The 102,527-nt window shown below is 39.7% G+C and overlaps 1 protein-coding gene across 1 annotated transcript; it reads left to right on the top strand.

The window, feature by feature from the left end:
- The first annotated feature begins 41,567 nt into the window (after positions 1–41,567).
- On the top strand, positions 41,568–101,821 carry cdh19 (cadherin 19, type 2). The gene is given in 14 exon segments (XM_055150824.1): positions 41,568–41,630; positions 44,405–44,605; positions 46,222–46,516; positions 54,569–54,688; positions 58,503–58,670; positions 65,639–65,829; positions 69,226–69,339; positions 71,374–71,513; positions 84,803–84,939; positions 88,467–88,588; positions 90,246–90,363; positions 95,807–95,917; positions 95,920–96,054; positions 101,307–101,821. Coding segments are annotated over 14 exon segments (2,430 nt in total).
- The last annotated feature ends 706 nt before the right edge of the window (positions 101,822–102,527 follow it).

Raw genomic sequence — 102,527 nt, 5'->3', positions numbered from 1 at the left:
TGTCTTTTCTGTCTTGCATCTATTTAATAGTGGTTGTTTTTATTGCCCCAAAGATCAGACCCACTTTCTGAACTCACTGGAGCTGGATACATTAAAAGACACACTGTGGAAAATTCCTGGCAAAGCAATACTATCTCCAGCTAGACAAGCACATTACAACCCACTAGGAGAAAAGTTACACTGTTCACCTTTAAATGACCCACGATTTACACAACACTGCACATCTTTTCACACACATCCACCTTTCACTTCACCACTTCCACCACACCTGCTGATAAACTATTTATGAAACTGCTCTTCCGTCACCGAATGAAAAATCTCCATGTTTTCCAAGCCCAACCTGTTTGCGTAAATCAACAAGTGTGCCGGTGGTTTGGCCCGGTGGCTCAGGGCGGCTGTAGTGGCAGATTCATGGAGCCTGCCGGGGACCTGGCCTGTCTCAGCAGTGATCATCAGCAGCTGCCGGGCTCCTGGCTGCCTGCCACACACCGCCTGTTTGTTCTGCTGCGCAAAGACTACACAAACACGACTCATTCACACCAGCATGTCTTCATTAATGCGTACAACATGAGTCCTTGAGGTGGGTTTTAAACTGGAAAAGGCAGATGGTGCGAATGCATAGAGCCTATAAGCTACAAATGGGGTAAGTTAATAAAATCTGGCTGAAATGAGTGAAAATGCTAGAAGTTCTTTCTTATTTTTTGATATTCAATAATATTAGATTGTATGTATTCATCATTCTAGTGGTGAGCACGAGAGTCTGCAGTTGTACGCTAGGGTAACCTAAAGGATTACTCAGAGGTGTCTAGACCAGGATAAATTAAGACATAGCTGTCAGCCTGTTCCTGTTGTCTTTCTGACCATCTTTCACATAACAAGAATAACATTTTCACAAATAACACATACAGAGGGAAGGTAGATGACGTTAGCCTGATTCATCAGCTGGTTTCAGTTCATAGAAACCGTTGTGACGTATGTAATGCGCCGTTAACAGGGCTAACTGGTATTTTAAGCTTTTCCCAAATCCCTTAGGAAGAAGGGCAATAACGTCTTTCCCCTTGATCAAATTCACCAAATGTTCTCTTTGTTCCGGCTTTAAATCCTCGATCTTGGGAATCGTTGCCAACACAGAATGTATGGCACTTCTCTGATTGGTTGGTGCTCGAACTCGCACTTCTGGGGTTTTTGCAAGCCCTCTAGTGTGTTCTGATTCCTGACCTAGTCGCTGGAGGCACTAGGTGGCACCAGCCTGGCTAGGTTGAAGTGCCTTGCCTAAGGAAAATAGAAAAATTTAATAGGGATGAGCTGAAGTTTTAACCACCAACCTTAAAGACTAACTGGTGCTACTGTGACATGCTGTTATTTGTGTTTGCCTGGAGATAGGTGGTTTTATTGCAGATCTGACTAGTGCATACTGTTGTTGCGTTCTTTGGCAAGACACTTCAGCCACCTCCTTTGTATGGAGGAGGTGTTTGAGTGAGTGTGTAGTGGTCAGAGGAACAACGGCGCAGATCAACAGCCATACTTTCATTAGCCTAGTGTAGAGGTTAAGAGTCACTGAATATGTGGATAAATAAATTACACATGCTTGAACTTTTTAGTGTCTAGAGAATCATAAAAATAAAAATAAAAAATTTTAATTAAAAAATACTGCTTTCATTTTACTTTACAGTTCCCTCTCAGATGACAACTTTTTGAAAACTGTTGTTACATTTAAAGATTAGGGATGTAACAATAACCGAAATATCGTGATATCGTATCGTCAAAATAATACAATACTTACAATAATATGGTGGACTATCACAATATATCAAACTTTTATATAACTTCATTGTTATGGTGCAGCAATAGCCAAAAAAAAACAAAGGGAACTACATGATCGACCATGATCCTTTGGTGTTGTCAAAGGAGACTTCACATTAATAACACTTTTAAATCTTAATTCTTCATATTACAGAATCATTAACAGTATCAATGTTTTTTTTTTTAAAGAAGTAAGTAGTATATTCGCAGTTTTGTTAGTCTCCACAAATATTGCCAAATATCATACTGTGAGATGCATATTGTGAAAATATTGTATCGTGAGATTTGGATATCGTTACATCCCTATAAAATATATTTCTATATTATTTTACACATCTAAAAGCTGCATATTTTCCCTTAATTTATTGACTTTTCTTTTTTCTACCATGACCCACTTACCTTCCCCCTCCATCAGCCCGGTCAGATGACAGATGTGTCGTCCCTCTCTCCGACGGGGGGGGGGGGGGGGGGGACGAGACAGGGATGTCCGCTAGTCCATCTGATCTTCACCTCCAGCCCTGTCCTTGTTTGTCACAAGCGTTCCCATGGCCAGCGATAGAGGCCAAAAGAACGTATGAGGGCCATGCATTTTTAATACGACATCCTCATCAACACGACGAGCGGAATGCCAATGACGCTTTTCTTCTAGCTCCAATTACCACAGCCAGGGCGAGATGGCGAGGGTGAGCCAGGGAGGGCACGTCTGACTGGAACATGACGAGGCCTGGACACTTCACAGGTCCATCTCTCCAGAGCTATACAGGCGATCGGAGCGAGATGCGATGTTGTTAGACCTAATTAGCAACTAGCATAATGATTGGAACACACAAGAGCAGAGGAAAAAGCAATAGTGTTACTTTTAATTAGTTCAACTTAAATAAGGACACCCAGAAAGAAGGTCTATTTCTATTTGATGCTTACTTCAACACAACCACACACAAGCCTAACTGACGCAACAGGAAGTGTGTGTTTTTGTTTTAATCTATGTTTGTTTGTGTAGATGTACATAGTATATTATTTCTGTGGGTCTCAGATGACATTATTCTATACAGAGTAGAAGTGTCAAGATAGAAGAAAATTAGAAATAGATTCAATACTTATTTCATTACCACAGTGATAATTTAATTATTTAATTTTCAACATTAAATTGTACTACTTTCTTTTACCTTATATCTCTGCAATCCCAGGTAGGTTCCATAGTGGTCCATGGGTATATACTAGTCTGTATATTCTTATACTTTCTCTCATACAGTCCAAGATCATTCTAAAGCTATTCAGGAAAGATTTTTGACCTGTGCATCTGACTTTTTTACATGCTCTTATCGATACTTGCTCAAATAAGTAGTAGGCGATTTCATTTCTCTCCAGTGACTAGGTCAGAAATCAGAATATACTACATAGTTTGAAAGAACCCTGGAAGTTGTAGACCGTGCACTGGCCAATCAGCAAAGAGCTGTGTGGTACAGCACAACAGTAAACAAAGCGGAAGAAGCCATACATTCTGTGTAAGCCATTGCTGATATGACTGAAATTGTCATTTAAACCACCAAAGCATCCAAACACAATGAAAACAGTTCATACTACAAGTGACACTGGGCGCACCCATCTTCTGTCTCGGAAACCTTGCTCGGTCTCTGAGTTCTTCAAAGTTCCAAGCCGTCTGAGGAAAAGGGGCATGTCAGTCCGTATCCCTAGGCAATGTCCTCGGGCCCCAGAGTCGGATGGGTAAACGAACGCTCCATTGACTTTCCTAGTACGTATGTCATGTGCTGTTCGTGTCCAACCAGGAAGTGAAATTTGAACCACAAAAACATATGAAATGCACCTCTAACGAGGCTAACTGGTTTATTAAGCTTTTCCCAGATCCCATAAGAAGAAGGGCAATAACGTCTTTCCCCTTGATAAAATTCACCAAACATTCTCTTTGTTGCGGCTTTAAATAAAAAAGTACCCGCCTACCGTTGAGCGAACGAATCCTAATGCTGCGAGGTCAGACTGGCTGATGAATCAGGCTATGTGATTCTAGTATTAGTATCAATTAGTATCTGATTTTTGATACTTTTGACAACCCTAATATGCAGATGATTATTTTTAGATATGTCTTTTGGATATAACATGGGTCAAGTGACTTTGCTCCAACAAGAGGTTATCTCGTTGATGTTCTGTAATCATCCATGTGCAAACCATTGTTACAGTTCAAAACACCCAAAATAAATCGAAAATGTACTTTCAGGACAAAGTGGTAGGGGTCACAGAGCTTCACTTTGACACCATGACCAAATAACAATAAAATCTTGAACTGTCGTGGTGTGAATCATATTGCCATATATGAATCACCAGTATGTGACTAGCAAATGTTCGGAATGAAATAAGTTAACGTGATATCAACCACCAGATCCTAAAGCACTTAAAAGTTATGTTTACGTTTTTAGAGTATACAGTAGATTCAAATTAAATTAAAATAATGTCATTATTAGTTCTGTTAATCATGAGTATCCATTAACTGAATAATCCTAACATCCCTACTTATGTCGTAGTCCTTTACTCTTTCATAGTGTCAGACGTGGCCTTTGCGATGTTTCACTGAACTAAAATGGTGGTCACCTATAGAAGCATTTACAATAGAATCGCACATAATGCCCTCTACCTTTATCGTGCTCCTCTGTGATTTTGTATAATGGAACATACGAGCCCAAAGAACAGTAATATACCACGATCTAACTTTACTTGGAAAGCTCTTGTACCCAGACACACCTTTATCTCACCACAAATACTCCAACCATTACCGTCAGGCTGTTATGTGCCAGGACCCAAATGCCACCGAGATGGAGAGATGTCCAGCTTCACTTTTGCGTTTGCCGGTGTAAATAATGTGTACCGGAGCCGCTTTCATCCACCATGTTCTTTCACAGTGGTGGCTCCATGGTCCACACTCCATCATTATAATGAGGGAGTCTCAATTAGACAAGGTCCACAATGGGGCTTTAAATGTCACAGAGCAGGTCCTGACATTTCTCCGTTTGATATGGAATCAGAATGGGAGCCGTGGAGTTCGGGCACACAGCTAATCTCAACTGTGGAAATAACCCAATCTACGGTGGACAAAGGGAGGAGTGGCCGGGAGACATTTACGGACACAATGCGAACTCGCCCCTGCTATTCTTGGAATGGTTGAATCTATTAACATTAGCGGTGTAATTAGCTTTTGGTGGTGGCTGTGTCAAAATGATGTTTGTGACAAGCAACTAATAAGGTTTTGAACTGAAGATTAGCACCCATTGCCTCACCGCGGGATGGTCCGGGGTTAGATCCCAGGTCGAGTCAAGCCCATCTGCGTGGAATTTACACAAGCTTTCTATCTCGGATTGAGTTTGCTCTGGTGGATCTGGTTACCCGTCAATTCGAGACTCACTGAGAGATTTCTCTGCCAGGTACTTCTGAAAAACAGTTACCCAAATGTAGAGATGTCTGCTATATAGTTTTAATCTATGATACCTGTGGATCATTATGTTATGATTTGGACGTTTTAAATTACAATAATCATCTAAAACTGCTTAAAAGAAACAAGTTCACTGACTTCTGTGTTAGAAAAAATGCAGTACCCAATGAGAGCTGAAATGTCTCACATAATTGTCATCACAACAAAGAGCTGTGCAGCTGTCAACACCTCCTATGGGTATCTGCAGATCATACTATTTCCGGATTATAAGATACTACTTTTTTCTCACACGTTGAACCCTGCTGCTTATTCAATGATGAGGCTAATATATGGACAGATTCTTTATTTGGCACATTGTCCATTCATATATATATATATACAGTCTATAGTTAGGCTGTGCATATCCATGGTGTTGCCAGAGTGCAGAAAGCACCGCTGTCTGTGCCGTTCACACATAGAACATGGGTTAACATAAAGGTGCAGTGCTTGCTAGAGGTATAATCAGCGCACTGTAACAGTTTATTGCCGTCTGATAAAATAAGTTATGATGCTAAATGAACATTAGTGAGGGGGAAACGTCTTACCCGTATACGTTGAATGCAGGTGAGTGCATAAATGACAAGAAGTAACGTCTCAAACTTCAGTAGCTGGACATCCACTCATGATTGATACAACTAGCCTAGGCCCTGAGAGAGTCTGAAATCTGCTGAAATCCTACAAGACACTGACATGATACAGACAGGACAGCGGTTCTTGCAGGAGTCATGCACCGTAGAGCTCGGGGAGAGATGCAGATAATGTACCGAGAAAGATGCTGGTTTGATTGTGTTTTGAACAGTTATTTTGCGCTTCATCCACACACCCTCCTCATGGAAACACACGAAGAAATGCAGATGATGCAGCTTTTAAGTTAACGGAAATTGATGTGGCTGTCAAAGAAGAAAATCGAGCTGCTGCACGTGAGCTCAGCATCAATGAATCGATGGTGAGACGTTGGTGACGGCAGCGTGACGAACTGACTCAATGCAAAAAGACGACAAAAGTTTTCACAGGTGATAAAAGCTGATGACCCGAACTTGAAAACATTATTGAAGACGTGGACACCTACGGATTACATTCAGGTGCGGACTGTATACAGTTTTAAAATGTAGTTTAAATTTAGTTGATGCGGCTATGTTCAGGTGCGCTCAATAGTCCCAAAATCAGGGTAGATCATGTCAGATCCTTCACATGTCATAGATAAACAAAATTAAATTAAGTAATTTAGCATAATAAGCTTTAACTCTTTCCCCCATGAAGACGACATTTGACGACCCCCCTGAACCCTTAATGACGACTTTTGACACCTCCGCCGTATCACTAAAGACGAGATTTGACGACCTTTAGAAATGGCTCGGTTTTTCACATTTAAACAGAGACTGTGATCGGTGGGGGCCACTACAACCCACACTAGACTGACCAATAGGATTCAAGGATATGTTTTCGCCGATTTTTTCCGAAGTTAATCGAAATAGTGACGATGGTAGCTTCCGGAAAAAACACAACACGAAACACGTGCAATGGAAAGATCGCGGTGCTGCGGCGCACAGTTTTAGAAATAATGAGGAGCGGACGTATTTTATGGATAAGTTTAGAGAAAGTGACTTTTATAGATTTCAAAGTGATGATGTTGAAGTTGATTATAAAGTGGAAAACAGCGATAGCGACGGACTTTCGGGGAGAAGATGAGAACACCGCTGATGCGTCTGTGTGGAGTCCTGCGATGTCCCAACAAACTATCTGAGCTTTATACTCGATTATGAACCAAAATTGCCCTGAAATCTGGATGTTGCTCAGGCGAGTCCTTTAAAATATTTCAGTCTTTTTTTCCAAGATGCGATGTATAACAGAATCGCTACAGAAAAAATGCTTATGCGGAGCTCTGCACACGAGAAAATAACCAAGATGACAAATACTGGACACACACTGACGGGGAAGAGTTTTATTATTATATTATTATATTATAATAAGCTGAATTAGTTGAATAAGCTAAATGAGTTGAATAAATAAAATAAGTTGAATAAGCTAATGAGTTGAATAAATAAAATAAGTTGAATAAGTTAAATGAGTTGAATAAGTTAAATGGAAAAAAATAATTGGGTGCACACAGGTGAACAACAGGTAAAAACAGGTGTACACTTGGCTATACTGTATCTGGTGATATGAAATCTGTTTAAATACTTTGACAAAGTATATATATATATATTTTTTTTATGAATATAGTACTCAGAACATGCAGATATCAGATGCTGAATGTAGTTTTTTGTTTTCGAGCTTGCACCTGACCAGGTAAACTCTCATTTTCAGTGAGTTGAATCACATTTAAACATCCATAAATGAAGAGTTCAGAGTCTAAGGTTTCCAGAGATACAAATATGTCTGTGTTACAATTAAGTTCATGAGTGTAAAAATCATTTATAATCACTCGTGGAAGTCTGTTTTCTTTTATGCAATTATGCTCTATGGGTGTAGCCCTAGTAACATATGTATGGGTTGTTCCTAGTAGGCGTCCAGGGGGGAAAGAGTTAAAGCATAAACATTCATTTAATTTCAAGATATTTGCAAATCCTTCGTTGTAAGGGGCTAGAACGTGATTTGAGACATTTATTTCTTTTCACACATTTACTTAAATAAATAAATAAAGCTTTGGTTTTCAAAGGACAACACAACCTCAATCAGTAACCTTCCCTTGAGATCAAACCTTGGAAAATTCCAATTTGTGGTTGGATAAACATTTAAATACAGGACTATGACCCTATCAAAAATGACATGTTTACTTTTTGAAAACTGGAACTTCATAAAGAAATACTGACTCCTGACTCATTCCACAAATGAAACAACGCAGCAACTTAAGTCGTCAAGTCAAAAACCAGCTTGTTGCCCTCCTCTCCATTTCACACAAAGTGGCTCGGGAGTGGACGGACACCCTAACCATGACTCCACTGTGCAACCAACTCCCCTGATAAACACCAGATTGTTCGAAATTGGAAAGAAGATAGAAATCCATTTGTAAGTCCGGACTCTGAGTATTTGCATGGCGATGAAGGCTCCGAGTGTTTCTACGGAGACAATACAGTCCCTTGTTTGCTCGTCCCTGGAAGTTTGAGGGCCTCGGAGCCGGAGAAAGGGGAGGTCGTCAGCGCATGGGGGGGGGGGGGATTACGCGTTGTAAAGAGCACACGTATCTCCAGTCTGGACCATTGTGCAGGGGAGAATGGCACTCCAGTATAGCAGGGGTATTTAGCTAAGCAGATTGTGTTTTCTCGCCTGGAGGAGATGATCGGTCTGGACGGGGTTCGGGGACTAGAGGCCGCTGGGACGGATCAAGTGGACAAACAGGTGGGTGTGGGACCAGACGGCGTTTAACTCGAGAGTGCTTTTGTGGCAAGAGGCGAGACAATGCGGAAAGTGAATGTGGAGAATTAACATGATTATGTGGTTGACTGGTTATGTTACGTAAAAGGTTCTGTATGACGCAAAGTTGATTCTTGTGAGGTTTAAGTCGTGTTAGAATGCCGTTAACCTCCTCAAAAACACACCCCGTTGTGTTTTGTTTCATTCACTCTCTGCTCTGTACCACGTTGTGATGTCATGTACTAGTAGTTTTCAAGTTAACAGCGACGCTTTACCTTTTGTTTGTTAGACATTGGCAGTTCCAAGGCTGAAATCATCCAAATGATTCTAGTGAAGATGTGTGGAGTTTAAAACTACAGTGGAACGCATTATGTATTACCTCATGACCAAAAGAGAGTTTTCTGTTTGAGGAAACCAAACACAAACTCCAGATCTGTTTGTGATGAGGAAACATTATAATATAGATCATAAAATCGAGTAATATGGGCCCTTTAAACACTCACTGTGTAATTTTCTTTTGCAAAATAGTAATAATAACATAACTAAACTTGGGGGTATTTCTATTAAACTGAAAACATTGAAAATAACAGGGCAGGGCAATCAAAGCTGCTAAATCTTACGAAACAAGATCTAGATGTGCTATGAATGCTGATGATTGTAGATTGGCATGTTAACTCTGTCATTATTTGTGATTTACTGGTAATGTGCTGAAATAGTTTATGTTGGTGTAATTTGAAGTATAGTGCCATTTGTGGCAATCTGAGTTTGAATGTTTTCAGCTGTTTGGTTGAAACTAAAAGGCAAATTTCTACTCCACTGGACTAAAGTTTCGTAATTGTAAAAACATTTCACAGTATAGCATAAAACACATCTAGCTTCATGAAAAATGTTCCGAGTTATGAGTTAAAGTTTGTATTTTCTTAGAATTATGCAGGTGCAGTGCCGTTTCCAAAAGTAATGTGGTGTTGTTTTAAAGTACTAGATGTGGCAGGAGTAGCCGTAGGAGAAATACGATTTTAGGTACAAGTGGTAGAAGATCCAAGCACAGGTGATACCGCTTGCAGAGAGCATTTCTGTTTAACGCACTTCCGCCAGGGCCGTTTGGGCAGCTGCAGGGTCATCCGCCGGGAGCCACCCTTCTGATGACCCTGCAGCTGCTGGTAGTACAAGTAGCAGCTTTTGAGGCAAGAATCAACTGTAATCGATGCAAAATCTTCTCTTTTGTTTTCAAGGTACAATGTAGTTGTAAAAGTTGCTGTATTCCGAAACAGTGTGCTTTCCTTGGTTTTCAGACTCTAAAGTGTGACGCTGTAATCCACCCAGACGAGGAGTGTGTGTGCGGGGGTTAACTTGGGTTATTGGTAGGTTGTTGTAATTGGGGCTTTAATAATGCAGTGTTCTTGTCCTGGTCATACTTTGGACATTTTATTGTAGACTAAACAGCTACAAAAACAAACCACAACCAAAAAGATCTGCACGTGACCAGTTGCTCTTTAAATAACATCTCAACCATTTGTCTACCATGTTGGCTTCATTAAAGGGCTCATATTACGCTATTTTCTAATCTATGTTGTTCTGTCATTACATGGAGTTGTGTTTTGTTTCATTCACACGCATTTTACACACAAACCCTGCATATTTCTCTTCTACTGAAAACACTCTGTTCCACCTTGTGATGCCATGTGGTAATAGCCTGATTCATCAGCCGATTTCACTTTGTGGAAACCGTCTGACCTCGCAGCATTAGGATTCATTTGCTCATTGGTAGGCGGGTACTTTTTTTTATTTAACCAATCGCTGCTATTTGGTCGTGACGTGTGTAATGCAACAAATCCCGTAGGAAGAAGAGCAATAACGTCTTTCACCTTGATAAAATTCACCAAACATTATCTTTGTTCCAACTTTAAATCTTCGATCTTGGGAATCGTCGCCAACACAGAATGTCTGTCTTCATCTACATCCATCTCGATCGCTTTGTTTTCTGTTGTGTTGCATCACAAAAGGGACCCAGACTTGAGTTTGACGTCATGGCTTCACAGCTCTTTGCTGATTGGCCAGTGTGCGGACTACAACTTCTGAGGTGTCGCTGTAGAGAAATAAAATTGAGCGGAGGGATGTTAGTCTGTCTAATGTGGTAATACAAAAAGTGCTAAGTTGTGTTTTAAAACTCCATACACCTTCACTAGAATCATTTGGATGATTTCAACCCTGAAATGTCCAATCCTTACTGAACTAAAAGGTAAAAGGTACAGTAGCTCTTAACTTGTCAGCTGCATTTTGAGCTTTGGGGATGTCAACAGACTAGTAATAAAGGATTATTCAAACATTTGTGAATGAAACAAAACACAGCTCCTGGTCTGTTTTTGATGAAGTAAAAACATTATAACATGTCTTAAAGCTCACAAGAGTCAGTTTTGTTTAATGTATGAGCTTTAAGTTGCAATTGCTCATTTCTGCTTATACTGCGCCGGCCTTAGGAAAAACTAAGTTGGAATCAAAACAATCATATCTGAAATAAGTTATTGACATGTAAATTGGGTTATGTAGCTTTAAGAATATTTCCAAAGGATTTCGAGGGAAGCACGGGAGCTGAAAGTCATTTTAGTAGAATACAATCAATTTGAAACGAAGCCCGCAGGTATTTGTCACGGAGCACAAATCTGTAAATTTCCTGCATCATTTAAGATGGCTCCTGGCTCTCTGCTCATGTGGCGCTGCTGAAATAAATGATTTTGAAAAATGTAAAAGAATGGCCATTTAGAGAGTATTAATAAAATGTCACAGAGAAACGTCGATATTTCAGATCGTTGGAAGTGTGTGGCATCAATGAAAACTGCTTTTTAAATTCTGTTTTGCTCAGTTCTGACCTGAGGCGTTGGCAACAAAATATGCTGTGGGTTTACCTCGAAAGACCATGTCATGTTTATTCAAAGTGATGAATAATGGCGTAGTACTTTTTCATAAGTAAAATGGCATGCGGAATGAATACCAACAGCGTTCTCTAGTCAGCAAGCAATACATAAATATTATCTGTAAGTGCAAATGAGTGTAGAGGTTTAAAGGACACAAATGATGTAACATGGACATTTTTGGAACTTTCAACCACGTTATAACATTGTTTCCTAATCAAAAATATACCTGGAGTTGTATTTTTGCTTCAGTCATCCATGCTGGTTTTGATAATCCTCTGTAAAAAGCCAGAGGTTTGAATTTTTCTAGGATTGTTGCATCACAGGAACAGAAGCTCATGTTATGCTGTTTTATGATCTATGTTATAATGTTGTTTCCTCATTACAAACATACCTGGTGTCCTGTTTTGTTTTATTTGCACAAACTCATATTTAATATTTGGGTTATTCTCTCAAACCGAAAACACAAGGTGGAAAAAACTCTACTTTGTGATGCAATACGGTAATACTGTGTTTTTTAAAGTCCATACACTTTCACTAGAATCATTTGCATAATTTCAGCCCTGGAATCTCAATTGACAATGTTTTTGAAGAGGAAACAACATTATAACTTGGCTTAAAGCTCACAAGAATTCATTTTGTATAATCTAGGACCTTGGAGTCCATAAATCATCGCCAGACTTAACAAAGCATTTCTGTGGTCAAATCATGTTAAATCAACTGTGTGCGTATTTCATGGTCATTCATGAGTTCAATTATTTTTCCCCATGTTAATTCCCTCTGCTGCCAGTAGATGTTGAGCTGAACTAGATCACACTATGGAAAAAAGGGCCTGTTTACACGAGAATGCTTGTGGGTAAAAATGACAAAATGTTTTATGTTATCGGAAGTGCCTTTTGTTTAGACGGTGACAATGTTTTAGGGTCTTAAAAACGCAAAAATCTGAAAACCACCCTCCAGAGTGGAAAAGTTGAATACACTCCGCTGTAAGGTTTCCATCTACACTGCCCAAGACGCAAAACTCTGGTCAGATCTGCTCACGTCGCGTACATGTTTACGTCACATACATACAGTACACAGAAACAAACATGTCGGACCATTTCCATGCGTCGGACCTTCAAGCTCCTCTGGCAGCTTTAATAAACTTACAGGTGGCATCCCAACAAATGTACAGAATATACACAGATACTATTAGTGAACAGAGAACGATCTGCAATCACCTCTGTCGTCAAATTCTGGATGAACCAGTTCGTCGCAGGCAAGCAAGTCGGCCCAATCGAATTCCACACACTTTTTTGTCACCGTATGCACGCAGATTTCCTCCCAAAAAAGCTCATCTAAACACAGAATAAAACGTGAAGACATGACGCCACTTGTTCTGTTCAGACCGTCATCATATAAACGTAGCTCTAGTTTACTTATTTTTCCCCATGTTAATTCCCTCTGCTGCCAGTAGATGTCGAGCTGGACCAGATCACAGTATGGAAATAAAATAGTAAAATAACATCTTGTTTTTTACATGGTCAACATGAGATGTAGTAGTAGTAGTAGAAGTAGTAGTAGTTTATTTTCTTCGGTCAATTAACATAATCATGCATCATATAACAATGATTTAACAAAACAAAACAAAAAACTAACAAACTATGCAGTTAATGCATATAAATAAAGTTATTCTGTAGACGGAAGGGGTTTAGGCTGAAGTTTAACACTTGTTTTGCCAAACCCTATTAACATACAGAATAGGATACAAGATCTCAGACCTATTTACAGAAAACAACAACAACAAAAATCCTCTTTTATGAGAGCAGGAAAGAAAATGTCCTAAATGTTATAGTATACACTTACACAATACAGAACACAATCCAATATATGTTAATGTTCATACACACACACACACACAAAATTTTTTCATCGAGACTATTCCACAGATTATCTGATGTCAAAAAGATGTCAAAGATGCACTCAAAAGTATGTTTTAAGTCCATTAGCAATTCAAATAATGGACCATTTGCCCTTTAAAAGAGTTAAGTGTATGTGAAAGCATGTACAAACTTACAACACGTGTATTCTTTTAGCTGTACTTCATTCATATGTATAAGAATGAACACAGCGTTGTTTTGATTTGCATAGCTGCTCAAAAGGTTCTTTATCAGTGAAAAGTCATACAATGTTAAGTTTTTGGAGTTGCTTTAGACGACTGAAATATGAAAGGCAGATATGTATTAAAATATCAGAAAAATGGAACAAAAGTCTCTTGTCTGACGCACTTCGGAACAAGTTTTAAGCTAATTAGAAGGAAGGAGCATGGACATCTAGGCTGTTAGATGTAATTTTGAAAGAACTTGTACAAAAGTTCTCAGACTACAGTTAGGAAGACTCATTTGTTTTATATAGTGCTTTTCAGACACTTAAAGGCAATATCACGTCAAGATAAGTGTGTATTAATCTTTCTTTTTTCTATTTTGACCATTTTAAAAGTTGTATTTCGCAATTTCACTGAGGTCACACTTCACTGAGATTGGTTAGAGATTCTATATTACACAAACTGACTCTTGTGAGCTTTAAGCAATATTAGAATGTGCTTACCTCCACAAAACATTGAGTTGTGGTTTGTTTCATACACACATTTGAGTTAGCCTTTATTATTCGTCTGCTGCATCTCCAAACCTGAAGTCGTAGTTTTCAAGTTCATAGCTACCTTTTACGTTGAGCTCAGGAGAGATTGGAAATTCAAAGGCTGAAATTATCCAGATGATTCTAGTAAAGACGTATGCAGCTAAAAAACACAGTGGAGCATGTCCTGTATCACCACATGACATCACAAGGTGGAAGCGTCTTCTGTTCGAGGGAAGAACTCAGCCTAAATATAGAGGATTTGCGTGTGAATGTGTGTGTTAATCGTGTGAAACAAAACACAACTCCAGGTCTGTTTTTGATGAGGAAACAACATTATCAGATCAGAAAAATTGCGTGATCACCTCTCCTTGCTTTCCAAAATGTGTAAATACCAATTCTAAGTGTCTAAAAGTTGCTCTGAATAATGCATCTGATGTTCCTTCTAAAAGAAAACTGCTTTTGTTTGAGTTAATAACTGTCTAAACACTGTATGCAGTACTGTATGTTTCTGATGAGGAAACAACATTATAACAGATCAGAAAATAGAGTTAATATAGGCCCTTTAACTCTGTCACTCATTCAGAGCAGGACAAAGGCTGACCATTAAGACGAGAAATATAATACCCATAGCTCCAAAACACTCCAAGTCATAAATAGATCACAATCTGTGTATCATTCGTTTGTCAATATAAAACCAAAAATAAGAAAATGAAAAAACAACAGTTTTCTTCATTATTTGTCTCCAAAACCAAAATTTTAAAAAACAGATAATGATTAGTTTTTTCAGTTTTCAATTTTGCGTTTAAATGAAGAATGGAAAAAATTGATAACGGCCGTTTCCCGTTTACTGAACCAGGACTGATCCAGGTCCAGGAATAGAACGGGACTAGAGCGGGACTGAGACCGTGACCAGGCCGGACTCTGACCAGGACTAGAGCAGGACTGAGATCGAGACCAGACCAGGACCAGACCGGGACCAGACCGCTCTGGTCCTGCTCTAGTCCCGCTCTGGTCCCGGACCTGGATCAGTCCTGGTTCAGTCTGTATGTGCAGCGCAAAAGTCCGGTATTGCAGTCACGGAAAGTCACGTAAATGGGAAATGGCCGTTATCCGTTTTTTCCATTATTCATTTGAACACAAAATCGAAAACTGAAAAAACGAATCATTATCTGTTTTTTTCATTTTGGTTTTGAAGACAAATAATGAAGAAAACTATTGTTTATTCATTTTCTTATTTTTGGATTTATATTGAAAAACAAATGAACGAATGATACATGGATTGATCACCATGTCAATAGATTTTAAGCATGTCATAGTATTTTTTTTTCCCTTTCTCATTTACCCTCTCAACGTTGTATTTAGATCGATTTGTGCATGTTTGACCAATCTTTAGTCACTTGTTTTCATGATTGGGGTGTGAAAAAATATCAAAATATTGATATATCTTATTGTTTAATGTGATGATACAGTATCGATATCGTGGGCTGCTGTATCAATATATTGGCAAGAGTATTTTTTGGTATATTTTACTAAATTATTTTGTTACAGAGCTTCAGTTTTGTTGTTTGATTACAGGAAGGAAACTCATTTATGCGACACATTTGACATTTTCACAGTTTTGATGATTACCATGTTTGTGTTTCATATGAACTTTGCACAAGAAGTGGTTTAACAAAGACTTTTAATATCACAGCCATCATTTTGCCTTTATTTTTTATTAAACCGTATCGAATTGATTTGGAATATATATCGTATTGAATCGGAAGCTTACTGTTTCGAGATATGTATTGTACCGTGGCCTATGTATCGAGGTATGTATCGTATCGGCAGCTTCTTAATGATACCAGCTCTATTCATGATCCCAAATTGCAGATCAACTCCCGTTTTCACCAACCCCGGCATACGGCCATTTCTCTGTACTTACTACAGTTTAATTTTTTTAATCTGTTATAGACGTAGGATTCGGCAGCGTTACATACTCATTTTGGTACAAATGAAAAAAAAAAAGAAGCTATTTATGCAACTTTCTATAGGAGGGGCCAACATCTGCACAGCTCTTTTTGTGATGAAGTTGTGGAGTGCTGTGGAAGTTGTGTAATTCAGTGGACTTGTTTCTTTCATTAAGTCGTGGGTGGGCCATGGGTGTCATAGATTATAACTTTGTAGCAGATACAAGCACAATATGTCTTCTCTAGATGTTTCCACAGTGTTTTATATTCAGTCCAGTCCCTTTTCTATAACTTGCTTTGAAAAACATGCATTCTTCCTGTTACTGACCGACCTGTAACTTGGCCTTGTGGTGTCACTGTCTCAGAGATAAGTTTATTGCCATACGCTGGCACAGTCTAGGGAAAGAATAATCTCCAAGTAGACAAGCAGCAGGACCAGAAAAGTTACTTAGTTCACCTTCAAAACTATATACAACAACCACTTTTCTGTCTATTGATGTTTTGCAGCTGATATCATCAACATTCTCTGGGAATGTGGTGCTAACCGTAGGCTCTGCTCTGTCTGAAGCTTTATTTTAACACAATCTGATCATAAAGGCTACTCAGACTGCAGGGCTTAACACTCAATTCAGATTTTTTTGTGAAATCTGATGTTTTTGCAAGGTCGTTCACATTTCCAATTAAATGCCACTTGTATGTGATCTCCAGTGTGAACATTAAACGGCCCAAAAGTGTCCCACATGTGCACTGGAGACACGACGACGTCAACCGCAGCGAGCGTGCTCTGTGTTTAAGGAAGTTGTCCAAACATGGATGCGAGCGTTGAGCATCTGGCGATTTTAAAGTTCCTCTCGTACCGGAGGCAGAACATGTACAAAATCGGATTTGGGTCACTTCAGGCTGCAGTCTGAACGTAGCCCGTTCAGACTGCAGCGTGAAGTGATCCAAATCCGATTTTTTCACCCCATGCGACCTGCACCTGATCTTTTAATGACAGTCCGAACAATACAGATCAGATTTTTTCAAATACAACCCAGGCCACTTGGATATGTGCTCCTAAAACCCATACATATCTGATGTTTTGACATGCGACTTCAGTCTGAACAGCCAAGTCACATTCATCCATCTACACGTCAGGCTCGGAGTCTACTCAATGGAGGGAAAGTGAGGTTAGCGCGTTAATTAATATTTGGGGGGTTTCGAAATGACTGCCAAAGAGATGGCCAAGCGCAGCTACAGGCGGTTATGCCTCCAATGTCAACAAAAAATAAAGAGCCTGCGAGCCAAAAACAAGGAGGCTAAAGACTCAAACAAACAACAGCAGCTGTGGACGTGTAACCTGTCCATTTTACAAAGAACTGGACCATATATTAGGAGACAAGCCCAACGTTTAGGCAGCTTCTGTAAACACAGAGCACGCTTGCTGCCTGTGACGTCGCCGTATCCTCCAATGCACATGCAGGACAATTTTGGGGCATTTAAAGTTCACACTGGAAATCACATACAAGTCACATTTAATTGGAAATGTGAACGACCTCGCAAAAAAAAATCTGATTTCACAAAACAATGCAAATTCAGCATTAAGGCCTGCAGTCTGAACGTAGTCTTAGTTGGAACTACAGCAGAGTTGATTTGTACTGTTACATAAAATTTCACAAGGTAACAGTTAACAGTTTTTCAGTTACTCTCATCTTTTTTATTGAAACTCAGACACTAAACAGGACCATGAACACTTGTATCGATCACAGGCTCCTGAAAATGACTTGTTTAAATCCATGTTGTATTTTTTTCTTGACAACCTAAGAAATCCAATTTGTTCATCCAAGCCATTTCTCCAGTTCTGAAGTGAAGCTGCAAAAAGTATTCGACCAAATAAACTTTAGTCCAGTTGACAAATTGAATTTCTGTGTTTGCCATGGATTCTACCCGGACGACTGAGGGATTTTACACATTTTTTCTTGACTTTTCACACTATCTTAAAGCTATTTGTGAAATTGTTTGCGACTCTGTGGATTGAGCCACCATGGTAACCGCTGAACATTCCACCATACACATACTAGAGCATGTGGAACATCCGCATCATGATGTCACTTCACAGCATCAATATTTCCTCAACAACCGTTTGCGACATCTCATCCCAACGCCGCACCTCCCCTGGTAGACGTCACCGGAGATCTGCGTCGCTTTCCTAATAATAACTTCCACTTGTGTGTGAATAATCAAATCAAACAAGCCACTCTACAACAAGCACACGACGCTCTGCACCCCCCCGCTCTGGCTCCCACGCTCTGGTACCGCACGGGCCCCCTCATCCCCTCTACGGTCCCCACAGCGCGTCAGCTCTTATAGTTTTATGGCACTGAGAGGTAAACAAGCCCTCGTGATGGCCTCCCCTGGGACCAATTACGGCTGGTTTGTCTTGGAAGGGTGATCTTAAGCGAGTCATGTTGAAACAGATGGCTCCCCTCCAACATTGCAAATCGCTGTTATTGTGAGCGGTGCCAATATCGCCCTAAACGTACACAGTTTTACATGGCGGGTTCATTTGCGCGGATGTGTTTGCTAATTACGTGATTAATTCTACAAGAGGGATATTAAATGTGGTAATTAATGAAAACAGATTCGAGCTCGTCGTGACAGGTGGAGATGTGTTGGCAAACTTCTGGAAGGCAGTGACTCGTAACCCCAGAAAGACATGCAGCGAGGTTCAGATCAGATCTTTTCAGGCCATAGTATGTAACTTTTTCTGGCCAAAAAATAGACTAAAATAAAAAGTTGTTTTTCATAAGGTATGCTTTTATTTCACTGACTTTCCTGACTCTTACTTGGCATGGAGGACGGCCTCCTACTGTTTGTTTTTAAATGCAGTTCCTTTGGCTATACTGTATGGCATCAATATGGCATAAAACTTATTTAAAGTCCAGATTTTTTACTTTTTAAAAAACTTTTTTAACTTTCCACTTAACTTGACATTCCACATCCGGAAAGTTACATACTATCACTTTTTGCTAATTGAACCTTCTGTCTAAAGTACCATTAATATTACCACGTTTTTCGGCCTATAAGTCGCACTTTTTTGATGGTTTGGATGTTTCCTGTGAATACTCCAGTGCGACTTATATAATAAAATTGACAGCTGCAAGGGCACTCTACTCCTATTACTCCTGTACCATTGTCACTTGGCTCTACTGCCCATGTCTCCTGCAGAAAGAGCCACTGTCCTGTCTGTATCATGTCAGTCGATTGCACCATTACTTCTGTATTCAGAAAGGCTGGAATAATTTTAACTGGAACTGATGCTGAGTCTGACGACAGCTACACAGAAGAAGAAGTGGTGCTCCATTTACCTCCGGAATTCGTGGAGTTGCTCAGAAATGACACTGAGAAAAACTGAAGAATTCACATTGAAGAATTCAGTGGATTTTGTGATTTGGAGTAAGGTTTGTAAAGTTTGGTAAACTCGTTCTGTTCTGTTGTTTATGCTATCTAAGTTATCTGAAGAACTGTTCATTTGTGACATTAACAGTCTGTTGTTTTCTATTCTATTGTTATTACTAGAACTTGCCTTTCAAGATTAAATGTTGGTTCCTGGTTTCTGATTTTATCAAATAAATTTCCCCCAAAAGTGCGACTTATATATGTTTTTGTCTTCTTCATTACGCATATTTTGGCTGGTGCAACTTATACTCTGGAGCCACTCCAAGATACAACTTTTTTTGTTTTTCTTTAAGGTAGATTAGGCAAATTTTCCACTTGGATCTGCCACTATGGAGATGTTATTGCTTTTCCTGGAATGTTCCACCGTATGGCAGTAAACCGATTTATCTCTATGGAGACAAGCAGGTGGTTACAAATGACATGTCAGATCTGCGGAGAGGTAACAATGCTCATTTAGAAAGCATGTTTTTCAGGCTGTTTTTGACACTATAAACTAATGAATGCAAGATAAAACGCCATATGTTTAATGCTATAGGGCGGAAAATCTTGTGAAAGCAATAACATCTCTGTGGCACGTGTCATTTTTCTTTGACGTTTTTCAGCCTGGTGTGTGCTGTCAGAGCTATATACAAGTTACTAAACTGTGTCACCACAAATGAATGAGTAGATTTAATACAGGAAAGATCTGGTATTGTTTTCAAATTGTAGAATGTGATGATTTCATACCTGGTTTCATTTCAAGCGCCTGATTTCCCTATTTCCCTACTTTACCATGAAATATCCAAAAGGTAAATTTACTAATGTTGATCCTGGTATTTTCAATTGTTGACAAAACCCAAGAAATCACTGTATTACAACATATTTTTGCATTTTAACAAGATTAGTTTTAGCTGCTTCCCGTCTGTATTCATTATTATTGTCTTAAAGAATGCTGTGATGTGCCCAGCAATGGAAAAACGAGTTCTGCTACCTCAAAAAATAAACTAACAATACAAATAAAAAAGAAGTACATTCAAAGAAACTCAGCTAAATGTCACCGCCACCACCGCCAAGCATTGAATTGCCCAAAAAAATCAAACTAGCATAAATAAAATAACAAGCCATAATGCAATCACAGCCCTTTGTCCGCCTGCAGTGTGACACAGACTGCGCTGTACAGAGGACTATGGGAGGCCTGGCCATGGAACAGAGCCCAATTACAGCAAATGAATGGCTGTCAAGTACAGGCCACTCTGCATGCAGCACGCCCCACGTCAGAAACAAGACCTGCTTTTAGAACATTGACCAAGAAATTGCAGTGTTAGTTATGATTTTCCACTGGGTCTATGTGAATGTGATCAATAGAACTTCAGACGGAAGGTAGGGGCCAATGCAACTCTGTGGGAGATTGGTCTTTGTACCATTTGTTCTTTTGAATTTCAATAAAGAACAAAAAACAATAAAATGGGGAAACAGTTTGCTATTTCATTATTCCATTTAGTGTTTAACAAAAAAACTAATTTCAACCTCTATTTCCAGTATTTAATTTCAAGTTTATTTCAAGTAATATCAATCAAAAAAGAGTCTCGGTGCCTATTTTAATTTTGATATTTATTCTCTTTGGTTTATTTGCCCTGGAAGTTCTGCTGCTTAGCGCCACATGTGTGAATTCAGTGTCATCAAAACAAAGGAGAGTTTATTGCTGCTTCCTGTTTCTCATCATGGAGTTCAACAATTAACTTTTTAAGACGCAAAAGTAAACACGTCGCTATAAAAGAAGACATGTTAGTCCACAAAATTGCAGTGATTTTTCAAGTAAGTCCTTCTAGCAACAAAACTTCTGGAGCAAATAAACCAGAGAGAATATATACACAATATATGTGTTCTTTCTGTGACAGAGGGGTGTTCTGCTGATAATGAGTCTGTTCTGTGCTTCTATCGCGTTGGAGATGATTCATGTGAAACTCTTCAGAGATTATATGTCTGCAGGTCATAGCATAGACCGTACATATGAATATATTCTAGCCTCTTAGCGTTTTGGCTGTGAATTACTTCACAGCGCATAGACCTACATCAGCGTACCAGCATTTTCAGGCGTCCAAACAGTGTCGATCAGATCCATACTCGGATGAATTCGTGGGAGATGGCAGCACCAGATCGTTCTGTCTCTGGAGCCGTTTTCAATGGGATTAGTGTGGACGAACACTGCAAAGCAATTCGAATACGTACTAGTGTGAGCGGGGCCTAAAATATCAAAAATGAAATAGGCACCGAGACAGTTTTTTTTAAATTAAATACTGGAAATAGAGGTAGAAATCTTTTTATTATTAAAATGGAATAATGAAATAACAAACTGTTTTCCCATTTTATTGTCTCTCGTTCTTAATTGAAATTCAAAAGAACCAAGATTCACTGTTTTTGTAATATCCAACAAAATCTTGAACCATATTATTACTATTATTTAGGGATGGGCATTTGATAAAATTTTCTTAATCAATTGTCGGAAGAATTAACGATCGATTATCGATTAATCATTAACGTTTTTATATTAAAATGATCATCATTATTATTACTATCTGCACTACTAATCTGCATAAATAAATTCAACTTTACGACATATAAACCGTAACGACTCTAGAGCCACATCAGCCCGTTTGACATTATAATGTGTTTAATTCAGTTTTGCGCAACTCTCACAGAAACGAAACTTAAAACCGCATCGCTAATTTGCATAAACTCAGCGAAGATAAAACTACAGCTCTTGTGTCGCTGATGCGGTCAATTTCTGTCAGATTAAAAGACATGACTCAGTGGAATACAGGTTAGTGTGACCAGATTTGCGTTTGTCAAAACCAGGACACCGTACGGGGGGAGGGAGGTGGGGACTTGTCAGCAACATTGTGCGACTCTCACCTGGCAAAACTTTTCCCACTGGACACAGAAACATATGTGCTGCTTTGAACACTGTGCACATGGACTCACACTTGTCCCGAACGCAACGGAAAGCGTGGAATTTCTTGTACAAATCATCGTTAAATACGCATTTGTGCTTGACTGACTGTTTGTGTCTCGCTCCTTCTGAGTGCAGAGAGACACATGTACAGACCCTGTTTGGTCACACTACGCACAGCAACCTACATTCGGTTTGTCGATTAAAATTAACGTAATCGATGAAATTCTTAATGATCAATTATCGATTAATCGATATGCCCATCCCTATTATTATTATATGTTAGAGATTGCCTCCTGAAACGTGTCATATTATTCTTAGGTTATGAGTCCTTTCAAGTGACAATCACATCTTGGGGTTCAATAATCGCACTAATTTCTGAAGCTGTTGTGAAGACATACTGTAGTAACTCAGTTTTAAAGGGCCCGTATTGTGATATTTTCAGATCTGTGTTTTAATGTTGTTTCCTCATCACAAACATACCTGGAGTTGTCAGATGAAGAAAAAAAAAATAGAGTGCTTTACTGGGTCTTAAAAGAGTAAAAACAAATAGCAGTGCAGGTGCTCTGTGAGGGTTAAAACAGTAGTCTTTATCCTTACTAGAAAATGTAAAAATGGGAAAGGTACAAACCCGAGGCACTCCGACTGAATATATTAAAAGTCCTTTATTACATGAAGGGCTGCCAACATGTTTCAACCAGCAAGATGGTCTTCGTCAGGGCAAAATGGTAAAAGACCTGGAGTTGTGTTTTGTTTCATTCACACATGTTTAACACACTATATATTCTCTGTTCCACCTTGCGATGTCTTATAGTAACGCAGGAAAAGCTCCAGTGTGTCTTTAAACTCCATATACTTTCACTTCACATCATTTGGAACATCCCATCTCTACTAAGATAAGTTTATGACATCACAAGTTGGAACAGAGCATTTGGAGCTTTGGAGATGTAGACAGACTAATAAAGAATTACTCAAACATGTGAGAATGAAACAAAACACGACTCCGGGTATGTTTTTGGGGAGATAACAGCATTATTACATGGCTAAAAGCTCATAAGAGTAAATTTTGCGTAATATAGGACCTTTAAACTATAGGTATTGTAAAATGTTGTGATGTCAAGTGACTTATGGAGTTATAAAATGGCCCAGATTATGGAGTCAGCTGTCACACTTGGATTTGGGTTTTAGTTGCATGATAACACCTTTGCTATTTACTGTTCTGGTGCAGAGAGATTTTTTTTCATATTCATTATTTTTTCCCTTGAATTTTGTCGCATATTTTACCCCAAAACACTCAACTGCACCTGGCAACCAAACATCTGTTGACGCACACAATATGTCGTTTTTAGAACCATGAGAATAATCTTAATGCGTGCCATATTTTCATTTTTGGAACCATGCCTGTAAAGATGTTTTTTTAAGGATTTTTCTCCACTGGAATAAAAATGTCGAATTCTCAAGTTTTATTCCAGCAGAGAAAAATCCTTTCAAGAAAACAATATATTTACGGTGCAGGCATGGGGCCAAGGAACACTGTCTACGTTTCCAATCATTTGAATGTTAAATCTTGTTCACCAAATGTTTCTCTAGTAGTCGTACTTTATTTTGGTAGCGTTTTTTGCTTGAATTTAGATGGTTTTATATTTCCTAGCAATTTGAAAATACAATACAAGAGATGGACATTTGAATAGAGTTTTCTAAGTGTGGAAACTCTCTGAAAATAAGCAAAGCTGGACTAGATCAAGTGTTATATTACAATATGTGAAGTGTTTTTTGGTTTTGTGTTCATATATATGTATGAAAAAAAAAAAAAGGTTTGTCCTGTTATTAACCTCTGTTAATTATCAGTATATGTAGCTGTCGATGGATAGGCCTGCAAGGTGATTCTATATAATGTGTGTATGATGTCATTGACAGTGTGTAATCAGAGTACAAATTATGAGTAACTGTATTGAGTTACAGTTACTGTTTCAATGAGTGGTAAGTGGATTACAGGGCGGTATTTTCCTGTTTTCACATTTTGGGCTAAACAGGACTAAAACCAGGACTAAACCAGGACTAAAACCAGGACTAAACAATATGACACGTAACAGCAGAGTGGACATAATTTAAGGCAGCAGTGATCTCATATAAAAATCATTTCTCTATAAATCATATTTTTAATACGGTTAAGGAAATACTGGACTTTTATTGTCTTTTAGCAGATAAAACATCTTATGTTAAGATCCTCGTCTTTATTACTCTACAGCAAACAAAAGCCTGTTCATGGAGACTTGGGCTCAACAACCAATTTGAAGAGAACAAACAAGAATTTTCAGGATGTGGTTGGTACATTCATGTAGTTTTAAAAAGCACAACAATATCAAGTAATCCAAAGTATTCAGATTACGTTACTCACTTTAAGTAATTTAATGGATTATGTTACAAACTACATTTTGGGCTATGTAATCTGTAATCTGTAGGGGAATACATTTTAAAAGTCACCTTCCCAACACTGGTCATTGATTTACTCTGGTGAGTCCTTCTCAAAATTGAAGTCTATTACATTAAATCATTAAGTCTTGCTTTTAAGTTGGGTCAACCTTTACTCTAAAATGTGGGATATTTACCTTGGAATAGCCTGGTTCTAGTTGAAAAAAAAAAAAGAGGTGGGTAGAAGAGCCAAGTAATAATTTCAGTAACATGGGTCCATACTGGGCATCTAGATGTGACATCTGATTCATAATTTTCGCTTAAGTTAATTGGAAGGCTGGAAGGACAGCACAACATTTAGTAAAAAATCATTTCATATTGCCAAAATTAAAAAAGAAATTGTCACTTGAAGACCAAAACTTCTAGAGCGAGAGAGGCAGAGAGATACTTTACTGATCCTGAGAGAAATTCAAGGTTTGCTGCAGCAACATTTACACTTTGCTTCTCAGTGGTCTTTGTGTCTCAGTCAAAGGTCTCGGTGTAGTTTAACAGAAGGTCTAATGTTATGATCTGCAGCGTCACAGCAGTCTCCAGGGGCGCCACGTGAACACAACAGGAAGGGCCTCACTCTCACTCCGCTCTGCTGTTTCAGTTGGTGATAAAATGGCCCATTCCTTCTAAGTATTTCCTCTGGTAAGTCTGAGTATTAAGGTTTTGCGTGTACGTCACAAAAGCATGTGACCTGTTGTTTATGCTGCCATATTGGAGGTCAAACTACCTGTCTGGACCAATGTGTCGTATTTGTGTGCAGTAAAATAAGAAGGACGCGCTGTGCGGTTTTTACTTTCGGCGGCACAGAATCCCGCCCGCCCTGGTCCTCTCCCCCTCAATTTTCACTGCCCGGGGTGACTACGGTTCTAATTTTGACCCCCATTCTTTGTACCCTGGCTGTTATCAGGAACAGATGTGATGTCTTGGTCATCAACAAAGATCTCACACGTCCTGCTACAAAATATTTATAAGCCTCTAACCCCTTGTAACTTTTCAGTTCTTGATTGGTGTAGGGCGATGTAGAATGAATTAAGTAGTTATAAATATCTGGATATTGGAGCGTTGGGCACAGAGCGAGCGTTGGAATTAGGGATCTATTCCACAACCCAGGAGGATGACTTTAGCATTATATCTTTCTAATAACGGCTGTTTTAACGAGCTGGCAATTTTGGACAGTTTTATGTTGTTTGCACTTTTTAAAGTAGTCATGATTATATTGTAGTAACTGAACAACACCTTGAGGATCAACCCCAACCTTGACCTCCAGTATGGCCGCCAAAACATTAAGTCACATGACTGCCACGTCACACGCAAATCCTTAATTACCTGCTCCCCGAATGGTGACCAGGTTTTGTATTCACCCTGTGTGTCTGTGTCTGTGTGTGTCTGTGTGTCTGTGGACACGTGATGATTCCGCCATTTATGGACCTATTGCCACCAAATTTGGTACGTGGCTCAAGCCCCTGTGCCCAACGCCGCAAAAAAAAAAAAAAGTTTGGTGACGATCCAAGGTCATTTGAGGTCACACGGGTCAATTGAAAGGTCAAGCCATTGTAAAGGATAGGCAATTTTGGCAATTTCTGAACCATATGCGGGCTAAAATATTCACCCAATCATCACAGAAGTTGGCACACACATAACCGGGGTATGGGCTGGGCTCCTCATAAGCTGGCGTCCCTGGTGATGAACTGCCCCCACTGATGCCTCATGGGGGACCAGGTTGCTATCTCTGATTGTTTCCTCTAGACTGTCTTCTGCCACATTTGCCACTATATTTGGTGTAAAATGCCTGTAGCAGCTCAAATGTCCATAGATAGCTCCTTCGCGAGCCTCTTGCATGGTCTTCATGGAAAAGTCGTCTCATTTCACATAATCCAACATTCCCTTACCTATGTCTTTTGACTTACGCATGCTGCACTTCTTAGTTGGTGAAAATCTCATATGATACTAAAAACTGAGCTCAAAAAACAAAATATTTTCAAAAAGTGCTCTGTGTATTGTCTGACAGCTACTCCAAGAAGTACATTTTAATTAAAAAGTTAAGCCAAGTAACTGTGTACTACTTATTTCTACCTATGTACACGGAAAATGACAAATTATTAGACCTATGAACAAATGAACACAAATTCAGAATAGAATGGATGTGGCCCCAACTTGCGAAACAGTTTGATATTTGTACTTGTTCTTTCGCAGACGGCTTCAAGCATGAGTGACGCTAACATCTCCAAGATCACAGGTTTGTCAAGTGTTTTAAAAAAAAAAAAAAAAAAAAAAAAAGCCTTCTCACGTTCAACTTTAATTCCGTTCAATCCAAGTTACGAACCCACTGACGTCTACAAGAATGCATCACAAAACAGGCTGTTCCTTCACACCTTCTATATTTGCTGGCGTGTTTCAGGGAAATCATTATTTTTTCTGAAGATTTTCATTAGTTAGGCCTATTTTAAGAAAGGCCTGTCTTGTTAGCATGTAAACATCTGTTGACTCATGCACCATCACGACCATGCAAGTCTTCAAGTTTGATTTCCTGCTTCTTGGCAAGTTGGCAGATTGCGGTTGCCAGGTTCATATAAGAAAGCTGTTGTCTTGCCTCAAAGAATTCCATTTTTTGTGTGTGTTTTTTTTGTTTTTTTACGAAATACCGGACCGAAACCTCTCACGATTCACTGGTCACTAATTGGAATGTCACTCCGCAGTCAGGGCTGGGAGATATGAACACAACATAAGCACAAACACACGTGCCCGTTCTCCCTATGTCCAAATTGGATCTCAGAAATGAAGGCCCGCATCAGTAATTGATTTTACCACCTCGTTACAACTGCTTCGAGACAGCTAATTTACTTTTACAAGATTAAACAGGAGCATTATGGGCCGGTAAAAGCGTTCATTGCTACCCCTGTGTCAGAGTCCTCGTTGGAAGTACATATGGAGAGATTAAGAGATTGTCGTCATTAATCTTTGAGGTACTATGGAGGTTGTCGGTTTTGTTCATGCACACTTTGGAGGTAGGGATGTCAAAAGTAAAATGTGAAAAATCCTATACTAATCAATGCTTAAAATAGTACCGAAAATAGATACTGAAATGAACAAGAATTGATACTTAAATAATCACATAAACATGACAATTTATTTATGTTTTTAGGTTCTTTTTTCAGACCAAGAGTTTGTTTTCATACCTGGCAGTTTGGAGGGTTCACTAGCGCTCTTCCTCAGAGTGGTCACATGATGTTGCTGTGACGTGTCCGTTCAGCTGATTTAAACAGGTTTTGGCGCCGTCTTCCTACCGGCGGAGGCAGGACGACAGCGCCATCTGCCTTCAGACTTCCTCAGGACAGTATCCCAGGTGTGTGAGAGTACAAAAGCCCCCTCGTCCCGGTTTATCGTCCTGTGGGCACGTTTCCGTATTTCGATTGCCTCTTTAATCCAGCGACGGCGTTTGTTTTCCTCTGTCCCAATGATGTTTGCTTTATCCCAGTCGATAACATGGTTTTCTCTTTTATAGTGGTCACAAATGACCGATTTGAGTTGTTCCTGTTCTGTTTTGTGTTTTGTTCCTTGTGTGCACGCCTTCACTGTTTCCTTCACACATTCAGTACTATGTTCCTTTTTTCCTGTACTGAACACCCTCCCTGTTTCCCCGATGTATGTTTTATTGCAGGACATGCAGGGTATTTCATATATGACATCACATTTATGCTCCAGTTCTATTTTATCTTTTGGGTGGACGTGTAAATGCCTGAGTTTTCTTTACGGTTTCACTGGTGTGTTGATATTGTGTTTTTTCATTGCCTTCTGCACCTTTTTTGTTATGCCCCTGATATACGGTAATGTTACCATACTTGTGCTCTTTTTTTCAGTTTTATTTTTGTTTTTCTGGTTCTGTTTTTATTTCTCTCTTACCTGTTGTCAGGACACCAAAACCTGTATAAATCAGCTGACCGGACATGTCACAGCAACATCACGTGACCACTCTGAGGAAGAGCGCTAGTTTAGCAGTTGAAACTGTCAGGTATGAAAATAAACTCTTGGTCTGAAAAAAGAACCTAATAACTGAAATTATCAGAAGACCAAATGAACCTCATTGGACTAAACATGACAAAATTTGACCTTTCTTGAACTGTTTTAGAGTAACTTAGGCTATGTTTATATGATGACGATCTGAACAGAAGATACAAAAGTGGGGTCGCGTCTTCACTTTTTATTCCGCGTTTAGATGTGTGTTTTTGGGAGGAAATCTGTGTGTATACAATGATGCAAAAGTGTGTGGAATTTCGATTGTGTATGCATGTCAGGTGGTTAGATGGTGGCATATGAGACGTAAATGTGTATGCGACGTGAGCAGAGTTTTGCGTCTTGGGCAGTGTAGAGAGAAACGCTACAGCGGAGTGTATTCAACTTTTCCACTCTGTGGTTTTAGATTTTTGTGTTTATAAGCCACAAAACCATCGTCACCGTCTAAATGAAAGGCACTTCCGATAAAATATTTAGTTGTTTTTACCCGTAAGCGTTCTCGTGTGCAGGCCCTAAAAGGTGCATAACTTTTTTGATTGAAGGTCCATGGAGATTCTGTCTTGAATATTCCATTTAACTCTGTGGAGACAACAGTTGACACCACAAGGCCAAGTTACCTGTCAGATCTGTGGCGAGGCGAGCCCACTCATTTTAATAATGCACGTTTTTAGATCAGTAAAAACCCATGTTATTCAGTAAACGCAAGGTGATACATTTAATGCCACACTGAGATATTCCAGACAAAATGATAACATCACCATGGACACAAGCAGGTGAAGGACCCTCCCTCGGAAAGGCTACAAAGTGCACCTTTAAAGAAAGCACTATTATTTTATGCTGACAATTATGTCTTTTCATCATTGTGGTATCGAATTCGAGTATTGATTATTTTCCTTAGTACTGTATTAAGTTTGAAATGTTTATATCGTAATAAGACTGTGCTAAAAATCCTCGGAAGTTCTTTTCATATATGATGTTTGTGGATGGCAATTTACCTTGATTTATCCTTGGGAGACAAACTTTATTGATCCACAAGGGAAATTACTGGAGCATTGGACACGGTGGCTTGAAAAGGCAACACAACAACTGTATAAACAACACTGTATAATATGTATGTAATCAAATCCCTACACCAGGAAAAAAAACTAAAACAAAAACAGAAATCCAATAGAAGTAGTTTTGTAAAGTAAAACTAAATTGAATGTGTCAGAATTCCATTTAAAAGAATTTGGAATTGTTTGATACAGTTAGGTATTAATTGTATTTTGTTCTACTTCTACTACTACTACTGGGTTTTTTAAGGTCTTCCACTGATTTCACAATAGACCTTCAGTACAGACTTTGTCCTTCAACTCTTATTAACTCTTATTAACATAAAAATTTTGAAAGTACCTGTACCTGTCATTCAAGAAAAAATCTTTCTCTCCATACATCTTATTGTCAAAGCAGCTATTTATGAATAAAATATAGATATTTAAGATAAATACCAGACTTTTTATTGAATTTAAAGGAAGCCATTGCCATGGACAGACAATTTTATTAAGTCAAAAACATTGTTGCACAAGAACCATGTGGAAACAACAGCTTCTCTCTCAGGGTTCAACAATTGGGTGACCAGATTTGCAAAATTCTAAACTGAGGCACACCTGGGTTGGGACGGTTGGTATAAATAAAATTGTGAAAAGAGCGTGTAACATTGTGCATTCTCATGTCAGTTAAAATCTGAGAGACTTCTGTCACTGCTTTTTTTTTTTTTTGCTTTATGGTCATTCGCAAACATGGATTTCTGTATTTTGGTTAAACAAATGACAATTTATACTCCTCTTAACTGTTTAATCAGATTAGTCAAAAATGGTGATAATCCTGTTTTAGTCCCGGTTTAGACCTGATATAGTCCTGGTTCAATCTTTAGAGTTTAGACCCGTTTTACATCAAATTGGTTCAAAATAGGGACACCTGGGACACAGTGGCGGACTTAACAATTTGGGGGCCCGAGGCGAACTTGAGTTTGGGGCCCTCACTATAATGCACTGTTTTGTTGTTTTGTTTTTTAATATTTATTGTCTGTTCTTCCCCATTGTTCTTGAGACATCCACATCTCTATTTGAATTAGGGTGGATTGAAAACTTGTCTTATAAATTTGGTCGCCTACTAGATAACCAGAACTAAAGTAGTTTTAATTTTTGCTGGTACAAGTATATTTTTGTTTACATCCATTACATATGATTATGCTATTATGTTCAAATCAGGATGAAGCTGACTAGTCCATTCTAACGTGAAAGAGGGGTATGCTTTGACAGTTAAAATAGATTACGTTTACAGTGAAACAAATCTGCATATCACAGTATCGGAAATTATCTGTGTCCCTGTTCCCTATCCACACAGCTTTGAGCATATTTGTTTAAATTTTACAGAAACAAAACTTAAAACTGCATGTCTAATTTGTGTAAACTGAGTGCTCAAAAAACAGCTCACTATTGTGCGCTGATGCGGTTCAGCTTCTGTCGGACTAAAGGACACGACTCAGTAGAATATGAGTGTTTTTTCTGTGACAGAGGGATGTTCTGCTGATGGTGAGCCTGTTCTATGTTTCTGCCGCATTGGAGATGGTTCATGTTAAACTTTTCAGAGATTATATGTCTGCAGGTCATATGCATAGACCGTATGATGATGATATATATTCTAGCCTCTCAGTGTTTTGGTGGCAAATTACTTCACGGCGCATAGACCTACATCAGCGTATCAACATTTTCAGGCTTCCACACAGTCCCGGATCAGATACGTACTCAAATGAATTTGTGGGAGCTGTTTTCCATTAGATTAGTGCAGATGAACACTGCCATCTACAACGAAAACGCCTCAAATACATACTAGTGTGGACGGGGCCATAGTTTTGACAATTTGATGGTGTTTTTTTTTTTGTTTAAAAGTAAACCACTCTCATTTAATGCCATATTGAGAGAAAATTTAATTGCTCTGAGACCTCGGCTATTAGTCGCACTGAGGGCAATTGATTGGGGGCCCCTCTAGGTTCAGGGGCCCTGGGCGACCGCCTACTGTTGCCTAATGGTAGCTCCGCCTCTGCTGGGACATTTCTTGGGACAAATCATTGGTTTTGTATAAATCTGCTGGGACAGGGGACACAGGGCTCAAAACTGGGCGTGTCCCGGGTAAATAGGGACGTCTGGTCACCCTATTCAACAACAAATCGAGGACTATTAGACAGGACTAAGTAGGTGGGGTTGGCAATTCATTCTGAAACACATTCTTCACCCATGGTTCAAAATCGAGTCCAGGCTCCCAAGTTGTTTGCATTTTCACATGTATTCAAAGTTAGATGTTTTTATTATTACTTCTGTGTGAGCTAACATCATATAACCCAGCTCTTGTGGCATCACCCCCTCTGTAGTGTTTGTGCATGCGTTTCCAGTTCTCCTAATGGCTGACTTTGCCCGTCCTTACTCTCTTGACCCCGATCCGGGCGCTCGTTATAATCGCCGCATTGATTGTAGCGTAGCCGTGCCTTGCGTGTGTGTGTGTGTGTGTGTGCGTCTCCGTGTCGGTGTGTGTTTCTGTGTGACCGCGGGAGACATTGATCTAATTAGAAGTCTTCATTAGTCAGCGCCAGAGTGCAGTGTCATGCTTAAGGAATGATGTCTCCACAGCACAACACAAAGCGGGGCCCTGTCTGAATCCCAAACAGGATGCTGCCTTCAGGGGCCCTGGGAGAGACGGCTACACACACAAAGAGCAGTTTCTTCGGCGATGTGCGGTGGCTTTCTTGGAATTGTTGTTTGTTAGGGCGTGTAAATGTTCAGAGTAAAATAGATTGCTAATGTTAGACAGGCTATTTTCTCAAAAACTTTCCAAATTAAATGATCTGATGACGAATAAAATATAAATAAAAAAGTATCAGAACAAATGCATGTCAATACACCTCGAATCAGTCAGTTATAAACTTCTTAAAACCAAAGATAGGTAGTACTCAGTTGCAAATACTTGAGTAACTTTTGTATTTTTTAAATTTTACTCCCATTAACTCTTTCCCCCCTGGACGCCTACTAGGAACAACTCATACATATGTTACTAGTTCTACCCATAGAGCATAACTGCATAAAAGAAAACAGACTTCCACGAGTGATTATAAATGATTTTTACACTCATGAACTTAATTGTAACACAGACATATTTGTATCTCTGGAAACCTTAGACTCTGAACTCTTCATTTATGGATGTTTAAATGTGATTCAACTCATTTATAGGTGTATAACAGCTCACTGAAAATGAGAGTTTACCTGGTCAGGTGCAAGCTCGAAAACAAAAAACTACATTCAGCATCCGATATCTGCATGTTCTGAGTACTATATTCATAAAAAAATAAAAAATATACTTTGTCAAAGTATTTAAACAGATTTCATATCACCAGATACAGTATAGCCAAGTGTACACCTGTTTTTACCTTAATAAATTTTACTTTAATAATTTTTTTTCCATTTAACTCATTCAACTCATTTAGCTTATTCAACTCATTTAGCTTATTATAATATAATAATATAATAATAAAACTCTTCCCCGTCAGTGTGTGTCCAGTATTTGTCATCTTGGTTATTTTCTCGTGTGCAGAGCTCCACATAAGCGTTTTTTTCTGTAGCGATTCTGTTATACATCGCATCTTGGAAAAAAAGACTGAAATATTTTAAAGGACTCGCCTGGGCAACATCCAGATTTCAGGGCAATTTTGGTTCATAATCGAGTATAAAGCTCAGATAGTTTGTTCGGATCTCGCAGGACTCCACACAGACGCATCAGCGGCATTCTCATCTTCTCCGCGAAAGTCCGTCGCTATCGCTGTTTTCCACTTTATAATCAACTTCAACATCATCACTTTGAAATCTATAAAAGTCACTTTCTCTAAACTTATCCATAAAATACGTCCGCTCCTCATTATTTCTAAAACTGTGCGCCGCAGCGCCGTGATCTTTCCATTGCACGTTTCGTGTTGTGTTTTTTTCCGGAAGCTACCATTGTCACTATTTCGATTAACTTCGGAAAAAATCGGCAAAAACATATCCTTGAATCCTATTGGTCAGTCTAGTGTGGGTTGTAGTGGCCCCCACCGATCACAGTCTCTGTTTAAATGTGAAAAACCGAGCCATTTCTAAAGGTCGTCAAATCTCGTCTTTAGTGATACGGCGGAGGTGTCAAAAGTCGTCATTAAGGGTTCAGGGGGGTCGTCAAATGTCGTCTTCATGGGGGAAAGAGTTAAAGCAGTATTTTTTAAAGTAACAGTACTTTAAGTAAAAGTGTTGTAAGTCTACATGTTCTACAAGTGACAAAAGTTTTATGTTGACAATATGAAATGATTAGAACATTTGTGTTTCTTGCACCATGTCTTCGGATACGAGTTGGTTTTTCAAGATTTTGAATGTTTTGTCCATCAGATTACATGAACTTTAATTTATAAATCAGATCTTTTGTGCCAAGTTATTCTTTAAGATGCTCTTATTTGTGTTGTAGTTTTCCCAGTTTTTACTCTTACTTGAGTGTTTTCTTGGACCACTACTGTGTACTTCTAGCCTGATTCATCAGCTGGTTTCACTTCGTGGAAACCGTCTGACCTCACAGTATTAGGATTCGTTTGCTCGATGGTAGGCAGGTACTTTTTTTATTTAACCAGTTGCTGCTATTTGGTCGTAATGTATGTAATGTGCCAAATCCCGTAGGAAGAAGGGCAATAACGTCTTTCCTCTTGATAAAATTCACCAAACATTTTCTTTGTTCCGGCTTTAAATTCTCGATCTCGGGAATTGTTGCCAACACAGAATGTCTGACTTTGTCTACATCCAGCTCGACCTCTTTGTTTACTGTTGTGTTGTACCACAAAAGGGACCCAGACAGGTGCTTGAGTTTGACGTCATGGCTTCACAGCTCTTTACTGATTGGCCGGTGCTCAGTTTACACTTTCGGGGTTTTTGCGAACCGACTTTTGTATTCCGATTCCTGACCTAGTCGCTTGAAAGAAATGGAATTGAGCGGAGGCACTAGGTGGCACCAGTCTGGCTGGTGTACTTCTGTTTGAGTAACATTATTTTGAACTAACGTTACTCTTACCTGAGTATCATTTTTGGTTTCTCTACCCACTTCTGCTTAAAACCAATAAAATAAAATAAACAGAAGTAAATAGAGACCATTGCAGAGTTTGCAAACAGAACACTTACATTCTAATACAAAAAAGAAAAAAGAAAAAATCCCTGAAACTATGATTTCACAATTACATTTTCATTTTAGTTCATCAAGCGTAAATGAGTGAACGTTTTTGTCCCATGTTACCATTAAAGGACTTTTATTTTAATTCCAACAGCTTTTAACAGCTTTTTATCTTTATCACACTGAGTTTTTCACGTTACAATCTTAATCATCTTCACTATCTGTGAGCTTTTGAGCCTCGTCCTTGAGGAGCACCTGTTGTGGATTTTTACTAAGAGACCCTGAAGCCCTCACTTCCTCTGTGTTTTTAACATCATTTTTTTATTTGAATTTTTCTGCTCAACAAATCTAGATACATGTTACTAATTACGTAGTGCCACAAGATCTCGCAAGACAAAATTGCCTCAAGATCGTGCACACATGAAGAAAACGATCTTGTGAGATTTTTTTTCGCGAGTGTTTACATTAAGATACGGCATTAAAAAAGGGTTATGGGTTGGTAAGTAACATCTCTTACAGTTCGGAAAAGTCTAAAATGGAAACAAAAATATGAAATCAAATAAATAAAAAATTGCTAGACCAAAACTGGAAACTGTATATTGAAATTTATATATTAGAAATTATATTAAAATCTGGTTTTGTCTCGTTCTCATGGACCCAATCTCATATCTCGTCTCTTCTTGTGTAAATTGCGTCTCGTCCCATCCCTGCTAATTAGTAGAGTGAGAGGGCTTGTACTGTCGTAGTAAACAGTCACTACAATTACGCAATGCAAGGTTCCGCCAAGACATGACATAATAATAGGCTATTTGGGGATCTCCAGGGTTTTCCAACATGGCCTTTACAAAGACGGGGCTGTGGAGCTTCATTTAGCACACCGATTTATGACTGAAATTAGGCCTGTTTAATGTTCCAGATTTCTTACTTGAATGCTATTTTTATCCAACATGATCTTAATGAAAGTTTGCATTGAATCCTTGTCCTTTTCGCTATCTGTGCATGATATGGGACAGACTGTTTTTACACTAAAGAGAGTTAACATGGTGGTGTTTTTTTACGGATGAATTATGGTAATGTTGTGTTACTGTATGTTGTGACCTACATAATCTTCTCTGCGTGATTTTGTGGGATTTGTGACGCTTGTTGCCAATTTATCCTGAAAGTTGCATCATCGTAGCTTGTCAGCTTGTTCATGTATTTGCAACATTTTCATAGACAGCTGCATCGCACTTCAGTGTTGTGATGGTGCATAGAGCGATGGTATCAATATTAGAGTTAAATGTCCAATATTACGTAATACTGACTCAAGCGAACTTTTAGCCATGTTATAATGCTGTTAGTACATCAAAAACATACCTATCATCAAAATGCTCCACCTTGTGACGTCATCAAGTGGTAGTTTAAAGTAAACTGTTATTTTTAGCTTCAGTTGAACTGATTTACTCTCCAGCACACTAGAATAACCATAAGTTGTTGTCATAAAAAATAGCTTTTGTTCAGATTAGCACAGAGCCTACAACAACAAAACAACAGATTTATAGAACTATTCAAATGATTCTACTTAAAGGGACAGTTCTGAATTTTGGACATAGGGTCTCATTTCCTAGTGAGTCTTGGAGACGTGTGGAGACACTTTTTGTAATATTCCATCCAGTCCTTGTATTTGCAGAGGTCACTGGTGCTAGGCTAGTGCGTGTCAATGGCCATAGTTATGCTGCCACTAAAAACAGCCGATGTAAATGTCTGTGTTGATAGAATAATGTTTGAAATAAAGCTAATCTTGCATCACATGAATCACCGCATGTTGAGGGACTATTTTTTTATATATCAGTCCGCCGCTGCCAAGCTTTCTGTCAGGAAGTACAACTCGCTGCTGCTGTTCAGACATAAATCCTTCAAATGCAAAGTTGGTTTTAATTCTAAAATTATTCTATCAACAGACATTTACATTGACAAAAACTTAAAACTTAAAACAAAAACTTAAAACTTAACAAAAATTATTCAAGATTTGTGTGTTAAACGTGTGAATGAAACAAAACAGGTCTGTTTTTGATTAGGAAACAACTTTATGATCAGATCAGATCAGATAGATCAAATGTTGACCCTTTAAAAGTTTTGATTTAGATTTTTAGTGGGTCATGATGGAGCAGGATCAACAAGTAGACCTCAGCCAAGTCATGGTTTAGTCCAGTATATGGTATATTAGGCCATTTGGGAAACTGCAAAAGCAACTGCACCTTAAGGCCATAAAACCCCATGTTTATGTGTGATGCCTCTTTTCTTTGGATTGTCTAGTTTCATGGTGCACAGGGGCCAGATGAATGTCATTATTTGTGGAAAATAAAAAGACTATCTTTTCTTATACCAGTTTAAGAGTCCATAGTATATACATTTTCCTGCCTTGAGGTTGTAAAGCCAACCTATTTTGCAAAATCGACTTTTCAAATCTTTAACCATGTTATAGTTGTTTCACCTTCTCATTTACCCTCTCCTAGCTGTATTTAACATGATTTATGCATGTTTGCGTCATCTTTGTCTGTTTTCAAGACATTATTCTAATCCATTTTCACCACCATAAACATATGCACACTGTTCTGTATTTTGTTCTCCAATTAAAATTTTCGTAGGATTCGTCAGCATTGCATCGTCATTTTGGTGTACTTCTCACTAGTTTGATGTACAGCTATCCATCGGAGGTGCCAACAACTTTGCAGCTCTATGTTGTGATGGCGTTGACCCTTCTCCCATTGACCACCACAGTTTTCTAACACGGAAATCAAAAATGTTCAATGGATAACATAAAGCTGGACAATTGATCACATTGATTAGATCAATTCTGTTTTTTAATAAACAAGATTTAGAAAAATTGCTAAATTGTGAAACGTATGTGAAAATTATTATTAAATAAGTTTACTTCTAATTTTTTTACTTCCAAAGTAGGTTATTGTGGAGTTACAATTGGATATTTATACAAATGTAATTTAAGGCAATTTCTTAAATAATACCATAAGAATGACAAGAATGAAAACGTAAAGAGCTTTTCCCAGTTTGAAAGACAAGGTGATTTTAACTGTTCGCTATCAGCTCTCTGATAACATGATGATTCATGGGTGTCATAGGCACCTTGACATTAGGTGCACTGAACATGTGTCAAAGATGTCTGACACATCACAGGCCACGTCTATAACCCAGTTTTTTTTTTTGTTTTTTTTTTCTCTCTACGTCGTCCTTTATGCATTTTATACCTGTCAGGAGCAGTTGGTGAACACATGTATGAATCTTGGGTTGGCATGGGTTTCAAGTGGTGTGTACAGGATTGTTGTCATAGCAATAAACAGCCATATGATCAAAAGTCCTCAAAATGGCGTCAGTAACTCCAAAACATAATATTTTTTTGTTTAAAGCTGATGGGTGAAACTGGATCACCTTGACAAACCCCTCTCATAACTTAGAATAACATGTTAATTCCAAAAACAAAGCCACCACCTGCTCTGGAAATCAAACCTGTCACCCTCTTGCTGTGAGACGAAACAGCTAACCACTCTGCCATTGCACTGTCTGTATTAAACTGTATCCATGTGTACCATTTCTATCTCAAATCATTATAGATTTTATGATTACCGTCTATCCCAACACATTTATCCATCTTCTTTTCATCTAATTCCCCTTCCATAAAAGTAAAACCTGTCTCGCTCTCCTCAGACATGCATTAATAATAGCTTTGTGTAATTAATGGCTTATTTTTTAAACCCTATACTTCCCCGCTCATGTATTTTTCACACATTACACTTGTTCCATTAATTAGGTTGTTAACTTTTTTCTCCGCAGACATGATCGCGCATACCAACCACATCACACCAGGAGAGACGGCCCGCCCCAGCCCTGATCATGAATTACTGTGGCAGTGAAGACAGAAGCGGCCCGTAGTGGACTCCAGACACTTTCAGATCTTAACGACTAACCATGAGCGGCGAAGAAAGGCAAAGGGCGGCGAAAAGTGCTTTTACGGTAACTCAAATTTATCTACATATATAAGCAAGTGTTACCTATAATATCTAGATCATTTTTAATAATTTAAAATGTAAAAGGGCCTCTATTACACTATTTTCTGAAGTTATAATGTTGTTACCTCGTTAAAAACATACTCAGAGTTGTGTTTTGTTTCATTCAGGAAGTAAAAAGTAGCTGTTAACTTAAAGGTTGTATGGAGGATTTTTTTTTTGTTTCAAATTGTCAGTGAATGTTTAAAATACCATTACAGAGATGCAGCAGTTTTGTAATTATGATGACCAAAAAAAAAAAAGAATGAAAATCTATCAACCGTGGACATAATGAGGCCAGATAAACATCAGCCAATACAAAACGAGGCTCCCTCATTTTCTATTGGCTGTTAGGTCGTCAATCAAACTCCCTACGTTTCTAGTGTAACTGACTCGCCAGCGCGCGGGGATTACGTGGTTTATGCGGCGGTTCTTCGAGGCTTTTTTAATCTGTAGCGTCCTCGCAGTTCGCACAAAGTTTGTTGCGACGGCGGACGAGAATCCACGACCAGTTCGCCACAAAATAAAGTCGGTTTTTGAAGTCGTGAAGAGAAGGGAAAAAGGAGCAAAACAAAACTGAGGTGAGTCTTGGAGATTTCTTACAGCGACGGCGCGACTGAAGCGGACGAAGGATTTTATTTCTAGACAGGTCACTTCAACGGGAATTCTTGAACGCGCACCGGCTGTAAACAAGCGTGATTTCTAGAGTAAAGAGGAGGGAGGAGGAGGTGTTTCTACTGAAGGAGCTGTGGAGGAGGAAGGTGGTGTCACACACGGACAACATTTGAAAAAGGACTGTCGCTGTATTTCTCTTCCCTTAAAAAATCCTCTATACAACCTTTAAGTGCTACCGTTTTGTGACATCACAAGGTGGAACAGAGCATTTTGAGTAACCCTTTATTATTAATCTATCTACATCTGAAACAAAACATAAGTCCAAGTAAGTTTCTGACGAGGTAACAATATTATAACAATTTTGTGTCTTTAACCGTGCTTTTAAGTGAAGTACAGTTTCAAGTGGATTGAAAACTGCTTTGTTGCCATGGTGCTGTGATTTTATTTATTTATTTATTTTTTTATCAGTAAATTTACCAGTCTGATAATAAAAAGTACTACAAAAATATGCCGAAGTTACTCCTGAGAGTATTTATAGCCAGTTTCTGATCAGCATTTGCGTAATAAACTGTAGTCTTAAAGTTGACCTATATATCTTTTCTTGGGCTACGTTTATATGATGACGAACCTTTTCGGGAGGAAATCTGCATGCATACGGTGACGCAAAAGTGTGTGGAATTCGATTGGGTATGCATGCCAGGCGGCTAGGTGGTGACGCTAGGTGGTGATGTAAATGTGTACGCGACGTGAGCAATTCTGAGTTTTGCATCTTGGGTTTTTGCGATTTTAAGCCCCAAAAACTCCGTCATCGTCTAAACCAGGGGTGTCCAAACTTTTTTCATCAAGGGTCACATATACTAAACACAGATGAAGCAGAGGGCTGATCGAGGGCCGTAGACTGGAGCTCAATACAGTAAATAATTGAAATATGTGCATGTTTAACACGTTAGAATAAACCATCAGACTTTATTCAGGCTAAGATCCTCAAAATCACACACTAAATATTCAATACTAGCTTCAAAAACTTACCATAAAAAGTTATTTTTTAATTGATGCAGAGTAATTTGGGCCAATTCGCCTTAAAGCATGAGGGCCAAACAAAATTGTCAGAGGGCCGCATTTGGCCCACAGGCCATAGTTTGGACATGCCTGGTTTAAACGAAAGGCACTTCCGATAAAATATTTGGACATTTTAACTCGCAAGCGTTCTCATGTAAACAGGCCCTAGAAGAGAGAGTTCCATATGCCCATCCTGTCCCTGGAATGTTTCACAGTATGGCATTAGACGTATCTATCTTTGTAAGATCAAGCAGTCAGTGCCAACAGGCCATGTTATAGGTCTGATCTGTGGAGAGGTGACCCTACTCTTAGTAAGAATGCATATTTTTGAGTAACAAACACCAATAATTGAATAAATGCAAAAAAAAAAAAAAAAAAAAAGTCCAATAATCTTTGGAACATTTCAGGTGAAGCAACATGTCCATGGTGGTGAACCCTCCATTAGAAACAGAAAACAGAAAAAGACACCTTTAAGACTACAACTAGCTATAAATACTCTCAGGAGTTACTTTATTGTATTTTTGTAGTACTTTTCATTATCAGACAGGGAAAAGTATTGACAGAAAATGAAAAAAATAACCACAATAACAGACACTCTGTAATTCTTGAGACTTTATATGATTTTTGAAATTTGAAATCCAAACCCAGTTTTGTATCTAGCACTTTTTATAACCAAGAAATTAACATTTGCCACAGATGCCCTGGGGCAGCTGGCAGAAGCGTGGTTACCAGTCTATGCCTATGTCCGCTCTGATCCAGGTTAAATACACAATCAAAAATTCAAGTTTTTCCAATACATTCAGGGATTTTGTTAAACACATGTCAAAACAAAAGCAAATCCTTGAAATCTGACTCCTGTGAACGTGTAGTCATGTTCGAATGTTGTTACTTCATCAAAAACATACCTGGAGTTGTGTTTTGTTTCATTCGCACGTGCATTATTGAACAGTATTGAACACGAAAATAAGTTGTAGCTTTTTAAAAAATATTTGAGTTTTTTGGTTCAGGGAGTCCAATATCCTCCGGTGCACCGAGAAGCAAAGAGCATAGCCTCAAATACTATCTACTGTACAACTCTATCTTAAAAGTTAGGCAAAGTTAGGACTACCAATTTGATTTTAAAACAGTATATTGTGTATGGAGTTTAAAGGGCCCATATTATGCTCTTTTCTTATCTATGATCTATGTTTCTGATCCATGACATAATGTTGTTTCCTCATCAAAAACATGCCAGAGTTGTGTTTTTTTTTCATCCACATATGTCTAACATACAAATCCTGCATATTTAGGCTATTGCGATGTCATGTGGTAATACAGGAAGTGCTCCACTGGGTTTTTAAACTCCATACCCCTTCACTAGAATCATCTGGATGATTTCAGACCTGGAATTCCCAATCTCAAAGGTAAAATGTAGCTGTTGACTTGAAAACTCCCGGTTCATGACATCACAAGGTGGAACAGAGCATTTTAAGCTTTGGAGATATAGACAGACTAATAATAAAGGATGACAAAATGTGTGAATCAAATAAAACACAACTTAAGACATTCTTTCCTAAACCAGTTGGTACGTTTCAGTGTGGTGCTTGTAATCACTGTGCCCATATCAATAAATGTATACATTTTTTAAAGACTCAAGCTCAAAAAAGCTTTACATGTCGCCATTTTGTAAATTGTAAAACTACACATATCATCTGACGGTTAGGGCGTACAAAATGGAGACTCAAGGATTGCTTTTGTGAACAAAAAACGCCATTAGAACTACAAATCCCAATTACCCAATGGCTCTACATTTTCATTCTTCCACTCAATGTAAAGTCAGCCTCTTAAACATCATGATCATTGAGGTAGTCCCTCCAAACATCAGAGGGGACGATAGACTCCGTCAGTTGTTTAAAAAAGAAACCTTCTGGATTGTAACCTTAAAGGCCACATGACTTCCGGACCTTAATGATGATTTAGATTATTCTGTGTTCCTCTGAAACTTAACTCTCTTTGCATTTCTTTAATGTAGTTGATGTTTTTGACCTGTGATATTTAATTGTATATTAATTATTATATATGTGATGGATACACCTACTTACCTCCAGCATGTCCTGTTTATCTTGTTGCTGTTCGGTGGGTCTGCTCAGCACCTATATATTCCTTATGGTTGGCTAATCTTTTTTGTATTTGTTTTGTTACCTGGCCCCGAAGGGTTGACCAGGTTTTGTATTCACCTTGTGTGTCTGTGTGTCTGTAAACCCGCGATAATTCCACCATTTATAGACCGATTGTCACCAAATTTGGTACGTGGGTCAAGCCCCCAAAAGTTTGGTGATGATCTGAGGTCATTTGAGGTCACACAGGTCAATTGAAAGGTCACGCCATTATAAAGGATTGGCAAGTTCGGCGATTTCTGAACCATCTGCGGCCTAAAATATTCACCCAATCATCACATAAGTTGGCACACACATAACCGGGGTACACTGGATGTTACAGGTTGAAACCGGTCAAGGTCACTTGAAGGTCAATGGAACCAAGGTCAAATATGCGTTTTTGGTCATAACTCCGCAAAGGATCGAGCTCAAGCAATGGGATGATCTCAAAGTCTCAGAATAAAGTCTTTCTTCCCAATATTCAGTTTTGATGATATCAGTTAGAAATGGAAATTATAACAGTTCCTTTATCTTTCAGTGTATGCCGTTAAAATTCTAATTGGAATGAAAATAATTTTCATTTCCTCTTTTTCTGGTGATACACAACACACTGATTTACAGTCACAGAACTAACATTTTGGTTACACACTAGTAATCACAGACATTCTCATGTGTGACCAATATCACACAAATGTTCATGGGCCTGTACAGATACACACATTACATTGTGGATATAATGATCATGTAATATGGGCTGGACTCCTCATAAGCTGCTTCTGTGGTGATGAACTGACCCCACTGATGCCTCATGGGGACCAGGTTGCTCTCTCTGATTGAGCTTGTATAGTCATGTGATGTTGTCATGATGATTGATAATTAATTGTATTTAATGGCACCTGTGTGTTCTACCATTTTGCCTTGACGTAGACCATCTTGCTGGTCGAAACACACCGGCGTCCCTTCATGTAATAAAGGACTTTTAATATATTCAGTCGGAGTGCCTCGGGTTTGTACCTTGCCCACTTTTACATTTTTCAATAAGGGCAACTTTCTGTTAAGGTATGTTTTTGATAAAGTAACAACATTCTAACATGGCTAAAATCCCACAAGAGTCAATTTTGCGTAATATAGGACCTTTAAACATGCAGGATTTGTGAGTTAAACATGTGTAGATGAAACAAAACACAATGTTAAGTATGTTTTTGATGAAGAAACACTCTAAAGTAGATTAAAAAATTAACATAATATAGGCCCTTTAATATTTATTTGACAGTATAAATGAGATTTAGCCATAAAAATTACACAGAAAAGCATACATTTTACATTGGAACATAAAGTGCTGCATTAAATTCCACTTTGAGAGTGTATAAAGCCTTATCACTTTTTTCCCTCGTGCAGGCCTATCTGGCGGTGGTGCTGCTGCTGCTGTCTGTGGTTCCTGGAGGGTTTCTGGGCGACGCCGGGTGCAGCGGGGGGATCCTGGACGGGCCGCGCTTGACCCGGGGGGACTCTCATGTACACAGGCGCCTGAAGAGGGGTTGGATCTGGAAGCAGCTGTTTGTCCCAGAGGAAGACCCCACGCCGAGAGTCATTGGCCAGGTACGAGGCCCATTCAGCACCGGGCGCCCTTCCATGTCCTTCACGGCGGACTGGGCTTTAAAAATGCATGGGTTCTGCCTCTCTGTGAGAAATGGCAAGTCCCAAAAGTGATGTATCAATGTAACAGTACGAGAAATACAGTAGATAGTGTGAATGTAAAAGTGCCACTGGGGAAAGACAAGGATCCCAACAGTGGTTTTGTTCTGTCTGACCTGTTCCAGTATAGACTTCCAAATTTAGATATCAGTTTTTCACAAATCTATGATTAGCTAAGATTAATTAAAGAGGGGGTATTATGAATAAATTATTTTCATTTCATTTGTTATAGTGGAATACCCTCATCATCATCATCACATTACCAGATTTATAACATCATTCTTTGGATTAGAGACAGCGGGTTTGATGCTGTTTGCACACGGTGATCACACTTTATGTTATGTAAAATTTTATCTCATTTATACGATACATTCGAGAGGCCATTATTCACTAATTTATTTGGATTTGGGCAGAGGAGTTCATTTCCACAGGCCTATGTCTTCTATCAAATAAGGCTTCCACTATATAAGAAAAAGAAATTACTAGAAACACTGAAATCTTTATAATAAATAGACTTAAATATATAATACTTAAAGCTAATATCATAGGCTACAGCAAGGATCACCAAACTTTTTTTCTCTGGGGACCACATTATGGCTCCTGACTGTGATGGGGGGTCGGGGTCGGGTTGGCCGTATAACAGAATTGTATGACCCTGACGACGCAGATTATATTCTTTGAAAACTGCCACACTTTCTTTACATATCAGACAAACTGAACAGTTTTTCTTACACCCAACAAAAAAATAATCGGTTGTCCACTGTTCTTTGACTCTGCACTCTCTATCAACTTTTTGTACTTTAACACAAGACATTTTGCTGTACTTAACTGCACTACAGAACTCTCCACGTGCGTTGACTGTCGCTGTTTGATCTCGAGCTTGTCATGTGACCCAAATTGAGCTGCAAATGTAAATATGTCATATAATAATTTAAATATAAACACTTCATATAAATAGATTTCTTTAAATTGAAAAAAAAATCTACAAAATACAAGATGCAGATGTATTATTACTTGCCAAAAAGTAATTTTAAAAAACATAGGCTATAGGCAGAGGGGCTGGGGGGCTTTTCAAAGGGGTGTGGAGGGCAGGAGTCAGCCTGCGGGCTTTAGTTTGATGACCCCTGGGCTACAGTGTGAATTTCCTATTATAATATAATGATATTTATTTATGACCGTGAAGAGAGAGCTGAGCCGAAAGGCAAAGCTCTCGATTTACCGGTCAGTCTTCATTCCTACCCTCACCTATGCGTCATGAGCTCTGGGTAATGACTGAAAGGATGAGATAACAGACACAAGTGGCTGAAATGAGTTTCCTCCACAGGGTGGCTGGGCGCTCCTTTAGAGACAGGGTGAGAAGCTCCGTCACACAGGAGGATCTCGGAGTAGAGCCACTGCTCCTCCATGTCGAGAGGAGCAGTTGAGGCTCGGGGGCATCTCCCCCGAGGTGTTCTGAGTTTTATCATTTAAAAAAAAAAAAAAAAAAAGAATAAAAACAAACAGCCCTATTTCCTTTACAGCTCAAATCAGACTACGACAAGGGCGACTCCACCATCAAGTACATCCTGTCAGGAGAGGGCGCCGGTGAGGTGTTTGCCATAGACGAGTACACGGGGGAGATCAGGACTCTGAAGAAACTGGACCGGGAGGAGAAGGCCTTCTACGTTCTCCAGGCTGAGGCCCTCAACCGCCTGTCAGAAGAACCCGTGGAGCCTCAGTCTGAGTTCATCATCAAGGTCCAGGACATCAACGACAACGTGCCCCAGTTCCAGAACGAGCCCTACGTGTCCAGTATCCCCGAGATGAGCCCCGTGGGTGAGTGGAAAGTGACATATGTGAACAAAATCGACATCTTTTACCTGTGTCTTGTCAATGTTCCTTGGGAGGTGAAGCTAACTGGAAGCACTGCTCTGTCTGAAGTCAAGTTAGACTTTAATCTCAGCTTGTTTTAGCCACTGACTAACACAAAGTTGGAACTAGAACAGGTGAGCTCATTTGTGCTTTTAAACAAGTGTCTCAAATGGCATTAGTCACAAGTTAGATTGGCACTCAAAAAGTACAAAATAATGAAAAGCCTTTAATACCACCTTCACTGGCCTTCATCAGGGCAAACCGGTTTACACGTTGGCGTGATTTTAACTTTATCTGCCTTGTGGTATTTAAATTAATTTTGTATTTTTGAGTACCTCAGTTTTTTCAACGTTGTATTTGAGACTGATCCCCACACTGAAAAGCACCAAAAGGACAATTTTGCACAATCTCTGTACATCCAAGTAGCACTCCTGCCCCCTAAAGTTTTGCACAGTGCTTTAGTTTGTTAATTTGTCACTCTCACTGCTTTTTTTGAAAATCAAACTCCTAAATGAGTATATATTTTGTATTAGTTTTCAGACAATAAAAAAGTCTGGTATAAGAACCAGGTGGCATCAGACATGTGTTTGTCTGTCATGGTTCAACTTCAGAATGAAAAGGGACTAAACGGGTGGGGCAACAGCTGAACCGTTTGAGCCTTTAACTCTCAAGAGAAATTTTTCACAACAGCTGGAAGTGCCGTGATGTAGGGTAAATGTCACTTACGTTAATGCTTTTCTATGGCAAAATATTTGTGGAAATGTCTCATGTATTTTCCACCAGCTTCATAAATCTGCTTACCCATAACCAAATCTTCAACCAACAAGGTCGACAAAGGATAAACATTCTGAAGATCCATGAAGAATTTATCCACAACTATCAAGATACCAAAGACGAAAAGCTTAAAGGCGAACAACGACCAGCATTAGTGAACTACTCCTGAACAAAACTAACATTATGGTCATGAATAAAACATAAGTAACTTTTGAACTCAGACTGAATCTACAATTAAAATTAAAAATTGATTCATGATGTAGATATTAGCATAGACAGAGATTTGTGCAGTTTAAATGCGAGACATGTGATCTGTGAACATTTGTAGCATTCGAACTGCGCAAATCTCTCTGTCTATGCAAATATCTACATCATGAAATCCATTTTTAATTTTAATTCTACAATCAGTCTGAGTTTCGCAAGTTACTTCTTAACAAATTACTTATTACTTATGTTTTATTCATGACGATAATGTTAGTTTTGCTCAGGAGTAGTTCACTAATGCGTCGTCGTTGTTCGCCTTTACGTTTTCGTCTTTCTTACCTTGATAGTTGTGAATAAATTCTTCGTGGACAGAATATCATTTGTCGACCTTGTTGGAATGAAGATTTGTTGATTGGGCAGATTTATGAAGTGGGAAAAAGGTCTATTAGTAACACTACTCACTGGATTAGTTTATCAGTTATATTTTCATCTTAAGATAAAACACACTTATTACAAAAATTACAAATGCTAGAAAGATTAACACACTATTATTTGTTAATCTGGGCTATATTTGTTTATATTAAAGCACATTAGAAGTGCTCCAATGTGCTTTTAAACTCCATACACCTTCACTAGAATCAGTTGGATGATTTCTGACCTGGAATTGCCGATCTCTACTAAACCGAAGGCCAAATGTAAAGTTAACTTTTAATCACAAGGTGGAACAGAGCATTTTGATCTTTGGAGATGTGGACAGACTAATAAAAATGGATTGCTCAAACATGTGTGAATGAAACAAAACACAACTCTAGGTATGTTTTTGATGAGGTAACAACATTTTACCATGACTTAACACTCACAAGAATACATTTTGTGTAACACAGGACCTCAAAATTGCTTTTTCCAAACATATAGAGACATGGAAAGGAGTATCTAGCTGGAGGAGTAGGGAAGTAGTACTCTCAATCATCTGCTACCATTAGACTTGGGATGATATGGCACCAAATGTGTTAATAACATTATAAAAACATAAGATTCCTTTGTCTATGTGTCCATGTAGGACAATTAGATCTCTGGATTTGACTCATCCTTTAGGCGTGACTTTCCCCACAAGTTCCAAACTCTGCACAATGTCACGAGAATCTGAGAATTTATCTTTCAAGTGTAACTTTCATTTTTCTGAAGAACTTTCCTCAGCTATCATAAATTATTGATCCTTTGGCAACTTAATTTGTAATATATATTCAGTAATAAAATGTCAAAGCTGTATATTTTCCGTGACTTTAATGCCTTACAGGAAATTATGCTTCAGATTTAAGCCATTCAATATAGACCACAGCTTTTGTAAAATACAGACATTTATGACTTTTAATGATCTTGACTGAAAACAATGAAAAAAGATCTATCGCCTGTTCTATTCCAGGAAGTTTCAAACAGCCGGTTGCCATGGATACGGTTCTGGATAGACTTAAATGGCACAAACTTTGCCATTTCAATTTATATGTAATCTGCTTATGTGATATAATATTGCCCGAGTAATAAATTAAAGTGCATTTGACTCTTAAAGGGGAGTGACAGGCAATGAAGACGAGAGCCATGCACTTTAAAGACAGAAGCTGAGAGAAAGGAGAGAATAAAAATCTGCATAAAATGTTGTAAATAACATTCAACATTTTAAGATTACTTTAAAGGTGAACTGGGTAACGTTTCTGTTGAAAGGTGGGCTTTGTTTGTTTCCATGGTGATGTTATTCTTGTACCCCAATGTTCCAAAGTATGGCATTAAACTTGTATTCAGTTGCAGGAGATTTATTGCTTAGAAATAACTTAAATTTGCATTCCTGTTGTGAACGCCTCTCCACAGATCTGACTCGTAACTTGGCCTGGTTAAATGTCATACTGTGGAACATTCCTGGTGTAACAGGTTCATCTCAGAAATCATTGTGGTTAATATTAAAGGGACTATAAAGGACTACTTTATGATTTATGCTATAATGTTTGTGCTGGCGTAGTTTTCCCCTCCACCAGCAGGAGGCACTGTGTTTAGTTAATGCTAATGCTCACTGTTATTTGCTGTAGAGTTAGAAAGGCAGCACACTTTGTAAAATGGCTGACACAACAAGTGTCCTGATGTAATCTACGATCATTCCTTTTTGTTGTTTTACAGAAAGTGTTGCTTGTAAGTATTTTATGTTAAATGAGAGTCATAGAGACCATATTTTCAGTGATTTGTGCATATGTGGACTTAAAAAGAATACATTTATAAAATTTAGTTTGGGCCAATATTAGCTAGATTCAAGCTACCACTTGTGTGAAATTGCATTACTACATAGTCTAAATACAGTTTATTTCTTTTCTGTTGTAGTTTCACTGTTTATTGTTTATTGAAGGCAATGTTTTTAAAGTGAACAATACACCTGTCAGTTGTTGAGGAGTTTATCTGTATAGCTGTATCCACTTCACAGTGAGTGCAAAACAATGATGTTTTCTCACTGAAAACATATCTGGAGTTGTGTTTTGTTTCATTCATCATGCACATTTGGTTCTTTTCTCAAATGAAAAACACTCTTTTCCACCTGTTGATGTCATGTGGTAATACAGGAAGTGCTCCACTTTGTTTGTAAACTCCACACACCTTCACTAGGATCATTTGGATCATTTCAACCCTGGAATTGCCGATCTCTACTAAATTAAAGCTACGTTCAGACTGCAGACTGAAGTGACCCAAATCAGATTTTTTCGCCCCTATGCGATCTGTATCTGAACTTTTAATGACAGTCTGAATGACAAAGATTGGATTTTTTCAAACGCGACCCAGGCCGCTTAAATACGTTATCCTAAAACCGATACATAAGTCTGAACGGCCAGATCGCATTCATCTGACTGAAAAGTCACAAATGTACACAAACATTCTTCTCGTCATACGAAAATTGTGTCTGAACTCCGTGTCAGTGAGGGAATAAAGCACATAACAATCCCAACACTCTGCGACTCCGCACCCACACATTCTTTTCTACAGACGCTGCTGACACTGCCCCACACAACGCCAGGGCCAAAAACCTTGTCCTTTTCCTTCTCAATCTAGCCTGATTCATCACTTCGTGGAAACCGTCTGACCTCGCAGCATTAGGATTTTTGCTCGACGGTAGACGAGTACTTTTTTGATTGAACAAATCACTGCTGTTTGGTTGTGATGTATGAACCAAACATTCTCTTTGTTTCGGCTTTAAATCCTCGATCTCAGGAATCATTGACAACACAGAATGTATGCCTTCATCAACATCCATCTCGACCGCTTTGTTTACTGTTGTGCTGTACCACAAAAGGGACCCAGACAGGCGTTTGAGTTTTAACGACATGGCTTCACAGCTCTTCACTGATTGGCAGGTGCGTGGTCTACAACTTCCGGGGTTCTTGCAAACTGTCTAGTGTATTCCAATTCCTGACCTAGTTGCTGAAGAGAAATTAAATTGAGTGGAGGCACTAGGTGGCACCAGCCTGGCTATGCTCAATCTCCTCCTTAAAACAAAAAAACTGTACATGTTCTGGCTCTGGTACGACAGCAACTTTAAAATCTCCAGGTGCCCAATGCTTGTGTCCATGTTTAGGTCACTTCCGTAAACACTGAGCACGCTCACTGCATGTGATGTCGTTGTGTCCTCCAATGCACATGCAGGACACTTTTGGGGCATTTACAGTTCACACTGGAGATCACATCCAAGTCACATTTAATTAGAAATGTGAACAACCTCGCAAAAAAATCGGATTTCACAAAAAAATCCGAATTGAGCATTAAGCCCTGCAGTCTGAACATAGCCTAAAGGTAAAATGTAGCTGTTAACTTGAAAACTACCACTTCATAACATCACAAGGTGAAACAGAGCATTGGAGATGTGTACAGACTAATAACAAAGGGTTATTCAAACATGAAAGAAACAAAACACAACTCCAGGTATGTTTTTTTAACGTAATATAAGACCTTTAAGAAATGATGGGTATTATTTTAAGCTTATTTAATACTATACATTTGTTACTACCATCCACTCCCATTTCATTTATATATTCATGTAACCCGTATTTTGATATATTCCAAAGAGCATTAAAGATGGGGTTGCACAAAAGATATTCTGGCTTCTTCAGAAACCATGATACAGTTGAGTGGAGCGAATGGCAAAAGGACAAAGCCCAGGTGAGTCCTCGGAGGATAGGGTCTGTGCAGAGATGTGAGAGCGAGGGGACAGAGGAAAGAGGGACGGGGAGGGGGGTAGGTGGGCGCATTGTGGGGACTGGAGGGTCTGTCACGCTCACCTGGACTCCTTCTCACTGCACCAAATAAATAAATAAAGTCTCAGATAAAATCCTCCCCGCTGGGCCAGACAGACACAGCCCGCGGGACGATGAAATAATCACTGTGGCTCCCGCTGCACTAACATCCTCATATTTACTACGGAAGATAGATACAGGGGAGAGGGGGATGGACTGTTTAAACTAAGCTTAGACTCCATTGATTCACGAGTCTTTGCGCAAGTTTACATGAGGTGAGGAGGATTCAACGGCTCCCATTGCTCCTCAAAGAGACAAAGCCAGAATAAGTTTTGAAAATCGTGTTTGAAAATCTACTACTAACCTCAAATAATGTACTTTTTCTTTTTACACGTTTTTCTTAACCTATACAAGTGTCAAAGAAATAGTCAAGGATTGTCAAGTGGTGGTGCTTGTAGAAGAGGAAGAAGAAGGGTTTTTAAAAATGATTATTATATACTTAAACATTTTCCTGGTTTAGCAAAAACAATGCAAAATCATGCTCTAAGGAGAGGTTTGAACCACTGCATAGCAACACAATCCCGATTTCAGTAATTTGCAATCAAGTTATTCAATTCAAATTCTTATTTTGACACTCAAAGACACTTTACAGTTCACTAAGGCAGAGGTGGGACCAAGTCGTTGTTTTGCAAGTCTCAAGTAAGTTTCAAGTCTTTGATCTCAAGTCCAAGTCAAGTCTCAAGACAAATACAAGCAAGTCCAAGACAAGTCTCGAATCACTGGCCCATAAGTCCAAGTCCAGTTTGTCTGCTTTGAGCTTCATGTCAAGGCTCAAGTTCAAAGCTTTAAACCAAAGTATCAAATATAGCTTAGATTTTTGCAATTTATATGAGTTTAAACTAAATTGTACTTATAAAGTCATAGTATATTTATATATGATATTTATAGAGTATATAAGAGTGGTAGAAGAGAATATTTCCTTTTTAAAGGCCTTGACAAGATGTTAGAGTGAATCATTATGGTCAGAATAGAAAGAATTCAGATTTAAAAGTGCTTCTCAAGTCTGAGTCAAGTCCCAAGTCATTGACCTTCAAGTCCAAGTCGAGTCCCAAGGATTAGTCCGTTTTAACAAGTCAAGTCTCAAGTCCTAAAAGTCCTAAAAGAAGTCCAAGTCATAACTTGCATGTCCCCACCTCTGCACTAAGGGTATGGTACACTCTGTTGTACCCAGTTTGTCCTCTGCATTTGACCCATCCTTCAATCCCGTTGGGGCATGTCCTCAGTCATCCCCATGGTCTTGTTGCTAGCCTTGGTTAGGACTGTCTTAGTTGGAGGATTTTACCTTTGGGGCTTGATTTGGGTTTTGTTACCATTCTCTCCCTGGTGATGGGAAGCTACATGTTCGCAAGCAAAGCTGCCAATCCATGCCATCTGCCCCTCCAACCACTACTGATCACTCAAACAGAACATTCATACATAGGCAAGGTCCTGTCATGTTTTTTACAAGGACACAATGACTATGCTCTGGTCCGATCCATAGACTGTATCTCTGGACATACTGTAGCTAGCACACTAACCGCCATGTTCCAATTAGGAAGTGAGCACGAGCAAGATTCAGCTCCATTGACTCTCCTTGTCATTTTAGTCTTAAAATGTAATAACAGACCAATGAGGTGCCTTCTTTCCCCCACGGTTGCTCCGGATAGCATTAATAACAGATTTGATTGACAGTGTGGTCCTGATTGGCTCTTGGTTGCTATGATACACGCTCGATTTCCAAATATGGATCTGGGATCCAGATTAGCCACTATAACTGCTGACCTTGATTGGCTTCATTTGGCTAGAACCGAAATTGACTCTTGGCAGAATCAATTTTAACATTTTCTCAGGGTTTATATCCAATCTGTTCTAGAGTTAATTTTACATTTTTGGAACTAAATGTTAATTAAGTAACACTGGACCAAAGTTTGAGTTTAACCCCACAATCAAGAGTTATGTTAACATTTTGAGAGTAAACGGATCACACTTTGTAGGGTTATCCTGATTTAGCTGAACAACACACAGAGGTGTTTTATTTTTACACTTTATTTTAGTTAATTAAACATTTTGGGGATTAGTAACTACACACTGTAAAGTGTAAATTAAGGTAGACTGTAAAGAATCACATTCACACTATGTAAAGCTTTTATTTTCTTTAAAACATTGTAAATGATGAAATTATGTACAAAACTAGTTCAAACTGATCGTCTCTGGTGGGAGTTTGAAGTGGTGGGTGCGAGATGTCATATTAACACTAGGGAAAGTTGAATGAACACTAGGGAAAGTTGAATTAACTTCAGCCATGTCAACTCTGGCAAATAACCCCAACTCAAACCTCCATTTAACTTTCAGATAGTTAAAATAACACTTTTTGTGTTAAAAATTACTCCCTCACATTTTAACCCCCCAGTTTTTGCTGTGTGTGACTGACTTAGACTTAGCCTTGTTGTATAGTTGTAGGGAGTATTATCTGTTACATAAGGGTGAGTTGTTGTACAGTTGTAGGGAGTATTATATGTCCCTCTATAGTCTGGTGCAGTGGGTTAGCAGGAGTGTCCAGTGTCCTCCTGTCCCTCACTGTGACAGATGTCTCCTGCTCACAGCCAATCTCGAATCAAACCTTCAGCTCGGTGGGTGAAAAGCACTGATCCCTTGCCAACCAACTCATAAAAGCTGATTTAATGATCCTGTTTAATACATGTAACTGTGCTTATACCTTCTCTGCCTCTCTCTTCAGGGACCACAGTTGCGCAGGTGACCGCCACAGACGCCGACGACCACATGTTCGGAAACAACGCCAAGCTCATCTACTCCATCCTGCAGGGGGAGCCGTACTTCTCCGTGGAGCCCAAGACGGGTGAGTGCTAACAAGTTAGAGTTACCGAGAGAGAGAGAGAGAGGTTCTGATGAAGAAGTCACTCAGGGCTAATCAGGGGGAGCACTACACCGGTGTTTGGCACGGCACACTGCAGCGCTGATTGGGCCTAAGTGATGTTTGTGTTGACAACAAGTGCCTCGGAATAACAAGGGGAATAATGACACAGGCATGCAGGGAAAAATCAAAACATTGCTCTTGTGTTTATACTTAAAAATAATGTATGTGAGTTGGAATCGAGAGCTGCTGAAGTCAAATGTGGAGTTTTTCTGATTATTAACAATTGATTCGCTTTCCAGTTCCATTAATTACGACAGCTTAACTTCACATGATGTTATATTATTCAAAATGTTTTATTTTAATAGCAGCTGGGGTTGAGTTTGCTGTTTAAAGCCATAGTATGTAACTTTTTTGCCACAAAAAAGACGTTAGTTGATGCAAATTTTGAGACATCCAGGAATTACAGTATAAGCGAGTTAAAACAAAAACTACTGGACTTCCTTAGGTGATCGCTACGCCCAACAGATGTAGAGATGTGAGTAGAGGTCCTGAAGAAAATGTCTGGTTCATAGCAAAACATTGTCTTCAAATAGCTAAGTAAGTCCAGTTGTTTTCATTTTAACTCACACAAATACTAAAATAAAAGCAAATGTTTTCATGATGGGTGTTTTTATAGCACTGAAAAACATAGAAAGTCATGTGCCTTTACTTTTTACTCTTTTACTGACTTGGACTTCCATCTCCACAAACCTGACTCTTATTTGGCCCGGTGTACAGCCTCTTCCTGCTTGTTTCCATGGAAATATTGTTCCGTTGGCTATAATATTCAATATTAGTATGACATTCAACTTGTGTATCTCTGTGGAGAATGTTCTGAAGTATGGTTTTAATGCTCTGTTTCTGTGGAATCATGAAGCTGACTCTCCACCCACAGAAAGTTACTATTACTGTATTTTTCTGACTATAAGATGCACTTAAAATCCTTTTAATTTTCTCAAAAATCGAAAGTGTGCAATTTTTGTGTGCCTTATGTATTAATTCTGGTTGTGCTTACTGACCTAGAACCGATTTTATGTAGTACATGGCGCTCAAAAATCTGTCAAAATGTTTTAGTACGACTTTGGTAAACTATGAAGCTGTACCGCTTGACGGATTGTCGGAGCATTACAGCTGCTGTAGTTGACAGAAGCTGACTTTTTTTCAGTGCTTATAGCTTATGCAGATTAGCCATGTGGTTTTAAGTTTTGTTTCTGTAAAATGTAAACAAATATACGCAGAGCTGCATCAAACACATTATTATTCAATGTATATTTGAGTCCTCCTCATAGGAAATAAAAAAGCAAACTTAAATGATCCACCCACATTCACCGGGTAACACCGGGCAAATTACGCCACGAGCTGCCAATGGATCGTAGATGCCTGGGCTAAGGGATCAGTCTCAAGTGTCGTCTGTTTCACTTAATGCGTCTTATAATCTGTTGTGTTTTATGTATGAAAATAGATGAGAGAATTCAACATTATTGACATTGCACCTTATAATCCAGTGTGCCTTATAGTCCGAAAAGTATGGTACTTTAACCCTTGTATGATTTATGTATTTAAAGGCCCTGTACCCATTTTTCCATGTATTTGACCAGAATGTAATCAAATGTGTCTGATTTTAAAGCATTTTACTGTCTGAGAATCAGGAAGGGCCAGTTACCATGCTCGTTGTTAGCTTTACAGTGACAGCAACTCCTCTGGTCTCTGAAAGATAATTATAATTAGGGCGATCAGAATGCATAAGGTAAGTGAAGAATAACTTTGGACCAGTGCAAACCATTTCAAATGAACTAGTTCTGCTTCTCATGTTTTTAAGACTGTAAAAATCAGATACATGGCTTGAATTACTATTCAGGACTCGAGACAAGACATGATCTTGATAAACAAACTTAAACAGTATGTAAGTCAATTTCATAACTGTGATTTAAGAGTCTAGTTTAGACAGAGACAACGTACAACTCTAGAAGCTTCTACAAACTCCAGAGAGAGAATAAGAGGTGGTAGAATCAACAGAGATATGAGCTGCTATTTCACTGCGCCGGTGGCTGCCGTGGTACAGTTTACCTAGAGCTAAACAGAGCTGAAAATCTTTGTGTGGTTCAAACTTACTCCCTTTTCCCTGCACTTCCAGTCTGAGTTTGCTTCTGCTCAATGGTGATGCTGGTGGGTGCTGGAGGCTTGTTTATCTTGGCAGTAAGTCTGTGTTTTTAAAAATGTATAAACTGGGGAGCCATTCTTGTACAGAGACTAGAGGCATCTTCAAAGTACCATTTGGGTTTTTTGTATTACTTCACTCCTGAGGACGTTTTTAAACTTTTTTGTCCACAAATATTTACATAATATCTTGTGCTTTGGGGAATGACCAAAAGAACAAGATCACAGATACAAGCGGTCGAAATGAGTTTCCTCCACAGAGTGGCTGGGCGCTCCTTTAGAGAAAGGGTGAGGAGCTCAGTCATATGAGAGGTTGTAGGTATGCTCGGAGTAGAGCCGCTGCTCCTTCACATGGAGAGGAGCCAGCTGAGGTGGTTCAGGCATCTGTTCCGGATGCCTCCTGGATGTCTCCCTGGGGAGATGTTCCAGGTATGCCACCCACCAAGAGGAGGCCCTGGGGAAGACCTAAGACACGCTGGAGGGACTATGTCTCTGGGAACACTTCGGGATACCTCCGGAAGAGCTGGAGAAAGTGTGTGTGGAGAGGGAAGTCTGTGCCTCTCTGCTCAGACAACTGCCCCCGTGACCCGGCCCCGGATAAAGCGGAAGAAAATGGAATGGAATTTACATAATATTTTAAGGCGCAAGGTCTGCTACCTGCTTGTCTCCCTGGATGCCTAGAATGTTCCACATTATAGCAGAAACTTATCTAGCTCCATAGAGGTGAGGAAGTGGTGAGATCAGACCAAGTTACAAGTCAGGTCTGTGTAGAAATCAGCTCACAGGAAGAATTTGTGTTTTTTCATGGTATTTTGGAGAAATAAACCACCTGTAATTGAATTCAAGATATGTTTATTGCCAGACTATAAAACGGGAAAATCTGAACCAAGTGGCAGACCCCCTTCCCTGACTCATCTCCCACTACCCACTCCACCATCCACTATCCACTAGAAAAGTTACATAATGCGCCTTTCTGTTCATGGAGTTGAGCAAAATTGCTTTTGTCCCAGTGCATAGATTGTAAAAGCTTTTCTTAGGGTCAAAATCAGACCCCTGCATCTTATTATAAAGCATTTTTATCGTCCGGGAATCAGAGCACTGTTAGCATGCATTACCGGGATGACAAAACTTCATTTTTGGAAAGTGTGAAAAACACTTAAAATGTCACTGTGGTGAATAATTAGGATGCTAGGAACGCATTAGGAAATTGGGGACCTGTGCACTGCGAAGCGGTTAAAATGAAATAGTTCAGTTTTTTCATGCTTTTACGAAAATTCAAAATAAACTTGCTAAAATCAATTTCAGCCCAAAGTCTTGATTCCTCCTTTTTTCAACTGTCAGTCAAATGTGTCGTATTAAGTGGTGTCCCAAAGAAAAATAGGGAAAGAAAGAGTAAACATGAGGGAGGCTTCAGGAGCAGACATCAGATGAATGAATCAAAATTTATTGGTCTCCGTGAGTTTATATCTTCTCTCCTCCTTTTGTCTCCTCTGGGGGCGGGACTTTTTCATCCATTTCCTACAGAATCCTGAAGAGGAATCAAGGAGAAGGAATCGGGGAAAAACTCTGACCTTTTGTCTCTTCTTCTTCTTGTCCACAGGTATAATCATGACGTCGTGGCCCAACATGGACCGCGAGGCTCGAGAGCAGTACCTAGTGGTGGTGCAGGTGAAGGACATGCTGGGGCTGAGCGGAGGATTCTCTGCCACCACCACAGTCACTGTCACACTGAGCGACGTCAACGACAACGGGCCCATCTTCCAGCACCGTGAGTACATTACCTGCGTCACGCTAGCTTGCTTTATGGGACCGTGCATGATGTTAGCCGTAATGTGTGTCACCAGCGTTTTGCATGATCGAGGAGGACTGAGTTTCAGAAGAAAGCATGTCACAGCACAATGGCGTTCTTACCTATGCGTCTTAAGTAAATGTTGGGAATGGAGTGGGCTATACTGACTAAAATTATTATCTAAAAAAAAAAAAAAGTTCTTTACTATCCTGGAATGTCTTAGTTTAGGTTCAAGTAACAAATAAAAATGTGAAAGGCCCATAGAATTAACTAGAATTAATACCCTTGTTCTATTTTTGAGGAAATTATTTGTTTAATTATAGACAGTACACTGGATATTCTAATTTTGCACATCGCCAAATGACAATTCTACTTTCTTTTTTTTTTTTTCATATGTACTGTATTTTTCTGACCAAAAGGCACACTTAAAATCCCTTAATTTTCTCAGCAATCGACAGTGCGCCTTATAATTCGGTGCACCTTATGTATTAATTCTGGTTGTTCTTACTAACTTTGAACTGATTTTATGTGGTACTCGGTGCTCAAAAATCTGTCAAAATGTTTAGTGCAACTTTGGTAAGCTACGAAGCCGCACCGCTTGATGGATTGTCAGAGCATTACAGCTACCATAGTCAGTAGCCTCAAGGAGTCCGACAGAATCCAACAGAAGTTGAACGGCATCACCGCACAAGGATCGAGCTGTTTTTTTCAGTGCTTATAGTTTATGCAAATAAGCCATGTTATTTTAAGTTTTGTTTCTGTAAAATGTAAACAAATGTGCACAAGGCTGCATCAACCACATTATTACTCAATGTATATTTGAGTCGTCATCGAAGGAAAAAAAAAAAAAAACTTAAATGATCCACCCACAATCACATTCTTATTACACATTCACCAAGTCAGGGAGGCAATGTCGGGCGAGTTACACCACGATCTCCCAATGGATTGTGGATGCTTGGGCTAAGGCAGTGCTTCTCAAATAGTGGGGCGCGCCCCCCTGGGGGGGCGTGAGGCTCCGTCAAGGGGGGCGCGTTTGACCTCGGGGAACATGCTTTTTTATTTTTTTTATTTAGATTTTTTTTACTGTCTTAAGGGCCGTTCACACCAAAGCGTCAAAAAACGCCTTGACGTCTCTATTTGGAGCCTTTGCATTTGAGTTCAGACGCCCCCGACGCACGTCTTTGACGCCGTGGACGAACGGGACAAAAATACTTGACGCGCGTCCGTTGCCCTGGAAACAAGAGCCCGGTCCCGCTCTTTTCCCGAAACAATGTCAGACCAGACTGAGATGTTTTATTCGTCCTAGGGGGGGCATGACAGAAAATAATTGAGAAGCACTGGGCTAAGGGATCAATCTCAAGTGTCGTCCATCTTTTTCACTTAATGTGCCTTATGTATGAAAATAGAGGAGAGAATTCAACATTATTGATATTGCGTCTTATAGTCCAAAAAATACGATATTCTCCCACCTGTATTTGGCAGGGCTTTTTCAATGTAATCAAAACAGCAGCATTCTAAAGACTGGTATTACTCCATACTTTGGCTCTAATACATTTTCAGTGTGTGAGTCAGCCTCCAAATATCAAAAACTGTGAACACCCAGGACCTTGTTAGAAAACATGACCACGTGTAAAAGTGTTTAACATGGTTCACTGACTTGGCAATTAGTACCAAAATCTGCATAAAAGCTAATGACCACATAATTAATATTTCTTGAAAACTGAAATCTTGCAAAAACCTCTTTTCTCAATTTTCATGTACCTTTAGGAAAGGTTGTCCAGCTGCCAACAAATCAACACTGCCAAACAAAGTGTTACCAAATAATTTTTTATTTAACGGCAACAAAAGTAACTTTGCTGTGATCAAGGTCGGTGAAGGGCTTAGGCCTACAGAAGGACAACAGTATAAAGTGTGTGATGAGGAACTGTGGCTGTGGTGGGCGGGTGCTGTGTATCATTACGGGCTCTGTAGAGAATTAAAAGCAGATCGTTGTAGATTGAGACAGAGAAGGCGCAGAGAAGGGGAGTGTGCACGTGTCCAACGCGTCGCCCACTGGATGAGTTTAATCATTCAAACATGAAAGGACATTTGTCATGACCTTTGGGAAGAAACCAGGGCCTGCGCACTGATAAAGCCGCAACAGGAAAATCAATGGAAGACGAGTTAGACAGAGATGGTGCTATGTTTTGAGCCTGTATGCTCATGCAAACATCCAAATGTAAGGGCAGCTGAAAATGGCAAACATAAAGAGGCCAAGAACCTTTTTCTGCATCAAGATGTTATTAGTTTGTGCTAAATGTTGCACAAAAAGGCTTGAAACTTTGCCATTTCCATGACGATGAGCAGGCGACTTCACCAAACAAATACTTTTTGGCAACAAAAATGCCTGGAATTTAATGAATGTAAGATAGATATGTATAACGAATCTAGCTCCATGGAGGCAAGTAGTTGGTGCTACCAGAACAAGTTACACGTCAAGTCTGTGTAGAAGCGAGCCCCTACTCACAGGAAGGATAAATGTTTTTCAAGGTATTTTAAAAAAAAATAAACCACCTGCAATTTAATATATTCAAGACATGTTCATATGTTTAATGCCATACTGTGTAACATTCCAGGCAAAGCCATACCAAGCTTATGCACCATAATGAAATCTGATGAATTCTTGTGGTATTTGAAGTTCATAAGCTCACAAGAATGAGTATGCCCCAGTACCCAGGGGCTGCACCAGTCACAGGTCAGGTTCGTGGTTTGGGCAGAAGCCAAAAGCTCCCAGTGAACCATAACAAACATGGCCACACAAATGGGTTTTAGACAAAACATGCAGAGACAAGCACTTTGTGTATAAGTGGATTGGAAAGTTGTTTGGTTAGATTCAATTGAGAGAAATGTACAAAATGTAATCATTTTTTTCTTGTTCCAATGTTGTGGCACATACCATCTGCAAATTTGACCTGTGCACTTTTGTATTGTGACTTGCTGGAAAAAAGATTATGTGCATTACAGTTTCAGCTGTAGCATCTGTTAGCTTAGCGGCTAGTCCCTTCTAGCAGTGGCAGTCATCCAAATGGTATCTAATTTCCTCATGTCCTCTCTGGAGTTGGGGCAAGATTATGAAGAAGAGTTGCCACGACTTCTCAAATTAACCCTCCATCACCATCTCTGCCTCCTCTTATCACTTATCTTAAGCACTCTCATCTGGCCAGCTAATAGCGGCCCACAATCCTCACTTAGTTAATACAAGATTTCATTTAAATGTTATTTTCCAGGTTCATTTAGGCATTTCATTAGTTCCAACATGAGTATTTTTTTTAATCTTCCAAAAGAAGTAATAAGTCTCTATCATAGATAATTAGAGACTTTTTTTTTAAGTTCCATAACTTTTATGTGAAAACAGAAAGAAAGAAGGCACTTCCACATGTGTCTGTTGCACCCACACAGCACACAGATCGAGGTGAAGCTGCAGATTTGCGATAGTGATTCTACTTCCTGTGTACTTTATCGGCAATCTTCATGCTTTAAAAATCACGTATCTTAAGTATTGCAACTCATTTCACAAATAATATTAACACAGTTTTAACTTGCATCTAAACTACAAGTGCAGTGCTCTGATCTTTTGAACACTTAAGAGTCTCAAAGCAGGTTGTTTTACTGTCCTGTCGGACTTCGGTTGGGTTTCCATGCTCCAGCCCAGGCATCCACAATCCATTGGCAGATCGTGGTGTAACTCCCCGGCGTTGCCTCACTGTCTTGGTGAATGTGTATTACTCCACGAGACTCCTGACTAAGGAAAAGCTCCAGAAAAAAGTGTCTTGCCCTCTCTGGGTGGGTGGAGTGGCCCTGCCTCAAGTGGAGGAGTTCAAGTATCTCGGGGTCTTGTTCACGAGTGAGGGGAGGTTGGAGCCTGAGATTGACAGGGGGATTGATGCAGCATCTGGAGTGATGAGGTCACTGTATGTGATGAAGAGGGAGCTGAGCCAAAAGACAAAGCTTTCGATTTACCAGTCAATCTACATTCCTCGCCTCACCTATGGTCATGAGCTTTGGGTAGTGATCGAAAGGACAAGATCATAGATACAAGTGGCCGAAATGAGTTTTCTCCGCAGGGTGTCTGGGCAGTCCTTTAAAGATAGGGTGAGGAGCTCGGTCACACGGGAGGAGCTCGGAGTAGAGCCACTACTCCTCCACGTTGAGAGGAGCAGCTGAGGTGGCTCGGGCATCTGTTCCAGATGCCTCCTGGGCGTCTCCCTCAGGAGGTGTTCTGGGAAGGAGGCCCCGAAGAAGACCCAGGACATGCCGGAGGGACTATGTCTCTCGGCTGGCCTGGAAACACCTTGGGGTCCCCCCGGAGGTGCTGAAGGAAGTGTGTGGGGTGAAGGAAGTCTGGGAGTCCCTGCTTAAACTGCTGCCCCCATGACTCAGCCCTGGATAAGCAGAAGAAAATGGATGGATGGATGGACTGACTGACTACGGTAGCTGTAATGCATAATCCATCAACTGGTGCAGCTTCATAGCTTACCAAAGTCATACTAAAACATTTTAACAGATTTTTGAGCGCTCTGCACCACATAAAATCAGTTTGTGGTCAGCAAGCACAACCCAAATGAATACATAAGGTGCACCGGATTATAAAAGAAAATTGAAGGATTTTAAGTGTGCCTTATAGTCCAAAAAATACAGTAGATAAATGGATTAGAAAAGTGAGGAATAACACTGAACAACTACATTTTCGTATGTAGTTTTGTTTTCAAGACAGTCAAATTCAGATACTGCGCCTTTAATATGTCACTTAGTTATTATTCATATCAGCATTCCTATTGCACAGCACACAGCCCAACAACACCGGCCAAAAATACTACAAATACTACAAAACTTTTGGGCACCAGTAAACTCTGAATCACTGCTGTCTGTCTGTCAGGTGACACAAGTATTCCATGTATTGCAGTTGGCACCAGCGGGTTGCACATGCCCAAACTTACCAGATGTTTCCCCATTCATGGCAGGTGGCACCGCTGTGTTATGGTGAGAGCAGGTTTCATCAGCTCCAACTGCAACTGTGCATGTCACCAACAGCTCCCGGGGAAGGATCTGAAAAAAAAGTTTAAATAATATGCTTTTAAAGATCCTATATTGCACCAAATGGATTCTTGTGAGCTTTAAGCAATGTGGTTACCTCGTTAAAAACAAACCTGGAGTTGTGCTTTGTTTTATTTACACATGTTTGAGTAATTCTTTATTATTAGTCTGTCTACATCTCCAAAGTTCACGCTGTTCCACCTTGTGATGTCATGAACTGCTCAGTAGAGATTGGCAATTCCTGGGTTGAAATTATCCAAATGATTCCAGTGACTGTGTATGGAGTTTAAAAACACAGAGGAGCACTTCTGGTATTACATCCCAAGGGTCCCTTTAATACTAGTGCTACTTTTAGACACCTTTAACATTGCAAATACATGTTTAGTTATATATTAATGTAAGGAAAACTTTTAAAAGGTCTATATAGGACTTTTTTTTTTCTGTTAAAATGTTATTTCCTCGTCACAAACTGGATGTACATGGAGTTGAGTTTCGTTTCATTCACTCTTGTTTAACACATAAATCCTGCATATTTAGGCTGAGTTCTTCTCTCAAACAGAAAACACTCTCTTCCACCTTGTGATGTCATGTGGTAATACAAGAAGAAAGCGCTCCACTGTGTTTTTGATCTCCATACACCTTCACTGGAAACATTTGGATCATTTTGCCCCTGGAATTTCCACACTTTGAAGTCACAGCTATTGTTTTAGCCTCATTGAAACTGCTTCACTCTTCAGTGCACCAACAGATATTAGAGACTTTCTCAACTATACAAAGGGTAAAATAAAACTATTCAAAAATAAAAGCAACAACTTATTCTAGAATATTGAAACTAAAATAGCTACCACTAAATTACATCATAAGGTGAAAGTGGGCATTTTGAACATTGGGGATGCGGAGAGCACTCAAACGTGTGAATGGTATGAGTAATATATGACTTTTAAGGTTTGTCATTCACCTATTGTTGGCAACACTGGGAAATAAATCATGCAGGGACAACCAATCAGCAGCAAAGCTATTAACAACAGGGAACTAACAGGTAGATGGACTGATCACTGTTGTGTTACGGGTATTTTTATTTTTTTTTTCTCACAGAAACTACATTATAAACTTTGGGACAAAAATCTGACCTCTACATTCTGTCTTCAGCTAATTATCAAACATTTAATCTTTTGCAAACTTGTAACAAACAGCCAGCAGCTACTGTTGTGGCCAAAAACTTAGACTGGCAAATCTTAGTGATGTGCCAGAGGGTTTAAAAACCAAGTACTCCAGCTTTATTAATAGTAATAAGAAGAATGGATGTGATAAACTGACACAAGCAAGACTGCCAATCACACCACTAATCATTCACTCACTGGACACAATGCCAGAATGTTTTAGAGCCACAGTTGCCCCTCGCTGACTCTTGATATTCCCAGTGGTTTCCATTTCCAGCCCTCATCAGGCCTAACTCGGTTTAGCTTCAGAGATCAGATTGGATCGGACATTCCCAAGGTGGTAGGTCTCAGTGGAAACTACAGGGCTGGACAATATGGTGATGAAAGTGAATGTTGATCTGATCCTGTGACAGTCTGCTTTTTTGGTGAAATTGTCATATTGAGATTCACTCACGTTCTGTTTAATTCACCTCTATCCTCTAACATATACTCTTTTCCCCACCCACTCCTCCTGTTGGTCATTCTTTGTCATGTTCTGAGTGAGTAACAGTGAAGTGTGAGCTTTTGATTTAACTTAGAAGTGATTGATGATTTCATTTACCTCTTCAAGGCAATGTAAAGATCCTAGGTACACATGAATCATGATAAAATCAGGGGAAAAAGCTTGTCACTGCATGAACACTTACCAGTATGAATCCTCCTCCTCTTCCTCAGACCTGTACACGTTCGCCGTACCGGAGAACGCGGAGGTTGGCACGACCGTGGGCAGGATTTTGGCAGTGGACGGAGACACGGGCATCAACGCCAAAATGACTTACAGCCTGGAGGACGACCTGGAGGAGAGCGCCACTTTCATCATCCACACAGACCTGGACACGCAGGAGGGGGTGCTGGTGCTGGCCAAGGTGGGCTCGCATGTCTGACCCCTCACACACACAGCGGCTTTTGGGTTCAGAGCTGTCTATTGTAGTTCACGTGGGTTATGGGGGTTTGTGTTTGTGTGCGGTTAGTGTTAGGATTGAAAGTTACTGGAGGTGTCAGAACCTTGAACACAGAAATAATACTGGGATTGCTGTGAAAGGCTGAATTGCCAACCTTACCAAAAACAAACGAAAAGCTCTAAAATGAAATATCAAATGTGTAACAAAGGCTTCTTAACTTATATTAATATTAATTAATTAATCATTTATAGAGCGCCTTTCAAGATATTATCTTATTTTTCAGACTATAAGTCGCTCTGGAGTGTAACTCGAAACCAGCCAAAAAATGCATAATGAAGAAGAAAAAAACATATATAACTTGCACCGGACTATATGTCGCACTTTTTGGGGGGAATTTATTTGTTAAGATCAGAGACCAGGAACCGACATTTCATCTTGAAAGTTCAGAACAGAGAACAACAGACTGTTAACGTCACATATGAACAGTTCTTCAGATAACTATAATATAAATAACAGAACAGAACAAGTTTACCAAACTCTGCATCTCACTCCAGATCATTAAATCCATTGAATTCCTCATCCTTGGTGTCACCTTGGTGTTACCTCCAGAGGTAAACGGAGCACCGCTTCCTTTTCTGTGTAGCTGTCGACAGACTCAGCATCAGTTCCAGTTAGAATTATTCCGGTCTTTCCGAATCCCAACAGGATGTTTTTGATTGTCACTGAAGTCCAGGCTTTGTTGATCCATCCAGTGACTTCCAGGAAATTTGCATGGTTCACCCTCCCAGTGTCACAAGTTTCTCGCTTCTTTCTCCTGCTCGATTCCCATTTTCAGCTGCATATTTCGCTACTTGCAGCTTGTAATTTGCAAAATATGATTTTCTTTTTTGGGGCATTTGTGTTCAGTCTTCTCAGTTGTCTTTATAATTTTGTTACAATTTTTAATTTTCAGTGGTGCAGAAGTAATGGTGCACTGACATGATACAGACAGAACAGAGGCTCTTTCTGCAGGAGATATGCGCAGTAGAGTCAAGTGACAGTGATAAAGAAGTAATAGGAGTAGCACACAAGCCTAGAGCGCCCTCTCGAGGCTGTCAGTGTGAAAATGTAATATATAAGTCACACCGGTGTATAAGTCGCAGGACCATCCAAACCATGAAAAAAGTGCGACTTGTAGTCTGAAAAATATGGTACACAAAATGGATTCTTGAGAGCTTTAAGTCGTGTTATAATGTTGTTACCTCATCCAAAACATACCTGGAGATGTGTTTGTTTCATTCACACATTTGATTAACCCTTGTATTGTTGGTCTGTCTTCCTCCCCAAAGCTCAAAATACCCAAACCCAAAATACAATGTTCCACCTTGTGATGTCATGAAGTGGTAGTTTTCAAGTTACTTTTTACCTTTAGTTCACCTTTAGAGATGGGCAGTTCAAGGGCAGAAATCATCCAAATGTTTCTAGTAAAGGTGTATGGAGTTTAAAAGCACAGTGGAGCGCTTCCTGTTTGAGAGAAGAACTTAGCCTAAATCTGCAGGGTTTGTGTTAAACATGTATGAAACGAAGCACAACCCCAGGTCTGTTTGTGACGAGGAAACAACATTATAACACAGATCCGAATGTAGCATCATATGGGCCCTTTAAAGATGCATTATAGTTGCATATAGAAAAGTTTTCTGGTATCAAATATAGGTTCTGAATGCTAGAAATAACATGCAACTCTCCACAGTTTTGACCTGTAACTTGACTTAGTGGCATCACCATGGAGAGGAATCTAGAAAAATCAATAACATTGCACCTTTATGTAAGAGCTTGAAGTGATTGGTTGAGGGTTGAAAAATTACCAGGTTGTGATTGGCTAACAGCAGCAGAAAGAAAAAATGTGCAAAAAGTCTCCTTGGTTGAAATGAAGTATCAACTTGAAAGAAAAAAAAAAAACAGAAGACAGCTTGTCCATCCATCATCTTTACTGAATATATTTATTAAAAAGGGAACATATTATGCTGAATCCAATTTTAAGAGCTTTTAAACATGTTATAGGTTTTCTCATTATTTACTCTCTCAATGTTGTAGTTAGATTGATTCATTTAAAGGTGCACTATGCAACTTTTTGGTTTCCGCTTCTGTCACCTGCTTGGATATGTCATTGCTCTGCCTGGAATGTTCCACAGTATGACATTAAACAGCTCTGCCTTACATTTCTTAAATTACTTGTGTTTTTATAACTCAAAAATACCTAGAAAAAAGGAATTTTGACTGAGCGGCATCGCCCTCTCCACACACCTGACCTGCAACTTAGTCTGGTTTGGTCTCCATGAATAGACCTTTTTCACAAACAGCTGGAAGTGCCATGATGTACGGTAAACATCACTTACATTAATGGTTTTCTATGGCATAATGGCTGTGGAAATGTCTTGCGTATCTTCCACCAGCTTCATAAATCTGCCCCATCACCAAATCCTGAACCAACAAGGTCCACAAAGGATAAACATTCTTCCATGAAGAATTTATCCACAACTATCAGGGTAAGAAAGACGAAAACTTAAAGTCAAACAACAACTAGTATTAGTGAACTACTCCTGAGCAAAACTAACAAAACAAATCTATGAACATCTGTAGCCTTTGAACTATACAAATTTCTTCATCTGTGCTAATATTTATATCATGAAATTGAAATTGTTTTGTTCAGGAGTAGTTCACTAATGTGTCGTCGTCCTTCACCTTTACGTTTTCGTCTTTCTTACCTTGATAGTTGTGGATAAATTCATCATGGAAGAATGTTTATCCGTTGTCGACCTTGTTGGTTGAAGATTTGGTGATGGGGCAGATTTATGAAGCTGGTGGAGAATTACGCCAGACATTTCCACAGATATTTTGCCATAGAAAACCATTAACCGGAAGTCCTGGAAACCTACAGCGGGGCACTTCTGGCCGTTGTGAAAAAGGTCTTTATAGAAAGGTTTAATAATAACAATAACATCTCCATGGAGAAAAGCATTTGAGAGACGCTCCACCAGAAAAGTTACACAGTGCACCTTTAGGGAAGAAGATTTGTTTAAGTAATCTTTCTATGCCACTGCTTTGAATAAAAATAAAATAAAAGTATCTACAGTTTTTAGCCCCCCCCATACACACTTTCTGCCCTACTTACTTAGTGTTTTCCATTTTTGCAGTATTTTTGAAACAGTGATACAGGTTGTCACAAATCAAGTTGTTGTGATGATGTTGACGGTGATGTAGCGTGATATTGCGAGTGTCAAAACTATTACATAATGATCCACGGGTGGCAGAGATGATAATACAGCAGACAAAAGCAGGACATATCTTCTAAAAAAAAGCAGTTTTCTCTTTCCTCCGCAGCCATTGGACTATGAAACCAAACGGCGTTACGTGATGGCGGCCGAAGCTTTGAACGACCACCCGGACCTGCGCTTCCTGCCCCTGCACGAGTTCTCGGACAGGACCACTCTGAAGGTTTACTTTTGATTTCTTGAGGTCATACACAGTCACAGATAGGGATGTAAGAATAACCTAAATATTGTGATATCGTATCGTCAGAGGTCTCACAAGAACATCGTGGACCAGCGCAATATATCGAATTACAAGTCTCTTTGCTTAAATTAATAGTTATGGTGCAGCAGTTAAGAAAAAACAAAGACCATGATCCTTTGCTCCATTTTAGTGCAGATTATATAAAGAAATAACAGTTATAAGCACTTTTAAATCTTAGTTCTTTGGGTTAAGTCTTGTCAAGGCATTTTAAGAGTAAAAGTAACTCCACAGTCTCCACTAAATATTCTAATAAATATCGTACTGTGAGATGCATATCATAAAAATACTATTTCAAGAGATTTGGATGTCATTCCATCTCTAGTCACAGTAGAGGTCTTGTGTGTAGCTAGCTCCTGTTCCTGGTTGGGCTTTTCCCTAAAATAAAAAAGTTCAAAACAGATTAAAAACAAAATCTTTAAAGGGACAGTCTGGAATTTTGGACATAGGACCTCATTTCCTAGTTAGCCTGAGTGTTGGACACATATGGAGACACTTTTTAAAATATTCCATCCAGTCCTTGTATTTGCAGAGGTCTCTGGTGCTAGGCTAGTGCATGTCAATGGCCATAGTTATCCTGCCACTACCCACTCCACAAAACACCTGAAGAAAATCTATTATTACGCCAGACTGTCGATGCAAATGTCTGTGCTGATAGAATAATGTTCGTCGCATGTTGAGGGACTATTTTCTCAGCAGCAGTGGAATTTTACTTAGCCGGACAGACAGGTGCTAGGTGATATCGGTCCGCCGCTGCCAAGCTTTCTATCAGGAAGTACAACTCACTGCTGCTACTTAGATATAAATCCTTCAAATGTAAGGTTGGGTTTACTTCTAAATTTATCCTATCAACACAGACATTTACATCGACAGTCTGGCGTAATAATAGATTTGCTTCAGGTCTTTTGTGGAGTGGGTAAGACTGTTTTTAGTGGCAGGCTAACTATGGCCATTGACATGCACTAGCCTAGCACCAGCGACCTCTGCAAATACAAGGACTGGGTGGAATATTTAAAAAGTGTTTCCACACATCTCCAACACTCTGGCTCAACAGGAAATGAGGTCTTATGTCCAAAATTCCGGACTGTCCCTTTAAACACATTCTTACAGCAGTGCAATTTCACATTTCAGACATTCCCACTTTCAAACCCACATTCACATACACATGCAATACAGTGTTTACAGGGGGGTACAACTTTGTTTTTTTTTTAAACAGAACCCCAGCCTCGAGGTGAACAGCTTTTTGGTTGGGGGTCCGTCACCTGCTTGTTTCTATCGATATGCCATTGCTTTGACTGAAATATTCCACAGTGTGACTCTAAACAGCTATACTTTACAATTCAATCACAGGCGTTTTTATACAGAGTTCTCCTGGTCATGGAAATCTTGGAAAAGTCATGGAAATTGAAAATGTCATTTTCCAGGCCTGGAAATGTCATGTAATTTTGTAAATTCAATGAAAGTTTTGGAAAAGTCATGGAATTTTAGTATCTCTTTTCACGCAACTTCAGCATTCTGTTCAGTTCTCATTAGGCTGTTATGATTATTTCTGAACATATGCGCCTTTTGTTTAAAAGAGACAACAATAAATGCATTCCACACATTTGGGTGCCGTAAATTCATGGAAAAGTTTTGAAATTTTGTCAGTGCAAAAGAGTGGGAACCCTGTTTATAGCTCAAAAATGAAAATAGGCGTTCTGACTGTGAGCAGGGTTGCCTCTCCACAGATCTGACTAGTAACTTCTGTCTGTCAGTCTGATTTGGTCTCTATGAAGATAGAAATACCATACTGACAATGTCATTCAATACCAATGCAGAAAAGCATATGACGAACCCTATGAATTTACACAGTGCTCTTCAGTTCAGGGGGTAGTGAGTTCCATAGTTGACCATAATGATATGAAAAAGCTGTAGGTTCTGCGCTGTGGGATTGTAGTTGGTGACTCTGTTGCTTGTTAGGTGGTGGTGGAGGATGTGGATGAACCCCCAGAGTTCCTCCAGCTGCCGTACGAGTGGAAGATCCCAGAGAACGCCGCACGGGGGACTGTGGTCGGGAGTGTCAGCGCAAGGGACACGGATATCGTAGACAGCCCCATCAGGTCAGTCAACTGAATGTGTAGGTATGTTTTTTTAAATACAGCTCTCTAATTTTGACTCAGTTTGGTGAGATAATACATGCTGTAAATCTAAATTATATTATGTTATTGTTTTTACACCAATGAAGATGTAATTTGTCAAGAAATTATGTCATAGCAGAACAAACAGAAGGTTACCAAGGTGAATACAGTCTGTACAATTTGAGTCCAAACTTGACTCACACCAATGAACAATGATTCTCAAAATGGAGTGGGATGGAGTGCATAAAGCATATAATGTACACACACACACACGTACCTATTTACATTTATTTACACTCACCTTAACACATGTAACAGTTATTTTTAAATACCAACAATAATAATCTGAAAATGTATGACTGCTCTCTTTGTATGAATATTATCTATTGAGATGGTTGTGGATACAAGGTCTTGTAGAAGTTTTCAGGTACTCCGTGGACTATAGATGAAGAGGTAGGAGACAGTCTTGTCTTATGCAGAAAAGGTTTATTACAAGTCACATTGGCCATGAGGACTTGAAGACACTCCCACACTTTACATTATCACACACGGTAATGTCTGTCGAAGGCCTGGTGATGCTTCCACACGAGAGTTTAAATAACCTCTACTGTGTGTCATACTGAAGGACATATTAGCTCAAGGCTAAACATGCTACACTGTTATAACTTAACTGTACAATCTGACCTTCATACACCTCATGACATAAGTTCTGTTATTCTCTAACATGAGAGTTCTATATTATTGTGAAATGGGGGAGAATGTTGTACACTGTTTTCTATAATATAGAATAGGACTATTTTTGATTCAGTCATGAACATTTGAATCATTTCTTGCATAATCTTTGTCTTCTCAAAATGCAAACTCCAAACTGCAGAGGTTTTTACACCATTATTAGCCCTTACATGTGGCCAAAGCTCATTGTCTTGTCAGATCTCTAGCTAATCCGCTCTGGGTCTGGTTAGTACTTGGTTGGGAGACCACTGGGAATATCAGGTGCCACAGGGGCAGAAAGTGTAGTTGTGTCCTTAGGCAAGACATTTCATCCACCTTGCCTAGTATGAATGTAGTGTGTGTGAGTGTTGGCTGTGGACAGAGGGGCAGCCAAAAAGTACTATATAAATCAAATGCATATTAATATTACATGCATTCTTACTGTGAGCAAAGAACCACTCCACAGATCTGGCTTGTAACTAAGGGCCTGTTTACACAAGAACACTTGCAGATAAAAACAACAATATATTTCATCGGATGTGCCTTTCGTTTAGACAGTGACAGCGTTTTTGGGGCTTAAAAACGCAAAAATCTGAAACCACCTCCAGAGTGGAAAAGTTGAATACACTCCGCCATAGTGTTTCCGTCTACACTGCCCAAGACGCAAAACTCTGGTCAGATCTGCTCATGCCACGTACACGTTTACGTCAGATACATCACCACCTAGCGTCACCACCTAGCCACCTGGCATGCATACCCAATCGAATTCCACACACGTTTGTGGCACCGTATGCACGCAGATTTCCTCCTGAAAACACTCGTCTAAACACGGAATAAAAAAATAAAAATTAAAAAAATAAAAAGTGAAGCCTTTGTGGTTGTCTTGTCAGAAAATTCCAGGCAAAGCAATAACATCTCCATGGAGAAAAGCAGGTGGTTGACCCTGCACCAGAAAGTTCATCAAAATAATGCATCTTTAACTGAGATTTGACACGTTTACATGGGAGCTTTAATTCCGAAATAAAAATCAATGCCACTTTAAAAAGACCATGTAAACACTTAATTGCTAATGATTGATGAATAAATGATTATTCGGAATTAAACTTAATTCAGAAGAAAGTGGGTGAAAGCCAAATTAATGTATTCCTTGATCATGTAAACGCTTATTCTTCTTAAAAATATTTCTGGTCGTGTAGCGTATGCTCGTGGGGTCGCCCTTCTGATGCGATGACGCACTGCAAGGTGGCGACCAGAGGTAAACTTTGGTCGCGAGCTGAAACTATTGTAATAACCCCTTAACGCCTAAATTTATGTAGATGTATATATTTTAAAAAATGTTTTGTGTTTGTGTTTTTGCCTTTAAGTAGAAGGTAAATTAAGTTGAGCTTATTAATTTGACTATAGCAAATTTGTGACAACTAGAAACAAGTGCTTGCCAAATGTTCCTAGGAAGGTACTGCATATGCTTTAACCAGCATTGGGGGAATGCAGCCGCTCTCTCCGTTTATATCTTGATTAGGGTGACCAAACGTTCCGTTTTCCACATCCTGGCCTGGCCGTCCGGGTTTTTATAATAAAGTGATGGAAGTGTTGGGGTTTTCATTACCTTTCATTGGGCCATTAAACTGAGCGGCTCTCGTAGCTCTCTGTGCACTCAGAAGGAGCGAGCAGATACAAACAGTCGGTCAGCCTGCAACATGCCGAAGCGCAAATGTGCATTTAACAATGACTTGCACTAGAAATTCCCTGCTTTCCGTCCCGGTCGACTGCCATGTGCACAGTGTACAAAGCAGGCACATATGTTTCGATGTCCAGTGGCGGTGCCAGGGACCTCAAAGCTCACCAGGACACTGAAAAATTAAGGTAAGAGTAGCTCAATGTCGATGACGAGGCCCCACCCCCCCGCCCCCGGTACAGTGTCCTGGTTTTCACAAACGGAAATATGGTCACCTTAATCTTGATCCAAATGGTTCATCGCTTATTTGTGACAATCAGCGTTGAGGGATTAATAAGTGCGCTGGAAGAACTACAAATCTACAAATAATAAAAAGAGTGGATCATTGGAATTGCGACAAACGTTTGGATCATGTTAGTGCCCAGGGCGTAATGACAAACAGAGATGACAAAAAGCCGGTAACAGCTGAAGTGTGTGTTTTCTTTTGGTCGACGTTAGGGGTGTGCAAAAATATCAAAATATCGATATATCGTATTCGTTTAATGTGATGATACAGTATCGATATCATGGGTTGCTGTATCGATATATCACCAAGAGTATTTTTTGTATATTTTACTAAATTATTTTGTTACAGTGCTACAGATTTGTTGCTTGTTTCGTGGAAGGAAACTCGTTTATGCGACACAATTGACATTTTTACTGTTTTGATGATTAAAGTGTTTGTGTTTCATATGAACTTTGGACAAGAAGTGGTTTAACAAAGACTTTTAGTATCACAGTCATGATTTAGCCTTTATTTTTTATTGAACCGCATTGAATCGATTTGAAATATATAGTACTGAATCGAAACTGTATTGCACTGTATCGAGATATGTATCGTATCATGGCCTTTGTATCAAAGTATGTATCGTATCGGCAACTTCTTAATGATACCCAGCCCTAGTCGACGTAAATACTTCTTCTTCTTGTCTCTGTCTAATCAGAACCCTTCTCAACACCCAGACGTTGAGCGGAATTAAATAAAGGCGATTCAACGTGTTTTAATTTTAATTCTGAACTATTTCATTCAGAACAATTAATACTGCATTAAAAAACGTCATGTAAACGTGGCCTGTGTGTCGCATATTTGGATTGTTACACCCGTACGTGAGCGGTGCATACTGAACTCATGATGCTGTGGTTAATTGAGATTCGGGGCGGGGGCTGTGTTTGGCAGAGACGGCTCCACTGGCTCTGACACCGTGGACAGGCCCGTCAGGTGACGCTCCTCCCCGGCAGACGGCACCGAGACTGGCATGTGCCACCTGTCTGCCAGCATGAGAATGACGAGCGGCCCCACCGAGAAGAAGAAGAGCGGGGGAGGGACGGGACGGGACAGAGTGTGACGGAGGGGGAGATAGGCTAGACAGAGGGAAGAGAGGAAAGAAAAAAAGACAAAGACGGGTGAGAGAGGGGGGTGGGAGGAGCAGGGAGAAGGGTGAGAGATGGGGAGAGGAGGAAAGAGGCAAGCGGAAGGGTGGGTGGGAGAGTGAGGAGGGTAGGGAAGAGAAAAAAGAGAGGGAAGACAGATGGAGAGAGAGAAAGTGGAGAAGAATGTGAGGGGGGATTGGAGAGAGGGGAGAAAGAGAAGAAAGAGGGTAGAGAGAAAGGAGAGAGAAGGGAAACAGGGGGAGAGTGAGAAAGGGGAATAGGAGCGAGGGATGTGGGGTAAAGATGGGAAAGAGATGGGAAAGAGAGATAGGGAGAAAGATGATAGAGCGAGATAGGGGGAAAAGAAGGGGGAGAGAGATGGAAGAGAGCGATAGGGGAGAGAGATGGGAGAAAGAGAGAGAAAGGAGGGGGAGACAAATGGGAAAGAGATGGCGAGAGAGGGGAGAGAGAAAAGCTGGAAGAGAGAGACAGGGAAGAAAAAGAAGGGAGAGATGGGGAGAGAGATGGGGAGAGAGATGAGAAAGAGAGAGAGAGAGATAGGGGAAAAAAGAAGGGAGGGAGATGGGAGAGAGATGGAGAGAGGGGAGAGAGATGGCAAAGTTATGGGAGAAAGAAATGGCGAGAGAGGGGAGAGAGATGAGAAAGAGAGAAGGGGGAGAGAGATGGGAGGGAGTAATGGAGAGAGAGAGAGAAGGGGAGAGAAATGATAAAGTGATGAGAGAAAGAGATATCGAGAGAAGGCAGAGAGATAAAAAAAAGTGAGATGGGGAGAGAGAGAAGGGGGAGAGAGATGGAAGAGAGAGATAGGGGGAAAAGAGAAGGGAGAGAGTTTTGGGAGCGAGATGGAAGAGAGCGACGGCGAAAGAAATGGGAGAAGGAGATGAAAGAGAGAGAAGGGGGCGAGAGACGGCAATAGAAGGGGGGAGAGAGAGATGGAGGAAAGAGATGAAAGAGAGAGATAGGGGAGAGAGAGATGGGGAGGAGAAATGGGAGAGACAGATACAGGAGAAAGAAAGGAGAGAGAGAGATGGAAGAGTGAGGTGGGGGAGAGATGAGAGAGAGAAAGAGATGGGAAAAGAGATGGGAGTGAGATGGAGAGTAAGAGAAGGGGGAGAGAGAGAGAGAGAAGGGGAGAGAGATTGGAAAGTGATGGGAGAAAAAGAAGGCAAGAGAGGGAAGAGAGATGAGGAGAGAGAGAGAAGGGAGAGAGATGGAGGGAGAGAAGAGAGAGAAGGGGGAGAGAAATGGTAAAGTGGTGAGAGAAAGAGAGGGGAGAGAGATGGAAGAGAGAGACGGGGGAGAAAAAGAAGCAAGAGAGATGGAGGGAGAGAGAAGGGGAAGAAAAATGGAAAGTGATGGGAGAAAGAGATGGCAAGAGAGGGGAGAGAGATGAGAAAGAGAGATGGGGAGAGAGAAAAGGAGGGGAGAGATGGAAGAGTGATAGGGGAGAAAAAGAAGGAAGAGAGATGGAGAGAGATGAGAAAGAGAAATGGGGAGAGAGAGAAGGAAGGGGGAGAGATGGAAGAGTGATGGGGAGAAAAAGAAGGAAGAGAGATGGAGAGAGATGAGAAAGAGAAATGGGAGAGAGAGAAGGGGGAGAGAGACGGCAGAGAGAGATAGGGGAGAAAAAGAAGGGAGAGAGATGAGAAAGAGAGATGGACAGAGAAGGGGGAAAGAGATGGGAGAGAGAAATATGGGGAGAAAAAGAATGGAGAGATGGGGAGAGAGCAATGGCGAGAGGGGAGAGATAAGAAAGAGAGACGGTGAGAGAGAAGGGGGAGCGAGATGGAAGAAAGAGATGGGGAGAGAGATAGGGTAAAAAGAGAAGGGAGAGAGATGGAGGAGAGAGATGAGAGAAAGTGATAGGGAACGAGGGAAGGGAGAGGAGGAGTGAGATGGGAAAGAGATGGGGGGGAGAGATGGAAGAGAGCGATGAGAAGAGATGAGAGAAAGAGATGGTAAGGAAAGAAAAGAAAAGCAGAAAGAGATGGTGAGAGAGCGGAGACAGAAGAGAAAGACGGCAAGAGAGAGACAGCGAAGTGAGGAGACAGATGGTCGAAAAGTAGAAAAAGGGGAGGAGAGAGAGCAAAGAAAGAGTGGAAAGAAGAGGGCCCATCCCACCACAGCCGGCCCCGGGCGCCCTCCTCCACTCGGTGAAAAATCATTCCATTTCCAATAGTGTTACCGGCTCGCTGCATCCATTTTTACCCTTGATCTCTGGATACCCCGCAACACGGCCGTATTTATCTCATATTACTTTAGAAGGAAATGAACCCAGCTGAATAAATCATGACATTTTTTTTTATACCTCACAGGCTTTTCTATCTATCGCGTCGCCATTATCACAAAGCGACGTAGCCTGGACGTGGGGGGATGTAATAAAAGCACTGTACAAGGTGGCATACGGGAGGGAGATTTGCGGTCATTTGCAAGTCGGGCACGTTGCGTAGAGAAAGCAGAGCCGCCGGAGCCCGCAGCCCCGTACCTCGGCTCGGCTCTTAGAGTGGCAGGTGCTGCATATCATCGGCAGGCTATTACGCTCCCCTCTGGTGACAGGTGAGGGATGCGACCGGACGGGCACTGCGCACCGGTTTCAGAGAGATGAGTAATTAGGGCTGTTGCTATAGCGATGGGTAATTTAAAAGGAAATATTGTAGCTTATGAATGGGATTAAAATGCGAAAGTGAATTCTTGTGAGATTTTTAGCCGTGTCTGAATGTTGTTGCCTCATCGGAAACAGACCTGGGGGTGTTTTGTTTCATTTACACGTGTGAGTAATCCTTTATTTTTATCAAGTTAATAGCTTCGTTTTACTTTTAGTTCAGTAGAGATTGGCAATTCCATGTCTTAAATTATCCTAGTGAAGGCATATAAAATTTTAAAACACAATAGAGGACTTCCTATATTATCACATGACATCACAAGGTGGAACAGAGTGTTTTCCATTTGAGAAAAGAACTCAGCCTAAATGTGCAGGATTTGTGTTTTAAACATGTGTGAATGAAACAAAACTCCAGGCCTGTTTGTGATGAGGAAACAACATTATGACATTATAGACCCTTTAATGTGATTATATTTAAGATTGTAGCCAAAGATGTTACCAAACTTTTTTTTTTTTTTTTAAGTTTATTATTTTACTTCCTGGTTGGACATGGGTAGCATATATGACATAATGAGTGCGTATACATGCACATCAATAACCCTGTTATGATCGGGTTTTTGGAGTATCCCGGTTTCTTGATGGTGCATGTAAACACAGTAACCCGGTTTCAATATCCTGGTTATGGCAGTGTCCCAGTTATTAGAAACCGGGATACTGCAGCTGGATTATTCCGATAGTAAGCGGGAAACTTGTGGCATGTATACGCAGTATCCCGGTTACTGCAACGTAAAGTTGAGTGCGCATGCGTCCAAAAGACACTTTCCAGTCTTTTCACCACAACAGTAGCGACATAAATAAATTGACCAACATAAATAAGTGACCACACGAGTGAAATGAGGCGCTAAACCTGCACACGTACAAGCTGCACTCGTATGACCTGCACTCGTGTGATCGCTGAAAAGCTAAAACATGAACTATCTCCAATACTGTAAATGCACAGAACAGACTCACCATCATTAGCACCTCTTCTGTCATAAAAACAAGACACATAATCCACAGAGTCGTGCTATTTAGTCCAAAAGAAGCTGATCGCATCAGCGGACACAAGGAGCGAGCAGTTTTTATCGCCGCTAACAGTTTATGCTAATTAGCCAAGCGGTCTTAAGTTTCGTTTCTGTAAAATGTAAACAAATGTGATCAGAGCTGAATTATCTGATCAAACAGGCTGATGTGGTTCTATAGTGGTTATGGTTTATATGTTGTAAAGTTGAGTTTATTTATGCAGAAGATTTTAATGAAGAATCTGTTGGGTTTGATCTGCACAGTGGATTGTGGGAGATCTCGTAGCTCCTTAGCTGCTTGTGCTAAAGAAGCTCACGGTTTGTATTTTTCCTGGTTTATGAAATTGATTTAAGTAAATTTTTGCGCTTGCGCATTTTTAAGATTATGAAACTGGGATATTCCATTTGATCATGTATACGTGGATATGAGTGTCCCGGTTTTTCAGTGCGCATGTGTACGCAGTATCCCAAATACTGACATAACCGGGATATGGCTAATAACCGGGATACTGATGTGCATGTATACACACTCAATGTTACCTGGCAACCAAGATGTTCACAAAGGCCAAAACTTAAAAAAAATAATAAATAAATCACAATAGTTATAATTAGACTAGGTATAATTTAAAAAATAAATTACACCTTTATTTTGTTTATCCATCCATTTTCTTTCGATTATTTGGGGCTGGGTCGAGGGCAGTATTCTAAGCAGGGACTCCCACACTTCCGTCACTCCAGACTTCCTCCTCCGAGGGGACTCCAAGGCGTTGCCAGGACAGCCGAGAGACATAGTCCCTTCAGAGTGTCCTGGGTCTTCCTTGGGGCCTCCTTCCGGTGGGACATGCCCGGAACAGGTGCCCAGGAGGCATCCGGAACAAATGCGCGAGCCAACTCAGCTGGCTCCTCTCAACGTGGAGAGCATCGGCTGTACTCCGAGCTCCTCACCCTGTCTCTAAGGGAGCGCCCAGCCACCCTGCGGAGCAAACTCATTTCAGCCGCTTGTATCCACAATCTTGTTCTTTCGGTCACTACCCAGAGCTGATGACCATAGATGATTAGAGGAACATAGATTGAGCGGTAAATCGAGAGCTTTGCCTTCCAGCTCAGCTTCCTCTTCACCACAACGGTCCAATACAGCGACCACATCACTGCCAATGCTGCACCGATCAGCCTGTCAATCTCACGCTCCATCCTCCTCTGTCCATTATTTTGTTTAATGGATGTTTAATCTGCTAGAAAAAGCCTTGATAACATGGGAAGAAGTAGTCCATTTTAGAACGCACGGCTACTTCCTTTTGGTTATTTTCAAACTCAACTTTTTTTTTTTTTACATCTTTTTATTCATCTGTGTATCTCGTTATATCTCTATTGGACGTGGGCAGGAGATATAACATACATTAAGTAATTCCATAGCTGTTACCTAGCAACCAAGATGTTAACAAGGACTAAAACTTTAAAAACTTTTTTTGCCTCTGCATTTTGGATGGAGTTTTCGGTGTTAATGACATAGGCAGAAATTTTCCATTTCAGAAGTCACTACTCGCTACTTTCTGAATTTTTTTAATTCTTTTTTTCCACAAACTTCCACTTCACTGATGTAAGACTATGATTATTATTTACCACAGATGCTATCCCACCAAACCAAGTATTTATTAATTTTTTTTCAGTTTATAATTTTACTTCCTGGTTGGACATATGTAGAGGTAATTCCATAAGTGTTACCTAGGAACCAAGATCTTAACATGGGCCAAAACTTTGAAAGCATTTATAGTTATGACTGGACCTATAAAACCCATAAGACCCATAAAATAAATGACAACACCTTCATTCTACTTCCTATCTTTGCATTTTTCTTCTCAACTTTGTTTTTCCACACAAACTTCCACTTAACTGATACTTAACTAATATAGACAAGTTAAAGTTTTGTGTCATCACATTGTTCAAATTTTTTGATTGGAGGCAACTGGAGACAAAGTGAAGCAGACATAATATAGTTTTAATGATTAACTAATGAGCAGATCTAAATGCTAATGGTTTTACAACATTATAACAAAAAATTAAACAACAGTTTTGAATTTCCAAGGTACACAATTTAGTTAATTAGCTTCTCTGTTAAGAAGGAATAACAAAATTTGCATTTCTAACTTCAAAGTTGTATTAGAGTCCGACAAAAAGTATAATTTATGATGAAATGTGTAAAATATCTGTAGATGAAGTGACAAACTGTAGTGGACTCAACTTTTTTGTAAGGATTGGTCCAGTAAATCCTAAGAATCTGGATATTCCTTTGTCAAAAATGCTTAGTTAAATGTTAACAAATAACACACAATTGTAAATGTTTTAAGCAGGGTTCTGATTAAGGCTGTGCAATTAAATTGAATTTTGGTTGTAATTTCAATTTGTGTGTCAGATGATCTCCAAACTCTTATACTCAAGCTAAAACGATTTATGTGCCTGCAAAAGTGAGGACCAGGGCGTGACAACCGTAGTTTTGTGAGGATTCACGTGGTGCCTCCACAAGCACTTGGAGCCCTACGCACTGTGTGTAATGGGAGCTACGATAATGATTATATCCATAAACTCACAGAGGAGCACGTATCACAGCAGGACTCATATCTACCTCAGTATTTAATAGATATTTCTGCCACTGGTCTTATTTTCTCCGCTAAAGCTCTGTTGCTTCACGCGTAAACAAACAACACTGTGTGATGACGTCATCGTGGCTCGGTTCAGTTGTGCAGGTGTGAATGTGGAACACAGAACTCACAGCAATCGAGCTTGAGCATAGCACGGTTCTAAAGTCCTAGTGTGAGTGCACCCTAAAATTTAACAGTTTATTTTGGGATATTTCTTGTATAAACAAGTATATTTATTTTATTTTTTAAATACAGAGATTGTAGAACAGCTGGATATATAGATATACTGTATATTTTATTCATTTTATGTTTTATACATCATAGAACTGCTCTAAGGTACATAGTAGCCTTTATTTATTTTCAATTTGAATAAATTAATCATGTAACTAAAAAATAATCATGTGAATAATCATGATTTCAGTATTGACCAAAATAATCGTGATAATGATTTTTTCCATAATCGAACAGCTTTAGCTCTGATATCACTCACATTTATCTGAGTGGTTTTCACTTGCCAAATTTCTCTTTCATATGTTATGATATTATGAAATTCATCGCAGTTTTCCCATTGAAATCACATTATGTTCCGCTTCAGTTTTGCCTCCAGTTGCCTCCATTCTGGAATTTAGAAGTTGTTGGGTTTTTTTTTTACAATTTTTAAAGGGTTTATATTAGACCATGATAATTATTTACCATTGGTACTATCCCACCAATCCAAGTTATAATTAGTAAAACATGAAAACCTCTTATTTGGACGTGGTGAGTGGCAGGTGCTGCATATTACGCTCCCTTTGGTGACAGCTAGAGTAATGCGTCCGTCCGAGCTCTATTGGAAGGCTTTCGACATTCACACAGAATATGATTAAGTTTCCTCGGGTCAAATTGGCTTATTTCCGATGTTGTTACGACGCGTTGCCAGATCAGCGCCATTACTCAAGCCGTACATCTGTATTGTCAGGTTGGAAGGCGTCGGCGAAGACAGATGTCTCTTCAAATAACAATTGAGTTAAGGAAAAGTTGGGATGTAATTGAAAGAGTTTGCGTGACAGCCAGGAAAAACAATAAAGCTAAGTGGTTTTAAAGTATTGACACGCGGAAATGGAGTCAGGCAAATGTCTTACTAAACAACTGTCAGTGCAATAGTTTGTTGTCTATTTATAGTTTTGGGAAACTTGTGGAGTTGCACAGGGCCTAAAGTACAAAAGAATGGACTTATGAACCTGGAACTTCCTGAACACATTAGACAGGCCTCTTCTTTGACTATGTTTAAATTCAGACTCACAACGGTTCTGTGCATATGACTGAATTTTTTTTATTTCGTACTCTTCTCTGTTCTCTTTTAATGGTAATTAAAGTTTTGGGTTTTTTGGTACCAAAGTCAGTCCTGTTTTCAGTGGCCCTGTTTCTTTTGGTTTGCTTTGGAGTGGACTGGAATGGCCAAAAAGTGTTTCCACTGTCTGCAAAAACCAAAACCTAGCTAAACCTGAATTGAATTAAAGTTTTATCATGATTTGAGTAAATTTCACGTGACAATTAAAATGATCTGCCAATGGAACAAGACTTTTTGTACTTAAAATATGAAACTGCATCTTGCTACACAACACCTTTGCACTCAAATTAAGAAACTAAATATATTGTTGCCTGAATTAGACTTATTCCATTGGTAGATTATTATCTATTCAATAAAATGCTCTTAATTTTTACTTACCTAGATATTGCTTTTTTAAGGAATCCAACAGGGTCCAATGTCCTTCCAATATTTAGGAGATATCAGTGTTACGTAGCAGATTCCTGCCAATGCATTCAGAGCTGTGCCTGGAGCATGAAATGTAGGTCACCAGAAACCCAAATCATGTCCAACCGTGACCCATTCCACTCAGTCTGTACCACCTAGTCTGTACCAGGAAAACCCAGTCTGTACCACGCAGTTTGTACCACCCAGTCTGTACCACGAAAACGCAGTCTGTACCACCCATTCTGTACCATGCCGTCTGTACCAGGACCATGAAGTCTGTACCAAGGCCAGGCAGTCTATACCAGGGATGTCTAAACTTTTTTTCACCTAGGGTCGAATATAGAAACTAAAAATATTTACAGTGGAGGGCCACTGACAGGTGCTCATAACAGCAGAAAGGATAATGTTGTTTTTCTACAAAAATAAGAAAAATATCTGAGGGAGAGGTGCAAGGAACACAAATGGTCATCATATTGTCAATGTAAAGTTGTAGACTTCAGGCAGAAATAAGATATAAGGTTCAGAAAAACAACAACTTTTTGCACTTAGAAAACAAGAAACAAAATCTAATGTTGCTTGAATTAAGAAAAACACACTTATTCCATTAGTAGATCGTTTAACTTGTCAAATTGAATCGGCTCAAATGAAGCCAAATGTTCTTAATTTAAGTCATTTTAATTTAACTAAATATTGTTTTTTTTTCAATGTGTCCAGCAGCAATCTGACCAGAACTGAAGAAGCAGTTTGGATGAGCAGCGAAAAGTATTCGATCGAAACCGTTTGTCCAGTTCAAAGAATTGAATTTGTCCTTTGCTGAGTTGTAGACTTAGGCACCGTGAAAGAGTTGCCAAACCTTTTAGTCAAGAAAGAGTCCTGTTACTTCAATAAAAATATTACTTAAGGAGAAGTAAAAGTATGCTGCTGAAAAGCGAAAGCTACTTAAGTAAATATAACTGTAAATAAATGTAACTGAGTACTTCCCACGCCCGTTCATTATAAATGATTCCACAACAACACGGCATGCTAACAGCAAACCAAAATCTAACTTGTCTTTTTATTTTTCTCAAAAACAACACACACATATTCTCTTTTGTTCCTTATCCTAGGGCTTTCATATTTAAACTCCTGCTTTCTCACAAATCAGAAAATCCCGTGGCCTGATATCAAGCAAAATTCAATTTGTCAAACAACATCCGAACACAATGTTTTTAATATTTTACCTCTCTTTGTTTTGACCGCGTTGCCATGTCACCGCCTGCGTTTTTACCTCTTTGTTGGATATCCGTCGGAAGAAAAAAAAAAAAAGACAAGAAAAATAGGAGCAGTTTGCCTAATTAATCTCCCTGTGGTATCGCAATGTTTTGTTTGCCAAGAAAACAGCCCGGCCCGCGCAATAATATCTGGGTGCTTTCTCTTGCAGATACGCCATCGACAAAAGGAGTGACAGCGCGAAGGCGTTCAGAATAGACCCTCACAATGGAACCGTGACTCTGGAGAAGGCCTTAGACCGGGAGAGCGCAGACTGGCACAACGTCACCATCATTGCCACAGAAACATGTAAGGAAAAACACAAATAATTTAAACAGCCTGTGCTAGGGTTGTCAGAAATATCGAAAATGTGATGCTATCGATACTAAAACTAATATTGTAACAGGATACTAATTTGAGCGTGTCGATACTGCAAAAAAAATTACATTAACAGGACAAATTCTGAGCTCTCCTAAACAGTTTTAGTGCCATTTTGAGTTCAATCAGAATATTTGTGTATGAAAATTACATTATATTACTATAAACGGAGCATTTTTTTTCTTCATTGTAGTATCATAACTGATGTAGAGTACTGAGTGAATTCCTTTGTATTGAAATTGTAGAGAAATTTTAGTGGAAAATATGTCATTAATTGAAGTTTAGACATTGTTTTTTTTTACTCTATGCATCATATCAATATTATTATGTCACCTGGAGTTTGGAGGATTGTTTTGCATTATTTTCCTCTTATTTTTGACAGTTTTAGAGCTTGTTGGTACTCTCTAGTTGCAGCCAAGAGTAACCTGCATGTCCTTTGTGAATTTAACCCTTGTATTGTGTTAGAAAGCTGTCCACATCTTCAGTGTTAATGGGTCAGTATTTTCAGCCTTAAAATACTTAAAAACACTAGTTATCATCCAATATTGTTTTTCACCTCATAGCTAACTTAGTATGTATTCATATCCATTGAAACAGTTTTATTTTTATTTCTTTTTTGGCTGAATGAGTAATTATATGATCCATGTCTTACTAATATTAGAGTACACCTACCAAAAAAAATTCTTAGATTTTTTTATTTTTATTTAAAGAAGAAACAGTCCCATGTAGGCATCCAGCTGTGTTTTGTCAATCCCCATCTAGCTATCACCAAACACTCTTCTCCCTTCCATGTTGGTCATCTCAAGCAGGATCTTCTGAAGAGGTTGTGGAAAGAACAGCTCAAATATTGACTTGATGTCTTTGGCAAGCTACACAGCATATCTAGTAGGCCCTGGAGTCATTTTGAGGATGTTCTCCCTTGATGCCCTACATTGAGTGTCAAGAGGGCTTGATGACCATGCAACGTCACCTTTTCTTGACTTGAAGTCCTCTCTTTCAGCCTCTGTGACATCTGGGTCCTCCTCACCAGATGTGTGGTCTTGCTCAGGGTCATGGGGAACACATATCAAACATTTCTGGATGGATTTCCTCAGTGCACTCCAGCTCACCCATCAACCCCAAAACATGCACAAACATGCACAATAGGAATAGAAAATCCTTCAGCTAAAGTAGTTCTGCCCAAGACTGGCTCAAGATCGGGAGATGGGTACTTACCCTTGTGTACTACAACTGGAGATGATTAGATTTATTCTATCAACATTTCTATTGATCTGTCTATCTTCTTATAACATTGTGTATATTGCACAAACCTATACTGGCAGCATGTATCAAAACTCCAGATATAATGTGAACTCAGACATTTAATCAGTACCATTATTGAATACTAATATTTAACATAAGTCTCATCATTACATTGGTCTTATGTCACCGTGTACCCTGAAGTGTCCTGTACCATAGCTGCAACTGTATTTGTCAGTTTAATCATATAACTATAACTAATGTTACTTAATCACTCATTTTATTTGTGTGAATCTTATCTTAGAAACTGTGTCAACTTTGATCATCAATGTTCTATCTGAAAAAGTGACAGTGAGAAAAGTCATACACTGAACAATACACACTTAACCAGTACATTTCATATTCACTGTGCAAGTTGGTCTAAATGTTGAGTCAATTTCAAACCACATTAAAAGTACATTGTGTAACTTTTCTGGTAGAGGGTCCATCAAACACTTTTCTCCATGGAGATGTTATTACGTCTGTCACAGTGTGGCATTAAACCTTTCTGTCATCATGGAGACCAAACCAGACAAACGGTCTTTCAGACTGACAGTAGTTGGTGCGGACCAAACGTTCCACTCGAACTACAAGCTCTTAGTTCGGTTCAGTTTCATTTGTGTGAAAGCATCAATCACACTCGGATTTGCACAAAATCAAGTGGACCCAGGACTTCAAAAAAGAGGCAGTCTCGGTCTGCTTGACTCTGCATCAAATTCCTAACTCTAGCGTGGTCCTTCTGGTGTGAACGCGGACTCAGGTCAAAACCATAGACAGTAGGTCGAAACGAACTATTCGAAATGCATCATGGGAGGGCAGGCTCAGACTCCCGAACTGAGCGCGCCAACCAACCCCCCCCTTAGTCCTCAATCTCCACTCTTTCCAATTGAGCATGCACCCCGATGCTGGACTCTCACACCCTAGTAAGGGCGTAAAGTGACGGGGGCCGGGTTTGGGCCTGAATACCTATCCTGCAGCTGGCAGTCCGAGCTTCCCTGGGCTGGTTTCCCGAGAAGTCTGGCGTGTGGGAGAGCCACAGCGTCCCCAAGCCACATGCACTCGAACTCGCTGTGCGTAGGAGCCTGAGATATACATCAGTCGGACCAATTTTGATTTGTTTGCTGGTGTGAAAGTGGACCACAATGGAGTCTATATGCTACATAACAAAAATCTTATTGCCTGGTGCGGACCAAATAGCCAAACTAGCGGTGTGAAAGCGTCTTAAAGGTTGTATGGAGGATTTTTTTTTTTTTCAAATTGTCAGTGAAAGTTTAAAATACCATTACAGAGACGCAGCAGCCTTGTAATTATGATGACCAGGAAAAGAAAAAGAATGAAAATCTATCAACTGTGGACGTAATGAGGACAGGTAAACATCAGCCAATAGATAACAAGGCTACCTCTTTATCTATTGGCTGTTAGGTTGTCAATCAAATTCCCTACGTTTCTAGCGTCGCTGACTTGCTGACGCGCTGGGATAGAGTGGTTTATGTTCGCGGTTCATGTTTAGCGGTTCTTGGCGTCTTTTTTGAACTGTAGCTCTCAGTTTGCACAAATTTTGTTTTAATGGCAGAGAAGAATTCACGACCGGTTCGCCGCAAAAGAAAGTCAGTTTTTGACGTTGCTGAAAGAAGAAGAGAAGGGAAAAAAGGTGCGAAGCGCAACATTTAAAAAAGGACAAACAGTCGCTGCATTTCTCTTTCCTTGGAAAATCTTCTATACAACCTTTAAGTTACAGGTCAGATCTGTGGATAGGCAACCATCTGTAATTAAATAAATATAAGATAGAGCTGTTTAATGACATACTGTGGAACATTCCAGGCAGAGCAATAACATCTCCAGAGCAACAAGTAGCAGGTGACGGACTCCCAGCACAAAAAAGTTACACAGTGCACCTTTAAGATTGCCTCTAAGGGTGCTCTTTAGCTTTTTCTGTATAGCGTTTTATACTTATTCACTCATGTTGATTTTACCGCGCGCATTTAACTCACCTTAAATTGCCTCTTCGTTCTTGCTAACCGCCTGTAACAACTCCATAAGCACTTAGCCGGCTCAGGCATCAGCTCGCGTGGATGGATGGAGCAAAGGAGGCATTTGTCAGCGCCGAGTATTCTTTAGCTGTAGCGTCGGTGATTCATGCTAGCGGTGCGCCGGGCTAAAGTGTGTGTTGACTTCTCCAGTGCAGCTTCATCTGTCCTCCTCCGCCGTGGTCTTCATCAGAGTGCTGGATGTAAACGACAACGCGCCGCGACTGGCTCACGACTACCAGCCCTTCATCTGCGAGGGCACCCAGGCCGGAGAGGTAAGGCCCCCCCCCCTCCCGTCGCTCGCTGTAGGGCGGAGGAGGTGAAAGTGTCCAAAATCAGACTGTAGTGTTGTATAGATCAAGATGAGAGATTCTGTAGTTTGGACAAAAAAGTAAAAAGATGAATTAAAGGCCTTATGGATCTATGTTATAATGTTTTCTCATCACAAACATACCTGGAGTTTTGTTTTATTCACACGTTTCTTCTCTCAAACAGAAAACACTCCATTCCACCTTGTGATGTCATGTGGTAATACAGGAAGTGCTCCACTGTTTAAAACTCCATACAACTTCACTAGAATCATTTGGATGATTTCAGACCTGGAATTGCCAACCTCTACTGAAGAAAAGGTAAAAGGTAGTTGTTAACTTCAGAACTACCTTTACATGACATCACAAGGTGGAACAGAGCGTTTTGAGCTTTGGAGATGTAGACCATGGATCTATTAAAATAATTGGATAGGGTATCGCTAGTTTGTAGCTGCCTCCAGTTGGCGTCATGGCATCTACAACTTTCAAAAATGTCAGATTTTGTGACAATTTTTACCTATTTTTAGACCTGTTTTCTCAGCTCAAAATCCTATAGATGTCTTAAAAAATGCTTTATAATTGTTCACCTCGGCTCCTCTGGTTGGTCAAAAGCAATCACATTTCCATGCGCTCACGGGAGAAAAGAGCACTACTGCGCATGCTCAATTGGCCCAGAGCCACCGGAAGTACCTCGCCGGGCTAAAGGCTAATCTTGAGCTCGACCCACTGACTTGAAAGGGTGGCCATTTTTAGACCCCGCCGCTTGATGTAGACAGACTAATAATAAAGGATTACTCAAATGTGTGTAAATGAAACAAAACACAACTTTGGGTATGTTTTTGAGGAGGTAACAACATTCTAACATGGCTTAAATATCACAGGAGTCAATTTTGTGTAATATAGGAACCTTAAAACCTGAAGGAACCTTAAAACCTGACCTACTCAAAATCTAATGAAGACGTCTACAGACAATTCTATGTAAGTAACTGTATGTATGTGGTTCGGAGCAGAGTTCAAACTTTGGAGGAAGAAATTTGACATTTTTTTCGGATTCAATGGTAATAATTCAAAGTTTAAAGGTCCTATATTTAAAAAAAATATATATATATGAGCTTTTAACCAGGTTATAATGTTGTTCCACCTTGTGATGTCATGGAGTGGTGGTGGTTTCCAAGTTAACAGCTATCTATTAACTTTTGTTCCATAGAAATAGGCAATGCCAGGGCTGAAATGATCCAAATGTTTTCAGTGAAGGTGTACAGAGTGGAGCACACAAGTGTTTTCTGTTTGAGAGAACTCCACCTCAGTAAGCAGGGTTTGTGTGTTAAACATGTATGAATGAAGCAAAACATAACTCTATGTTTGTTTGTGATGAGGAAACATTATAATATAGATCAGAAAATTGCGTAATATGGGCCCTTTAATCGCAATGGCAACATTCCTAATTTTTCATCATTCTGAAACCCACAGATCATTTCACTAGATACAGGCAGTCTTTTGTATTTTAGTACTAGTGAATAAAACCAAACTTTTATAACTTTAGTAATTACAGAAATCTGGACAATGCTACGTTCCTGTCTTTTAAGTGCATCTTTGTTCCATGGTTTGTCCCTGTGTTTTGTAGCTCATTCAGCTGCTCAGTGCTGTGGATCCAGATGAACCTGCAGAAGGACACCACTTCTACTTCTCTATGGTCCCCGACAAATTCATCAACCCCAACTTCACCATCCGAGACAACCAAGGTAAGGCAAAAGATGATAGAATGCCACATAACAAGGCATGGAATTTACAATCAAACACCTGTCCCTGGATCAATACTATGAAAGTGGAGGGACAGTTATGTTGGGGGTTTTGGATGTTGGATGTGAAAAAGGTTTGTAGAATTCATGAGAGGAGACAGTTGTTATAATAGAGAAGAGAAAGGATACTTGCAGTGACATTGTTCTGAGGTGGACGGCATATATGTCTATGGTGGAATATTCAGCAGTTACCTCGGAAAAACAAGAGGAACTCAAAGCGCTTTGCATCTTTACATCAAGGAACCACTCACCTGTTCAGACACACATTCATACACCAGTTTATACAGACAGTGGCAGTAGGGTGGATTATGTGTCTTGCTCAAGGACACAACTGTGGGGCAGGGGAGCAGATTGCTCAATGAATGAGCAGGAGAGCAGGATTCAAAACCCCCCAACATTCAGATCAGTGGACAAACAATAACTGCGTTCGATTATCTTTCGACTCCCACTTGGACCTCGGATTTGTCACTTTAATTAATAAAATTTTTGAAATTTTATGTTATGATTTCTCTTCCGTTACAACCTTAGGAACGTTAACACCCTTTAAATCAAGTATTTGTTTAATATTGGCCTCACCATAAGATATTGCAGTAATGTGAGTGACTGAAATGATCATTTAAACCACCAAAGTGTCCAAACACAATGAATACACTTCATATTTACACATCACAGTGGGCGTAGTCATCTTGGATTCTGACTCTGAATCCATGCTCTGTGTATTTTTTGGGCCATAGTGGTCTGAGTCGCACCGTCCCAGGAAGGGACGTGTCACGCGTGTCGCTAGGGAACTTCTTTGGAAAACCGATTCAGAAGGAAAATTGAACGCAGGATCAAAGCACAGAAGTAAAAAAAAATCTGATTGGTCAATGATGAGGCCAATGACATAAATGACTACTAGTTACTACAACAACAAAAAGACTACAAATGCAGCAGGATGTGAAGAGTAGAAAAAAGAAAAACTCAAATAAAAGATGAGCAATAATGGTATGAGGCTGGCAATATGTAAAACATTTGGATAAAGAATAGCTTTTATTGGTAACAACTTCTTACTTACACACAATTGAGTTTCAGCCCCCCTCAGTGGTTTTAGTCATCATGCAAAAAATACTTTTATACTGTGAGTCAGTAAACAGGAAAACAAAGCAAACAGAAAAAGTTAGCCAAACAACGTGACAATAGCTTTGTTTTGTCACAGCAAGATGCCGTGGACAATTTGCTGAAAGTGTAGATATGTACAGGAGAAACAATCACTAAAATCAATAAGTGGCATTTCAAAAACAATGAAAGCAAATATTTTCACTTTTTAGTAAAGGGGATCTACCTGATTTTACCGTCTTAAATTAGAACATCACTATAATGAGTTTACTGATACTTTGCAGTAACATCACACTTGGGGTGTGCCACATGTATCTCCACTGGCAGGACGTTCAGTAGATATCATGGTGAGACAATGCACACGTTAGCAAAATACTGCCATAAAAGTTTGCCAAAATCTCAAGAAAAACTCAAAAATACTAAATAGTAACATGGTCACATTTTTATACAGAGCTTTTCCACGTTCAACAAGGAATCACTCACCCATTCACACACACACACACATTCATACACCAGTGTACGCAGACACTAGGGGCGAGACAGGTTACTGTAAGTGTCTTGCCCATAGAGACAAAGGCACAACGAGAGCATTCATATGTGGGACCTGGAATCACACCACCAACCTGTGGGTCAGTGGATCTGCCCACTTAACCAATGATGTTTATATCAAGAGCAAGATTCGATTGCCAAATTTCTGATCATTGGAAATTGATTTAAACAACACATTTTCAAGATCCGGTGATCAATACCAGTGTTCATGGTCCTAAAACAGGTTTAAAACTTTTTTTTTTTTTTTCACCAGAAAACTTGAAAGTGACTAACAGAAAAAAAATAATAATAATAATAACTTTTGGTTTATTCTAGCTTGTGACTGTAAAAGCACAAATCATCTCACATTCTGTAGTTCAAACTAAGTCTATTCTTTCTGGTCAGATTGTGTTCAAACAAAGCTCAGATTAAAGTCGAACTTGACTAACAGAGCTTCTAACAGACTAGTTCTTTCAGTTAGCTTCGCAATCCCAGGAAATGTTGATGACATGAGCTGCAAAGTATCAAGGGCTTTTCACAAGACAAATTTTGCTCAAATACACGAGGAAAAATCAGGTATAATTTCTTTAAATGTCTTTTTTGTGTAAATTTTCTGGTGGAGGGTGCTTCAAATTTTTTTAAATTTTTTATTTTTTTTTCCCCCGTGGAGATGTTAATGCTTTGTCTGGAATGTTTCACAGTACGGCATTAAACCTTTTTATCTTCATGAAGACCAAACCAGACCAAGTTAGAGGTCAGATCTGTGGAGAGGCGACGCTGTTCACAGTCAGAATGCCTGTTTTAATATGTATTTTTAAGCTATAAAACAACCCGTACTTGAATAAATGTAAGGTAGAGTGGTTTAAAGTCACAATGCGGAACATTCCAGGCACAGTGATAATTTATCCATCGAAAAAAGCAGGTGATGGACCCCCAAACAAAAAGTTATATAACACACATTCAAGCCTCTGAAATTCCATATATTATTTTACAATGCAATCCATGAACTTTACAACCTGTAGCAATTGTTCATTTCGCCAATCAACCGCCTCCTTTATGATTCACTTTTATTTAAATAAAAGAAAGAACACAGAGAACCCAAACACTGTGTTAATATTGATTCAAATGCATTGTTAAATTTGCAGAGAGATGCCGCCGATAATGAAAGATATGCGCGCGGGGACAGAGCACACAGCCACATAATGAATGAAGAAATGCAAACGCCACCAGGCATATTGTACAGTTATTGTTTATAGCATTGATGAGTCTCGCAAAACTGCTGCAAAGTTTTACGCCGTGCATTCATTGTGTTTATAAATTCTGACCAATTTTTCCCCCAAACCATCTGGTCCCATATAGACGTAGACTTTATGGGGTTTAGGTAGCGTCATGAATAAAAACACTGTCATCATTAGCAGTCAGTCAAGAATTAGTAGCGGTTGGGAGGGCTGCACAATATTTTGCAATCACATTCACTATTTCAATTAATGTAATTATCTAGCACTTTTGTCATTTACCGTATATTTCAGACTATAAATCGCACGTTTTTCATGTTGTAGATGGTCCTGCGACTTATACTCCGGTATGACTTATATATTAACATATTTGCAATGACAGCTGTGAGAGGCTCTAGGCTTGTGTGTCAGTATCTGCAACTACTATTACTCCTGTACCACTGTCACTTCACTCTACTGCGCATGTCTCCTGCAAAAAGAGCCTCTGTCCTGTCTGTATCGTGTCAATCGATTGCACCATTACTTCTGTACCACTGAAATTTTAACATTTAAACAAACTTATAAAGACAACTGAGAAGACTGAACAGAAATGCCCCCAAAAAGAAAATCATATTTTGCAGATTACAAGCTGCAAGTAGTGAAATATGCAGCCGTAAACAGTAATCAAGCAGCAGAAAGACAGTTTGAAGTGAGCGAGAAACTTGTGACAACCGGGAGGGCGCACCATGCAACTTTCCTGGAAGTCACTGGATGCATCGACAAAGACAAGAGAACTTGTGAGAGAAAAGAGAAAAGACAACTGAAACCATCCTGTCGGGATTCAGAAAGGCCGGAATAATTCTAACTGAAACCTGAGTCTGACGACAGCTATGCTTAAGAGGAAGTGGCACTCCGTTTACCTCCAAAGGCCGAGGAGTTGCTCAGAAGTGTCACTGAGGATGAAGAATTCAATGGATTTAGTGATTTGGAGTGAGACGGAGAGTTTGGTAAACTTGTTCTGTTCTGTTGTTTATGTTATAATTATCTGAAGAACTGTTCATATGTGACATTAACAGTTCTCTCTTCTATTGTTATTACTATAACTTGCCTTTTCTTTTTTCTTCTTCATTATGCATTTTTTGGCTGGTGTACTGTGGACCAGCTTATAGTCTAAAAAAATACGGTACTTGATTAATCGGTAGATGCCAGTCTTAGGCTGTGTATGAATGTCCACACTATTGTTACTTAGTGCACTGTTTAGATGTCACGCCATTTTCACGGTTGTCCGAATGTCCAGTTGGTGAAAAAGTAGTTCACTCAAAATTTCCCACAATGCACCGTGAAAAGTAGCGAGCATCGGTGGTCACTAGAGCAGCCAGTATAGACCACAATGTCATGGGAGAGTCAGGAAAACGACACACAGCGACAGGTGTTTAACTGGACACAACACGACTAAATGAACCAGATAAAAGTGCTGGTTTATGGCTCTATAGATCCATAATTCTGAATAAAACCAGTTACCTTAGCTCCAGCTTTTAAAAGAGCGATTATGTCCACATCTCAAAAAAAAAGCAAATAAACCAGTATGTGTATGTGAAATCTAGAGTGACAGACACTTGAATGGTTATTATTAGTCCATAAACACTTCTGTCACTCTGATCTGATCATTATTTATGATAGAAATCAAGTTTTGGTGGACTTTTTCTCAACTAGACACCAGAGTCACATGATCCAAATGTAGTAAGCTGAGTGCTCTGTGAATGAGTGCAGGTCTATGTTAGTGAAAGAGGGTTTAGGGACTGTAATGTTTACATCATTAAGAACTCACAGATTATCAGTGAACGCATCAGATGTATAAGTGAGAACAAAGGTGCAATGTTAGTATGTGCAGTGTATGAGTATTCTGAGCAGAACTGTAAAGTAAACAGCTGCCTCATCATTTGTGTCCATGCACACACCACAGGGAATATGGTGGACATTCGGACACAGCCTTAGTTGACCAAAATTTGTGGTAGTCATCTAATCATTCTGTTAGATTGTAAGGATTTATATGGGACAACAGCGGAACAGACACTGAATTGTTTTGAGAGCTTTTGCGACGCCCCCTTTTTAGTCGACTAATCAGTCATCCTTTTGTCGACCAAGAATTTCTTTCGTCATTTACAACCGCACAATTATCAAATCACAAAAGCTGCAATGATTTATATGTCCTCTGTTTACAACTAAATATTTCAGATTTCAGTCTCTTACATGTTAATGACTAGACAGCTTCATAATTTGCATAATTTTAGAAAAAATGTAATCAAATTGGAATTTTTCTGAAGTGTCGAGTTTGCAATTATTTATTTGTTTTCTAAAATAGTGCAATCCTAGGGGGCGGGGATGCTGCTATGGCTACAGTATTGCATTTGGATTGATTGGCAAAAGAATTATTTATCAGTCATACATAGGCAACATAGATGCAGTGTTTTGCCCAAGGACACCACAACAAAATGCACTTGTCTGAGCTAGGATCGTACCCTCAACCTGTTTTACCTTTCTCCGTACAGATAACACAGCAGGTATCGTGGCGCGGCGGAGCACGTTCACCCGTAAGGACCGGACTCACTACCTCCTCCCGGTGGTGGTGTCGGACAGTGGCAGCCCGGCGCTCTCCAGCACCAGCTGACCATCAGCGTGTGCAGCTGTCAGCCCGCCGGTCACTGTCCCAGCAGCGGGGTGGAGGCCCTGGCTCTGTCCATGGGAGTCAGTCTGCAGACACTACTGGGGCTCCTGGTCAGTCTGGTCACTCTAACAGGTATGGAGCCAAAACACACTATAGAACTATTAAAACATAAATGCATAAATAAACAAAGCTGCACTATCTAACTTTTCTGGTAGGGTTCTGACTTGTCTCCATGGAGATGTATTGTATATGTATACTGGAATGTTCCACAGTATAGCCTAAAGCAATAACATCTCCATGGAGACAAGCAGGTGGCAGAACCTCTATCATAAAGGTCACATAGTACACCTTTGAGATAAGCTGATGATTAAGTTTTAAAGGTACACAATGTGACCTTCCTGGTGAAGGGTCTGCCACTTGTGTGAAGTTATTTCTGAAATGTATATGGCATATAAATTATCTATCTCCATAGCAACAAGCAGTTGACACCATCAGGCCAATTTATAGATTGTGGTGTTGTATGCTTGCGCAATAAATACGCCTGTAATAAAAAAAAAACAAAAAAAAAACTATACCGTATTTTTCGGACTACAAGGTGCACTTAAAATCCTTTCATTTTTTTGCCTTATAATCTGGTACGCCTTATGTATTAATTCTGGTTGTACTTACTGACCTTGAACTGATTTTATGTGGCAAACGGCGCTCAAACATCTGTCAAAATGTTTTAGTATGACCTTGTAAACTATGAATCCGCACCCCTTGATGGATTGTCGGAGCAGAACAGCTAAGATACAGCTAACAGCTAACATAGTCACGATCCTGGCAGAATTGTCCGACAGAAACTGACCACATCAGCGCACAAGGAGCGAGCAGTTTTTTTCAGCATTTATAGTTGCATATGCAATTTAGCCATGTGGTTTTAAGTTTTGTTTCTGTAAAATGTAAACAAATGTGCACAAAGCTGCATTAAACACATTATTACTCAATGTATGTTTGAGTCCTCCTCTTAGGAAATAAAAAAACAAACTTAAATGATCCACCCACATTCACATTCATAATCCACATTCACAAAGGCAGGGAGGCAACGCCAGGCGAATTACATCACGATCTGCCAATGGATCATGGATGTCTGGGCTAAGGGATCGGTCTCATATGTCGTCCGTTTGTTTTGCTTAATGCGCCTCATAATCCGGTGCACCGTTTATGTATGAAAATAGACAAGAGAATTCAACATTATTGATATTGCACCTTATAATCTGGTGCAATTTATAGTCCAAAAAATACGGTATATATGGTGAAACTTTCCAAAGCAGTAATCTTGATGCCACACCCCTATCAAAGAAATTGCACAGTGCACCTTTAAATGGAATTATGGAACATTAAATAGATTTTCAGCTTAATTATTTTTTAGTTTGGTTAATAAAATTCTTGCGGAGAACAATTATATGATTTCAAATTTCTTCATCAAAGTTGGCCAGAAGAGTTTGAGATAATTGTAAAAAAAAAAAAAAGAAAGAAAGAAAAGAAAAAGATTAAACAAAGTCCCAAAAGTTAACCTTCTCAATGTAGGCCAATCCAGCTTTGATTTCCAACTTGAATGAAAACATTTGATTTAAGGCTGGTGGTCATAGCCCCAACCCCAAAACACCTGCTAATCCTTCAGAGCATTTCTGTAATTAGCTGAACAGATGAAAACGTGTCTGTGATTTCTGTGTTTAAAAGCCTATTCTCTTCCAGCGTGGAGCTAGAGCAGTTCACACGACAGCGTAACGGGCAAGTACAAATATTCACCAGCGGGACTCTACTTTAACTCATCTCCATCTTCCATTCCAATTCCCCTGTTTGAAACTCACACTGTGGCTTTAACACAAGCTTAAAATTCTGAGCGCCGGCAGTGCAATGATGGCAGCTAATGAGCCTATTGGTTGCAATACATCAGTAGCAAAGGCGTCCGGGGATGTGGGTGGGCTTGCATAGTGAGGAGCTCTATTATGACCTGAGCTGTGTGGATTCGCCCGCGTGCCCATCACATGAAAGATTAATGACGCTACCTGCTTGGCTAACGTTCCGATCAAATAAACACTGTAGCGGTAGCATTCTGTTTTAGTAACACAATGTAGAGATAATGAAAAGAATTCTTAAAGTGGGACTAAACACGCGAACTCCGCCCACAAACACGTTGCTGCAAACAGAGCTGCTAAACTGAGCAGTACCTGGAGGATTGAGTGAAGAGTGAAGGCGGAGGAGGGGATACTATATTGATACTTTGCAGTGGCATTCCGCTGGGGGCGTTCTACGTGTATGTGTATATAGTGCAATGTTCATCAGTTACCATGAAGACACAAATGCACACAAGAGCAAACACTGACAAAACAGTTTTAAGGTGGTCTGAAAACTCAAGAAAAAATACAAAATAGATTTAAACAGCACATTTTCAGGAGTCTGTGATCGATACCAGCGTTCATGGTCCTGTTTAGGTGAAAACTGTTGTGACTGTAATGTTATTTGACTTGTTTAACAGCACAAATCACCTCACCTTCAGTAGTTCTAACTAAGGCTACGTTCACACTGCAGCCTGAAGTGACCCAAATCCAATTTTTTGCCCCTATGTGACCTGTATCTGATCTTTTAATGACAGTCTGAACGATACAGATTTGATTTTTTTAAAGCGACCCAGGCCACTTGGGCTACGTTCAGACTGCAAGGCTTAATGCTGAATTTGGATTTTTTTTGTCGAATCTGTTTTTTGTTTGTTTGTTTGTTTGTTTTTTGCGAGGTTGTTCACATTTCCAATTAAATGCGACTTGCATGTGATCTCCAGTGTGAACTTTAAACACCCCAAAAGTGTACCGCATGTGCATTGGAGGACATGATGACATCACACACAGCGAGCGCGCTCAGTGTTTACGGAAGTTGACTAAACGCTGGGCTTGTCTCCCAAAATACGTTCCAGTTCTTCATAAAATGGACGGTTACACGTCCACGGCCGCTTTGTTTGTTTGAGTCTTTAGTCTCCTTGGATTTAGCTTGCAGGCTCTTTGTTTTTTGTTGACATTAGAGACAGGATCGTCTGTAGCTGCGCTCGGTCATTTCTTTGGCAATCATTTCAAAAACCGTCCTGTTCCAATATGACCCCTCCAATTTGGCCTGAATACAGCGATCCCCTGAAATATGAATTAACTCACTAACTTCGCTTTCCCTCCATTGACTAGACTCTGAGCCTGATGTGTAGGTGGGATGAATGTGACCTGGATGTTCAGACTAAAGTTGCAATGTGCATGCGGAACACTTTTGGGGTGTTTAAAAGTTCACACTGGAGCTCACATACAAGTCACATTGAATTGAAAATGTGAATACCCTTCCAAAAAATCCGAATTGAGCATTAAGCCCTGCAGTCTGAATGTAGCCTTAGTCAGTTCTTTATGGTCACGGATTAAAGTCAAACAAAGCCTCAGACAGAGCAGAGCCTACAGTTAGCTTCAAACCCCCAGGGAATGTTTATTTACATCAGCTGCAAAGTATGAATACAGTTTGGAGCAGTGTGATTGGTCTAACAGGTATCCACACTTCAGCCACGTGTTTATATTCAGAAACACCTGACTGTAATGAGGGCAGTCCTGCGTGATGTCACATAGTGCTTGAAATTGCAGCGGTTACTGGAGGCAGCACACGCTCAGTTTTTTGTCTTTGTGTTTCTGACTAGAAAACTGCAAATGTTGCACCAAAATTGCCAAAAAGTACTAGGAGTTTAGTAGCAAAAATATAGATTTGCAAGTGTTTAGTTCCACTTGAGGTTTTGGTTAACCTTTTCATGCAGCTGGAAAGTTTGGACAGTTCCAAATGGTGCCACGATACACATGTCTAATGTCTGAGAAGATATTTCCCACCTTAATCATGAATCTAAGAGAGTTGAAAAATTGTGACTAAGGCCATATATAGAGTAAGAAATCTTTCAGAAATATTTGTGTGCATAGGATAGAAATCCGTGCATATTTAGCCGTAGTTGAACATAAAATAAATATTCATAAACTCTTAAATGAGTCCAGTTATACATAAAATGTTTTGTGTGTATTTTATCCATCAGAATACGAATTCAGACGAGACTTTACTGTCAAAAATACGTCATCACTTCACAGGGGTTCTCCTTCTCTCTCTCAAGTCCAAGATTAATCCTAGTTTAGACCTGTTTTAGGCCTGGTTTAGTCCTGGTTCAGTTCTGGTTCAGTTCTGGTTTAGTGCTGGTTTAGTCCTGGTTTAGTCCTGGTTTAGACCTGGTTCAGTTCTGGTTCAGTCGTGGTTCAGTTCTGGTTTAGTCCTGGTTCAGTTCTGGTTTAGTCCTGGTTTGGACCTGGTTAAGTTCTGGTTCAGTCCTGGTTTAGTCTTGGTTTAAACCTGGTTCAGTTCTGGTTTAGACCTGGTTTAGTCCTGGTTTAAGTGATGGTTCAGTCCGTATACGGTGCAAATGTCCGGCTTCTCGATCGATGTTTCTTCTTATCAATAAATAAAGCCCGTGAAGTGATGTCATATTTTTGACTGTCGAGTCTTGTCTGTGAATTCGTATTCGTACTGAAGAAAGCGTAATCGTAAATTTTCATTTCGTGATTGTAATTCTTGATGTCGTAACTTTTCAACTCATATTCTGATGGATAAAGTAGACACAACACATTTTATGTATGACTGGACTCATTCAAGAGTTCATGAATATTTATTTCATGCTCAACTACAGTCAGATATGCACAGATTTCTATCGTATGCACACAAATATTTCTGAAAGCTTTCTTACTCCATCGCCATCGCAAGTAACAAAAATGAATGGCCGAAAGGAAACTGAAGCAGATGCCTTTTCAAAGGACCAATAATACATTGAAATTATGAATTACCGTAATTAAGGTCATTTTGTTCTAATTAGATCACTGATGATCTGCACTATTTGAGATGGGGACAGACCAAATTAATAATAATAACAAAAATGCATTAGTCGCTTTATAATTTGGGGCATTACTCATTCACTCCGCACTTGGTGGTGGTAAGCTACACAACAATTAACCCATCTCCAAAATGTGACCCCATTCAAAATATGTTCTTTTTTTAAAAACGTCTAAATAAAATAATATAAATAGAATGTGGCATCATTATCACATTGCCAAATCTGAAAGAAACCAATTAGTCTTCCGTGTGTGCTGTTTTATCAGCTGATTCCCGATGATTAATGCATGAAAAGGTTAGAAGATAATTACACGTCTAACACCCGCGTTGGTATTCTTTTCATTGCCGTTACCTTGGCTCCGTCCTCCCCCCCGCGTGTTCTCCGGCGCTGGGCTCACGAGTCTCATGCTTTACGCTAATGCTAACGCTAATGATCGCCCGCTGTTCTGTTTCCCCAGTGCTGTCAGTGCTGCTGCTGATCCTGAGGAGGCATCGTCGAAAACAGCAAGACGCCACGGAGGTGAAAGAGCTAGACCTGCCCGAAACCGTGTCCCAGAAGGTGCTGTACTACGGGGACGCCAACAGGGGGACCCGGGTGGACTTCTGTCAGCCGATCGTCCCGTTACGCCAACACCCGAAAAGAAGAGATAGGAAGCTGAGGAGAGAGGAAGTACGCGCTAGTATTCGCATGTCGCTAAGGCATTCGCACCTGATCGGACCGGAGGACGAAGTGTTCAGGCAGTTCATTCTGGATCGGTTGGAGGAGGCGGACCAGGACCCCCACGTGCCTCCATACGATCGCGTCAGAATATATGCCTACGAGGGGGAGGGGTCGCCTACGGGGTCTCTGAGTTCATTAGACTCGTTTGAGATGATGCCAGAGGAGCCGGAGCAGACGAAACCCAACCCAAAACCCAGCCTGGTCCGACTGACGCCATGGTACGGAGGAGCGGAGGAGGACACCATCTTCTGAACAATGTACGACTCCACTGTAAACTTGTACAGGCAGTAGAAGCTGTATCGAGAGCTGGGTGATATGAAAATGTTAAATTGTATTGTGATGTGACATTACATGATTTGCAAATATGGAAACTGTTGGGATGTGGTGCTTTTTTTGCTAAAGGGAATTTGAATGCTCAAAGACAAATTTGGTCTACCTGTCCCCACTCACTTCTTCAGTTAGCCACAGTTGGATTTAACCAATTACTTCTTGAAGGAACAGTATGTGGCTCAGATTTGAAAAGGTATTACAATCAAACCTGAACCCTGCTAGCCAGAGCCTTAACCAGCAGATAGAGGACACACACAAGAGGTTCTCATTGTCAGTTTATGAACAGGCCATGTCTCATGTGAAAACTCAGAACCTCCAGAATTCCCTCACTGAGCTGCAGAGGCTGCACTAGCACTGATTTATGATTGGCTATAGGTGCTGGAGTTTAGGTAGTGACAATTCAGATAAGAGAAAGGCATTTTAAGTTCAGACTAAATGTATTTTAGCATTGAAACTGGCGACCCAAATCAAATCAATCACTTATTTTGCTTGTATTGAGAACCAAATTACAAATTCTAACATAAACAACATTATGTCCAGTGTTTTTATAATTAACAACAAATCAATGCATTTGTCAGTAAAATCAATACTGTGTTTTTCGGACTATAAGGCATGCTTAAAATCCCTT

This window comes from Boleophthalmus pectinirostris, unplaced genomic scaffold, assembly GCF_026225935.1.
Source record: "Boleophthalmus pectinirostris isolate CB_2022bp ecotype Guang Dong unplaced genomic scaffold, ASM2622593v1 HiC_scaffold_15, whole genome shotgun sequence".
Lineage (NCBI taxonomy): Eukaryota > Metazoa > Chordata > Actinopteri > Gobiiformes > Gobiidae > Boleophthalmus > Boleophthalmus pectinirostris.
Note: the sequence above shows the minus strand (reverse complement) of the source record. Positions and strands in the feature narration are given on the sequence as shown.